The sequence below is a fragment of the Calidris pugnax genome, unplaced genomic scaffold, assembly GCF_001431845.1.
Source record: "Calidris pugnax isolate Ruff unplaced genomic scaffold, ASM143184v1 scaffold13, whole genome shotgun sequence".
NCBI lineage: Eukaryota > Metazoa > Chordata > Aves > Charadriiformes > Scolopacidae > Calidris > Calidris pugnax.
This window is the reverse complement of record NW_015090810.1, coordinates 8,188,711-8,316,118: the sequence shown is the minus strand read 5'-3', so window position 1 is coordinate 8,316,118 and position 127,408 is coordinate 8,188,711. Positions and strand designations below refer to the sequence as shown.

At 41.0% G+C, this 127,408-nt stretch overlaps 3 protein-coding genes across 3 annotated transcripts in view; 1 reads left to right on the top strand and 2 right to left on the bottom strand.

Annotated features, from left to right (window-relative positions):
- LOC106885937 (dynein heavy chain 5, axonemal-like) overlaps positions 1-4,044 on the top strand; it is a 154,100-nt gene extending 150,056 nt beyond the window's left edge. Inside the window, exons 72-73 of the mRNA XM_014938461.1 lie at positions 2,105-2,326; positions 3,336-4,044. Of these exons, the coding sequence (XP_014793947.1) occupies positions 2,105-2,326; positions 3,336-3,554 (441 nt within the window). The 3' untranslated portion in view covers positions 3,555-4,044. The remainder of the gene's footprint in view (positions 1-2,104; positions 2,327-3,335) is intronic.
- Positions 4,045-6,015: 1,971 nt separating this feature from the next.
- On the bottom strand, positions 6,016-21,602 carry MURC (muscle-related coiled-coil protein). The gene is made up of 3 exons (XM_014938735.1): positions 21,481-21,602; positions 20,755-21,396; positions 6,016-8,074 (listed from the first exon to the last, which is right to left on the bottom strand). The coding sequence occupies exons 2-3, from the start codon at positions 21,163-21,165 to the stop codon at positions 7,415-7,417; spliced, it is 1,071 nt and encodes a 356-aa protein (XP_014794221.1). The 5' UTR covers positions 21,166-21,396; positions 21,481-21,602; the 3' UTR covers positions 6,016-7,414.
- Positions 21,603-21,681: 79 nt separating this feature from the next.
- On the bottom strand, positions 21,682-115,144 carry TMEFF1 (transmembrane protein with EGF-like and two follistatin-like domains 1). Its single transcript, XM_014938439.1, has 13 exons — positions 114,863-115,144; positions 113,761-113,936; positions 106,045-106,158; positions 103,301-103,449; positions 71,605-71,714; positions 67,352-67,481; positions 59,038-59,064; positions 47,412-47,508; positions 32,571-32,719; positions 31,638-31,703; positions 27,636-27,759; positions 23,351-23,509; positions 21,682-22,917 (listed from the first exon to the last, which is right to left on the bottom strand). The coding sequence occupies exons 1-13, from the start codon at positions 115,142-115,144 to the stop codon at positions 22,833-22,835; spliced, it is 1,668 nt and encodes a 555-aa protein (XP_014793925.1). The 3' UTR covers positions 21,682-22,832.
- Positions 115,145-127,408: the final 12,264 nt, after the last annotated feature.

Sequence of the window (127,408 nt, the reverse complement as noted above, 5' to 3'; positions counted from 1 at the left end):
CCCCCCCCCCCCCCCTCCCAAATACGCCCCAAAACCCAAACCAAAACAACTCCACACAAACAAATAAAAACCCAACAGGGCAAAGACTACCAAAATCTAAACAAATGTCATGGTCCCTGACAGAGGGTTTTGGGGGAGCCAAGCCATCATCCCTACAGTGGCACCTCAAGTCACTTGATTCTTTCTTGCTGTTTATTGTGCCATTCATCGGCTCTGGGACACCCAGCTGGGCCTCCAGCTCACAGCTGTAGTCTTTAAACACTGTCTAGGATTCATTCAAATGAGCAGATAAGTGTTACAAGTCCCACTGCAGACAGCATATAGGTCCTGTCATCTCCGTAAGAATAGTCTGCAATCTAAAGCTTATCCCTGAAGACAACTCACAGCTCTGAGCTTACTTTTATTCCAGTGTTTCCACAGTGCCTTTGAACTGATTCCCTTAGTACGGTCTTTGCTCTGTCCTGTCCTCTCCAGGCTCTTCTTTCTTTAATATTTCAGTTTATCTGGGATCCAGTAGCCCTCTGGGGCCTTCTGGCACTGAACACTTCGTGTATTTTAAAGTATTGGTACTAGCGTGTTTCTACAAATTAAAATGCCACAAATTAACTACAAGGATTCTGCTTTCAGTTAATGGCATTTCTGATAGAAGAACTTGGCCTTTAATCCTGTCTCCCTTAGCTATATGTTAGAGTTCTCAACTACTTCAAACGCAATTAAAATTATCTGCGCTATCACTAAACCTCTTTAAAACACTTGTCCTAAGGTCTCTGGAATGATATTACTGAGAAGCAACCAATGTCACTTAACCGAAACGTCTGAGTTCGTGAATGTCATCTCATGTTCTCATAACTTGAGGGGTATTGTGTAGCTACCAAGTGCTCAGCACGTGCAACGAGCCCTCCAGGCCCAGCAGCCAGAGGCCAGGCCCTTCACTCGGTAGACCAATGTGCTAATGTTTCCTCAGCTGACTTCTTCCCATTCTCTTGGCCCTAACAGTAGCTCAATGGAGCGTCCTGCACTGTGAAGAAAAATGAAAAGCCTGCTCGGTTCCCTCCTTGCTCCTGATTTCTTCCTGGCTGTGCTGTTGGCTCTCTGATACTCACCTTCGTGTGTTGCACATGTGGTTTTGTGTTCCCCCATCTCTGTCTCCAGATACCTTCTTTCTCTGCTCTGGAATCTGTCCTGAAGCTTCTTCCTGCCTAGTTGTCCTTCTCAGTAAGTCCCTCTTGCTCTGCATCTTCAATTTTTGTTTTTTATTCATTCATCTCACGGCTATGCGTTTCCATCGGGTAAAATAAGGTGTACATCTACAGCATGGCCACTGGAAGCACAAAGAGGTCCACCTCCCTGTCTCTTTGGGCTAAGGTACTTCCCACGTATGTGTGCATGTGGTCAGTTAGTTGTGGGAGAGAAGTTAACCAGCATCTTCAGCCTGGCTTGGCTTGTGGTCGCTTGTAACCGTGTCGTGAGGTTGTAGCTTTTCAGAAGAGAGAGTGAGTTTCATCCTGTGCTGCTGAAGGGCTGGGAGTTTGTCTTGCTGGTGTGTACACTGGTATGTTATTGTAGTATATTAAGGCTTTGCACTGAGCAAAGTGACAGAGGCATTTCACTATTTAATTGCATTGTTCCAGTTTGTACTTTGTGTCCTGTTAAAATGCTTCATGATTTTTCAACTGAAAAGCATATTTACAATGTTGATATGAGAAAAGGTGAGTAATATAGCACATAAAATACCAGTGTTGTCTGTGGCTTAGCAATTAACTGTATTTGGAACCTCACATGAATCTGGCAGACTTATAAACCTGTCTCTATCTATTAGGCGTGTGAGGTGAGGTGAGTTATACATCCAGCTTCCAATATGTTAAATAAGCCAGTTTGGGGGCTTCTTAGCACCAACACATGCACACCAAGTATATAAGAGTGCATGGTACTGGGAAAACATAGGGGAGCACTGGGTTTATAATGCTGCATTTAGTTTCATATGTACGTGAGGTTCTGTGGGATGAGGCTTTATTGTGCTGATGTCACTTATATAGAAAAAAAGTTGGAAATGGGTCAATTCAAGTTTTTTAAAAACCCTTTATGTCATATTCAATCTCCTTAGGGGTTCCTAACTGCTATGAAGCAAGAGACAACTCGTATGAATTTAGCGAAAGGGTGGGCGCTCGATAGTGTTGTTTTACACAATGAAGTGACCAAGATGATGAAAGAAGATGTTACTGGCCCTCCCCCTGCTGACATCGGTGGGGTTTACATATATGGCCTTTTCCTGGAAGGGGCAGGTTGGGACCGCAGAAGCAGTAAGCTGGTCGAGTCGGCACCAAAGGTAAGGACATAACTGACTGTGTCACAATATGGTGTGCTCAGAGAACACCAGGATGTATTTTGAGTGTCTGCAGCAGTGGTGTCAAAACAGATTTTCAGAGGGAAAAACACCAGCAGGGCTGGGAAGAGGACAGGGGGTGAGTCCACCTGAACTGGATGCATTTATCTATGCAAGGAATTACGTTTTATTGATGTGACTCAGCAGATGTAGAACCTCTCTCTGGAGCAGTGATTAGATGCTGTGCTCACTGCCCAGGGAAAGCTGCCATTGCTGTTTTGCAAACTAGTGATAACTGTCCTGGAACTGGAGTTGAGGTAATTCCTCTCCATAGGTAAAACACTTCTATATCTGGCTAAGAGCAAACTTTTCCAAACCAAACCTTGCCAGCTGTAGCTTCTGGTGACAGCTGTTGCTTGGTTTGTCAAAAGACACCTTCAAAAATGGAGTTTACTCAAGTGCTCTGGAGTGTTCAGCAAGCCTCCGTGTTGCTCTTGGATTCAGGTCTTTTTTTCCCAATGAATACTGCTGGAAGACCTGAGGGAACCTAGTCTGGATAAACACTCAAGAGGCACCTTGGATCTTTGAAGCTCGTCTGCCAGCAGTGCAGAGCTAACAGGGAGGCTTGCTAAATGCAGCTTGGCCTTTGCAGCTCCAGTGCTTCCATTCAGGGAACAGGAGCTGGGGAAAAAATGGGGAACACTTGCCACAGGGGCAAAGGATGGGAAAAATGGTCTCTCTTCCTCCTAGAACTACCCTGTTGTTTTTCCATCTACTCCACTGGCATACAGTTTTTGAGGTTTCTGCTGCTTTCTTTTTCTTCCAGGCTCACTGAGCTGACTTTGGTTTAAAGTTAGGGTCAATGTAGTAGTGACCACAGGTTCTCAGGTGTACCTCTGCTGAGGTGCTTGGGCTTTTGGCCATCAGTGAATGTAGTTCTAGCATTTGGAGTTCAGACACCCTGTCCTGCTTCTCTAATGCTGAGCCCCGTGTCTGTTTTTACCATTGTCAGGTCCTGTTCACAAGTCTCCCTGTGGTCCATGTGTACGCTGTTAGCACAACAGCACTACATGACCCGAAGAAGCAACAAGGAAGTGTGTACTCCTGCCCTGTCTACAAACAGCCTCGGAGAACAGACCTGACCTACATTTTCTCCTTGGATCTGAAAACGGTGCAGAATCCTGACCATTGGACTTTACGGGGGGTTGCGCTTCTCTGCAATTCGAAGTAAGGACTGAGAGATAGCTATAAAGAGAGAACCACCTGGGAAGATTAGTCTGCAGCCATTAGGACTTCTCTTGGTATTGACAAAGTGGTGGCTAGTTTCTCATAGGGGTATGGGACTTAATAAGTGACGTATAGAGATTGTGCTAATTACACATAGACCAGCTGACTCTGTTCACAGCAAAAATGCCAAATGTATTTAACCTGGGAATATCAGAGGGAAAAGAGTTGCCAGATGTAAAATTTGGCAACCATTATAAAATAAGTGAGAACATAATTAACCAGCTTGCTCTTAATGGAAACACTAGGGCACAAGTGCTTATGATAGTGACAACTGCTCTAACATTTATGGTGGTTCTTTTGTAGATGTTATCTTTTCTTCCTAATACAAGGTTTCTTCATGATATGATATAATTCTTTTTAAATTCATCTTTGTAGTTAAAAACTAATCATCCGTAGCATTATTACAGCTGTAATGACAAGTCAATTAAACATACGGTAAAACTTTATGTTTATCTGCATATATTCCAATGCACAGTTCCCTCAGTTTTGCATTTGTAAACTTACTGGGTAGTTTTACAAATGGGTGCTACCATTTCCTTGAGTAGTCACTTGATTGTGCAAATGACCATGGAAGTTGTACAAACAGGTGAGTTTATCTTTGCCCAAGTAGTGGCCTCTGCACATATTAACTCATGTCGAAACCCATATCCCATTATAAGGAAGATGTGCATGCTCCCCCCTCCCCATTATTAGTGAGAAAAAGGTTTTATTCCATATTTTGCATCAGTTCAGCTAAAAAAAAAAGTAAAAGACACACAGGCTATTTCTAGGAGTAAATTCACCTGAAGTGGTTGAAGTCATTTTTGTGTGTTACCACCATTGCTGCCTACCCTGTAATTGAAGGGCGATTGCTACTTCTCTTTTAATAGACAGACAGCTATTGGCTTTTTTCACTAGCACAAATTCAAAGGAAAAGAAATTGCTGTTGGATGTTATGAAGGAAGGACTTGCAGTGAATGCTTTTTTAATCACTTTTTTTTTCCCCTTGTAAACACTTTCAATTTTTGTATAAACACTTCCATTTCTTTTCAGCTGGCATCTAAGAAAGTAGTTCATCTTTTCCCATCACCAGTTTTACTCTGCAGTGAGCAATTGCTTGGCTCTTCCCGCGAGGAAGCTTTGATATTCACACTCCCACACACAAGGAAGCAGAAAGTGCCAGATTTCTTCTTGGGAAACAGAGCAGTCAGGGACAGGGTCCCTTCCTCCCGCTGAGCCGGGAGCGGGCTTGTTTCGCACACAGCGCTGGTGAGATTTATTTTACCAAGTGACACCAGCTGTTCAGAAAAGATCCCCCAAAACTCCCTGCACTCCCTGTAGCTGTACGTCAGCCGGTTTCATTGAGAATTTTGTTTCCAAGAGGGTGAAGTATTGGGCTTCAAGATCCTTGCTCTTGGAAATTATGAGAAAGGGAGGCTTCAAGCAGCAAAAAGCTGTGCTGTTGTACAGGAATTGAGCTGTAAACCACAGTGTTCTCCCCATCCCCTGCCTGTGTGAGGGGATATGGAGTAAATTAACTTTGATCTCTTGGTACATGTGAAATTCAAGTCAGTAACACTGATAATCACTTAAAATGAAGAGCGTACATTGAAATGCTTTGCACACCTGAAAAGCTCACTACTTGCTATGAAAACAAATCATCCTATGAACAACTGAAGTTAGAAGTAAACATTAAAAAATACATATTTGATAGAGGTTATATGCGGTGCTACGTGATAAGCTCCATGGAAACTGCATCACTTCCTTTCTTTGTCAAGTAAAATGAGAAAATTAAATGCTATATAAAGAAAATCTATAGGCAATTATGTTCCAGCACTTAGTGTTCTCCTGTATAAAAAGGCAAAGAATAGCTTCTTTGAACTTTGACATTTTCATTTCCATAACTAAACCCTGTTTGTCAGTTTAGGAAAATATCAAGCCTTGCGGAACAGAATGCAGCCCATTTAGAGAAGAACCAGACAAATCATACAGTGTTTGACTGAAGGTAGCTACAGTTTTATACAGAACTGGAAGAAGAACACAGAGTTGCCTGGTTCCAGAAAACATTTCCTATAGCTAGGAAAAAACCAATCAACCAAAACCTCCACTCTATCCTATAAGCAACCCCACCTTTTTAATTAATTTATTTATTTTTTTGCATGTAATTGTGTTACAGTGGAGATGTGCAATTTACTGTTGAAAAGAACTGTCTTCCTCTCCCTGTCTCCCTCCCTTGCCCTGTCGTGCCCTTCCATTCAGTGGAGTTGCTGCTTCCAAGCTGACAACGTTAATTTGATTTGAAATGCCATTGACAGAGTATAACATTGACCTTCCCCAGGCAGTGTTCCCTAGTTACTATTGCTAAAGCTGTTTCACTTCAAATGTGATGCTCAGCAGACTAAATGAAAGAACTGGCAAGCAGAATATTTGAAATCAAACTAGTTATATTTAAATTATAGATTAACAATTAACCGGGAGTCCTCAAACAATGTATATAGATAATGAAGTTACGCTCTGCTGTTCAAATGAATCTGAGATATTAAATACAATCATACAGCTTTTGGCAATTATTGTACAAGTTTCACACAGATAGTAATGACTAACATTGCTTTAGATACGTGCTTTGAAGGCAACTCTGTTTAAGAATGAAGAGAGCAAAGAGAGTCCTGCACCCCTTGTCAGCCCCGTGGCCGTGTTTACAAACATATCCCATGGCAGGGCGCTGGCTCCCAGCGTTGGGAATGAGCAGCATTCCATACTCCAAAGGGTGGCTGGCTCCTAATCCCTGAGGCTGTGGCTGGTCATCGTAGGAAACAAAGAACTGGGTTAGGGATTGGCCCTCTACTTCAGCAGCTTTGTAGAAGAGATTTAATTGCAGTGAAGCTCAGAAAAATCACAAAGAATGGAAAACAAACCAATTCCCTTGTCTGGTCAGTTATGTTCATGAGCCCTGTGATCCTCTGGATAGAGTAGCAAATCTTTAAAAGACCTCATGGAAGCTTCAGTTACAATATCTTAAATGTTTTTTTCTCTATCCAGAACCCATGCATTAATCTTATTCCTCTCTTACTTCATACCCTGCCTTTCTCATAATCCCATCTTTCCACAAAATGAAGGTGATACCTCATTCTCTTTTCCTCCTGCTATTCCATACTTAATGTGTCTTCTGCTTTTTTATTCTTACTCCAGAAGTGCAGAAAATGCATTGCTTACATACATCAAACCTTCCTCTTCCAGAACTCTGGAAATAATCTTTAGTCATTTCAGGAGCTTCATTTTCCACTGAGCAGAAACGCAATTTACTCGAAACCCTGTGATTCCTGCCACATTTTGTCACACCCTGGATAAAGCAGGAATTTCCTCCTCCTGCGCTTTCAGTGAGGGCCCATAAACAAGAAGATTTGTATAGCTGCATGGACATTTTTCATAGTTCTTCCTTTTGCTAAGATGAAGTAATAGCTTTGTTATTGTTTTCCGATTAGAGGAGTTGGTGTAAGATAATGGAAATAAGTTTCATACCTTACCTAAAACTAAAGAGAGTGATTAGGCTGCTGACTGCTAAATCAGTCTTGAACACACAGCAGATTTCCCTGTGCCTCTGTGAGTCCCAGCTGGGCTATAGACGCAGGGGGAGCCCCTTCATTCAGTTTGCATGGCTTGGCTGTCGTCAGGAAGACAACGCTACAGACACCCGTGTAAATGAGAGAACACCAACACGTTTGGGGATATAACACAAACTCACACATTTTTCTAAAGCTGAGTGAATACATACTGTGTCATCTCTTGTTCAATAAGGACAGCATGGTGTGTTTGCTACTCCATCCCTTATGCTGATTGCTTTAAGTCTAGCAAAGGGACATCATCACCTCCTCCTCCTCCTTCTTTTCCTTCCTGCTTAAGAACAGCTTCTGGGATTGTCACTCCTTTTTCAGCTGACTGGGAAGCACCTTTTGTTGCACTGTTCTTGTCTTTCTTTACCTTAGTGATCACTTCTGTGTAGGAGATTTCTTCAGTGAAGGGCTCTGCTGCTGCGAGCTCGGAGGCGATGTGTGCCCCGGCTCCCTGGATCCCCTCCTCGCCTTCGGCTCCTGTTCGCTCTTTACTTTTTTTATGGATCTTGAACGTCTCCTTTGTCGGGGCAGCTTGGGAAATGCTTTTCCTGATCCTCATCCCCGATTGTTTCAGTCTCTCTCCTGACTGCCTGATCCTCTCTCTCCTCTCGGGGGTCACTATTCTGGTTCGAAGCCTGGTTACCTTATTGCCAAAATTCTGTCTCGTCTTTTGGATATTTTCCCTCGAAAATGCCTTTTTGATATCATCTATGCGCCTCATGCCTGATTTCTTGAACTGGGTTGCTTTGCTTTCCTCGATGTAATACTCTTCATCAGAGGACAGGTCATCAGGTGGGAAGAAATCATCCTCCAGAGTTTCAGCTGCCGTCCTCTCTTTGATAACAGAGAGAGATGAAGGACACTCGCTTTCCTCCTGTGAATGAAAGCACAGAGTCATCCTCCAGGAAGCACGTTTTAAAGGAATGGTGAGTCGAGCATTTTGTTTGTTGGCTTGTAGTTAATGAGTGCTAACTGAAACACAATCGTGTAACAAAGTAAAGTAGTTTGTACCACTGTATGTGATCTACACAGAGCACAAATGGCAGAAGAAACCTTTGCCAAGTTCTGTAAAGACATCGTACCTGCTTAAAAACTTCTTGTCAGTGCAGTTCTACCTGCAACTAACGAATGCCATGGTGCTGTGTTTACTGGCCCCTAATGATTTTCAGAGCAGATTGATCTGGTTCATGGGGTTTTCTTGAAGCCGATCTGCTTCTCAGAGGTTGGGCCTAGATCTGTTATTCCTCACCGAGTAGACATCTTATAGACAAACTAGGCTCCTGTGCTTGTGCTAGCTGTATGCTCTTCCAAATGAGGGCCTCAATGACACCAGCAGCTTCAGCCTTTTACTGTTACTGAGACAACTGCACATTATTGACTAATTGGAACTTAGCAAACAATTCTGTTGCTGCCCCGAAGGGGATGAACCCCAACATACTAATTTATATGTGCTGGCTTCATAAGGGGACAAAGTCACTAAAGGAATGAGCTGTTACTCGCTAAATCCAGTCCCATACAGTTCACCCAGCACCTGGACCATTGCTGAGATGAACCTGACTTGCTCCTTCTGGAAAAATACGAATGAGCCAGAGCAAACACCTCTATCTCCTGTGGTGACTTTGGTGACCTGTATGGGCACGCACTATTAGATATTTATATTATACATATGATACATATGAGCTGCATGCTTGGAAGTGGTGACCGTTTTAGGTATCCTAGCACTAGGAATTTATGTAGCCCCTCCAGAGAAAGACTGCTAGAGGCTCAAAATTCAAAGACACACAGAAGTCTTTCAAAAGCTGTCCACAGTAAGTAATTGACCAAGAATCACTTAGTGGTTAAGGACATGCAAAAAAAGGAAAAAAAAGCTTATGGTAATGGCAGTATTCGGCAGTATCTGAATGGGGAGAAGCTCCTAAGAGAGGTGATCTCCTGATCTAAGACTGCTGTCTGCATGGACATTACAAATTTGTGGCTTGGTGTCACCGAGTCACTTCTGTCTAGAAGGACTAGTGGAAGAAGAGTAGAAACACCATAACTTGTAGGAGGTGCATGAGACAGAGAACACCAGCCCCTTCTTTCCTACTGACTATTTACGTGCACGTGCGTGTGCTCTTCTCCCAGGAGGGGCAGCCCTGTAGGGTGCAGACAGGTACAACAGGGGGATAAAACTCCTCTAAGCTGTTTCCCATTAGTACTAACGAATGCCATGGTGCTGTGTTTACTGGCCCCTAATGATTTTCAGAGCAGATTGATCTGGTTCATGGGGTTTTCTTGAAGCTGATCTGCTTCTCAGAGGTTGGGCCTAGATCTGTTATTCCTCACCGAGTAGACATCTTATAGACAAACTAGGCTCCTGTGCTTGTGCTAGCTGTATGCTCTTCCAAATGAGGGCCTCAATGACACCAGCAGCTTCAGCCTTTTACTGTTACTGAGACAACTGCACATTATTGACTAATTGGAACTTAGCAAACAATTCTGTTGCTGCCCCGAAGGGGATGAACCCCAACATACTAATTTATATGTGCTGGCTTCATAAGGGGACAAAGTCACTAAAGGAATGAGCTGTTACTCGCTAAATCCAGTCCCATACAGTTCACCCAGCACCTGGACCATTGCTGAGATGAACCTGACTTGCTCCTTCTGGAAAAATACGAATGAGCCAGAGCAAACACCTCTATCTCCTGTGGTGACTTTGGTGACCTGTATGGGCACGCACTATTAGATATTTATATTATACATATGATACATATGAGCTGCATGCTTGGAAGTGGTGACCGTTTTAGGTATCCTAGCACTAGGAATTTATGTAGCCCCTCCAGAGAAAGACTGCTAGAGGCTCAAAATTCAAAGACACACAGAAGTCTTTCAAAAGCTGTCCACAGTAAGTAATTGACCAAGAATCACTTAGTGGTTAAGGACATGCAAAAAAAGGAAAAAAAAGCTTATGGTAATGGCAGTATTCGGCAGTATCTGAATGGGGAGAAGCTCCTAAGAGAGGTGATCTCCTGATCTAAGACTGCTGTCTGCATGGACATTACAAATTTGTGGCTTGGTGTCACCGAGTCACTTCTGTCTAGAAGGACTAGTGGAAGAAGAGTAGAAACACCATAACTTGTAGGAGGTGCATGAGACAGAGAACACCAGCCCCTTCTTTCCTACTGACTATTTACGTGCACGTGCGTGTGCTCTTCTCCCAGGAGGGGCAGCCCTGTAGGGTGCAGACAGGTACAACAGGGGGATAAAACTCCTCTAAGCTGTTTCCCATTAGTGCCAACTACTTCAGCTGATTTCTGAGGCGTGGCAGCGTCTGGGCTCTGTCCTTAGAGTTATTACCTTAATGCAGAAAATAGGAGAGATATTAGAAGTTGTGAACCTGTGAAGAATGGGTCAGTCTTACTGAATATTTTGCTGTGAGCTGATTTCTGGCCAAAAAGATGTCCATCACTTTTCACAGTAACTCATTAGTAGCAAATCATGGTTAATGTTGTTTTACAGAGTACTAGCAATATATAAAATAAAATACATTAAGCTATTTGGCAGATAAAGCTCACATAAGAGTCTGTCATCATGTCTTGGCTTCATTAAAAACCCTCTAGTAAAATAGTTGTTAATGCTTAGAAAAAATAGGGATGAGTTATGTTGCATTGATTACAGCAGAATGTTATTCAACTCATCTGTCAAAATCAGCAGGAACAAAACTACAATGCTTTGCTAATAATCATCTTCATTAACATGTGCAAATTAACATTAATTATATAAAGGCTTCTATATATAAACATAATCCCTTCTTTTCTGAAGATGAACTAAAACACAGCTGGATAATAACTCCTCAAAGTTTGTAAATTATAGCCCACTCCTTCAGCTGAAATGGTAACACAAATGTTTCCAGAATGACTAGCCTGAAATTTCAGCACACACAGAACTGGATACAATGTGGTGAATAGGGCTTGCTGGTCACGTGAACATTACTTTTTAAAAAGAAAGAAGGCAGAGAGACTATTTTCTCTGCAATATTTAAGCTGTCTTCCTTTGGAAGAAGAACAAACTTTTCTCTAATTTTTGTCAATTATTTGCCAGATTTTTTATTGTATTTAGCTTTATAGTTTATTATCTAGAGGAGAGCTTTAACTTTCATACACATGCGTTACCATGACCACTTATGAACAATAACGTGTGAGATGAAGGCCTTGTAGACAAGACACAGGAGCTAGAGCTGGAGGTCCTGAGACCATTTTTCATTCTGCTGTAGACTCTGGGAATGATCTTTGCTGAATTTCTGATTTTCTCTTTTTTCCTTGGTTTCTGCACACATCTTGCAGAGTCAAATGTAGCAAGGCTAAAAATTAGTGTTTCCCTCTGCTCTCAAGATTTCTGGATGGAAGGTGTTACCAAAATGGAAAGTATTAGTGAAACTGGCTGGCACATTAGTGGGGGGTTCGTAATAACAGCACAGTGATTTAGGCTCAGTAGGAGAGCTTTCTCATCTGCTTCCTTTCTCTCTCCTCCCCTCCTCATTTCTTCTTATCACTAGATGTCAGTGGTGTGGAGAGAAGGCAGGAGCTCAGCCTTCCTAAAGAAGGAGCGACAAGTTTTAGCACCAGATGGGAAATTGATGGGGTCGAAGCATACAGCTACCAGCTCACTTATGGACTCACTAAAAGCAAAGACAAAACACCTGCTGATTTCAGTGTCACAGGACAAAGCCCTCAAGTGAGTGACAGCTTTATTCTTGGCTTGAAAGCAGATGGGACTGGAAATAGCAGGACTGGGAAGCCCGGTCTTCTAGGAGGGTGAGACGGTGTGGAACAATTAGTGGTGCTACTTGTGAGCTTTTAGTTAAAATTCTACTTAAGTATTTTGCTAGGAAGGACTCTTATCTGCCACCACCACCTCACAGGAGGTCGGGGAGGATCTTTAAGCTAAATTTCCTCACGGAAGGGATCACAGCGGTGGCATTTTTCTCCCACAGCACATGGGAAGGTGTTTGCGAAGGAAGGCTAATGCATCTGCTCCTTGAACTATGCAAAGTGCAAGGTGCAGGCTCTTTTTCATCTCACAGAAGCCTTAAAAACAGTAGGTGAATAATCTTCAGTGCGGCGATGCCCCGAGTCAGTGTCAGGAGGCTCTTGAGGTGGTGATGCTCAGATAATTGAAAATTACAGGGGAAAAGAGACTGTCTCAAACTGTTCCTCCCCGGTAACCCTGCCTGCACCGCCAGGCTCTTCCCATCTCCGGGCAGGGGAGGAAGGGGAAGAGCAGAGCAAATTGTGTAGTGATGTCTCAGGTGGTGAGGTGCTGCAGGGGTGTCCTGGCAAAGATCAGGTGGGCTCTAATGGCACCTTCCTCTCCAAGTGCCCCACTAAGGAGCAAATAAGGCAGAGGGGCTGCTGGAAGAGGGATGCTGTGCCTTCAGCAAGGTCAGGGGGCAGGTAAAATTCCCTCACGGACTCATCAGCTAAATCTCCACTCTTTCATCTTTGTAAGCACAAACAGGATCAATAATTAATAGCAACAATAGTATTATTTTCATTTAAAAAAGGCATGCTCCTAATTTAGAGTCCACTGGATTCACTAAATGAAGCAGTGACGTAGTGTCACTGCACAACCATACTTAGGCTTTCAGTACATTAACACTTTTAATGATAACTTCAATAACAATTTAATTGTAATTCCATTTAAAAATTAAAAAAAAAAAAATAATGGGATATGAGGGCATTTTAATGAGTGTAGCAAGTTGAAGAGCTTTATTCCCCTTTCATATTTTTTTGCACACATGTTCTGGGCCTGTATTTCAAATCCCAGACTAAGCTTCTAGAGTGGGCAAGGAGAGAAAAAAAAGATAATACATTGTCTCATGTGTAAATATGTGCTAGAAACACTGTAAACCAGTTTTGCATTCTCTTTTCCAATAGCTTGAGAGCGTAACTCTAACAAGCTTTAATAGGCAACTGTCAGCAGCTGGCAAATATCTATTATCAGTTAAAACCTGAGCAGAGCAAAACTTTTTAAGACACAAAAAACAATTGCAGAGAAAACCAGAATGGCCAAATAAATAATTACATTGTGTCTATATATTAAAAATCATATATTTTATAGATATAATTACATTTTTTTAATACATATATATAGAAACCAAGACTCAAAATGCTCCTAAAGCGAAGATGGGAGGAGAGGGAGATGAAACTCCGTAACCAGGAGTCATTGTGCTGCACGGGGAAAAGGTCAGGGCAGATGATCTTTCAGCCCTGGGGATGTGTGACAGGGAGGGTGCAGGTGATGATTAACATCAGCACAGATGGGACCGGTGGTCACCTGAGGATGCTGAAGCAGAGCAGGAAGCAGCAGAAGGGTGGAAGGCCACCCCGCGCCCCGTCTGGCCCCGCTGCCGTGGCTATGACAACTGGTGATGCAAATGACGGGCAGCGGATGGGCAGGAAACCTCAGCCCCACAAGATTTAAAAAAAAAAAAAAATCCTTGAAATTTGCATGTTAAATGAATGATTTGTTATTCAAACCAGCAGCTGAGGTAAATCACTAAACCATCTCCTTGAAATTGTTCTCTAAATCAATACGGAACCGCTGATGAATAACCAATTACAAATCATTCAATACTCTTACTTATATTCTAACAGTTAAGGATGAAGCTTTATAAATCTCAAGCGAGCCTTTCATTTCTTTCTGCAAATGTGTCATTTCAAAATCTCTGCCATCAGGCCAAAAAGCTGCTCAGATGAGAGAGAAATAGCATTATTTAAAAAGGGCACCAAAGGGATTTTACTCAGTAAAGTAGATAGAGAATAAACACTTCAGCACGTAGGACTTTGTGGCCAAGTGCTGTTGCTTGTATTTAGAATTATTTTTACATAATGAAAGAGCAGCCTGGCCAGAGCAGTCAGCCCCCCTCAGTTTTCTTTTGTGAAGCCTAATGTGCATCCCTTTTCTTTAAATTGTGACAGAAATTCATTAATTAACCAGGAGCGTATGACGAGTCTAATGGAACCCAGCTCACTCTCCCGTTATCTGCCTGCAGCAAGGCCACAGCCACGGAGGGAGCGATACCCAGTTACACCCCAGCGCCCGGAGGAGCCCTTGGCTCCAGGCCACCACGAGCTGCACGCAAAGGACACCTGCAGCTCTAGGGGAACATTAAAGCCTCACACTTACTTTGCTCTGCTCTTGTTCTATGGCACTAGCCTGGGGAATAGTTCTGTGGGTCTGTCTGTGGGTTCGCAATCAAACTGGTGACATTTCTCACTTCCCATTTTTCTGTAGATACCAAGCCTTAGTGAGTGGAGGAGAAAGAGGGATCGCAAGGTGTGATCAAGACAAAAAAATTCATCATGAGGTAAGTGCTCTTGCAAGCCAGCTAGAGCAGGGGGCTGCTCTCAAGTACAGCAGAAACTCAGCCCTGCATCAGGAGATGCTGAGCTCGTCTGCCCGAGCAACCATGTCTCCATACGAACTCGCTTCTGGACTCTCTTTCAACTCAATGGAGGGAACAGGTACTTATGTAGCAGAGGCTGTGCCCAGCAGCAGATGTCTACAACAGGTCAGGTGAATCAGGCTCCATACGTTTCTCTCTGCTCGTTTGAAGGGAGTCTACAGGCCAAAGGTACAAACCTCTGCGTTAGTGATGTCTAACACCTGGCAAGATGGGTCCTGTCCCAAACTCTGAACTTGCTGTTAATGACTTCACATGTCCCTCCCATCGCTGCCCGTGCTGTTCTGATGAACTTTATCCCTGTGTGAAAGGAGCGACTGCAGGATTCAGCTCTCTTCAGCAGTGCTGAGAATATGAAGCCTGACTGCACGTCCCCAGGGTCAAGTCCGTTCCTCGAGCTGGGCCTGAGGCATGAAGGGTGTCTCTGAAGCTACGCGTGTGCCCACAGCGGCCAGCCACAGCTCCTGTGGGTAAGTCATCCCAAGCAGCCTCTGGGACCGTGGGGAAGAGGCACAACACGAGAGGCTCAGGATGTAGCTGGGCTCTTCTGGCAGCCTGCAGGCCATCCACAAGCAAAGCCCTGAAGAACGGCATCCAGTGCAAATGTAAATTGACATCAGCTGTTTCCACCACCCAGTCTTAATAGGTGGACAGAAATCAATGGCAGCCCCAAGAAGATGACTGCCCGTCCCTTGTGAGGGAATGGACCTATTTCATTTTAGGAACACACAAATGGCCCAATGGCTGCTTTTTAAATATTTTTTTTTTTCATTTCCCTTTCTCCTTTTCCCTTGTGAGCACATCCCTAGGAATATAGTCTTTCTTTAGCTGGTTGAAAGCGGTGATTTTTTTTTCTTTCTAAATCACAGGCAACTTCTGATCTTGGCTGCTGGCAGTACTTGGGCGCTGGCCCCGCCGTGCCACCAGCGGCTGGCCACCCAGCACGGGGCAGCTCAGCCCTTTGACCTGAGGGACCGGGCCTGACACTGCCAACAAAGGACTCCTGCCACACTCTCTGACACAACCCTTTGGTTTTCTTTTATTCTCTGTAATCTCTGTGAAGGCAATTACCTGTCCCAGCTGTAAAAATATTTATACGGTTTCTGCCACAAGAGTCCAACAAAGGCCACGTGTCCTTGGGCTGCTGAGGCCTCTGTGTCTGAGGCCACTGCTTTGCTCTCACAGGTACCTACAGCATCTTTTTTTTTTCATTAAGTTTTCAGACTCCACTTTAATGGCAGTTTCCGTTTTCTCCTCTGCCCATGGGTTCTAGCAGAAGGCTTGGTCCAGACTCTTATGTCTTATTTCTGTCTCTTATTTCTGGTTTCTGACCTGAAACAACGCATGGACAGTTTACACCCATTTCATCTTTTTGCTGATTGTCTTTACTGGGCTCCTCATCCATGCCTGATCACGGAATCACGGAGTTGTTGGAGTTGCAAGGGACCTTCTAGAGATCATCTAGTCCAACTCCCCTGCCAGAGCAGGATTGCCTAGAGCACGTTACTCCGGACTGCATCCAGGTGGGTCTTGAAAATCTCCAGAGAAGGGGACTCCACAACAATGTATGTATAAATGACAGCCACAGCCTCTCTTAGCCTCTTTTCTTGCTGGACTAAACCAAGCTAGGACCTCCTGGTCTCCTCTCATGTACCAGGGCTCCCCATTGCTCTGATTGGCCTGGTAGCTGTTCTCCAAACCTATTCTCTTTGAACACGACTTACTTCAACATGGGGGATCAGAGCTGTACCTGGCAGTCTGGGTGGACTCTGAATTGTGTCGGACAAGGGCACTGGGTGCCTCTGTCACTTCTGGAAATCGCTTTCCCAAAGCCTTTCTTGCCTGTATATAACTTTTTTAAGAGCCACAACATCAAGTGGGCTCTCAGTCATCTTGTAAGCAATTAATACACCATTTTCTGTCCTTTCCAAACTGCAGCACCTCCGAAGACAAACTAACAGCAAGGGCTTCTTCTAAGTACAGGAGCTGACACTGTGACCACTTAGGTTGCTCCAACTCTGAAGATGATTTGGTTTCTTGTCTCTATTTCCTTCTCTAGACTGACAGCTCCTCATTTTGAGCGTATTTTGTTAGTATCTGTATCTTTTTCTGCGCCAAGATCTTTAACGAAAATATTACACAGTTGACAAAGACAGTCTTAGAAGCAAACTCTTTTTGGAACCCATTACAAGACTCACTTCCCCTTTCCACGCAATCCACTGTCAGCTGCTGTTTCCCAGATTACCTGTTAGGATCAGGTACATAAGCGATCAGGTACATACATATGAGCAAGGATGAGACCTCTCCAGATGTGAGTCACCCAGCACAGTCTGCTCTCGGTGAGTTATTTAACTCCATGGCACTAACGGGTCTGTTCTGCCGAGCCCCTTCTGAGCAGCCACTCGTATGCCTGACTGATACTGCATGAATGGCAACAGTTCAGATAGTTTCACCTTTTTTTACAAAAAATAGAATTGTTGTATTTGCTGACTTTCGCGTCATGGTTACTCTCACAGGTTTTTCTCAGAACAGCTGTAATTAAAACTCCGTGCTGATGGATGGGGAGTTTGGGAACCAGCTCTTTCGGAGTCCCTTGAGCTCCTGACAGCCTGATTTTATTACCGCTTCGGATGGAAGTGCTTCGACTTCAGATTTTCATATTACTGTCCCCGTCTCCCTCTCACTGTTTTTATGTCCAAGTTGTTTAGCTGCAGATGGACAGTGTCCAGGAAAAGCCACTCATATTTTAATTTATTTATGCTTAATATGAGTGGCATCCAGAAGGCTGCTTCTACTAGCCTCTCCACATGCACGCGGTGGAACAACTGCAGGGCAAACAATTTGGTTGTGACATGGCTGTGCAGGCCACTCGAGTCATAACCTTACTTGGTTTCTGACACGTCCACTGTGACTGTCCACTAGTTGTGAGCATCAGCCAGCGGTGAGCCAAACAAATGTGTGTGTCCCTTCAGAGGGACCTGGGACTCCTTTGTGGTGCTTACGTAAAGTAATAATAGAAAAAAGCCCAGTAACTGTAAGATGGAGTTTCTGGTGCCTGTTTGCTCACATCCAAGGAGGGGCTTGCAGAACATGCAGAAAAGCAAATTAACAAGTTCTTTCAGGATTTAAAAAAAAAAAAAAAAAAAAGAATAGAAAAATCCTCTTTAATTTCTGAATAATTTAGTCAGAATGAGTTAAACTGTTAGCTGCTCTTTGACTGCAGAGAAAGGATAGCTCTCACAGCTGGTTATTCAGACTAACCTGAACAGAAGGGACCAGTGACCTGTACAACTTACAGTGTCCTCTGCGTTCCCTGCTACACCCTTAGGACACGTCGCGCTCCCGGGTCAGAGACCTCGCTACAAAGTCTAAAGTAACCCGGCATTTTTAATCATGCAGTCAGCCTGGGGAGAACTGCCTGCTACCAAATCTTCTCCTCAACCACATGGCCTTTTAAAAATGAGTGCTCTCCATTTCCTTAATCATTATGCTCATGGATAATCACTTTGTCTCTTTTTAATGTGAGGATATTGCCAACTCTTTTCATCATGGCTGAGGTCTCTTGGGACAGTGTCCTCCAGCCAATGATCCTTTGCAACCTGCCTACTCCTTCCATCAAAGATAAGATCAAAGCTATCCACTTGAAAGAAAATCTTTAGGATTTAATTGGTGTTTCCTTATTCCTCATATGCCCATGTTCTGGCAAAAGTTAAAACTAAAACCCACGTGTGGTCACCCACGTCGGCATTCAGCCTGCACACACAGGTCATTGGCTCCATCACAATGTCCCGAATGGCTCATCAGAAAAACATCTCACTACAGATGAGCTGTCACTCACAACCACCAAGTAAACAACTTGGTTATACCCATTTGTAAAATATAGTGAAGGGAGTACGCTGATTAGTCTGCGGCTATTAACAGACTACCACTCGTCGTGGCCAAGCTTCAGTCATTCAGGTCTTGGCACCCCTGCAATATGTTTACACTGGTGTAAATCAGCAGTGTGAAAATCACTGCACTTGTCTGAAAGAGCCTTTCACACGCGTACCTGTGCCTTAGAGCTTCAGTGCACTCTTGGCTACCTAACGTGTGCCTGTTCCTGGGGAGCAATGCTCCACTCCTCCTCCAGAAAAGCGCTAAATGTCAGATCCTAGAGGGATCAGCCTACCTGCTCCTCCTTCTCTGTGCAAGAGAGAAAAGGTTCTTCAATCTACCTCACAAAAAAGACAGAAGTTAAAGAGGAACTCATTCATATTCTCTCTGGCAGTTCTCAACTACTGTAGGAAGAGGAAGCTGGAAAGACAGCAATCCATCAAAAATGCCATTTCCCTTCCTGAAAATTTAACCCAAGAATTTAACATACAGAACAGGGTGCAGGACATTCTTGTCTGGCAAAACCAGCAGGGACTTCAGAAACTCCTAATGAGGGTGGTTCTTAGAGGAAGTACTCACTGTGAGAGCCACCTTTTGTATGAAATATCTGAAAACAGCAACAGCTATTCTTTATAGCTGTGTGTAAATCCATTTTCACCTTATTTTACGACATTTTAAAATAAACAACAACATGTGTCTTGCTAGGAGAAAAACTTACATTATGTACTGAATATTTTCAAAGCATTGATTCTGCTGCATTCATTATGGTAAAGGCCCATCAATGAAATGGCATTATGCCTTTAACCAGGGGAGTCACAGATATTTATTACCTTTAGCTGGGAAATGATTTGCAAGGAAAAAGCAAAAGTCCCTATTTCCTATCCCATCACGATGGTACAGCTTGCAATAATTGTAATAATAGGTCAAATTATGCCTGTGCTTTCTCTTGAACACCCATAGTAAGTCATTCAGTCAGAAAATCTGGGAGGCACAATTTGGCTGCATATGGTACTAACACAACATTAACGAGGTAACGTTTCCTACCTTCAGCTTCTAATCTTTTTTTTTTTTTTTTTAAGCTATTTTTTCCCAGCAGTAGAAAATGAAGTAGTTAAGAAAGGTAGATTATGCAGAAGAATGTCAGCCGTATACGGTGCTGAATAAACCCAGGGAAACACACGGCTCCATTCATTGCAAGTTATTTATGCACATGTTATTTATGTACAAACAGACGCAAGGGCAGGGTGTGGGGCTGGGCAAGGGGCACATTGTGTTACTCACCAGGGCTGGTGTTTTCAAGAACGCCTAATGGTGAATACCACTCATCTGAAAAACTATGCTTCTGGCAAAAGATTAAACACTCTCACTTTCTATTGACTCGGGGAACTGGGAAGTTTCAGCAAATGGCAGGATCAGTCCATTAAACAAATGGGTTTCACAGCACTGGTTAGCAAGTGACAGACCCCCTGCGCTGCCTGCCCTCTCTACTTGTAGGCATGTAGGCAAGACCACGCCGTTTCCTGAAACTTATCTTCAAACACAATTATTTACAAGAACAATGAACATCCTAGAATGAGGTCAATGAAAGAAAATGCATTATTTGCTTGCCTACTATGATTGGAGGAACAGCAGCGGGTTAAACCATTTCAAAGTTCCAAATGCAAGGGGCTGTTTGCTTTCATGAAGGGTTTGTGGCTCTGGGCTTTATTTTCTGTGCAGACTTCTATAGATTAAGGCAATGAAAAAAAAGCCCAAATTTGTCAGCACTATGAAAGCCTGGGCAATGCAGCAAGTTAAATAAGCCATACATTTTAATATTACTCTTAGAAGAAAGTCTGAGTTCCAGGGGGCCTACAAACACTTTTGCTATTTGGACTTCTACCTAATATGGTGAAAAAAATAACAGGGATGAATGTCAGGCATGGTTTGTATGACAAGAGTTACAGGGCCAGCCTCATATTACCTTTCAGAGAGGCAACAAATAGTCCTTGCTGATCTGCAGTTAATCTTACACGCCTGGCTCCGAAACCTACCAACACTAAGAATAGACCGTGTGTGCTGCCGGCAGCGGGCTCATGCTGAAAGGCACCGCAGAGCACAGCTCGGTGTTAAAGAAACCATAAAATAACTCTCAGGTTGGACAGACGGCCTCTTTTGGCTCACTGAGCGACACCCACCAGCAGCCACCAAAGGGGTGGCACAATGACAGTGCTACAAGTAATTAGGTTTGTGGTTACCTGATAGATTACGACCCGGAATTTGTTTTTCCTCAGCATCTCCTGCTGCTTGGCTTCCACCTTCCTCACGCTGGCGCTCTGCCTCTCCACGCGCGCCCGCACCTCCTTCACGGTGGAGCTGACTTTGCGGGTTTTCTCCAGCAGCTTGTTCACGGTGTAGCCGGTGTTGCCGTGAGCCTGGGCCAGCTTCAGGATGTCGATCTGTATGGACTTGACGGCGTCCTCCATCTCCCTGTGCCTCTCCTCTATCCTCTTCTGGCTCGCCTGCACGCTGTCCACGATGTTGGCCACTTTGTCCAGGACCGTCACGATGGTGTAAGCCGCGTCCTGCTCTTCCTCCTCCTCGGTGAGGCTGGAGAGACGATTTTGGTGGGTTTTGTCGGCCTCCGGGGTGGTTTCACGGCGATCCATGTCGCCTGCCTTGGGCCGGGCGGGCAGCAGGCGAAGCTGAGGTGATCCTGCCAGGGCGGCTCTGGCGCTGCTGCGGGGAGCCAGGGCGACAGCTGGCTGCGGCGATGCTCGACGCGGGGCGTGAAACTCCCCTCCTGGAGCTTGGTCAAATTCTTCTGACTACAGAATATCCACACATGATTGTTCGGATGCTTTCGGCAACATGAAACCCCTAAAATTAGGAAGCAATGTCTGGAAAGGAACATACGTTTAAAGGGTCACGCTTCTGTACTGACGAAGTTATTAGTGTTAATCCAGGAAAGTTAAGTAACTTACTAATTAGGCAGGAAAGCAAACTTGCATATTTTTAACGATCTACTTTTGTTTTCCCGTTACTGGGGCGCTTTCCTCCAAGGGAATTCAAAGAGCCGTCAGGAAAACGAACGCGGTTGTTTTTTCCAGCAAAACAACTTCAGGTCTTCAGCTTGCTGCAATTACCACGTGGGCTAACAAATAAACACACTAAACCAGAGGCAATATAGTGAAAACATTGTATTGTGACATGCTTTTCCAGTTCAAAATGTCAAAAGCATTATTTTTTTTTTTTATTGAACAAATTATTAAATCCTACATGCAAAACTTGGATAGCCTACACTACATGTTAAAACAGCTGAACACATCCTATTCACACTTTATCTCGGGATCTTTCAAACGACAACTAACAGTCTATTAATATACCTATGACCAGCAGACTAATCCGGATGGACTTGTTTAGCTCTTGAAAATACTCTATACAAGAGCACTAGTAATTCATTCACTTTTATTATTTTTTTTTTATTTTAATCACAAACACTATACAATCCATATTGTAGGTGTTAAAACATGTATTTTCTTTAAAAAAGTTTAAGAAGTATTAAAACAGCTTTAACAGTGATAAAGTAGGCTTTATTCCAATTATTTGTGTTCGATTATTCAACACCGATTTTTACAATACCTAAATCTACTAAGACCTACTTCTGTTGCACCTGTGCCATCTGCTCTAGCAGGTAACTTCCCCAATTATGAAATTTATAATTTTCCTCTTTAAAAATAAATCGTTGGAATTATTTATGAAGATGGCAGTGCTTAGACCCAGTCCACACGTTTTATAAATATGTTACAACTACACACAGCACACAGCTTCACAGTTCATGCGATAGGCAGTGTCTAAAAAATCAGTTACTAACTTCCAAAAACATTTAAATATCTACGGTATTTAAACACAGTGTTTTCTAGTTTCTCATAAGAAAAGTAAGCTGTAAACATTTTTACCTTTAGTTCATGCCTTGTTTGCTAGGTAATGTGGACTTTTTTGTTGGTTTGTTGTTGTTGTTGTTTTTAAATCTACAACCATTGGTGGAATAAATCTGTGTTCCCAAAAATATTACATTCCATGGATAAAGCACAAGTCTATTATATAACCATGTGATACAGATACAGAAACCGAACTACTGTATTCAAAAACATAAAAGTAAAGATACTAAAACAGTCCATAGCTGTTAGAGCTGATGCTTTCAGAATATAGACCAACATTGTTACACTAAAAATGTTCAAAAATAAGGCCTCTGAAATAAATATTTCCATTCTTTAAAAAAAGATATAATAAAAATGTACATCACATGGTCAATGTAGGTATAAAAATCACTAAGTTAAACCATTCTGGATGATGTATCTGAAGTAAAATGGCCTAGGTTTTGCTTCTGCCGACGTCCTCTATTGTTTTTGGGGCATTTTCTGTTAAAAAAAAAAGATAGAATGAAAAAGGAGGGCTGATTTTATATATGCTGCATAAAATTAAGGCTAGCAGTAACATATATTAGTATCTTAAGGATATCAGCAATGCTTGAATAACTCCAGTGAAGGTCTAACACAGAAGTGGACCTTTTGGATGTGTTTCAAGACTGATCTGTTCTGCTGGATATTTGGTCTGGGGATTCAGAGTGGGTACTGATGGTTTGTGGGTTTAAACAAATGTGTGTTTTGTGGGGGGAGAAAAAAGGGTGATAAGATGTTACATAATCCTTCCGCTTCAGTCGTTTGGTCTTTTTTATGTAGGTATTTTGGGATATATGTTAAAGCACATAAAATTTGGGGGGTCAAATATTTAAATACAGAAAAAGTATATCCATACAATGTGTAATTTTTCACTGTTTTTGTCTTTACCTACCTTGTTATGCACATGACAATTGCAACTATAATGGCAATCTGTACAGCTCCAATTATTGCTGCAATAAGGACATGCGTAAGCTTTTGTCTACTTGGGACAACATAAAGAATACTAAAGTCTGTCTTTTCACAGTGCTGTCCAGTATATCCTGATTCACACCTGAAAAAGAAAAGGAGTAGTTCATGGAATCTGTAAGTTGACAACAGCCCAGTCATTTGCAGATGAAATAAGGAGTCTGAGGTGATTGAAGCTGAGAAAAAGCTGGTGAGGAGGTGGAGGCAGGGTAATGCTTGGGTTGGGGACTGGTTTGGCTTTCTGTGGCAAGAGATAGAGCAAATATGCTCTGCTTCCCTGGGTAAGGTTACTCTGAAAACTCACCAGCGTGGTGAAGGTCCTGATTTGGCAAAAGAAATCTGTGGGGTCATTATTAAGTTGGGCCAATATTTAGGACAAATATAGCAATGAGATAAAACAAGTAGACAAAGCTAAATGAAACACAAAGAAGGACACAAAAGGCACGTGCTCACTCAGCTGCAATGTCAGTATAGGACAGGAATGACAAAGAGGAAAAATATCCTTGAAAAATGGGGTGAAAGGAGATCCCTTTTCAAGCTGCAGCCTACAAAAGTGGAATCCTGCAAAACCTATTGGCCAAGACCAGCATCAGATCCCCTCCTGCCTTGTCACCAAACCAAAATTTGACAGAGGTCAGGTTAGAAAGCCCAGTGGCCCACAGCTGAGAGTGTGAGAGTTCATGGAAGAATCCTTAAAAAAATCCTTAAAAATTGGCCAGGTGTGTGGGATAAATGGCTGGAGACAGAAGAGCAGCAGCTGCTCTAAATAATTTCTTGTCTGAGCAAAGCAGCAGTTAGGTCAGTGAGGAGCTCAGCAGAGGCTGCTCCTGATCAGTGACGTGAGATCAGGGGGTGCGGGATGTGGTGAAGGTGGCAGTGGAAACACTCTCTGAAGGAATTCGTATCTCAAGGAAAGGGAGGCAGAAGAACAATAAGGAAAGGCAAGAGCCACCCAAGCCACTGAGCTGAAGTCTGCAGAATCAAAGCCCACAACTTAGATCCCTGAATGAGTTCCTTGTACTGCCATCCTTTAAAACTGATGTGAACTGATGTGAACGCATCATAAGGACAACATAATCATACAACTGGCCTCCAGCTCTGTAGTAGGAAGCTGGAGAAGACATACACACACAGGCAGAGAATCAATCCTTTTGTAAACTGGATCAGATAAGCCCAAATGTAATTGATCTCATCCATCCAAAAGCTTTGTGCTAGGGTAGGAATTAATTCTGTTTGGAGGGATGGAATAATTACTCCACAGACCTTCCTACAACTGCTAATGCAGCTCCTAATCCCCCTTTGCATGCAGGGATAAGAGCTGGGGTTTACATGTTCATAATCTTGTGACTCTACTTTCTCCAGCCATGAGCTGCTCTGTACAGAGTTTTGGTTCAGGCATGAAACACGTTCCAGTAAGAGCAGAGTCAATAAAGAGAAGCCCCCAGGTGCTGTAAGGAAGCCCAGTACTGGCTAGGAAGGGAATCAAAGGAAACAGGCGTTAGCATACAAGAAGGGAGAGGATGGGGAACATGTTGGCAATCACACAGAGACAATAAGGAAGAGGACTCCTTGCGAGTGAAGAGGACTGAATTCTTATTGCTACTTTGCTTTTGTTTTCATTAAAGAAGGTAACAGTCAAAGTGTGATCAAGGTGAGAATTGCTTTGAGGCAGAGGAGGCAAAAAAAAGCAGAGGAGGAACGGGTAATTCAAAAATGTTGCCTCAGAAACACTGAAGTGACAGGAAATTATTTCTCAGAAATGTGTTGAATGGAGATTCAGGGGCATTGAATTCATGCAAAGTGCTTGTTTTAAGAACTATATAGGTGGGATGAAGCACTAGGCAGTACTTAAAGCTACCTGAAACTGGTAGAACAGATTTTAAAGCATTCTGCTGCATTAATATATAGCAAGATAATATAGCATTAATGCAGTAGCAAGATAAATAGAGGTCAGCGTGGATTTATCAAGATATGCTGATCAGTCAATTAATTGAGCTAGTGTAAAGAAATTTAGATTTCTTTGCAAAGGGTTGAACTGTGCCTCCTTGATGCAGCCTGCCATGAGGACAGGGCAGAACTGCACTGCACAAGGTGGGCAGCAGGAGACAGACCATGTCCCAGCTGCAAAGGCCACTAAACTCAATGTTATGCAATTGGCTACTACAAAACTTCCCGCCACCTGCCTGCTGGCGCTCCTGGACACTGCTGTACAACGAGCAGGGAGAGTCATTGCCCTCGGTGAAAGCAAAAGTCAGAATTTGCTCTGCACAGGTATTTTCTGCAATTTTGTACATTATCTGGAACCTTACACATATCACTACCAGGAAATGAAGACCAAATTAAACAATGTATATGCTAAACATGTATGAGAATGTAAATAATTTGAAAATAACAGTCTGCCCCTGGTATTCATCATCACATTTTCCTTGCCAAAGAAAGAATTTTTTTCTTTGGTAGAAGTGCATGATCACCATGGGGGATTGCTGTCTGATATAAATAATTTGTTTCCTTAATAACTCTGCTCTAGTAGGAAACACACATAAAGTACAAGATCATTAGTATTTAAATAGCCAAGAAAAATCCAAAGGAGGTCTGATACCTAGGGTTAAGAACTGACAGTCAGAAATTCTTGACTGGAACCACGTGAGGTTTGTTGTGCTAGATCGAGTGCTGAGATACTGTTCAGTCTGTTTAAATAAATAATTGAAGGTAGTAATAGTAAATGCAATTATAAAATAGAATTTAAAGAGATAGTACCTTAATTAAATTCATCAATATATTGCCTATCAGTAATTATTAGAGTAATAATAGATATTTAAATTATTGAATAGTAATTGAATCATACATGAATAAATGACTGTATGATTAGTGCCATCCAGAAAAAAATTCTGACAAATGAAAAAAAAAAGTTCATTCAACCAGGAATATTTTCCTTGAAATATCTCTACTTTGAATATTTTCAGCACAAATCCATCAGAAATTGTGCTAAACACAGCTCCAGATCAAAAGAATACTGCAATCAAATAGTGCTGCCTAATGCCCATCAAGATATGTTGGTGATGCACCCAGTTTCCCAGGAGAAGCAAAGCCATGTTGAGCTCTCTTGGTTCTGGCCAAAGAAAAGAGAAAAACAAGTCCCATTGGAAATGTGAAAACAAACAAGAAAGGGTCTCAGATAGGAAAAGAAATAACATAAGCTTCCAGGTGCTTCTGTTGACAACCATACTGGCTCTGCCTTTTGAGTTTCCTGCTCCCTGATCAGTCTGGAAACCCTTAAATCTTGGCAGTGGAAAAAACCCTAAATATCCTCGATCGATAAAGATCAAGGGAGAAAATGTGATAGTATCTAGTGGATTTACAGCTAAAGTTTCCAAAGCAAAGGAAAGCAAAGAGTTATAGCATCTTCAGCCAAATTAATCTGAAAGTACAAGTCTGCAAGATAAAAGTTCAGGAGTGAAACCTCCTAATAAGTAGGGCACTCCAAGATATTAAGAAGTGGCTTTTTTCTATAAACAACTTTTCAAATTATTTTTATTTTTTAATGAAAACAAAGAGGCAGAATTTAGTTGGTGAAATGCAAAGAAAAAAAATTATCTAGGAGCTAAGGAAATAAAATGAAACATTCAGATTTCCTGGGAAAAACTGAGTAGCTTAATACTGAGTGTACTGATCTGCTAGATTATACCACAGACAAAAAATTTGGGCCAAAGAATATTTTGCAACTTTATACTTTCTAGATGAAGCCTATTATTGTGAAAAGGGGCGATACATGTTAAAAATCAGATATTGATACTCTAGAGAGAGTTTATGACAAAAGCAATAAAAGGTATGGATAGGTAGAGTAGACTGAGAGGTCAATGAGGAAAGAGCAGTCACACAGAGAAGCCAGGGCAAGACAAAGGCAGTTTTGTGGTTGGCTTTGGTTTTTTTCTCTAGATAGGATTTAGCAGCTGAAAATAAGGAGACGACACTGAGGCCACAGACCTCAGAGGGATTCAGCTTCTGAACTACCTGAGCGAACGAGCCTCTCCTCTGAGCACTGGCTCCCGCAGGACTGGAGCAACTGGGTGCTGCCCACAGAGTGGGGACACGGCTCCTGTGCCAGTGCTGAGGTAACTGCAGACTGACACGGGCTGCAATTATGTCTAGAGCACGTTTAGATTAAGCTTTACAGCAATTTCAAGCACATTTTGCAGGCAGGCAGGACTTACCGGCAGGAAGCCTTCTGAGTGGAATAAATGAATTCACATTTTCCATGTATACAGTAGCCGTTGAAGCTTTCTGAACAAGGTATGTGGTTTCCAATGTAAATGTCTTCTCTTTGATCACTGGCATCTTGAAAAGAAATACACATAAACAATTATACAGGGCTGCATGATATTTATTTTAAAAAATCTCAACCAGGAACAGCATACCCTTAAAAGCTCGTAGTGAATAAAGGAATACAGAATAATAAAGCAGAGGCTTCAGGGTAAAGTTTCAGAGGCACCTACAGAGATTTACTGGGATGTACTGCCCTGAAAAATGATCCTCAGAGGCATCTAAATATGCTTCTTATGTCAGGGTTCTCAAAAGGGGAAAAGTATTCATCACAGAAACAAGCCAATGCAGAAAGATCAGCAGAAGCTTTGTCAGTGGCGCTGGGGCAAAGGGATAATCCATAGATACACAGGGCTCTCTGCCATGTCTACACAGAGGAAAAGAGACCTGAAGGGTTAGAAAGAAGCCAAACCACACTTTGTGACTGCTGGGTAGAAAACAACTTGATAAAGCCCTGACCTGAGCTGGCTGTGGTGGTTGGTGCATTGCTTATTTTTTACTCCTTTTTTTTTTCCCCTTCACTTCTTAATCTGTCTTTATCTTGACCCAGCTGCTGGGTGCTTAGCTGCTGTCCGGGTCAGCCCAGCACAGGAAGGTGGTCCCTTCCACCTCAGCATCTTCCATGCTTCTATCATATTACTAAAACTATCTAAAACTGCATACATTTTCAACCATTCTTTCCCCAAAATTGTTTTGTAAAAAGTCCTAAATAGAGAAGTTGATATTTCATAATAAACTTCCCTAAAGACCAAGGATTTAAAGCTGTGAATGTAATTGTGGCATTATGTTCATTTCCATGGCGATAGACTATAGCCTCACAAACACAAGACTACAATGAACTGCAGGTGCAAAGCAAAAAGGGATTGTGAAGAAGAAATCTCTTCTACAACTGCAGATATTTGGAATAACATTAGCAAGAAAGAGAATGTATTTATACAAGAGAAAAAAAAAAAGACACACTGCTGGTTTAGGTTTTCTCTGCACATTCTGTGGAATGTTTGTTAATTTGTTCCAGGAGGAAAAAAATGTATTAGAGGTCCAAGATATAAGGCAACTTGATAGTTCAGGCTACGCTTCCAAGATGTAGAGGACTTGATACGAAGGAAGGACATTGCATAATAACCAACAATATGTCTAATATTGCCCTGTTGGAACGGTCTATGTCATGGTAAGTCTAAGAGAAGAAAAGCTGAGAAGGCTCATCTCAAAACCATTGCCTCCTCCAAGCAGTTAATTACTGTTGCGTCTGATCCTGCTACATACAATTCCATTAGTCTAGTCAGATAGCTGCCCCACGCCTGGCTTTAATGTATGTACTAATACAGAATGTGAGGCCCAGGGAAGGATTCATACCCTGAATCTGGGGCTGTAAAGTCAGAAGCAAAACTTGCATTAAGCAAAGAGATGTTGTTAAATGCGGGAGGTGATTCCTAATGTAAAATAGACATTTACCTGCCTATTGATGGGAATCTTTTTTTATTCTGAGAGGCCTGCTAGACTGCTTCAGAGCTTCAAAGTGAAATATTTAACTGGTGTAAAAGCCTTGAAAGAGTGACTGGATAGAAGAGTTCAGATACGTCACCAGAAGGAAGAGGCTTGCACAAAACCTGGAACCCTGGTGCCCATCTTGGCCCAATAAAAGCAGCAGGCCGGCTGAATCTGGGAAGAAACACCTTTCTGATGTAACTTCAGGTAGACACTTGCAGTGCAGGAGGAGGAGACTGTCATAGCTATGATTCTATAGTCTAGAAGGCATTATACATTCAGAGAACAGGGTGGAACGAGTAACTCCCAGGAATTTAAAGGAAAAGCAAACAGATAGAAGTGTGGACTGTTCTCTGAAGAAAAAGTCATTCAAAGTAGTTCAATTCAGGCTCTCACTGTCTAAAAAGACCTGACTACTGCACAAAAAAATTTCAAAACAATTTTTTTGCACAAGGCATACTTCCTTCATGCACATCATTTGCCAAATTTGCAACTGCACAAGCTATACATGTTAATAATAATAATTATATACAATGTTTTTTCCACTAAATAGATTTCAAGGGCAATTTATATACAATGAATAAAAGGCTGTAACTGATTCTGAATAGGAACCAAAAGTGGTGTTATATTACATCACATAATAAGATGTATATTCCATTTGGTGCCTTTTATGCCTTCATAATGTAAGTGAAAATTGACATTAAATCATCCCAATTGGTACATTATATGGAGTGAGAATAAGAGAATTTGTGAAAAAAAAACATACAGAGCTTTTTGGCACTGAATGGCTGTTTTCAAGAAGAACACAAGGAATGTTGAAAGCTATGGTGGGATGACTTCACTCTGGGAGGCCATGGGAGTGCAAAGCTAGTGTAATGACAGAAAACACTGAAGAGAAGAGCTAACAGAGAAAACACCAACCCCTCACAACAAAACCTGCATTAAGACCAGCACCAAGAAGACTCAATATGAGTCACAGTGTGTCCTGGGGTGCATCAACCAGAGCACAACCAGCCACTCAAAATAGGGGTTTATCTGCTGTATTCAGCCTTGGTGAGGCCTCACCTTGAACACTGTGTGCAGTTCTGAGCCCCACAATTTAAGAAGGATGCAAAGGTCCTTAAATATGTCCAGAGGAGGGCAGCAAAGCTGGTGAAAGGGCTGGAAGGAATGTCCTATGAGGAGCGGCTGAGGACTCTGGGTTTGCCTGGTCTGGAGCAAAGGAGGCTGAGGGGCCTTATTGCTCTCTACAGCTTCCTGAGGGGGGGAAGTGGAGAGGGAGGTGCTGACCACTTCTCCCTGGGATCCAGTGATAGGATGCATGGGAATGGTTCAAAGTTGCACCAAGAGAGATTTAGACTGGACATTAGGAAGCATTTCTTTACCGAGAGGGTGGTCAAACACTGGAACAGGCTTCCTACAGAGGTGGTTGATGCCCCAAGCCTGGCAGTGTTTAAGAGGCATTTTGACAATGCCCTTTAGCTTTTGTTCAGCCCTGAACTGGTCAGGCAGTTGGACGAGATGATGGTTGTAGTCCCTTTCCACTAAAATATTCTATTCTATTCTGTTCTGTTCTATTCTATTCTATTCCATGCCATTCCCAGTGCTATTATTTGTAAGAGAAGAAGGTAGGTTAACACCTCTGCAGATCTGCTCTTTGCATATTTCTTCTGAGAATGCACCTGACACACATGGGCTACTACCACGTAAGAAAACCGAGCAGGAAGTGAAACGCTGCCTTACTTCATTTATACTGATGTTACTAAAGGCAAGATAAGGTTTGTATAGGTCAAACATTTTTAACCAATGGGATTAAGCCTATTAGTTCACTGAAAACATTTTAAAACAACCTAACAAGTTGCTGAAGTTGTGGATGCCCCTTCCCTTGAAGTGTTTAAGGCCAGGCTGGATGGGGCTTTGAGCAAACTGGTCTAGTGGAGGTGTCCCTGCCCACGGCAGGGGGGTTGGAACTAGATGATCTTTAAGGTCCCTTCCAACCCAAACCATTCTATGATTCTATACCAAATACAGAATCTGCCTTATTTTTCAAAAATTAACAGAAAAGACAGGGTCATGGGGTAAGGGCCTTGTGTCATTTCATCAGGAATGTCACAGCTTGGTGTCTTCTTGTGTCATTTTCACAGCACTTGGGTGCAGTCTAATCCTGTGACCGCTGCAATGGGTGGTGAGCAGCTGGGCATCTTAGAGGAGCACAGTGTGCAAAACTCACAAATCACCCCCAGGTCACTCCTGCCAGCTGTACAACACCAGAGCTGTAAGAAAGCAGCTGCTCACGGGTCTGTCTCGGTTACAGAAATTAAAGCTGTAAGGCAGACGAGAAGGGACCCGTGTGCTCTCTTTTCTCATCTTGTGCACCATAACCAAAGAGCACAAAGTCAGCACAGTACCTTTCACCTCCGGCCGATACTGCATGCCATCATCTTTCTTTCCAACTGCGTTTGCGTCATCTGTGTCTAGATGATAAATACATGCATGGACAGCTATTAGGAAAAGCTTATTTCCAAACCACTACATGTGTGTCATTGAGAAACTAGAATGGTATTCAAAGAAGTATTTTAATAGCAGTAAAACTGGACACATTCCCATGTTGCTCCTCCCATAAAACCAGGTTGGTAGCACACCTGGTCAGCAATGGTCAGTAACCCCAGCATCCAGACCAACACATGGCACACTTCAAGCTGTAGCTTTTGAACTAAAATCTCTTTGGTGGAATAGGCCTAGGTCATTTTGTTGACAGTCTGTTTTGGTTTTGGAACTGTCCAAGTTACAGATCTAGAAGGAACTGGCAAAGAGATGCTGGAGAGCTGCTATTCCCATGAGAAGGTCCTAACTGCAAGACCCCAAAACTGAAGAGTTACGCACATGATTAACTACAAGGCAGTAGACAGAGAGCTTCAGTGGACCATTGCAACACTGGAAAAGAAAATGGGTAAATATTTGTGCAATTTGGGCTCAACTTGACTCACCTTGGAAGTGCATTGTACAGCCCACAGTAGCAAGAAGGAATGTTTCCCACAAACTGGTATTCCTTTTGCTCTCCTGCTTCTTACCACCCACTCATGTAAGACCCATTGGACAATTGCTTAGATTCTCCTAAGAGCTTTTGCTGTCTTTCCAGGTAATACCAGCCAAAGGAAGGTAATGTAAACACAGTACATATACATGTAGTGTAAACATACCTCTGCATGAGGAACTCTAAAAGATAGGTGGGGAGTTCACTGATAACTGGATCAGTGACTTCTGATCTGGAAAAGAGAAAGCTCTACCAAGCACGCTTATATCAGAATTTACATTTACCAGAAAAACAAAATTATGCCTACCTGAGCAGTGTCCAAGATGCCTGATGTCGATCTGCTCTTGCCTCAGACATGATGCTTCTCTAACAAAGCATGGATTGTTATAGGAACTTCCATCAGAAGCACATACAGGATTAAAACTGTATCCACTGCAGTCTATATTACATACACACCTGTTAATTGAAACGTACAGCAAAACAAAATTGATATCCAGCAAACAAAAATTAAGTCGTGTTGAGCCATGAGTAAACACTAGCTCATACGCTAATGCCAGGAGAGAAGAGCATGTTGCGTGAGGATGCTGAAGAATTCATTGGCATCTCAGCCTTCCAAGCAGAATATACAAAATTATGAATAGGTGCTTCAGTGGGCTTTTAATAATGCATTGATGTTTCCTGAAGTTTTACTGTGATATCAATCTCAATGATTACCACCTGAAAATTGATAACACATTGCTAGGAAAATTTACTACATTAATAAAACAGCTTGTGGTGTCTGTTCTTAAGCGTGACCAAAACCAGATGAATATTCTACTTTTTTTTGGGGTGTCAGGATCCCTGAGAAGGGAACAAAAAGGACTCCCATTTCTGTTAAACAGTAAAAGGAGTTTTTCTATTCCGAGGGCAGTACAGAATCAGTATGCTTGGTTAACTCTGTCATTTCAGCAAGACAATCATCATACCTTTGAAAGTTAACAGTGGCTTTCTTATGTGGTAATTAAAGCAGGATTGTGTGATCGAAATTATTTCATATTGCATCCAATTGACACTTCAGATATTTAGACACAGCAATTTTCCATAGAATTTACAACCAGAAAACAAAGTGGGGAAAATGAAGACCTAACATGTAGCTGGTATCTAACCATCCAAATGTAGGACAGCCAAAGACTTACATAGGGATATGACTTAAATGGTTTTGGTTAGATAGTCTTGATGCCCCAACAAAAAGTCCTGAAATTTTACATGTGTGAATGGCACAGATAAGCTTTCCAGCTTTCCAAACCCTATTACCCGTGTTTATTTTAATCAATATTCTACTTTTTAACTGAAACATTGTTTTTGAATGAAGGTTTATGTGTGTGTTTCACATTGCTCTGCAAGCTCTGCTCCGCCTCTGGACTGGGAGAATGTGTGAAGAGTGTGGCTACAGAAAGGGGACCTGGGGAGCAGCCAGTCCAGCTCTCCATGGAGCTCCTCCTCATGCTGTGGGAGCAGAAAGAGCTGCTTTGCATCTTCTGAGGTTGTAGCAGTGGACACACTGTCCTCTCCCTGCCAAAAAGCTCTACACAGGAGGCACATGGTCTGACTGCTAGGAGCTGCTGTAGCTTCATCTTTGCTCACTCTTTTAAGACACAGGGTGGGGAAAAAACCCCAAGTTACCAACTTCCCAGGTTTTTAATTCTCTTTCCAGCTGCTCCAGATACAATTAAATGATTAAACAGACAGATGTGTGCCTCAAGTCAGAGGCACAGCAGAACCTAATTCCACGCTGCAGAAACACTGAAAATGGCCTGTGTGCCTTCCTCTCTCCCTCTTATTCCATAAGCACCTTTTGTTACCTAAATTTAAAGATGCTAATTTTGCCAGTAATATTTCATGCCTGTGAACTTCAGATTGTTGCTAGACAAAAGAACATCTCTAGTACAAATGGGTTTTTAAGTGCACCTCCTAACAGTGAAAAACTGCCCCAGTAATGAGTCTCCACACATCTTAGGAACTTACCTCAAAGTACTCATGAAGCAGCCAAATATCAACATGATGCATGTATGATAATTTTTCTTACTAGAAATGGTAATGGTTGTAAACCTTAGACCCAGGGAAGGAAGAACTATTTTGTTTACACGCTCCCACATGATTTTAAGCCTAATGAGGGGTTTATTAGGATTTACTATATGCAAATAAAAGGCTCATGGCTCAGCAGTTGTACACATTTTTTAACACGAATGAGTGGAGAACTAGTGCTTGTTTGTATGGCACCAGCTGTGTGCTTACAGATACCTTTGCTCAGCCCTAGCTCTCAGGGATCACCACTGCCTGCAAGCACCCATCCCTGTCAAGTTTGAGCACATTCGCATATATCTCTCCAGAACAATTCCATCTGTATTTCTATGTCCTAACAGCTCTAATTCTGTCTACAGTCACCATCCAGGGGCTGCAGCATCATAATTACTGTGGTTTTCTGTCATTCCTGGTGACAAATAAGGTAACTTCTGAAAATAATTTTTTCTTCCTCATGGTGACATAATAGGGTAGAGTTGAAAATGCTTGGAAACTGCTTACTGCTGCAGCGTTGAGATTTAACATCTCCCATTAAATGCTTGCTTACTTGCTGTGGGGGTAGATGTGAATTCCTGACACTTTTTCTGATAAACACGTACAGTCTTAGCTCTAACCAATTCTTTGATGTACAAAAATTTCTTTTTATCATTTAAAATTTACATCTAAAACCAGAAAAATAAATAAAAAACCCCAACAGCCTAAAGAGGAGAGCTTGTGACACGTCCATAAGGGCTGCTGCAGCACGAGACAGCTGAATCCCACTGACCAGCTGCAATGGGCTGGCAGCTGCGTTGTGTCCTTGGAGCAGGACAGAACTGGCCACTGCCAGGGGTGGGAGCAAGTGAAACTCCTGCTCGTGGCCAGTCTGCATACTGGGAGCTGCTGGAGGCTTGCAAGCACACCAAATCCCCAGTGCAGCCTCGCTGGCAGAACAGACCCCAACCAACTGGCAGATGGACATGTTTTCTGCCCACAGGCACGTGGGCTGCCGCACATCACATCTCCAGCAAGGCCCTCGCCAGACAGACCAACCCAGCCAGCTGGTGGGACACATGCCTGCTCTCTGATCCCCAGGATCTGCCTCTGCTTCCAGGATTGGTGGCATCTTCCTTCCAGGCTCCCTTATTCTGTCCAAGGGCATTGCCTTTCAGGACACGTCTCCAGAGCCCTTGGTTTCCCAGGCTCAGCAGTCTATCTACAGAAGTGCACTGCATGACTGGCTTCCCAGCTGCTGACTCTGTCTCATGGCTCTTCATTAACTGGAAGATCCAGGACATGACACTTGTTCAGCCCAGGCATTACCCAAAATCTACAACCAGTTGGTGCTGGTTGCAACTCAGGAGTTCATAGGTTCAGTTTTGGAAGTTCTCTCCCCGCCAATGCCCATGATTATCTGCCTGATGCCATTAGGTGCTACTTCTCCTACAGCCATGGTGCCAAATGGTGTATCTGGCCTTCACCTGGCCATTCAGTTACCGGTGTAGACACTTTGACAGAGCCCCCGGCACGTAAAAGCAGCTGGTTTAAATACACTGTGGGATAATGAACAGTTGAACTGGACTGATGTACTTTAAAAAAAATTGAGACTATTATACTTCATAATTCCAATGTAAAAGCATGAAGCTGTTCAGAGAGCTGAAGCAGAACGAGTGAAGGTGAGGACATGGCTGGGGCGTGATGCTCTGAAGGGAGCAGGGCCCCCGCAGATGCAGCAGGGTGGCAGTGAGGGAACCAGGAGCACATGTTAGAACCCTGCACCCCTCAGAGAGTCCACGTGGGGTGCAGTGAAGTGTCCTACCTTATAGCTGGTGGGCACTAGACCCAAAATGCAGCCAGGCCTGCTGGAAGCACCGAACTGTGAGATGGGAGCAGTGAAATGTGTGGAGTGCTGCTCTGGGTAGAAAACATGAAATGAAAGCTGTTTTTAACTGCTCAGTGTTTGTGAAGGAAGGTAAAACCATGGGAGAGCAAGTTGCTGCTCTGATGCTGCACATCAAACACATCAAAACTGGCAGTTGAGTTCCTGCAAGAGCACAGGACCACCACCAACAACAACAACCGAAATGAAAAAGCAACTCAGGCAAGTACTGGAAGATTCCCAGAAGAACCCACTATGAAATACAGAAAATATATTACACCCTGAAGTCAGAGAGCTACAAAGGGCAGACAACAGCTTGCTACTGAGGAGATGACAGAAAATCCAATCTCCTGAGGGAAGCCAGCTCCCCCCAGCAGCCAGCTTGAGCCTTAGAACCAGGCAGAACTCAAAGCCCAAGACTACCAAGCACAGCCCACAGGGCTGCACCCATCCCACGGACCACAGAAGCAGCACAGGAAGTATGGGAGAAGATGCAGCAGACAAGGTTAATGAGCTATAAGTGGGGGCCCAGAGGGCAAAAATCTTATCAGGGGCTGTATTTTACAGGCAGGAGAGCCTGTGTGAGGCATCACAGATAGTGGGCTTTGTTTTTTTTTCAGAGCTGACTGAAACTGGACACAACTAAAATCTCATATTGTAATTTGTTCCCTGACAAGTCCTGCTTACGCTGGGGAAAGAGCACAGAGAGAGGAGAAGACAAAACAGAGAGCTGCTTAGGAGGAGAGGGCAGGAAAAACCTAAGATCATGAAGGGGGAGAAGGGGGTGAAGGGGGTATGCATGAGTTACCCAGGAGAGAGAGGAGACCCTAACTGTAAAATTCCCAATATCCCACCTTTAAGCACTTATTCTCACTTCTACCTTAGTTCCCTCTGGCACTGTGATCACATGCATTGGTCTGTGAAGCTAATGCCATGTGCAGCTCAGCCGTGAAGCCACCAACACTTTCCAGCATGACTTGGCCTCAATGAGTGCTGAATGGCAGCCTTGGTGTGAGGCTGGACTCCTCCGACCACCAGCCCTCTGGGGGTACTAGCCTGAAAACTTAGCTTCGGGGGCACAGGGATGCAAAGGTTTTGATCACATTTCTAAATTAACACACCCAGCAAAAAAATAATAGTAGGCTTTACAATTAAGAGATATAATAATATGCAACAGAAGACAATTTTATAAAACAGGAAGCATTGGAAAGCCTGTATCAGCAAGATTTAGGTTCGGATTTTAATCCATCTAAAAGAGATATTTTGAACAGAATATTCCACCTTACTTCTACTCATTTTAAACCTGTATTAAAACACTATCCTGCATTTGTTGAGACAAAAGCACAGCTTTGATTCTAGCTTTAAATATTTTTAACACTGATCTTTAGGTAACATTTTCATTCTATTCCTTTAGAAAAGAACACAAGCAAGATACATTTTCATCCCTAATTACCAGTAGAAAAAAAATGAGGTTTGCTTTCAGCATGTGCTTTCTGGTGTGAGCAGGTGGGCGCACACTGAAATTACAATGTACGAAAATGGCTGGTTTGCAATAAAAAAAATTTTAAAAAAAGAAAAAAGAAAAAAATAATAGAATAGTACCTATCACACAAAAAAAATTTGTAATACTAGGAAACTAGTCAGATATAGTTAATTTCTTGCATAAGAAATGAAGTTTCTATCTAGAACCTCTTAGACATGGATACTTTGACCCCTCAGTATATTTTCACAATTGCTAAAGGCCAGTCTGAGTTTGGCTGATGCAATCCAAGGAGACAATAGCATATGACATCACTCATAAATAACCGCAGAACAACATCTTGTATTTAACTTTCTAATGTTGAAAAACTGAGGTTCAAACCCAGGTCTGAGTTGCCTCCCTGCTGCGAGCAGACCAGAAAAGTGAACATGGGACAACCACTGCTGAGGTGAGCAGTCAGACTGCAGAGCACAGTCAGTGACACTCCTGGCGTCACTTGCGGACAGACAAGGTAGAAGTTTGAGCCCCATCTCTCAAGGCAAATTCTGCTCTGACAGGTATCTCTATTCCTCAAGGAATGACCCCACAAGGGAATCAGAAAGGATCTTGCGGATGAAAACCCAGAATCATGCAAATTTTCACAAAGGGAAAAGTAATTCTTTTGAAAGCCTGCAAAACAGAAATGTCAGAGTACTTTTAAACATCATAGTGTCTTCCTGTTAGCTCTCAATTATTCATGCCTACTATTTGGAGTAACTCCCAGGAACAATTGCCTGAAGTCCAGCAGTGGTGCAAGCATAAATTGTTGTGTGAGGCTGATCTTGACCTGCTAAATGTGAAGATAAGCACAGCAAAGTCCACATCAAGAGAAATGCCCAAAACCTTACAATAAAAGGCTTCTTTCTTCCCTCAGTTGCTTTTTCAAAGTGCCAGTCTTCCCTCAGGTTTGCCAAAGCCATGTGACGTTGGGTAAATCAATCATCACATCCCAATACAAGTGAAGACTATGGAAAAATCTTAGACATATAGTGACACTGGGTGTTTTGCCACTGTCACTTGGAGCTGAGTGCAGACTCCACAGCTTCGGACCCACTGCTGCTCTGCTGTTGGCTTTTCTATCTGTTTGACAACAAGGTCCTGCTTGGTGCCCCAGGAAAATAAAGAAAAAAAATCTATCAGCTAGTGCCTTCAGCCTGATGTGTGGCTACTCAGCACAACCTTCAGAAGAAAAGAGTTAGTCATTTAAGGAAAAGTCACTTAAGAGAATTGCGTACTAAGGACATCTTGAAAATGCTTGATGCTTCATACTAGAAAGAAGTGAATGACTGCTTCTAGTTTTTGCTGTAACAGCTTGTTGTAAAAGTCACACTGAGATAAAAGGAGTCAGAGCACTACAACTTTTTTTTTTTTCACAATAACCTTCCTATTGGTTTTAACCAAAAGGATTGAAACAGGTAGTTAGTGCTCCAAGTCGATGTCTTTCTGGAGGGGGTTGCTGCTCAGTGTCCTCAACAGATCTTTTCTCTCACTTAGAGAATATACTTACTACTCACCTAGAGAATATACATACTACTTTATGCAGAAAAAAACCCCTTTATTTTGTCAGAGAGTTGACATCCTAAGAAAAAAGGCACAGCTTGCTGTGACAGTGTGCTTTTAGAATTTGCAGGAGTATTGTTCATTAACACTATTAGTTCAACAGAAAAGCACTGAATTTCAGGAAAGTACAAAGTGCTATAATTAAACTAAACAAAAATTTTAGCTGGTGTTAATAAATAAGAAATGAGAATGTACAACTCATTTATTAGGGGCTACTGAGTGTAACAAAGAACATGTGTTTAGTAAAATGATGTGACACGTTTGAAACGAGCTGAGGCTGTAAGAGCACTTGCTGCTATCAGTAAATTAATTAGATCCCCAGAGATCAGAACACATTTCAAGGCTCCTTTTTTGTTTTCAGGCTTCAAGGTGTACATGGTTTGTTGGAAGTTCTGCGTGCTTAAGAACAAGGTACATTCAAAGAAAGGAGGAAAGGAAAAGCGTTACAGATTTGCGGAGTGGGCTTGGCTATGGAGAGAGGTTGGAATTTCCAACCAGCAGATCAGGCTGCTGCATTTGTGCCTGTCTGGGATTCGCTCAGGAATGTGTTTTTCTGGCCTGGCCTCCCCGAGGGTGCTGCTTGCTGCCCCTTCCCTGTAGCAGACTGCAACAGCACGCTTTCTCAGTTTACACGCCCTTTTATTGGCACATCTGTTTACAAATGTAAAATGGAAACACTGGAATAAAACAAAGCGTGTGAAACGCACACAGATGGGTAAGTGCAAGCTTGATGGAATAAATTTAGGTGAATTGAAATAGCAGGGGTGTTGCAATTGCAGTTCAGAAGATAACCATGTCAAATGAAGGATTACCTCTCATTTGATGTTTCTTCCCTTGTGTGCAGTTCTTCCCAGATGAAACCTGAACTAAGAAAATCTGGATTTCAAAGTGCTTTCTCTACCTATTTGACTAGAGCTGAATCTTCATTAGTTTTTTTGGCGTCTTTTTAAAAAATCCCTTTGTAGCACCGGGGAGATAAGGGCAAGAGAAGTAGATTTCAATTCTACGAGCTTCTCTATGTCCTGCTTGAACTCCTGCCCAGCTGCGCAGAACACCCTTTAAACACCACAAGCTTCAGCCACCTTCCAGCCACCCCTTCACTCCCTGTTCTAATTTCATGGCATGGCTTTCTCTGACCACTGTAAAAATTTAACTAACTGCAGTGAGTTTCTAGCAGCATACATGGTAGACTGATGCTTGTTCTCAAAAGAGTGACCTAACAACCCTCCCTCCACCTTCGACTAACAGAAACCTTCAAAGACTTGGTACACACTGCTGCAAGGATCATTAAAAAACACATTAAAAACCCAGGCCTGGATTATTATCCATCTAAGTTCTATTCAATTTCTTAATAGTCAGTATAATTAAGAGATTTTTATGTTATTCCTCTCATATCAGGATTTCCTGTAGCCCAATTTTACGTAATTCAGTAATCCCACAATACAATCATAAAACCCATGTTTAGGTTGATTTCCTCCACTGTTTGTGTGTTTTGTTTTACACACAGACACTTTAGATCTTTTTTTCTGCTGGACCAGAAAACTCTGAATTGTGTTTAGACAGGATTAAGATGCCCTTCCTTATGTATACCTACATACGATATCATATGTTAAAAAAGTAAAAAAAAAAAAAAAAAGAAAAAGAAAGTGTTTGCTATGGTAAATGAGGGAAAAAGTGGTCAAAAGGGGCAAGTATAGACCAGCATGCCATACTTCAAATCTTTCTCTGGAAGACAAATTAGACAGACAAGGCAGAGACTGGGACTTTAAAAATGTCCATACTGGTATTTCTAAGGATTAATACTTATATTTCTCAATTTCTGATTTGGCCATTGTGAAAACAGACAGCATGTAAACTATAGTCTGGGTGAATCTATATGTTGCTGAGACAAGTTTTCTTTCCAAAGTAAATCTCATGAAATGTTAATCTCAAAAGGTCTGCTTGGGGATCAGTTGTCAATCTTTCTTGAAACTCTGCATTATGAGTCAAAACAGATCTTTGACAGCACAGTACACTTATTTAAAAACGACTGCATGTGCTCAGAATCTCATTTCCATATTTTATCTGTTAAGAAACAAAATGGAGGCAAAGCCGAGAACATGACACATTTGAACTTTTACAGTGAGTCTATTTTTAAGTTAATGATTTCCTTATCAAAGACTAAAAAAAACAAAAAAAAAAAAGAGAGAGATGATCTTTTAAACTAAAATTAGTGAAATTTATTCCAGTCTTTTAGGGACCAAAGGAAAGGAAGGTAGTTACTGAGCGTAAGAGGGAGGGCAAGATGACCACTCAAATGGGGCCTCAACAAGAAGAGGAACCTCCTGAAGTGTGAAGATGAAGGGAAAGCCACAGGAAGGACCTGTGGGGGAACGGCAGGCTGGGGGGCTGCATCACAGGAGGGTCACCAACAGAGCGAGGGAAACAACTGTTGTCCTCCACTCAGCACTCTGGTGCCCTGTCCAGTTTTGGGGCAGCAAGTATTTGAGAAACCGCAGAGGGTCCAGTGGCGAGCCACTGCCAAGGGTAGAGGGCTGGAGCGTGTGCTGTGTAAGGAATGGCTGCAGCCATTGGGCTTGTTCAGCCTGGAGGAGGCTAAGGAGGTGACTGGTTGCTGTCACCAACTACCTAAGAGGGATTATCAAGAAGACAGACGGAGAAACAGTCACAAGTTGTGGCAAGAGAAATTCTGATTGAACAAAAGGAAATTACTGCTCAAAGTGAGAGCAGTTCAGCCTGTAAACAGATGCCCAGATACCCAATCTCCTTTCATGGAGCAGGTAGTCAGAGCTCTCCTGGAGAAGGCCCTGAGCCACTTGAATGATCTAGCCCTGGCTGCAGTGCAGGGAGGGAGCCAGGACCAGACAACCTCCTACAGATCCCTTCTAACCTAAATTATTCTCCAGTTCATGATTTCACTCTGGATATTATTTTCCTGAAGTTACAGCATAATTTAAAATGTCTTTTAAAGCAATATTCTTTCCAACACTGACTAGATGCTGGCATTTAGTTTTATTCAGGTATCTGGCAGTGCTTTGCCATGCAAGAGGCAAGAGACACACGACACAAAACAGTGCAAGAGCAGGGGATATAATTGCTCATAAGTAATACGACTTTTTATGCTGGAAAGATACTTCACCTTTGAAGAAAAAACGTGAGATGAATCCCCTATTCTACAATTAATTTACAGTTATTTAAAAAGTTAATAGTAAAATAGTATAAATATATATTATTTACTATAAATATAGTATAGAGGTTATTTACATTTAATGTAAAAGCATTAAAATGTTCTCCCTTACTCTAAGCATGAATTTTGATATGTATAAGAAGAAACGTCTAGAATAAATGGCCAGATAATAGTAAGCAACATATGGAAATCAAGACCATTTGAAAATTGAAGTCTTTTGAAAAAACATATATACTTAAAAGCCCACCTTTCTAATCAAAATACAAAAAAAACCCCAAACCACAAGTAAGTTAAAGGTTATCAGTTTTTTTAAAAAAGTTTAAAAAAAAAAAAACCTTACTCAGCTCTCAAAGGATTGCAAATAATAATTTCAGTTTCAATCACAAGCAGTAAACTAAGCCATCATGTTGTTTAGAAGCTTTATAAAACATTATTTATCTGAGTTTAAAAAAAATAATCACTTGGAGACCTTAACAGACCACATTATTACAAACATTTATATGCACTGCTTTCATGGAAGAAAGAGTTGATTTAAGTGCTAGACTTATGAAAATTATTTTACAAGCACATCTGTTTTGATTCGTTGTGCATTCATACTGTATTATTTTAAGTGTTTCAATATTATCAGTATACCATCTTCTGATCGTGTACTGATAGAACCATCCGTTTAGCTCTATCACATGAATAATCAGTATAACTGAAAAGTCCAGTGTGTACTATGAAATAAATGCAGTCTGTTACCCCAGAGTATATCAATAGCAAACCCTACGTGTTTGGGTTGGTGCCCTACAGGATTTACCCCATCAGCTCTAGGTGACCCCAAGCTTTGTACTGCAACTTCCACCTCCATTTCTCAAGCCAACTTCATTTCCAATTCAAAATTCCAGCAGAAAACACACACCACCTTCACATTCTTATGTCTTTAGGCTTATGGCCAGTTTCCTTCACAAAAGTTTAAATTTACAGACCTCACGTGTCCTTTTTCACTCCCCTGCTACAGGCTTTGCACCTTTATGTGTAATATGTTGCCTTTTCAACACAGCAGAGGAAGGTTCTGGCCAGAGAGACATTTTGATGGGCAGAGTAGAAAGGGGGGTACTGACTGATTGGTGTCAGACAGCAGGTTTTCCCATGACATATACAACCTGTGTTTCAATTTTGTCACTAAAGGGGAAAAAAAATAATATGGCAAATCCATGCGAAACCTGTTGTCTGCATCCTTGTTACCATAGACCTACAGAAAACCACTGTATGGACAATATGGCACAGTAAGCCTTCACGCAGCTTCAGACTAGTGCATCCACAAGTGATTTGCTATGCTCCTGAAAAGCCTGCCAATAACCTAACAGCTCTTTAAAATACTTATAAGTTGTATGAGAAAAGAAAAAAGTATGGAAAACTATATTTCTGTGATGTTTCCTCAACTTGATTCCTTTTTGCATTTATATAAAGAAATAATGTACTGATTTGTATACAGCTGAACATTAATTTTCTACGTATGGTATGCTGTTTACGACAACCATCTCCTCAGACTTTATTTCCTTGTCTCAATCACTCCACTTAAAATCAACATCGAAAATTTTTGCAGAGGCAGTGGAATGATAAAGTTGTTTATATTTTTGCATTCAATTTACTATGCATTGTAACCACTTCTGGTTTAGATAGATAATGCTTCTGAGAGACAAAATGAAGATACAAATCTAAGACTCTCTGCAAAGCCTGAATTTTTTAGACTATGTACTATCTTGTGTAATAAAAGCTTATGTAGCAACTTTGATCAGAGACAGCCATAAAGATTCAATGCCAAGCACAAAACCTAAAAATTTGTAACTTTTTCAAAAGGGAAAATACAATTTAAGTGCAAGAAAAAATTAAAATCACTCACTTGTAACATGGAGTGCATCTCAGCTGTGTACAACTGAACTTCTATAATTTTAAGAAGCACCAAGATTTGGTAACTACACAGAATAATTTAAGCTTGAAGGGATATGTAGAGGTCATCTAGTCTAACTGCCTGCTCAAAGTTGGCCCAGGGCTGTGTCTGATCAAGTTCAGACCTTCTCCACAGGTGGAAACTCCACAGCTTCACCAGGCACCTTATTCCAGTGTTCAGTCACCCTTATGGTGGAAACATTTTCCTTCGTGTCAAGTCAGAATTGCCCATGCTCCCACTCGCAGCCCGTTGCCCCTCACACTATCACGGTGGACCTCTGAGAAGAAAGAACTTGCTTAGACATCAGCAAGTCCAACGCTAAAAATCAGGAAATGCTAACTGGTTGCTGCTATGGTCTGGCTCCTGCTTCTTTGTTACATCAATCATCCTACAGTTTTCACTGAAACTATCAGGTGCCATCATTTTCTGTGCAGGACACCAACATCTTTGTAAGCCCAAAAGACAAACCACAGCCTGTATGGAATAAAACTGTCTTTAGCAGGATCTTTCTGTTATCAGGGAAAAATCTGCCCCAAGCTGTTGTGGCTGACCTGTTGGCAGATCCTCAGATTTCTCAATAACGCTAGCTCATTTACCTCAAACCACTCAACACTCTGGGGCATGATTGTCTATCCTTCCACCAATTCACTGTCTGTCCACAGGCTAGTTGTTTTATCCATAATTTAATTTATCCATAATTCATAAAACAGGAGTACAGATACCATTTTGCTTCTCAAGAGCACTTGGAGCAGAAGGAGCTGATGTTTTTAAGGTCTCAGATTGCATGACTTGGAAAAGAGGATGCGAAAACGCATAATCGTTCATTTACCGTAAGCATTAGACAGCATCTCAAGAATATGGCTTGAGATTATCTACTGAACGTTAGGAGACGGTTCAGCTAAACTCAATCAGTTACTATCATGAAGCAAAATCCTCTTAAAATGCCTCATGGAATCATATGGATCACTTCATAAAGTGTTTTAACATCACAAACTCCAAGGAAGGGCTATCCAGGCCTGAGAAATGTACTTGAACAAAACTAAATGTACTTTTAGTTTGTGATTCAGTAGACATTACCCCACTATTGAAAAAAATCACAGTGGCCATTCTCATGCCTTAGAAAGGAAAAGGAAGACAGAATATTTATTAAATTAGGGTCCTTGTGTGATTTGCTAGAATTAGGGTTGGTAGTGGTTGTAATATGGTGCAAAATGAAATTAAATAATGATATGAACCTAGCAGTGTTTATACAAGTCTGATGAAAGGTAATTATGCTGCCAATAATTTTATATATCATAATAGAATTTTATGAGGTTGAAAAAACATGCTGAAATCCAACAGGAAAAGGAGTAAGAATAAGATGTAAAAAGCATTCTTAATAGATGCTCTACTAGAGTTTCCCAAACAGAAGATTTCAGTCCCATCTTGTTTCTGCCAGGTAAATAATTTCTTTGATTTTTAGGAAAAAAATAAACCAATTCTTAACTTCTACTTAAGCAAGTCTGTGACTTCCTATGTGACTTGTTAAAATTAACCTTGTGAAGGAAATCTACCTTAACGGAGCCCAATGTAATCTGAGCCTAAACACACAGGGAATATCACTAAAGCCTATTATAATGGTCAAGACACTGGCGGGGGGAAGGAAATTACATTTAGATTGGAAAACAGACAAAATTGAAAAACTGGTCTGATAGATTGTGACCAACCCCCATGGGAACATTTTAATATCTTCTAACTTCTGAGTATTTTCTAGATAAACATTTTTGTTTTCACATATCTTGTTTTTAATGAGGACTAATTAAAGATATCTTAGAGGCGAAAGAGCACTCTTGCCCTGTTGTTGAGAAGAGGGAGCACGGCTTCATTTTGTGCTAATAGAATGTAGGGAATAAATCTTCTGCTCTCCCCAAATTTATCCTGACTCTGTTCTAGATACTACATAACTCCAGGAGTGCCAACTCTACAAGTATAGAATGAATAGGCAAGCTTTTACTGAAATCGAATGCTTCAGGATTTATGTTCCAAAGCCAAGAACACATCTCAGTGCATATAACAAACAAATCTATACCCATCTTGCCAGTCATAAATGAAACAGACCAAGGCAATATTGCAGAAAATTATTAGTATTATAAAAAACAGCTACAGCTCATTTGTCTCTCCACAAAAGAGCAAGCCTACTTTGGCACTATGACACTTTATGAAATGTGAAGTATCATGCTAGTATTCATGAGTACTATTACCATTTTAGTTTCCCTTGTACAGTATGATTTAATCTTGAATACATATCTTGTATATTGGTGCTAAGCCGCTTCACTGCCTGAGATGCCTGCACGCTGATATCCCATAATAAAGTCTTGTGCAATTAAGACATATTTCAACAAGAAATGGATTCCAGCTGGAAGACAGGAGAAGGGAGAGCAATGCTTCCCCGATTAGTGATGTTCAGGCTCTGTTATTCTGAGATGCTGTTCCCTCCATGTACCATTTGCACATCTCTTGAACACCTTCACGTGCTGCCTCTGCAGCTGCGACCACAGTACCCACCACCAGCCCAGACTCTAGCCTATAAAATCCTCTTTTTTTTCCTTGATTGTCATTTTGAGCTCTGACAAGTAAATGATAATTTTTCATCAGTTTTTCCCCTGAGTGCCCATAATCACGTGGCACAGCGAGTTTGGAAGTGACTGGCTCAGCTACCCACTTTAACTTCATGTAGCAGAACATAGGATTATCAGTATTTATTTTGCATTCCTGTTTGGTTTTGGGTTTTTTTGTTGCCAAGACTAAACAAATCAAGGCCTTTGATAAAGATTCTCCAATATACATTTTGTTGATTTCTCCCTTTACCTTGCAACTGCAGATGGTTTGTTCTTTACAGACACATATCAAATACATTATTATTGGACAGCATTAAAGCTTCAGTTAGTAGAAACAAACATAGTCAAGCAGATGATGGCATATTTTTTCTTTTTTGTAACATTTTTTCCGTTTTTGTTCACTGATATTGTTAAAGGAAAACCGATTACTTACCCAACGTTTTCTGCATCTTCATCACATTCAGCCCTATATTTGCAAACTCCACATTTTGAGTGTTTTCTCTGAACTTCTGTCCCAGATCCTTCATACTCTACAAAAAAATAAGGTATTGTTAACAGAAAGCATGACTTTCTTATTAAGCTCTGATTTTGCTTACCTAAATCCATATGCCTTCAGGTATGTTGTCAACATGAAGTTATCATATACGGAAGCTATTAATCTTAATAGTGTTCCCTTTTTCAAAATCAGGTAATTGGAGGTTGGTAGAACTGTACCAGTGACAAGAAAGCATCCCTGAAAACACTAATGCTTCATTGATTGACTCTTCTTTTATTCTTATTTTGGTCATTTGTATTTATTCTCACCCCACCAGACACACAGCCAACACGTACATGTGTCCCAGTCACATTTAATTTTGATTGGCACTGATAATGTGTAAACCCCATGCCTTTTAATGTCCTTAATATTAGGTAGGGGGGATTTGAATGCTATTTTCTTTGATAGTCTTTAATTACAGATATCCTTATGCAAGGTTACTGTCTGTATTTTTTCCCCTTTATCTTTCCAATGACGGGATTAGATTGTGCTCGTATCTCATATATGCTGCTGTGATATATTTTCCAGACTACTCTTATTAGTTGTACAAGACTAAAAGAAAAAAGTCATCCTAACAAGAAACTGGTAGAAATGCTACTTCCCTAAAAAAAGAAAAATTAGTATTGCAAATGTTCTGAACCTAAAAACACCCCCACCAATCTTACTGTTGACATGGACATCAAAACTCTTCAAAAGAGAAATATAACTATACTCATTATTTCACTACCATTAGTCACTCCTATTTTTTATTTTAACAAAGCCATAATGGAGAGAGATATTTGAAAAGCAGGAAAACAACCACAGAAATCTGCAGAGGGAGTCAAGAACCACTTAATGTATCACAGTATCATGGTGATGTATGGCTGACTACACAAGGCTGTCAGATGGACATGGATCAGTGATTCTTTTTCTCATGCCAGCTTAATGTGCTGTAAAAACAACTAATCAAACACCACCAATTAAAAAGCTGCATTTATATTCTTTAAATGTAAATAAGAAAAAAAAAAATCCACAAGAGTCCTTCCTAGTTTTCCTGGATCTTGGCTGAAGGGAATCTCTCCCTCCTACCTCTGGAGCTGGGCTTACATGGAGAATAGTGCAGGTGAGCCTCTCAAATTAACTTCTGCCTAAAACATGCTGTGCATTTTTCAAAGATTAAAACATATCAAACTTTATTACAAAATTCCCACTGTAGAAATTCTGTCACCACTCATTAAGTTGCAGTAGAGATCATTTGCTTTTATCTTTACAAATGTACACCTTATTTGATTTTTCCTTCTTTCTAGATACCACATTCCTGTGTCTGTATTTGGCATCCTAAAGTGTCCTTTAGTGTCAGATTTCACTTTTCCATGCCCCCCTACAGTTTGAATAAGTTAAACAAACGGCACTTTCATTCATCGTGTTTCCACTTCTTTTGCTGTTTTTATGACCCTCGATGCCTTTCCCCAGCATGTTAACACCATCTGGAGCTAAAGATACAAGAGCTGGACACACTGCTCCAGAAGTTGTCATCAAAGCCAAGTACCATCTATGATATTCTTCAGTTAAAACATCCAACAAGCATATTAATTTTTGACTATTTTTCTGTACTGACCATTATTATCCACGTTCACTTTATTATCCACCTTATTCCCCAATGAGTCCTTTTCAGGGCCATCAGTCTGTAGGAGAGGTTGACATCCATTAAAAATCGCCTAGATCCTGGGCTCGGTACATATAACTCTGCCCTCAGGCATTGAAATCCCACCTATTTGTGCATTCTGTTAGCACAGTGACCTGTCCTCTGTCTTCCAGGCCTGATCAGTACTGATTGATTTCCTCCCAGGTCACCACTGGAAGGGCTCACGAGGCCAAGAACAGTCCCTGGAAACACACTCGTTTTGTAACGATTCCTTAACATTTAACGATCCATTGATTGGCAATATTCTTGGCCACTAGATGTGCACTGTGTGGATGCTGCACCCTCTAATTACTTAGACTTGTATGAGAGAGTGCCTTTGTCTGAGAAAGGTTATGGTCTTGAGGTGGTACGCTTACATAAAATATTTTCTTGTACAAATGCCTTTCTTGGAAAGACAAGTTTAAAGAAAAAAAAAAAAAAAAAGGTAAATTTCTCAAGAAAGTTTTTCCATGAACCCATGATGACTGGCATTAAATATTTTCCCCTCCCTTAATTCTGTACTCAGCTGATTCTTCCACCTCCTATTCCACTGCTTTGTTTCTGATGGATGCCGGAATGAGAGGCTGTAGCCCACCCAATTATCATATGTAGCTTTTCTCAAAATATTTGTACATTATTTCTCATTGTTCTACTGTAAAAAAAAAAAGACACAAAAAAAGTTGTCAGCCCACAGAATTCTTTACCATCCATTTTTAAAGCTTCCAGGTGCAAACCAGCCAGACCTGATGGTTACAAAACACCTGTCTTCAACACTTGGTGCTCAATATCCTTCTGCAGTACTGCTAGCATGGAAAATATTTCATCATATCCTATATATACTCTCTGACTCGACTACAAACACAACCAGAATGCTTTACAGAGCACTATTGCTATACTATTAGCATTTCAATTTTGTAATGGAGCTAAAGAAGCAACACACACACACACACACCCCCTTCCTCGCCAGCTTTAGTTCTGTTCCTCGTGGATGCCCTGGCATCTTTTCATTTTCGTAGTCAACAACTACTTGTTCATTGCTTTTATATGCTATTCAGTGTAAACTTCTCTCTCTCTTTCCCCATGCCCCCCCAAAATGCTTTCTCTAAGTTTTAAAATTACATTTGTTTTAGAAAAAGTGTAGACTTTTTTCCTTGATAGAACTTGCTGGACCTCATATATATAGAATTATTTATCCATACTTTATTTTGTTTGCATGTAATAAATATGTGCAAGTGAAGAACACCTGCACCTCAGGTACTAATAATTTACACCTGTCAGGATGAGGTGTAATACAGATGAATGTGTATTGATGCAACATTTCCAAGTTAGGTGATAGGCATCTATAATTCTTAGATGCTTCTTTCATTATTAGCTGCATGATGTTTTATACTGGCAGCATGAGACACTGCATATAATTTAGACGCAAGTCCTTGAAGAAAATGCAGCTTTTCCTAGTGACACAGAATAGATAAATACTGGTTTTCAGCCTGAATTGGTAGCAGACATTTTCAGTACCCCACTTACATGCTGTTAAAATAAGTTAACCCATTAATATTCGAGAACATAAGTTTCTCTGCTGCAAATGTCTCCAAATAGGCAATGCATCCCTTGACAGATTGTCCCTCCCTTCTCTTTTCTCCCCCATGTTTGATTGTTGCTATATAGCTTATAGCCATTAATTTTAATATTCCAATCAATCAGATCTTCCCAGCAGGTTTCAGTAATATCAATTAGGACAAAATATGCTCCTAAATGAGCAATTCAACTCCTCTTGTTTATTATGCAGGCTTCTAATGTTGATGTATAGATGATTACAGAATTTCTTCTCCTCACTTTCGTTGGTATCTTGATTAATTCTGTTCTTTGACATCTTAATTTCACTTTGAGTGAAAGCTCATTTTCCCTCTCTTTTCAGCTCCCTTTCGTGTTTCAGGGCAGCACCTCATTAGTGCTCTGTCCTTCAAAAGAAATGAGGTGCGAGGATGGGACTGTGACTCCCAGTTGTCTCTGTGAGCCGCAGCGCTCCCTAACACTTCTCCTCGAGTCATTATTCCTCTGCAGAAGATGGCCAGCTCTATCTTAGGAGCTGCAGGGCAGGAGCCTGCAAATGGACAAGTAGCTCTAGAGGAATTGGCCAGCAGTAAATTGCTTCCCTCGGCAACTCATTTGTGTGTTCCTACAGCGGTAGTATGGCTGGGTTTCTGCTGAGGGCTTTCAATCAGGCTTGAAGGAAAAGCATCAGTCTATGTCAAGGTGAAGTCTGCTCTGCCTCAAGGCATGGCCTGGAAAGGGAGCTCCGCTGTATGTGTGTGTATATATATATACACACACACACATATATACATATGTATATACATGTATATACATATATACAGTTCCGCTGCATGCGTGTATATATATAATATATATATATATTTATCACTGTTCACAGTGAACTGGGGGAGCTTGTGGAGGGCTGCAACTACTCAGTAGCCATGTATGAGTGGAATAAAGATTCCCCTGCTTGGGAAAGACCCTCTGAAAACTAATTCCTATCTGTTTTGGGAGTACAGTGATTTTTACTGATGGGAGCAACTAATCTCAAAAAGATGTTGGGAAAATAGGAAGAGCCACAGCAAATTCACTTTTGCACCCAAAAGTACAGAAAAACCCACCTCATGATCAGACTGTGATTCCCTCAGTACAGCTAGTACTGGAAATTCCTCTCAAAATACCACAGTCCACAGCATCACACATTATGGGCTGCAGTTCACTGAACAGTTTAGTGACTTATCCTCTCTTCCATTAATTTTTAGGGCAACTTTAATGACAGAGTTAAAATGGAAATTGTCCCTGTAATTTAAAACAAAGCTGCAAACTTACTCTTTTGCCTGCAAGTATATATTTAAAACAAGAGCAACAACTACTCTTAGCAATCCCAAATTCTTGGCAAGCAGTGTCTTGAATTATTTGACCACGCTCCTGGATCTAACACAAAAGCATTGTTTACCAACGTGGAAGGTACCCAGCTGGCTTAGAAGCAAAGCCTGGCTCGGTATAGCCAGAGATCTATACCTGGCTGAAAGATACTTTCCCTGTGCAGTATAGACCGCACGCTGCAGCTGTAAATGTGCTCCAGTAAAGACACCAGCCTTTGAAGTTTGATTTTGCAATAAAGGGCATTACAGGTTTAACACAAGGCTGCCTGGTCTACTTATGACTGAGGTGCCTGGAGGTGCCTGCCTAATCACAACCCAGCCTAGGTGACATGTTTGCCCAGTAGTTACAATGACAATACTGTGTGCATTTTTAAGCAAAGGAGTTGAGGACGTGCACTGTAAGACTCTCTACCACCACTACCCTTGTTACGTCTTAGGTATTTTACACAACTGTAGTTTCTATTTTGCTTCTAAGCACATGACACCATGGATAATGGTGGGAAAGCTGGCATACTGCAAGAGCTGGGTCAGCTTCTACACTGCAGGACCCTCTGGTTGGAGAACTCAAATACCCGTTCGCTCCACTGTCTTGCTTCAAAAGCAGCTAACTCCTTTCTCTCCAAAGGAAGACACAACAACTTCCGAGTAACCACCAGAGAAATCCTGTATGAGTAGATGATGGTGGAAAACAGCAAGGACAAGACAGTAACCAGACACCAAGGGAGGTGTCCCACAAACTCATGAACATGCTGAACGCCATTCTGCAGGCCCTATTCAGGCTGAATAAGATGAACCTGCCCTCATTTCCTATCTGTCATCTGGTGAAAGAGGAATCTCACCTTCCATGCCCCTGGCTCCAGCATCCTTCCAAGCATTCTCCAGCCGCCCCAAAACCCCTGCTTAGAATAAGTTTTCACCAACAGAAGGCCTGAACATGCCAGCCCTTTGCCTCTACCTTGCTGAACCTTTGGTGAAAGCACAGTAATTCTTCTAAGTTTTAGTTTGGTGTTAATGTTACCTACAGGGAGTAGGATCTCAACAGAAATAAATAGGGCTATTGAAGATAAAGTGATACTTGGTAACAAGGCACATGATGGAATCGGCACTTAAATCTTTCTAAGTTGCACGCCATTACAGAAATATGCTAAAAGACATGTTGTTACCTCCTATCCAGAGTGTTAATCACCATCAAGTTTCTGCAGTCATATTAAAATACATTAAAACAAATCAGTAGCGTTATTACAGATTAAAATAAAAAATATTCAAGGTTCTAAACTGTGTCTGTTTACACCACCCTGACTGTGTGACAATTACTGGATAAGTGTTGTCCCCAGTGAGGGGAAGGAACAGATGGCAGCCTGCTAAAAAGCACATACTGTATATCAATTTATTAATTACTAAATGCAATCTGCTAGACGTTCATCACAAGATACTTTAGCTATTAAATTTCAGAGGGATTAGAAATTCAAAACAAATTATTTTAATAATAATTAACTTAGCTATATGTATTGCAAGCATGTTATTTCCTTTGCTTAAAAGCCTGAAATGATTGGGTGCCATCTGTCTAACTACCATTACATCTTTTTTAATATCAAAAGTGCATTTTGCTTAGGTACACAGAGAAACGCTGAACAAAAAGAATAAAAAATTAATGTTATGGGCATAGTAGGAGACTTAAAAGTCTTACCCATGTCGGTTGATTACTAAACTACAGAACCTGCCTCTTCTAGGACACGGATTTGTCTCTGAGAAACTGGTGTAATAAGTCATTGCCAATTGTTAACTCTTTGATGGCATACGCAACACATGCTGACGGTTTTCAACACATCCTTGCAAAGGCCTAACTACATCACAAAGCCAACATCACAGCTGCCATTTGTTGGCAGTATAGAGAAAGTAAGGACTATCTGGAGTGAGAGGAAACAGGCTTTTACTTGGAGGGACGTGGGAAGAACAGCTCAGAAGTGCTTGGTTAACAAAGGTGGGACCTGGGAGCTCAGAAGAAATAAGGTTCTCCTTCAAAAGTTATTGCACTATGTCTGAATGCCAGATGGAAAGTACTACCAAAAACCCCCTAATGAATAAGGACTACTGCCAGAAGAACAAATTATCTTTGTCACCAATACCTTTGACAGAAAAAAAGGAACCATCTTCTTCAAAGAACTTTCATTTAAGAATTACAGTTGCCATCTGCACTGGTCCAAAATTTCTTCTAATAATGTAGAGTATAATTGTAAATCTGAGCAGAATTTAGATCAATGGCTCCAATTGCCCTTTCAGCTGTTTCACTACTAGTTGGCCAATGTCATGCTGGAATCTGTTTTAGAATGTTAACAAGGACATGGCTTTACACAGGATTGAGGTCTTCTGAACATTGAATTTACATCAGCTAAATGATAGGGTTTCTATCTTTCTAGGAGACCTGAGTGCCAGCTCTTTGTATAGCAAGAGGGCAAGAAGATTGCTAAGATGACTGGTTATTTTTAGACATCTTGGCTAGAATTTAGTTGTAAACAAACAAACAAAAAAAACAACACAAAAAAACCCCTATGTGCACATAGAAAGCACATTGAAGAAAAAGCTGTAAAAACTCATCCTTAGTCACATTCATATAAACCTACCAAAGTCAACCTTTCCAAGGCTACTTTGTTGGCATGACACAGTTCTTTTTACAGGAAGAACAGGGCAGGTTCCACCAGATATAAAAATTTTAAATTCTTGTTAGAAAAAAGAAACAATTTCATGCTATCTAGCAATTTACTTCCTTTATGTACACATGACAGTCTGAGGATCCTTTCTCGTGCCCTGATCTACCAGCTGTGGAAGTACATCCAGCAGGTCAAATAGTGTTGCAATTTACAACTGGCAGAGATGAACACAAATCTGAGCCTGTGACTTCTCATTCACCAGTTCTTGTTCAAAGTCTAACAAAGTGGATCAGGAGCAGGTTTTATGACTGTATTCATCAGAACAGGGAAATTGCAGAATGATTCATACAAGATTACAGAGAAAAGCCTACGTCTTAAATGCAAATCTAAAGGATCCCACTGTCTTCAGCTGTGACCTCAGCTAAGTAACTTTTTCAGGTCTGCGTCCACACTCTCTGACATTGCTTTCTGTAGGGGTGAAACATAATGGTAGAGTAATGAGGTTGTTGAAATTTCTCTAATTTCTGAATTAACAATCCATACTCTTCTTAGAAGTGGCTTCAGGATACCCATTGCCACAAGTGATCAACAGCTTGGTTTCACAAGTGTAATTTTTATTATGCTAATTGAAGGTTCAGACTTCTGAAATGAGCAAAACGAGTGATTTTATTACAACTCTTTATTAATACTGTGCTGTCAGAGCACAGAAAATGGAACTCGCTTATCCAGAATGTCAGAGGGCAACTAGACAATTGTGTCACCCATAAAAATTATACTCCTTCATCTCATTCAGGCATACTGAAAAAATTCTCCTATTCTTAAATCTTTTCCTAAAATCTAGTATCTTTGTAACAGTAAACATGATTTGGGAGAGAATCTGGATGAGTAGTCAGTCCCACAGTCTTTAGAATTTTTGTGGCACATGACAACTTCTAAGGCAAGACATTGTCTAAAACAATTTTTGAGGAAGAGGATTTTTGTGGGTTTTTTTTAATCGGTCTTAAATCTACTCTGTTTTTTCTTTAGATAAAAATGAATGCATTTAACATCATACAGTTTGGGAGTAGGAGGGAGAATCTGCATCAAGTCAAGTTTCAGAATCATTAATGAGCTTGTTCTGCGTCTGGAAAATGAAAGAGAACAGTGTGAACCACTAGCACAAACCTCAGCTGCACGTGAGGCAAGCAGCTAATTTCAGCAGTGGAGTCTGTCACAGGCAGAGCTATAGCAACTGAAAAGCACAACTCAGACGCTTTTCCCAGGACTTTCCTCCACAGTTAAAAATCTACCAGCAAACAGTACATCTCCTGCACAGCAATTGCAATGCTTCCTGGACAAGCAGCTGCACTCATCCATTCCGTGTGTGCAAGCATCACTGGTGCATACACAATCACACTAATTGTGTGTTTAAGAAACATAGCAAACACTGGTTCTGTGATTAACATCTGGAAATGCAAATCCTAGGAAGAAGACAGAAATTTCTAAGCTAGCATGCTGGCTCTCTCTCACTTATCCTTGTGTTTTTCCACATCTATCGTTGCTTCCTTGTACTTAGAGCAGTACCTTGCAGCAGTGCCTAACCCACAGGGCACAAAAGCTCCTCATGCAACTCAGTTCCCATTTGTGCATCCTTGGCCAAAAGCATGATACTAAATGAACATGGTGATAATTCCATCTCAGCGTGTCCTGGCTTACTCCAGGAAGAAAATGGGGAAGGATGGTGCAGGAAGGAGCTGTGCTGTGCTCCAGTCAGTGCTGTAGCTTGAAAAAACAGGGAGGCAGGACTAAAGTGAGTGCACCCAGGAGCACCCTGACCCTGCAGGTCACCCTCTGCCCGGGTTCCTGCCCTTTCCCTTTGTCTGGATCCTGAGCGACATGCCTCCATTGTCAATAGGTTCAGCATTCCTTTAGAAGTTTAGTTTTAATTCTAAATTCCCTTAATTTGTAATATGTCTTTGATGTTTTTAATGTCTCCTTGTAAGACTTTTACAGTAACTTGAATAATGGAACAAAACCAATTCCAGACACAAAAATATTGTGAGTATAAAAATACTGCTCTGCCAGATCAGAGTTCAATAATCAAAGCAACACTGGATTCCATCCCCTGAAGGATTGCTTTCAGATGCAGAAAAGGACTCAACATGCTGAAGACTAGCCAACTGTTCTGCAGAAGCACCCAACACCCACTTTAGAGACAAAGGTGGATGGGGACAGTACTAATTCAGTGTGTCGCAAATAGTCTAGATGTATCCAAAAACAGAAAAAGTGCCAAGCAGGATTTTAAATTTCTGGTCATTTTAAATGTTTTTGCTATCTAAAATCAAGAACTAACCCTATTGATTTCATATTGAAGAGAAGCAGGAAGACTTCAGTTGGCTCAAAGGCACTTGGAAGAAAGCCAAATAAATGATGGGCTGATGTCACAGAACTGCTGGAGGAGGTAGTGGGTACGTTGTCCCTTCTTTATTCATTACTCAAGCAGAGAAGATATTCAGCCTGAGGTGAACTGAACCTACGTATTCCACCTCCCAAGACAATGCACTAACCACTGCTACAAGGTAGCATGAAGGGACCACCAAATCTCCTCAGCCAACATCATTCTATTTTGCATAAATAATTAAAATTCACTGGCACGCTGAGTCCCAGCTAACAAAGCCTTTCTATAGCATGCATACTCCCAACCTCCAGGCTGCAGCCTTCCTCCTGCTCCCTTTGTCCCAGGCTCAATGAATATTTCAAGTGAGAATGAAAACAACAGCAGTGACGAAGAGAAACCTATTCTGGACCTCTCCTACCAAGAGATGATGGATCTGGCTGAGTCTCCTGCCCCAAATCAAGCAACCAGTATATTTGAACTTGGAACTTTCACCTCTCAATGAGTACCCTAACCCAAAAAACCGCAGCACATTCTGTTGTACTTTTCTTCCAAAGTGCTCCTAAAATTACCCAAAGAATCCCCACATCTGTCAGTTCGCTGCCAGTCCCTTCTAGACCAACACAGTAATATTTACAAGGGACTTTAGCAGGGATTTTTGTATCCAATTGGGAAATACGGAAAAAAACATAACCCCTACAGCATTCAAATATTTCTAAAACTGTTCCAAAAATAAAAGTCAGGCATGGACTAAACTTCTATCATCTGTCTCCTATAAGAGGTGCATAGCAGTACTGAGGCAAGCAACTCTCAGCTTGCAGGGAGCAGCTGTAGCGGAATAACAGGCAGAGCATGGAAGGGGGAAGGAGAAGCAAACAGAACTTCTGGGGAAAGAGGGTCAGGCAATCTCAGGAAGAAGAGCTTCAGAAAAAAGTCATCATCGAAGGCAACGAGGGGCAGTGTTTGAGCAGAAAATTGCTCCTTCAGACACTGCTCCCAAAGGAAACAAAGGTGAGAACAGCCATGTGCTAGCAGCAGCCCAGGAATTTACTGATAGATTATTATTAAAGGAGAGAAAAATACCTCCCTTTCACCCCATACAGGAAAAAAAGCGGGAGCTAGTGCCTGATTTTTGGAAAGTTATCTGTTGTGTTTAGCAACACAGTGATGCCATTGATTGTCTTACACAAAAGCACATTTTCATGTAGCTATACAAGATTTCCAGTATTTCAAAACTCAGTATGAACTGCAACACTTCCTTAATACAAGCAAAGCCTAAAAGAAAAATGGCTTTTCCATTTTTGCATACATATATACTTCACATTTTTCATCCTATAGGTATTCTTGCTAATAGTGTCAAAGATAGAATTAAGATAAAATTACTTTTTTTTTCAGTCCCTGGAAGAAGGTTAAGATATGTTCAAAGACAGGAACACTTCTACTGTGCTACGTTCCCTCTTTGAATACACAGCTTTGACCAGAAACACATAAAATATTGGTAAAAATAGATCTCATACTATAATCATTACATATTTAAGTCAACATGTTTGACCAAGAATAAAGTAATAATTAGACATTGTAGATGCTAAGGAAATGAATGCAAGAAAAAAGAAGGTAAGAAATTAATTGTGAATGGCCATTTCCAGGAATGAAATGCAGGTGAAACAGGGATCTAAATGTTACTCTATATTGCTGGTAACAAATGAAAAATGACACAGGTCAAAGAAAAACATGTGCACACTACAACCTATTCCTATACAAATACTGTTCTGACATGGTCAGATAACACTGCAAAGTTAAAGCTTATTTTCAAGTTGTCATAATTTTTCCTTAATTCAAGCAACCACATACATAAAACTGACACACATATAGTAAAAAAGAAAAAGACCAAAAGCAAGCGTAACAGGAATTTGGTACTCACCTCCTTCTCCTGACCCAGAGCCATTATCTGGAAAAGAAACACAGGGGGAGAAAAAAAAAAAGAAAGCAAATGAAAACATTGCTCCAGGAGTAACTGGTAACAGGTGTTACATTTCATGAGCCAGGTGTAAAAACAGACATCCCACATAAAGCCTGACATCCTTTAATACAGTTTATGCATGCTTGCTGTGCCCTACTCTCTCTCTTCCCGGTCAAGATACTTTTACTCAAGGAACAGCATCATTCAGTACTAAAAACTAAATGGCTTTCTTGGCTTTTTTCAACTGTTAAGAGATTCAAATCTGTTAAACCTGAACCAGATGAAGAGCAGAGAGACTGATTTTTGGAATATTTATGTTTTTACCCTCTGACTGTGGGAGTGGTACATGAAGGAGTAATCACCTGACCGCAGAAGTAACTCCAGAAGACAACTAGTCCTCAAAGTAAATTTGGCTTAAGTCATCTAACTACAAAATAGCTCCTCTCAGCTGAGTCAATCACTTCGTATAAGGATGCTCTAATGGCTTAGTTATTTCATTGACATTAGACTGACTGGATTAGCATCTGATGAGTGACAGCTTGTGGCTGCATCCCCTTTGCACTAGCAGTTCAAGTATCAGCAGGACTTGAGCTTCCTCACCACCCCAGGCGAACTAACTCCACTTTAGAGCATTACAGAGCTGGCTAGGGATTTTGTCTGGAGATGTGCATCCCGCGGGTCAGTGCTCTGCACAGCATCAGCAGCAGGAAAGACAAGCCCTTAAATACACACTCTGAGTCACAAACCTCCCTTCGTCTTTCTCGCTCAAAGGAGGTGAAAAGGAGGGGATGGGATGGCAATTACTGCTAGTGAATTGTTCCCCATCCCTGTTAGCTCAGCTTCTCCAGAAGATGAGGAGAGGAACAGAGCACACTGCTCGTCCCACACCTCTCCTTTCATGCCTGCTTTGATGATGGAGAAGGCAGCTGAATTTATTTCCACAAATGTGAAAGAAGGAGGAGACCAGACAGAGGAGCAGGGTTCTTACTTCCACATATGAGCTCATTGTTCTCATCAGAGGAAAAACCAAACCCTCTGTTTGCTCAGTTCCCTCCCCTCCTTTTTCTTTAAGCAGTTATATTTCTAAGAATAATTCCCTCTAGTGTGTGGATTACAGTGTGAAATTCCATGTTACTGGGTCACTTCACACATTAAAAATAATCTCCTGTCACATGGAGTATCAGCAATAGAGAGGGTTTTTTCCTCTGCCTAAATTTTTCTTTTTGTCCTCCTATGCTACTGTTCCACGTCTAATAGACTGAGCTTATCACCTTACAGAAATGAACGCAAAAACAGAAGGGCTCTTGGTCCATCAATTAGGACCCACTTTACTGACAAAGCAGACAATCCTGTATAAAATGTCACTGTTGAGTCACTGGGAAATATGGCTTATAATGCAGTATTGCTTCATTAAGAAATTTGAAGGAGTATAATTTATTTATATGAGGTAAGTATATAGGCTTATTTGTAGTGGTGAAATTGTGTCATAAGCTGTTCTGGGGCAGCGAAGGCTGACATACAAACATAAGCAAGTTCAACATGTAGTTCATATAAAAAACAAAGGCTAAAACGTCTCAAAGAAACTTGACTTGTTCCATGTTTTTATTTCCAACTTTCACTCTCTGACTGCTTTCCCCTGTGTATTTAGCCCCGAGGTGAGAAATGCTGTTCAGGCTCCAGATACACCACGAGGTGCGTATGCAGCGTGGCAGGGAAGGCACCATCACAGAGACAGTATGAGCTGTAACGAGACAGCTGTGTAAATGCTCTCTAAAGGTGATGCTCAGGCCACCCATCTCTATAGATCATTGGGTTGATACACATAATATGTATATGTCCATATGCAACTCTGTCTCCACTTGGCAGGACATCCTAGTAATGGGATAGATCCATTCCTATTTCTCTGGGCTTTCAAGTCTCAAGAAACCATAAAAAAAGAGTGTCATCCTCTATAACATTTTGCATAATTTTCAACTTTCACTGGGAGCTTGTGCCTCCTCTCTGAGCCTGGGAGCTGTGCTAGGACTCCTGTCTCCAGGGTAACTGTGCTAAACTAAGCCCGTGTTCCTGCTTCTTTCTGAGCCTTGGCTAGATTTTCCTAAGCAGCTGTTGGTAAAAAAGTTAGCATTTTTTAGCAAGCTTACTTGGACAAGCAGCCTTGCTCTTTTCAGGCCCTTAACCAATTCAGGATTTCCAAAAGTGGTCTCCATGCATCAAGATCTGGCAAGAAAGATGCTCAAACAAGTGAGGAAGCTGGACAGAAATAGCATCCCCCCAGCCACGGGTCAGTAACTAGAGAGTGAGTTAAGCCATTCTTTTCCAAATAGGCTTGTAAAAATAGGCTTATACACACATGTATAGGCTTCTACTGCTAGCTGCTTTTATCTGTGAAGGAGTTTCTGGATAAAATACATATAGAAGCACTTGGATCAGACACAGCATCTGAGTGCTGTAAGCAGTAGGCTACTGTCAGAATCCCTGGAGGTTTTTTGTTCTCTCTGAATAGGAGCCATTGCTATACCGTAGGTCTGCTTTGGTGCAGAGGGAGAAGGTACACTGCCCAAACCCAGAAGAGCCTGCAGGCTCCCTCATTCACAAGGGATGGTTTTTAACTCAAACTAGCATGAAAAATGAACCCATCTCTTCCCCAGTTAGGGCAACAGCTCCAAACAGCTAAGCACAAACAGCAGGACAAAGAGTCCACTGACAAATTTTAAGCAAGCAGACCCTTCCACTTGATTCACATGGGGCAGGTGATCCAGCAGGCACCTCTGGAGCAAACCTGTCAGATCCTGCTCACAGAGAGGCAGGCAAAGAAATGCCAAAATGCTGAACCTTTTTTAGATCTGTGTAAGAAACAGGTTGGCAGCTATTCAGTCACGCGCAGAACATAACACCTCTTGACACACTGGAGGTAAAACCGTACACCATTCTCCAGGAAACAAAGAACAGAAATTATGTATTTAAGGAATTTAGGTATTGCAAGGCTTAGCTGACAGCTGAGAAGGGATTTCCAGCATCTGAACTTTGGCACCCAAGGTTTATTACACTCTTTATACACAAGTCCTGGATTTTCCCCAAAAGCTTTTCAGATACAGCTGGGGTGGTTTTAATACAAAGACAGTATGTGCCACTTCTTTGCTTTAAGCAGAGATTGGCCTCCCCACACCAGCATTCCAGAAACTTCACAGAGCAAGTTCTGGATAACGTTGACTCTTTTAGTCAATTATCTTCAGCTACTCATCATATGAAACAGAACTAGAAGACGGAAAAGCAGCTGCTTTCTCAAGTTCCCTATTAGCTAACTATTTTCTGCCTGGATTTCCCAGTTAACAGAGCTAGCAAAGCAGCCCTTCTTGTAGTCAGGTAAGCTTTCTGCAGTTCGCCCTGGATACAAAAGAGCATATCTAGCTAAAGATTGTATAAAATTATCAAGAACTTGCTACCAAAGAAGACCATCCTGATCTACAGTTGGCAGTAAGCACAGCAATGACAGCACTATTGCATTGCTCAGTGAGAGCTTTTAACTTTCCCTCTTTCCTCAGCAGCAGCAGGAGAGATCCAAGATCTCCCAACAGCTCTGCAACTGCCAGCATCTTGGAAAAGAGCCGAAATCAGCACAGCCCCTTTCAAGCCACCAGCCAGAGCAAAGACCAAAGGAAGCTCCAACTTCCCACTGCTGACAGGGCAGTGGAGCTCACACCACGGCACAAAAGCTGTTTGCAGAGGAACACACCACCTCCACCACCCCACACTCCCAGCTCAGCCATCCTCCTGCTGGGATCATCTGCCCACCCTCCAGGAACAGGGCCACCTGCTAGCAATTACCCTTGATTTGGATATGCCAGCAGGGGCTTTCTGGGGAGGAATGTTTTTGGGGAGGACGAGCCTAATTGCCAGCAGCTGCAAGGCCCCCGCCTGCTGGCGATAGGCTTTTAACCTCCACCTTGCTGGGCTGCAGGTAAGCTGTGTCCATTTGCCTGGACATCTTCAGAGGAAAGGCATTTACTATCTCATTGTCCTGGTAGCCGTTTCCTGCTTAATTATACCATAAAAAAATAAAATAAAAAATGTACAGAATATTAAATCCTGGCATGTGATGATGGGGTATTTTTGGGTATGACTTTTTCTTTGCTTCAAAACATTTCCTAATGACAGAAGGGTGACCCTCTGCTGTTTTAAACCCTCTTCCCAGGCTGGACAGGAAAGCTCCTGCACTACACTGAGTCTGGGAGTAAAGGTCTCAGCCAGTTCTCAGAATAATCTATGTTTTTATAGGTTTTCTATGGCTTTCTTGAGAGAGCATGAAGAGTTATTTTCACACTTTCTTAATCTAGAAGGGAGTTGTCTAGAACCTCTTCCTGAACTCCGTCAAAATAATTAAACTCAGCTTATTATATTTCTTTCCAGGACAATGTGTGCATCGAATTATGCTTCACTGTATGCCTCCCACAAAAAAAAAAAAAAATACTGTAAAAACCTGTGCATTCAAATTCAGGGTAAGAGTTTGATTACTTCAGAGTGAAGAACACTAAATTAAAGCCATTCTTCAGAGAATCATTCCTTAAATCCAACAGAGCTATAGTATTTGTTTCTAGTTCAGTGAACAGCTTTTTTTTTTAACTTTAGAAATCCCCATAGAAAGAACAATAGACTGTACCTTCACAATATAGTACACTGAGAATCTATAAGTACAATATATCAAGTACTATATCATTGTGTGGTTACATTTTCATGTGGATATAATATAAATCTGACAGCAGTCAAAAACATGGCTCTGTGCGCAGGCTAACAGCAGCACATTTTTAGAAATTAATTACAAAGGTCTATTTCTTATTTACTGAATTAATTTTTTTATTCAAACTAATAAAACACAATAAATTAACCAACAAAAGGACGCAGAAGAAATCAAGGGACTCGGTGACGCTCCTCCTCAATGCTTTGAACATCCTGACCATTCTCTCTTCCTGGTTTCTTAAATCTGTCTAGCAAGCCAGTTCAGGTTAACCTTTGGTAGAGGAGGGCATAACATGAATGAATTTCAATTCAATGTTACACTGTATGAACTGATCAAGCTTTCAGGTCAGCAGCAAGACCGCTGATGCTGTGAGCTTGGCAGGAGTCCTGGTGTAGGTATTGCCATCTCCCCATGCCCTGCTGGATAGTCCCACCTCTGCATTTCGTTGTGGGCTGAACTGCAAACAGGGGACTGGTAAGGGTGAGAAATCAAAGGAAAAGGCTATGGTTCATAACATAATCCCACAGAGCAAGGAGGAGAAGCTGTGGAAGGTGGGAATTACTATCAACAAGGTCTTTGCTTCACGGCCCTGTTCGTCTCCACCTCATCTCAGACAGGGTGATTGCTTCTTTACAAATGCAAAAGACCAGGTTAGGTGTAGATGAAAATTGTATACAGTTTGATTTGACTCATCATTTGATTCCAAGGTATGTTAAAGTATTAAGCAAAGAGAATACTAAAGCTGCATTTCTCTCATTTTCCTAGTTTCTCTGTATTTTGTTACATGGTGCTACACGTATTGGCTGAACCTGCAGACCCTCATCATCCACAACTGTGCAGGGGTTAATTTGGCATAGGAACACCTCTGCAAACCAAGTTACTTGAAAAAAACCCAATGTTCCTTCATTGAAAAATGAGCTTTGACAATGTTAAGACCTGTATACGCTGTCCCGAAAACTTCAGCTGCGCATTCTCTTACATTTCTCTAAAATGCCATTTTTAATGTCAAAACTTGCACTTTATTCATTCCTAAATGAACATGTTCATTCATACCTATGACAGATACCTTTTTTTAACATTGCTTATTTGAGGATCTTGCAACTCTGACAGCACTCAGACAAAGGAAATAAATATATAAATATGCTGTTAAATTACCCATAACTGTAAAAATTTAATCAAAATGTTACCTGCCAAGAAACAGGTTTGACTAAATCAGTCAGTATAGTGCGCTCCAGTGCCATAGCTTCAGAAGGTATCAATCCCTAGCAAAAGGGAAGTATTTCATTCTTGTATGAGATTCAGATGTCTGATGTACTTTAAATATTAAATAGTTGTTGCAATACCATAGGGACACTTCATCCTGTTGTCTCAGGTGTACCCTGTCAGGATGAAGCTTTGCTTTGAAAAACCGAAACTCTGATAGGAAACCAGTGACTCTGTACTTAGCTCCCAATTATGTCCCAGAACACAGCATTTTCATAGAAAATTAGGAGGCACTCGGCGAAAATGAATGGAGGTCTATAAAGGATTTAATTTGGGCATTTGATTCTCAACATATATGCGCTCCAGATCAAGAGTACAAATATATTGACTTCTGGATGACCTGTGAACCCCAGCAGGGCATGGACAGGTCACAGAGGATGGATGGCTTTTATTATCCGATATTCTCACATCCGCCAGAGCACATCAAACACTCAAGGAGCAGCAGGTACTGTTCTGGTAGAGCTCCACTTTAAATTGTGCCAGTGTAAATGCAGTAGGTATGCAGCCTGAATTGCACCCTCAGTTTCAGAAATGTTTTTTCAGTACTTTCTGGCCAATTGTCTCAGCACATGTCTTGATCTATTACATGAACTGCTAAAAATTATGCTGTATTCCCTGGATTCTATGTAGGACTTAAAGAAAAGGAAGGGGAGGTTAAAAAAAAATCTCAGGCTTGCTGAGTATGGCAGTAATTGCTGCCAGCAACCTGAGGCTGAGAAGAAACAATTTTTTGTTTCAAAATGTCTTTTTCTTAGTAAGGTAGAATGCATATGAAAATAATCACTTTTTTTGTCTTGTTGTTCCCAAAACATTATCCTATTATTTTGTTTTAGTGAGGGAAAAACTTTCATTTTGTGAATGTTTCTTAAAATAATTTGGGCATGACATTAAAAAAAATATTTAATTATACATCCTCAGTTCAAACCTTCATAATACTTCTTGGGTGTTGTTACAGGAATATGTGAGTAGTCCAAAACTATAATGCATTTTTTTTCCTATTTCTGCAGTGTCTGGAGATAATTTACAGGTGGGAGATTGAGCAGGAAGGTAGATTCAGTCATCTGCCTGAGGTTTGTTGGAATTATGCAGCTGAGCCGGACACAGAACACAGGTTGCTTTCAGCTCTGGGACCAGTCATAGATCATTTTGGACCTTGGTGAACAACCCCAAATCTCAGTGTAAGTCTGTACTGCAGTCAAAAGCATTGCAGTGGCTCGTTTAAAACACAGCCATGCTCCATTTAAACGAGGTAGCTCTGGGATTGTCAGCAGCCAGAACCTTGGCCTAGGTACACTGCCCAATTATTTACCCTCATTTCCAGGTAGGAGGTTGGAGCTACCAGTGAGTTCCAGGGTGCTACCTCTAAATTGTCATCAATAACTAGCCTTGCCATTGTAAACTTAGCTAGGAGAGTGCACCTGATGCTTCTGGCTGCCAGAATATAGATGTAACCTTTCTTAGGCTAATCTGAGTAAATATTATGTATCAAAATGCTAGGGATGTCCCACAACACAGTTTTTTGTGTGTGCTATTTATGTACCAAAGAATGAAGTTGTTGATGCTACTGAGTCATCCAATTTAATTCTGAGAAAGCCATCCATGTGTCTGGTCTCACTAGCTTTGTATCTGTCCAGAGATTCAGAAGACCTCTGGTGGCTGAAGTTTCTGTGTTGCAGTATTAGAGACAGTGAAAACCTGTGATATGTATTTTAAGCCTGTGGAAAACCTGTTTTAAGCACATGGAAAGACAGAAAAGGTCAATCCATTAGAAATGTGAGGTACAATGATTTTGTAAGAGTTGTGCATAGCTTCTAAGTAATGACCTAATGTGAAATTAGTCAAAGATGATGCCTTAGATACAGGTAGAGTGGCAGTCAAGATGATCAGTGTCACTTACTGGATGTCACACTAATTCTGTACACCCACAAAATGAATCCTAAAGAAATGATTAATTTGGAGTCTGCTTCAAATTTGTTGCAAGCCTTTTGATGATATCAAGGCTCCTCTATACATACAACAGAAGCATTCACAAACTGTTTTCTCAGGTAAAGTATTTATACTTTTAATGTTTATTTATTAACCTGTTAGCATACCAGAAGATATATCAGATTTCTTCTCTATAAAAATATTCCATTGCTCAAGAGGAATTTGGGTTTCCACATTATTTTATTCTATGAAAAGCATAAAAATTAAAATCTCTGGAACTAAGGGCAAAACTAAAGAGCTAACCATATAACATCATTCACTAGTCACACAAAGTGATGGTTTACATACCAGAATAACAAGGTCCTCTTGATACCACTGTTATCTCTTTTTGATGTTTGCAAGAAGCTCTCCTGAGGAAGCATTCGTTTTGGTAAGTGTCTCCATTTGATCCACAAACAGGAATATAGTTTGTGTGACACTGAAAAAGAAATTATGAATTAACTCAGTCATACAAAATCATGTGATTAATCTCATCTGCATATTAATATACAGGAAGATAGTTGTGTAAATATGAATTACTAGCAATAACTTATAAACCTCTTCACTAAAGGAAGATTTAAAATACATTAGTTTCTCAATGTCACTGTTTTCCTTTCAGATCACTGAAATAATAGTCCAGCTCCTTATGGGCTGAACATAGGAATTTAGTAGGAAAGATTAAAAGAACAAAATAACTACAGTGGGACTCAGTAATGGCCAGAGGGAATACGACAAGCATCTAGAAGTATTGGAAAGATAAACACACTGAGGAAGGAGAGAACTTCTTCAAGATAATACAAGAATGTATGACTAGGCACAGGGGGATGAAACTGAGCAAAGGAAAATTTAAGGTGAACAGTGCTTGAAGGGAGACTTGCTGATCTTTTTAGTCATAGAATGACCTTTCAAGGGAGATGGAAAACAATTACCATCCCCATTAAATTCATGAGCGTCATGAGTCTGTTTTACTTGGTCAACAACTATAATACTGCTTTTGTATTACTATACCAAAAATTTTTAAGCTCAAAGTCAGTAGCATTTATAAATTTAATAAAAAGCATGGAAGAAAGGAAAATTTGTCATTTGGAATGGTTTTGGCAGGAGCAGTCTGTATCTTGCTATTTTCTTACATTTTAAGCAAGACGGATTATGTACCCCTTCTGTGCATAATGTGTATTAAAATGCTGGGTAACACACGGAGCCAGGCAATCCGCCTAACACCTGGGTGTGCTGCACCACTCCCTGCTGAACTGGAGAAGGAGACTGTGTGGAAAAGGAGACATTGCCTTGTTTGGGGCTGCGATGGTAACTGCAATTCCAGGTACCTTTTGCATCTTTCAAATCCCAAGGCAAAAAAAAAAAACAGAACGACAAAAAGTAATAAACAAAGACACAGACTGGCCACCAAATTTCTTAACCATACAAAGTGTATGACTAAACTGGTGTAGTTCAACCAGTGAGAGTTCATGCAAAAATAGCAACATTAGATAAGCTAAACTGCCCCAAAAGGACAAGAGTTTCTTCCCCAAATTCCAAATGACAGGCTCTGTCATAACAGTTTCTTTGTGCTCTGGCATACAGAAACCTCAAAATACTCAATTTTTGAAACATAATTTTGAAGGGAATTTTCCTTCTTCCTTTGTCAGCCTGCCATAGATGACCAACTGAGAATGAACTAATCATGCATGGGAAGAAATAAATCATGCTGCCAGCTCTGAAAATAATTTCTAACAGTTTTGTGATACTTTCCCCTAGTGAGTAGCTTTCAGACATTCATCCACAACCGTCAGTGCTGTCATATGTCACACTGAACAGTCACTTCTAGGGAATAATTAAACAGGCAACTTTTGGAGGGAACAATACATTCAATAGTCAATAGGTAATTCTCTATTCAATATTAAAGTTGCTGTGTGATGTTTTAAAGCTGCAGGTTTCTGTCCTGAGGACAGAAAATGAGAGGCAAAGTGATTCCTCTTTTACAGTTTGGTAAGACCTTAGCGATTTGGTACAGTTTAGCCAAAAGTTCTCATACAGATGTCCCTTAGGAATGGAGTTGTTTTCTTGTGAGGAAATCCTCTAATAGCTTGAATGACCAAAAGGGAGAGCATCTCTCAAGGGATGGGACCTGCTCTGCACAGTGTCCCAAGGGAAAATCCACAGAGGCTCCATACAATGATGCATGATTGTGGAGTGCCCAGCTTCTGAAGGGATGTAAGGTTTACTCCTTATCTATATTCCTTTTCCTATTCTGTCTTATTAAAGCAGTTATTAAACCATTTATTGTCAAGCATTTCTTATTGCAAGAGCCCCATGCCAGCTCTCTCTCACCTCACCTCCCCGTGCTGGTCCATAACACACTCACTAGGCATTGATCAGTTTTAGGTTTTGTAAACCGTCATCCAAATTGCAGTGAAAGATCTTTCCATAATTTTGGTGAATACTTGTTATCCCCCACCTCCATTATAATAAAAAGGAACATATAGTTTTTCCTGACTAGGCCTGCAGAAAGTCAGGATATCATTAAGGTCACTGCAAGCAGAGGACAACTGAATCCTTCAGCACCTCTCCTACAGTCTAATTTGTAAATATGATTCTGGGGAATCAAACTTCAATATCTTGCTTTATGCTAGGTGACTGGGCAAGACAGAGAAAGCCTACAAGGTATTCAGAGAGGTCACAGCCTGCAGAGCTCTTGCTGCCTTGACTTTATAGCTGTTTCAGTGACACACTGAAATTTGGCAGCCAGTCATCTCCAAAGGGCATCCTAGGAGGAAAAGCTATGACTCATTAATATTTAAAGTTTTAGAGGACCAAACAGTTAAGAAATGCTGCCAGGTCTGGAGTGGAGGCAGATAAAGAGGAGGAGAAAGGAGAGGTGATGGCTGGAAGGGAACTGAAATCTCTGCGCATTTTCCTGAATCTAAGGGATGGTTAATGCCAGCCTTGGCCTTAGTTCAAGTGTGGCTGTGAATAGCTGTGCCCCTGTGTGGTGGTGCTAGATGCAGCCGAATAATTAAGGTTGAAGGTTATAGAAGAATTCAACCTGCTATGTGTCAAAAATAAAATACCTTCTCCTCACCCTTATACTTCTTTCCTTAGAGTACAGGATTAATTTTTCAAGAAGTACAGGTCAACTTACAATTAGCTTAAAAATAATACTGGTTTTAAAAATGGATTCTTCAAAAAAAAGTATCAGCTTATCACATGGGCCAGTTTCTTTTTTAGTCCTCATGACCTGAATATTAGGAAGTCGTAAAGTTTACTACCTAGAGAAAATAAATGAAACCTTTGCTTAGCCTAGGGTTGAATTTCTTTTCCTTTTTTTTTTTTTTAATTGTTACTGGGTTTTGATTTTATTATTTTTCCTAAATAAAAGTTACAGCTAGAGTGAAGGTTCTTTTCCTAAGAATTTTTTCTCCCTTTCAAAGGCAGTCATATCCCATGGTTCTTATGGGACGTAAACTGCAAGATGCCCCCACCATAGGTACCTTCCTGAACGAGACCACATCAAAAGCCAGCTCTGAAACACTGGAATCTAAAACCAGTGTAAGATCACACACACACTGTTGCTCTTCTGGTTCCCCTTGATTTATTATTTATTGGAAACAGAACACAAGATTATTTTTAAAACACTGAAGGATATCCCACCCTAGGGTTGGTTGATAACACTGTCACCTCTTGCAGTTTCACTGGTACTCTCACAATATTTGATATGTTTGTCCTGGCTATAGATTGAAAAAAGAAAGAACTTAAGTATTCAATTTTACCTAAAAAGTGAGGGGTGGGAGGAGAGAAAGGACTGCTATGATACTTATAAAAACTGTAAACTAAAGGCTTAAAAACCAGTGAAGCAAATTGAACTTGCTACTTACTACTTTTAAAAAGTTCAGAGGATTTTTCAAAATCAAATTTCCATACTTTATTTTTTCCTAAATGGGACTAATTCACTATTTTCATTCATAAACTTTATGATCACTGGTGATCCGGTTATTATTCGATTTTCAAAATACCTTAATATCTTCCAGGATCTAATGTACCACATTTGGCCACCAGCAGAGTGGGAAAGAACTCTCTAAGTACTGGGTATTAGAGTAAGTAATCCATAATAAATACTGTGTTTAATTTATAAAGCTTCATCTGGCGTACATGACAATACTTGGCTGCCCTGCTCTGAGTCACCTCCCCTCCTGTCTTGAGTCTCAGGGCAGGATGAGGCAAAGCTGGAGGCACCAGCACCTCTGCTCATGCTTGTTGCAGGGCTCGTGGGTGCCCAGCACATGGTGGCCCTCTCTTCTCTCCCTCATCGGTCTGTGCTGCCAGCTGGCTTACCAAAACCACGTGGGGAGCTAACATGATGCTACACTCTCCACTTGCTCCCCGAGCACACCCTGGTGAAGTTCAGTCATGTGCCGTCCCAACCAGAGCCATTAAAAGAGGAGCTTTGGTTAGGTTTAAAGAAGCCTGCTGATGAGTGGAATTTTTAAAGCAGTGATTCTACACAAACTTCAATACACCTGAAAGATTGGTCAGACACGGCAAACAAGAAGGTGAGCAGCCCATACCTGGAACTGACACGCACATTTCAAGCCGTCGCCCTCTTCCTTGCACACTCCTCCGTATTTACATGACGACTCATCACACACTTTTACGTCGGATTCCCTCACATTTAGTTCTGTGAAAAAAATAGAAAAAGGAGACAGAAAAAAAGTTGTAAGATGAGTAATTTTGGGGACTACCTTGTCCTTAAATCCACTGAGTCCCCCTGTTGCCTTATGCACATACGGAAATCAAAGGAAAAAGCCAGAGCCGTTCCCTGGGCTGCCCCGTGTCAGCTCCATCCTGCTCCCCAGGGACAGGTCCTGCTCCCCAGAGGCAGCTTTGCCTGGTTGGCACAGAGGCTGTGGCTAACTGCCGCTTCATCATGCAAACAGACACAGAGCAGGCACATGTCTGCACTGCTCAAATTCCCTTCCACGTAGCCCCTGCTGGGGATGCCCCAGTATAAGACCCTCCGGCACAGAAGTTGTATCTTGCAGAAGTCAGGACCTTTAGACAAGCCACAGCCCATGTTTCTCACCTGCTAACTCTTTTTGCATTACTCAATACAAAGGTCCCGAAGAAGAAAAAAACCAAAAACGTCAGAACTTCTCTGCCCAGTTTTTCAGTCTCTGTCTTACCCAAGCTCTTATCCTTCAGACTAAAAATAAACCAAAGTGTGATTAAACCATTATAATTTGCTTGCACTGTAGGAGCCAGAGTAATGAACCAGAGCCCTCTCTTAGCTGCTGCATAAATACATGGAGCACAAATGCAGCTCCTGCCTCAGTAAGCTGGCAGCGGAGGTAAAGGGGCTGTATGCATCAACTGCACAGGCCCTAGCACCAGCACAAAGGTTGCTTAAACGGCTTCCAACTTTTTTGGCCATTCCATCCAAGGGTAGTTTTAAAGGAGAATAAATATACCCTTTGGAAATAAGTATATAAGTATAAATATATATATTCAACTATATATAGTAGAGAGAGCAAAAGAAGGCACCGGTGGGGTAATGGAAGTGGTCAGTGTTAGCCTAAATGTGACCTCACCGGGCTGTGAGGGAATGGTGCTGTTACTGTAGCTTGCAATGAAAAGGTGAAAATAACACAAGGCAAGGGCTCTGGAAAAATCCCTTGCCACTGTTTAAGGCTGCACTGGTATCAAAAGATACCATTTGAAGCTTTGGCTCGAGTCATAGAATCATTGAATCATAGAATCATAGAATCGTCTAGGTTGGAAGGGACCTTTAAGATCATCAAATCCAACCATGGAGTTCAACCATTAGCCTAACCCTTCCAGAACCACCACTAAATCATATCCCTCAGCATCACATCCACACGGCTTTTAAATACCTCCAGGGATGGTGATTCCACCACTTTTCTGAGCAGCCTGTTCCAATGATTGACTGCCCTTTTGGTGAAGAAATTTTTCCTAATATCCATCCTAAACCTCTCCTGGGCAACTTGAGGCCATTTACTCTTGTCCTATCGCTTGTCACTTGGGAGAAGAAACCTCCAGGACACTATAGCAATATGACCCACTAAAAAGTTTCACTGACAGTGGGCTGATTTAAAATAACGTCTGTGACTCTTAATAAGCAAGCCTTATCCAGATAACCGGCTTGAAGAAAACACTGAATACCAGCCATTCAGAAATGGGGAAAGGTAGGTGAAAAGCAGAAGAAAATAATGCTCACTACCACTTGCAGGCTTAAATAGGCAGTCACCCTCCTGCTCACAGCAGTGTCAACACTCTGGTGTGTCAGTGACAGACACATCAGAAAACTGCTCCAGTGGGCTTATGTAACATTATACACACACACACATATTTTATATAAATAAATATATAATTATATAATAAGTTGTGTAATAAGTTATGCCATGTGTCATATACTGCTGTTTAATATAGCATAGTTACACATTTTTTCATAGCACTAAAGGTACAGGATTATAGCTCAACAGAGGTCCAGTTATAATCTGTACATTTTGTCAACTGTGACAAAAAATTTTAACAATATTGGGTTTTTTTTCTTCCTATACATCGATCATTCCTGAAGGCATGAATGAGAAGGGCAATGTATGTAACACTGGCTAGTAAGGTATCCTGGTTGCCATCACAACCCCATGCACGTGTCCTCTAATGTTATTCTTAATGTCTCCATTTATCAAGCACGACTGCTGCATTGTAGGGACCGAGTTAATGTGACAGAACATCGCAGCTTTTCAATTTAGAGTGTTCATAACTCGCTCCTGAAGGAAATGTGCCTTTCCTTCTCCTCGTGAAGATCTGTTCCACGAAGATGAACAAACTATCAAGATTAATTAAGGGGGAACGATTGTCATATCTGGAAGAAGGATCCACCTTTAGGTGATACCGCATTTGAGAAAATGCAATTTATAAAAGAGAGTAACCAAATAGACAAATCACAGCATGAACAGGTTTCAAAATCCTGCTTTCATCGGCTCAGGAAATTAAAGTGATGTGGGCCCCCCCCTTCTCAGCTCTCAGCTGAGCTCGCTGGACTTGGTGCTTCACAGCATCACACCCGGTACCCCCATCAGCAGAAGAAACCCCATGGCAGCTGCAACTCATGCTTGAAATCCTGAGGGTCAACACGATGTCCAGCTGCCCAAGCAACGTAACACATGCTTTGCCCTGACGTCTGTGTCACCCAGCGTGAAGAGGCACACGATTGCCCAGGAAGAAGCCTCTTTGCCATGGGGGGGAAGGCGAGGCACCTCACTTTTCTGCATGGGTAGGGAGGAACCTGGGGGGGGTCAGAGACTGTCCCCAGCTAGCAGTTCAGTATCAAGGCTGAAACCAGAGATGTACTTGTTCCTAACTTAGCTATTGCTCTGACTCCAAAAGCTAGTGAGAAAGGGAAAGACTTCAGAGCAAAACTGTAAGAGGAGATGTGAAGATGAGAGTCGGGAATCAGCCCTTGTGAGGCCCCCTCAGCTAAGAAACTGAGATTTCATTTTTTTTAATAAATCCACAGGAGGAATTAGGGTGACAGAAAGCACATTGTTTTAATGGTTAGTTAATTGTAGAGTGGACTGTTTTTCTCTCCACATAAATGATAACTGCTTTTTTGCATGAGATGAAGCAGGGAAGGTCATTCAGAGACCAGGAGCTAACGTGATTTCCAAAACCATATGAAAGACAAGACACCCTGGTGACTGGCACTTGAACGTGACAGATGAACTTTATTCTGACAGGATGTCAGCTAATCCCTGCTTCCGTTCAGTGGCAAATTCCAGCAGCAGCGAAATCAAGCCTCTGACACGCGCATGATTACATCTGATGGAATCATAAGTAGGGAGGAGTGTGGTGGCCATAATGACTTCTACATCTATGGTGTCTGGTTCAAAAGCAAATAGATGAGGATGGATGTTAGTAGAGGTATGTGAAGAGGAACTGCAGATATCTAGCATGTCTGAAATACGCTCTCTCTTCTGTGGATTCCCCATAGAGAGAGAATTAACATGGAGTTTCTGCAATTATTTCCAGAAGAACAAAGTCATTATCATTATATGTGAGAACAGATCTATGAAAGGAGTACAAACATGTAGCAAACGGTTTAGGGTAATTTCCTGCATGTTTCTTTAATGCCTATCACAACTCATTTCCTAGACTTTTAGCCATCATAAATAAGAGAAAGCCTCAGTGTGATTCATTACGTACAGCGAGAAGATGGTAAGTAGTAATCCATCAACTCCCAGGAGAAAATATAATTAGCGCAATTAAATCAGGCTTCCAAATTTATGATAATATTAATCTCCAAAGACCTAAAATGAGGTATTAAAAATGATTTGCTAGTATCTGTGCAGCCAATACACTTCCTGGTGGTGTGAGGGCTGACCAGCACAGAGCAGCATGCAGGAATTTGGCTGCGAAGACCCACATCAAGGTCTTTTGGGGTTTTTTTTCTTCTTTTGAAATGAATTCACCTTGTGATAACTTGATACATCAATAAAAATGAGGAAAGCCTTCTTCATTTTGACTCCTTTCAGAGAATTTGAAGTACAGCTCAACACAAGTAGCTGGAGATTGCAATTTGCCTGTGACCTCAAAATGCATTGCTCTGGGGCTTGAACCTCTCATTATAAGCTAAATTACACATGTCAAAATGCTGAACCTGAAGATGAAATCAAATTTGCAGGTTTAAGTACATCAAGCTTGTTGAAACATGTTGCTTCCACTTGGATACCTCAAGAATAAAATAAAATCTAAGATAGGCAAATCTGGTAACTTCGTGAGCAATTTGTTTTTTCAAAACTCATGTTTCTCCAGGGATTGGCGATAGTACACAGTAATGATGAATAAAGAACCAAAAAAAAAAAACCTTTTCCATATGAAAGTGAGCAGGTGGGTTTAGTAGCAGCATAGCTTTGGCCCTCCTCATTATTTCAGCTGTGCCTGAGAAAAACCCTTCTGCCTGCTTGTTTTCTGTTTCCTATGGGTAAGACCCCAACCAGGGGAGGTGCCGGGACCCCTCACCCCCTTTTCCTCTTGACCTGTGGGTTTGACATAAGATGGGGAGCAGCTTGCATCATTCTCACCAAAGGGGGAAAAGCAAAGCAGTGCGGGGCACCTCACTGCTGCTTTTCTGTCCTCCAGACAGTTTGTTCTTTGTGAAGCCAAGTTTTAAATTAGGATGTATGACCTCTAATGAAGGTCATAAACAGAAACACATAGACAGAGATTCGTGAAAGTTCATAAAGGATCTGCTATTCTACAGGTTAAAAGAACCCTCCAAATTGTAAGAATGGCTGAAGTGGGTCAACACTGGCTTGGGAAACGACTCTGAGGAGAAATTATGTTGTGTAAGGGTATGTTAGAGCCCACAAAGTATACTGGAGATAGTGGCATTATGACTGGATGAGCTCTCAGAAACTCTCAGAGAACAGAGTAAAAATATGATGAGAAGAAAACCTATATCCTACTCGATTTTGGAAGTCTGTCTTATGACTCCGGATTGACTTCTCTGGCTAGTGATTTTTCTGGTTTTGGCAAATTATTTAGGAATGACTGGAGAACTTAATGGGGAAAAAAAAAGACAAAACAAGAAAAAAAAAAGAAAACCTTTTCCTTAAGGATTATAAAGCTGAGCTGCTCATGGGACATGGATATTAATAACCATGTCTTAAATCAAACTCTTGAATAGAACTTCATCAGCCAGGCACACCCTTTGCTCCACAACAAAGATGACACTCAAGGAAGTCCTATGCCGTAGGTGTTCCCAAGCACAGCCTGTCCGTCTGAACCACGAAGGTGAGTTTGGGTGACATCACAGGTAAATTAAATTGCTGCAAAAAAGGTATTTTGGATGCCCCCTGCAGTACCTTCAGCTGCCAGCTCAGAATGAAGCAGCACAGCTTTCCTCTAGATCCTACCAGTCCCATACAGATACAGGAGCATCCCAGATGGTACTAGCTCAAATCACTTTAGGTTACCATCACCTACAGTGGCTTTGACGTTTGCTCAGACACTTAGCTCACATGTACACATCAACACCTAATCACTTACATTTAGGTGTCTTAATCTACAAGCTCGGCCACATTCCATTGCTTTTTCAAAGTCTGCCCAGTACAGCCATTCCTGCAGTAAGTCATGCAGTTTCTTACAGAGCTTGTACACACGGGCTGAGGACAGGAGGTGTAATTTTGTGAGCCCCTACATGTGATCTACTTGTTCTGACACTGGCAAAGTGTTGGCATATGTGTTTGAAGTGAGGCAGCATAAGTTATTCCCCATTTCAGTCACTAGGTATAAATCTCATGGATAAATGCAAGTTACAGCCACGTTCACTAGAACTTGTTTCTATTTATTTTATTGCAGGTCTTCAACTCCCCACTGATACCTACTATACCTACTACACCAGTTTCTCTCCTTAACCAATCTTTCTTTACAGGTCATCCAGTATATTTTCTCTGCCCCCTTCAAAACATCAGAGCAACGTTCAAGAAACAGCATGTTTCTGCTTGCAAGTTGAAATAAGAAGTTTTAGGGGGAAAAAGTCTCTGAAGTAGTGGGGGATGTCCATTTGCAGAGGCCCTGAAGAAGCAATGACCAAGCACTGGCAGAGAAGGAGCATTCCCCTCACGGGCATAACGCTACCCCAACAGTGAGATTAGCTAAGAATAGCCCTTTTTCTGGAGACTTTGTGGTTTCTTTCGAGATAGTGAAACCATATGTTGGACTTCCAGTTTGCACAGTAGAAATGTGAAACAGGTACATGGACTTTGGCACATGGACACACACACACCCCTCAGCTCTTTGCAGGAAATGGGAAGCAAATGATAGGAATACAGAATGGTATTTTCATCTTCTAGCAGCTTCAGTGTGCCACATTCCCCAGTGCTAACCTGACATCTCTTACCACAACTTCTATGCTCTGTTTCTGTAGCAAAAAGCAAAATTAGGAGCCAAACTCACCTAACACAAGCCAAATACTGCAGGCGAAGTGTTGTTCCCCTGCTTTGTGCCTGTATGGTGAAGACAATTTATTTTAGAACAAGCCAGCACGTACTGCTCAGACGTGTACCTGTACACTAACAGTTCTAGGGAAAGGAAGCCCCCAGGCTTTGTATCGATGTCTTTGTCACCTGCCACCAATGCCATTTGAAGAAAACACCTGGTGTTTACTCCCGCTTTTTCTTCATCTCACGTTCATAAAGTGTTTCACTGAAACGTGGCTCATCCAAGCAGATAGCGGGTGAGCAGCCACTGCTGCCTGTCCCTTGGCTGAGGAGGACCCCTGGCTTTAGCGCTGCAATCAAAGGAGCAAGTGTTGTTTCTCGCTTCATCAGTTACAGCACAAAGTATTACTAAAACATGGTGCCTTCAGAATTATGACCTTCCAAAACAAGCATGTATCTTTGACAAGATCTGAAAATGGCATTTTTTTGGTAACTAATAATTAAGTTATCCATATCTTTTTACTGTCCCCGTTTGTTTCAGCAGTTGCAGATAATGAAAATCATGATAATTTGCATTGTAGAGTTTATGTCTGTTGAATCTTCTCAGAAACTGTCTGAGGTTATAAGGGAGGAAAAAGAGCAGAAAATCCCCCAAAGTTAGTAATTACTTGTCTAAATAGATAATACTTGCTCATGTCAGAAAAGTCAAAGCAAGACAGAATGGATCATACTATGCTGTTCATAGGAAAAAGTGTTTTTCAGAAAAGAAAACAGAAAATAAGACAAACTCTACTGGGAAAAGATTCAGGGATACACAGGATGCTATTCAGACACTGCACATCCCCTTTGAAGATGGCTGTTGTCACTGATTTAAGGTGACTTTTTAGCAAGAAACAATTTACAAGAAATTAAGAAGGTGGAGAGCGTGGATACTGGAAAGATAAGAATGATGAAAAAAGCTGTTTAAAAGAAATCAGAGAACAAAAAGAGGAAAATTAAAATATGTAGCACAAGACAATCTAACACAAATGTAAGTTTTAAATAACTGAAACAACTAAAACTGATTTAGGTGCCTTTTCTATGATGTAGTATCGTTTTCGTTCATGCCTGCATTAGAAGAAAACAATTCACTGGAACAACCTAGAGGTTTTATTAAAAAAAAAAAACAACAAACCAACAAAATTGTTAAAATGCACTTACCCTAAAAAAACATAGACAACTGTTGTCTAATGGAATTAAGATACTCCCAGGCTTTTTTTATTATTATTATTTGGTCAATTAATAGATGCCTTGGGTGGCTGATGGCAAATCTGTTTCCAAAACAATCTTACGCAGTATTATAGGACTAGTAAAACCTGTTTTGTTGTGTCTTGATGCAATATTTAAGACTCAATTGTGCAGAAAAAAGCTGTACTTTGGCTCTTGAGAATGCTATCTGAGTGAATAAAGCTTGAAATATTTCCCTAAAGCTACTTTTACAGGACTGCATTAACATTTGATTGCTTAAATGCCGTCCAATTTACCTAGGATGATTACACTTTTACATTTCTAGTCACTATAATCTCCTTTTAAAGCAGAGAAAAACAGAATGCATACGTGCTGCTAAAGTAATTAGTATTCTCGCACAATAGGAAACCACAGCAAGTTTTAACAGCTAGCCCTCACACAGCAAGGTAACAAGATTGACTTTGAACCTGAGAGTCTCCCACACTGCAATTATTCTTATTACCAGTATGCCTCAGACTAACTCTATTCGGTGTGAAAAAAAGCAAAGAAAGTGTCATAGTGATAAGCGTTTGGGTGACAGTTCTGTCAAAATATTGGATTCAGCCCATGGTGCATTTCTGTTTCCATCATGCAAAAAAACCAGTATTTGTGGAGAAAGTTGAGGTACTTTTTTGTTATATTAAAAGTTTTGACAATATTTCAGAAATAATGTATGTATGTAGGAGAATATTTCAGCAATTGGTACAAATCGACTAGCTGTGCAACTGGTTGGTGACAGGGAAAGATGCAGTGAGAACTTTTCTGTCATAAACACTTTTGTATCACGGTTTGGGGGTACAGCAATATAGACTCCAGGACGTGGGTCTGGGGTGTAATTCTGCTAGCAGCTATCCAGGACACTGACTTCTAAACTTGCTGAAAAAGCAGAATCTTTTAGACTTACAACTAAAAAATTATTGAATGTGATTATACAAGGCTATTATAAAGAAGTTAGCATGACATTGCACATTTTTACATAAAATTAAAATATAATATTAGAAAAGAAACATGCTCATATAGCATACTTGCAGCAACATTAATTACAACACGTTATCAATCTTTAGTTTCGAAGGAAACCAAGGCTGTGCAAGAGCAGCAAGTCTCCACGTGTCTCTGTTGGTTTCTTCCAGTAACTTTTGCCCTCACTGGGCAATTCCATCCAAATCTAACGGCAGTAGAGGCCTGGGACAATGAGCTTCCTACAAGTTCATGAAAAATCAGTGGCTGCTTGGAGCAGAGGGGCCCGCAGTCATGCTAATTGGAGGAGTTGAGGGAATGTACATCAGGACAAGGCTCGTGTGACAAAATCACAAACACATGCAATGTGGTTCTTCTCAGAAACACATGCAAGTCAGTGGCTGTTGACTGTTTTCCACTCATGGCATTGTTACGGTCCTTGCAGATTGAGACTTGGAAATGTAGACTTGGATTATGTAAACACTTCTAAACACATGGACTTTTTAGGATACTGGATAACTCATGCTGCTGAATGCTAATTCTTGTACAAATAGATGCATTCTGGTAGGATAACTTCAAAAATTTTGCTCTTACACTTTGCGAGCCCTTTTCAACTAGTGGGATTCCTATGCAATTTTTCACTTGCATAAATTATACCATTAATTCCTGATAGTTGTGCAACGCATGGAATTAGAGTCAGTACGAAAATATTATTTGTCCCTGTTCCCTTAATGCCTACTTGCTCTGTCTCTCAGTCTGCAGAGCATATGGTCAAATATCCAAAACAATTCCAAGTGACTTGCTAAGAGTATGTTATATCTCTCTTCTCCCCCAGCCTCCAGATTGGGGAGTTTCACTTGATTTCTAGCACCACTGCCCTTGTAAGAACTAAGCAGGTAAGCATACTGCTCCCCAGGGAGCTATAGCTTTGGTTAATGAATCCTTTTCCTGAAGAAATCTTTCTATGCCAATTACAAACCAAGGTGAACTCTTGGGTCCTGTTCATAAAGTAAATCTGATAGCTATTTCCCTAAGCCTGTAGAGGAACGACAAGCTGTTCAAACACTCCAACAGAGTTCTCATTTATAGTCCTGAAGAACCTCAAGGCCAAAGAAAAGTAAAACGGTGGTAAAAACCAACACCGAAGCAACTAATTAGCTTCCATAAACATTATGGGGAATTTCTTCTTTGGTCTGCAGGTAATCTAAATTGCAAAATATCATTGGCCAAATTCTGATCCCATTTCTGGTACAAAAATTGAAGACATTGCTGTAGCCTAGGGACCAGTCTGCCAGATTAAGAGCTGGAATAGAGGTGTCATGCCTTGTTGAGCCTCCAGAATGACAGTATTTATTTACAGTTGGGGGATGGATGGCTAATGGATCTGCCTACCCATGGAGCTAAAAGCCCAGCTCCTTCTGTTGTCTGCTCCTCACTTCAATCTCTTCTGTAGCGGAAGAAACAGGCCCTAGCATGAACAGCACTTTGATGCAAAGAAGACATAGCCTTTCCATAACCGTTTCAGTCATCTCCCCTCCCTGATCACTGCCTTCAGAGCTCTGTGCCGCTGTCAGGAAAAGGAGCCTTTGCCTCTGTGAGCAACAGTAAGGGAAGCAATAAAAAGGCCTGATCATAAGGCTTTTTGCTGTTGTTGAAACAAGAGCTGAAGTCAGAGGAAGCTTGAGCACATCAGAAGCGTGCCCATTTAGCACAAAGCCCATACATTTGCTTTGCTCTCAGGGTCATGTCAACATACGGTTGACTTCAGCGGTCTGGATGTCCTAATGTGAAGAGAGACTTGGGCTCTGTACATGGATTTACACTTTCCTCTAAGGAAAGTTATGGAAGTTACTAAGGGTTTTTCTGGTTTTTTACTTTAAAGTAAAGACATGCTGGGGAAACTGGGAAATCAAAGCCAACTATAAATGCTACATTAACCTTACCACCTTTCCTTTCCCTTATTCTACTTGTGGTTTCAGTGTCAGAGAGAAGTTTAAATAGCAGCTGTGTCTTGATCCATCAGAGCTCCACGGGCATCTGTGTTCACAGCTGTGGAACAGCCTCCCAGGTTGTCAACTAATACACTTAGGGATGCATTGTCCTTCTGGGAGCCATTTTCTTTTGACTCATTTCGAAAGCTTTAAATTTAATTTAATTTTTTTTTTTAAATATGAAATCTCCCAAAGATAATGGAAAACACTGGAGGAAACCAATGGACATTTGGGGATAAACAAATACGGTACTGAAGTAGATCATACAGCACAACTCAAATTATTATACATATTCTGCCTATTACACAAATGTATATAAATGATTGCCAAAAATGGCAATCATTTTCACTGGAAAAATTAAAAATATTTTTAAAAATGTGAAATAAATACATATACATACATTTCAAACTCAATATTTTCAGTGTTCAGTACTGACTCCAATGCTACTCTCCTCTCTTTCTATCTTCCCATTATCCCAGCATTCTTCCTTCAGACTTAAAAGGACAGAAGAAGAAGCAAAGTATCTGGATGCCAAAGTCTTTTCAGTTCTCAGCTATAAAACTGAGAAAAACAGGTGGCGTTTGGTGAATTTCTAGAAAAATACTAATTGCTACAACATGATTTTTGATGAGAAACAACTCTGTTTGAAAAGATGTTTTGACATTTGGCAAATATAATCTGAGGCTCCAATCCCATAAGCGCCTGGGCAGAGACTTAACCTTGGGCATCTGTGCAACCTAAATGAACTAAGTGGAACTGATCATGTATAAGATTAAGAACACCTTTAAGTGCTTGGAGGATCAAGGACACAAGCAATTTTTTGAGGACCTGATTTTTATGCTAATAATTAACTTGACTAGGCCTTCCATCTATTGGAGACAAACGTGTAGAATTAGGGTGTGGAGAAGGATTTTAAGGCTTTATTTATTCCTCATATTTGAAACCTTCCCTTAAAAGTAGCACAAAATATCTGACAAAAATTTGTCAGATAGTGTATTAATCTACTCTTAATTATTCACTATCTAAGGGGAAAATGCTTCTGTCTGCAAGATGATTTGATAGCAGAAATCTAAACTGCGGCCTCTAAATAGCTTAAATTTTAAACATTACTCATCACTTCCAGACCTTATCATTAACAGCTATGTGAAATATCGTCATACCTAGAGGCTGCAGTGAAGATCAGATCCCCCTTCTGAAAGACATGGATAAGAGCCAGTCCATGACTTACAGCATAAGCAGACAAATCACACAAAGTGTGATAAAAATTAGATATTATCATGGCCATTTCACTGGATGAGGAGGAAAAGCATAGATAGATAAAATGATTTGTCCAAGGCTGCAACACAAGGCCGCAACACAAGGCCAAGGCAGAATGCCACAACAGAGCTTGTCCCTGTCCTATTGTTCTGCTACAAGGTTATCTTTCCTCAGTCTCTTCACCTTCCCTTTAATAGAACGGTCTTCAATACTACACCTAGAAAATCATAATTATCACCAAAACCGGAGCAGGCACAAAGACTTAAAGAGTACCTGTCGGTCAATTTAAAAAGTGAGAGAAAAATGAATCCTAACTTGCTACGGCTACTAAAGCTAACTAAAGAGCTACACTGACGCATTAATGCAGCTTGTAGGACTCATTTGCTCTATTCAAATAGCTGATAATCGCTGCTCAGGATTCAAACTGTGCCACTGTGATTTGTCTTCATGCAGACAGCGCCACGCAAACCCAGGTACATGTCTCATAGCCCCGCTGGGAAAAACTGTTGTTTATTCAGAAACAACATTTTCTACGGGGTTCACTCTTGAGCAGCAACACATGGGAAGATGGAGGAGCCTGAACACACTTTTGGGGTGTGTTTTGTGACAGAGGGTGAGACAGAGGGGGAAAAGAAGACAAATAAAAGGAGGATAAGTTGAGCTCGAATCAAACATAGATACCATTTTTCAGAAAGAACACTGTCTTTTTGAGGATGTGAGGAAAAGGATCTCTGCTCTGCAATTTCTCCCACTGTCAAGCAGCTCTCGCCCGTGCGGTTTCCTCTGACAGAGCAGTCATTTGTCCTTCTGCACCCAGCACTGGTTTTCTAACAGAGACACCTCATCTCCATCCCTCTCTCTTTCCAGTCACCTGAGTTTTCCAGGAACTGATCCATTCCTTGGATAAACTGTAAGAGAAACCACTTCTGCAAACTTTACCTATGAGCGCCGCTGAAGGCTGACTGGGCCTAGGGAAAAACCTGCTGGTTCCAGAGTATCCAACTGACATTTTCCAAAAATGACAGTAAATCACGTGCCATCTGAAGGTGATGAGAGCAACAAAGGTTTTGAAAGCCTCACAAGATCTAGAAACAGTAAACTTGTGATAAATCTAAGTTTTCCTAAGTGTACAAAAGTCAAAGACCCAGCCAAGCTTACACATGAACTTCTGAAAGAAAGAAAATTTCATGTATGTACAACCTCCACGCTGTTGCAAACAGAGACTACAGATCAAACTTGACGATTCAGATTGTGGTCATGGGACAGGAAGATCTTCATCCCAGAACTGAACTTCAAATCTAATTCAAGTTAGTGGCTGATACCCATCTTCTCTCTGGAAGAATCTGACTTGCCTTTGTCAGAGAAAATTGGTAAAGTATTTCCCATGCCACAAGCCCCCTTCAGTGCTACTTCTGAAAACTATTTTGGCAGCTCTGCAGAGGTGGGCCACCATCTCCAATTGAACACCTAAGCACTGTGGTATTTAACATGACAACTGCCTATCTGCACTAGTATTTTTGATGTTAATGGACACTGACAGAGCTGAGACAAAGAAAAAACTTACAAAAAACAATCTTCTTGCAATTATGAGTATGAATGCTTTTCATAATCTCAGTCAAGCTCTTTGTGCAAGATCTCCACTGATGCTGCTGATTGATTCTTTGTACACAGGATTACTGAAGGGTCTGTGAAAACAAATAACTGGAAACATCTTCCCTGCAACGCCCTAATGCTGTTCACAACAGTTTCATAAAAACACAACCTTACTTGTAACCAGGTGAGGGAAATCAGCAGGGCCTCATGGCCAACTCTTACGTATTATATTCTGCTCCCAGCAGCTGTAAATTCAACACTTCGCTAGGCATTAAATTTACTCTCAAGAAATATTTTCTAACAGAGGTGACAGAATTATTGCACCATTGCAGCTGTGGGGACAGATGGCAGCATGCCAAAACTCCAAGAAAATTTTAAATTAGAAATCTGACCATCTGTTATAGGTGGGAAAAAAGGGTTTTCATACCCAGGCTCCTCCCTCAGCCTTGTAATTTTCCTGGTACTGAAATGCATGACATGGTGTGCAATGGATGCAATATGCTTTCCAACTATTTCTTATTAGCAACTGATAAGCACTGGCATGTCTTAAATACGGAAGGGAATCAGGAATTCATTCTTAAATTGCATTGTACTCTGCTATCACTCAGTGTATGACAAAGCAGGGTAGTACTTTGCAAAAACTTCCATTTACTTTGGGATACTCCCTGCAACAAAATCTGCTTCAGTTTACTTACCTGTTACTCAAAATAGGCAAAGTTCAACAAGAAGAACCTAACATTTTTATCACCTTCATCTTAACTAGCTCTTCAATCAACAGTTACAGCTGGTGTAACTTTAAACATTAAGGTTAACAGTTTAACAGTTTTTAAAGATGTATGGAAAAAAAATGGGAGGAGGACTCTATTCAGATAGGAAATAATATTTATCCCTCATATAAGAATGTTTTGCAATTCTCAATAAGTATGTAACTGGAAACTTTTTATTAAGGGTTGCATGAATATTGACTGTATTGCTTTTATACAATTCCACATTACAGCCTGTAAGAATGATAGAAAAGTATAAAAGTGGACCTGGTATATCATAGCATACATTCATGGATGGGAAAACACACTATGCACAGGAACACAGATGAATATGGCAAGTCCTGCCACTAAAATGTACACCGCAGTAGTTCATTTAATCAACAGTGGAGAATTATTCTAGTTAAGTGTATATACTAATACTTAATTTTAATTGTATATATCATTATAATTCTACCTGAGTTATTCAAATGATCACTTTGTTTCTATTTTTGCTATACTAAGTAGGGGGAAGAATAAAGTTTCTGAATACATCTAGAGCCATGTATTAACTCGGTAGCTTCTTCAAAGGTCAGCTGCACTTGTGAATATGAAGAAAAAAAATTAAAGAAGAACTTTCACAGATTCTCACAGCAGATAAAAGACCTGCAGACAATTCCAAGATGCAGGCTTTCTGCAGGAAATTCACACTGCCCATGAGCCGCCTCTTTCTTTCCAAGTCTCTGCTTCTGCCTGCACAATGCTCTATGAAAAATGCCTGGGGCCTCCGGGTCCATTAAATGCACATCTTTAAAGCCAACGGGCTCACAGGACCCCATGAACAGGCTGAAGGAGCTCCCTTCTACAATCTGAAATGGCACCAGAGACACTCTAAAGGTGTTTAAATCCCAAGCACCAAGTCAGCACCCTACCTGGGCCCCTTTTGCACAGAACAAAGCTGTTTGCAGTGAATACTTTTTTTCCAGAATGTTCTTTGCAATCTCAAGATGTAGCTGACATACCTTTAGAATATTGAAAAAATCACAAAAACTGTTATAAATAGACCAGATCGTTTAGGGGCAGAGAAGTCACATTTCCACAACAGTGACCTTTTTAGGATTACTACAGAGATGTGCCAAGAAAATTTGGCCAAGTCTTATTTTTAATACATGGCTTTTATAAACATATCATACCTGATACTGATGGATAATTATGCAGTCACTTTATCAGCTTTCTACTCCTGCTAAATTTTTGGCACCATGTGCAGGTTTCCCACAAAAACTGATTTGGGGCTATTCTCTCAGTGATTTGGTGACTGTGGAAAAACATTCTGTTTACGTGAGGTTGTCTGAAACAATAAGATATCAAACACTAGATAGATCTGCTATTGCGCCACTGTAGGGCTTCACAACCACTATTAATATGTACTCTATAACACCTAAGATGTCTGCAGGACTTTTAAACAGATAAACCCAAATTTCAACAGCAAGGTAAATAATAATTCAGATAGATCAAAATGCAAAAAAGAATAGATAATAAAGAGCAGTGGAAAGAGTCAGAAAAAGGACGGCAGGCATTAACAATAAATAAAAACTCTTGGGAGGGGTTCAGTAGCTACACTTAGCTGCCCCACATAATAAGAGTTTTCAGCATTGCTTACTGGCCATGTAATCTTTTCAAAATTGATTTCAAAACATAAATTTAACATCTTTATTTCAAATCTAGACTTTAGACTTTCATTAAAAGGGCTCACAGCTGGGTGCTTTTAGAAGGTTTGGGGAAAAAAGAGTGGGCTAGAAGCAGTTGCTGTTTAGAACAGCATGAGTCTTTTATAACATCTTTGGCTGGTGCCATGCAATTTTACAATTTTTCATGCATTTAGAAGTTCATGCCTTTCCTCCCAGTTCATGCAGAATTTTGAAACAGCCATTAACCAACACATTAGTGGGAAAACCAAACGCTTTGTGCTGAATGCCATCATATGACACTTATTGATGCGCTTATGTAAAACCCCACTGCAGATTTCGGAGGTTGTCTCACTGTACATGCCCAAGCCACAGCTTTGTACTGAGAACAATAAGCAGCTCCTCTGCTGAGCACATGAACCGAAGCTGCCCTGAGATCACTCCTTCAGCACACAGGGGAGAGGGAACACTGCACTGAACTTTACCACTTCTAACTAGCTCAGAAAGCATGAAGCCCTGGAGAGATCCAAATAAATGTACTTTTTTCCTTATCCTATTCATTTTTTCCTTCTCGCTGTGGAATATTAACCTCAGTCACCCTGCATTGCTCAGCTGGACAGCATTCTTCAGTTGATGGGAAGGACCTTTAAAATAATGCAGCTGGAAGACTTCGTGATCAGCTTCACAGCTCACTCCTCTCTCTATTTCCAATTCTACGGTAAGGCCATGTGCATCTTTCCCATTCTGCATATGCAGAAAAAAGTCCTTTGACAAAGTCACATTTTCATCGACAATGGAGGTATGGTCTTGAATAATTAAGATGACTGAAAAGATCTGTAAACCAATGCTAGCATTAAAATGCAAGATATAAAAAAATGGCCTGAAAAGTTCATCTTTGAGAAACATCATGTAGAACTCATGAACAATTTAAAATCTACCAGGGTGGGTGGGGAAATTTTATTCCATCTTATCAGTGAGAAATCCCAATTTTATTCTTTCTTTGCTTACCCATTATCATTTTTATCCTAGACTTGTCATCTCCTTTTCAAATTTTCATGTTAACTTAGGGTGAGCTTTCAACATGGAACTTATATTTAGGTTGGAACACATGGGCAGCCAACCCTTTGGAGAAGAACCTGGATAAGGGTGGGTATTGCAAAAAGCACCATGCTCATTCAGGATGTGTAAAAAGTAAACATAACAATTTTGAAGGAAATAAATATGAAGCTGTATAAAAATAGATGATGTAGGCTATTGTAGGCTCTTTTTATAATAGCTACCTACAATTTTAAACCAGCTGGGGGGCAATTCTCATTGTAAACAAAGGTAAAGGCAGTAACACATTTGAAGCAAAAATGCAATCACATGAAAATGCAATTATGCAACACAAAGCTACTTCATGTAACCTTAAACTTATAAGCAAAGATGAGTCAATAGATCTGTCTTCGGAAAGAGTGACTACAAAGACAGCATCTTATATTTTCTACATAAGCGAGTAAAAATTATGCTGGCATTGATAAGATTTGTTTGTATTATAGAAATGAAAACTTTTTTCTTGCCTAGGTCCAGCACATATTACTTTATCTGAACAGCAAAATGGTGACATTCTCTGATTCTGCCTCTTGAGCCCTTCTTCTCACCTATTATATATGGTTCAAAAAATTCTTTAAATAAGTTATTAAAAATAAATATAGCATTTTCCTTCCTCTTCCCAGTATCTTCATTTGAGATCTAACTCTTTAATGGTCTCTGAAAGCAGAGAGCCATACAATATAGTACAAAACTCAGATACGAAAACATTGTCTCATTCATCATGGGCGTGTTTTCTCTCTTTCAGAATGCCTGGATGTTGTACTTCTTACACCCCTTCCTCATCATTATGGCATTTGTGCTTCCTGTGTCTGATATTTCAAATTTCTCTTGAAGGATCTTAAAAGTCTTGTGCTCTGACTTTTTTTGATGGCATATTAAGAGGATTCTTTGAATAATGCTTGCTCAGTACTACATATTTTTTATTTTATTATTGATATTTAAAATACTTTATTAATATATTATGTTAGCATCTTTTTGCAATAGCTTTCTACTCCATAGCTATCAATACTTCCTATGACAAAAATGAAACACTGCATTTTTTCTGATACATGAGTAGGATTTGCACTTACTACAAAGTTTCCAGCTTCTGCATTGGAGTGAGAGCCCCTGACATGCCTCAAGTGCTTAAGAAGGAAATGTGAGCACAGGACACAAAAGAGTCTCTTGGTACTCTCTAACCAGCCCTGCAGTCTAAATAACCAGGGGTTCATGTCTATGGAAGCTGTCATAAGTGCTTCTGCCCTGTAAAAGCCAGATGATTTAACTCTCCGAAAATCCCCTGGAAAATGGAAATGAATATTGGTTTTATACCTGGTTGCTATATTTCAGATTATTTTGGATCCAAAATCTGTTGATCACGGATCCCTCCTGTAGGTTGTACATGACCCAGAACACTGTATATGACAGAAGCAATGGGGAAACCACAAAGTACAGCATTAAGATTTTTTTAAACATTATTTAATATAGCTACAACTGCAGTAGCATGGAAGGACCACGGTCATGTGGAAGGCACTGCCCACAAATACAATGGCTGACAGTCCATACCCAAAGAGCAAGAAAGAGCCTTTAGAAAAGATAAAATGCAACTAGAACTAAACATCTTCTTTGCCTCAGTGTTTACTGTGAAGATGGGGAGAGGTTCAGGTTCCCCTGTCATACAGAACAGCTTGGCACTCAATGACTGGTAAACTTTGTTTCTTCATTTGTGAAGGGTTCCTGTTACGTGTTCCCAGGCAAATCAGCAGAAAAGCAGTCAGAAGAACAAAATTATAGCAGAAAAAAACCCCACAAAATAAATATGGTATGCCATGGAAAAGCCAGCGTGACTGGATCTGTGACTTAGAAACCTGCTGGAGTCCTTTGAAGGAATAAAGAGGCAGGTGGACGAGAGAGATCCTCAGATGCCTACAAGTGCATTTGATAAAATTCTTAATGAAAAACTCTAAATAAGCTAATGCACCAAAGGACTGATCACATACAGAACGGGTAACTAACCCAAAAGAAACATTAGGGCACAGATAATCATCTTTCAGATCAGAGGGATGTGCCCAGTGGAGCCCAAGAGGGGTCTGTGTTCAGCCCTGTTCTTCAGTCTGCTCATAAATGATCGGAAAAGGATATGAACAGTGAGATGAGAAGACCTTCTAGTAGTATCAGGTTACACAGGGTGATAAAAAAAGAGGGCTAATGGAAATGTTGCAGAAACCTTACAAGACTGAGTGACTGCCTTATAAAATGGCTGATGTAATTCAATATAGATATTGAATTATAAAATAAGGCATATGGAGAAAAATCCAACTTCGTATACACATATATTAGCAATTGGTCCTGAGATTATTATTAACATTTAAGAACAAAAATGCTGGCAATATAATAGACAGTTTCACAAAAATGTCAGGTCCATTCTTAACAGTGATTAAAAAAAAAGCAAATTGAATGTTATGAATTATTAGGAAGAGAACAAAGAATAAACCAGAGAACATTATTATGCCACCATATAATCTAGAGTGTACCCTGCCTTTTTAATAATGTGTGCCGTCTAGTCCATTATCACAAAAAGGACATAGTAGAACGGAAAAAAGTTCAGAGATGACAAAAGGAAGATGAAAAATACTGAATCTGGTTCTTCTGTAGCAAAAATGGAGTCCAAACACAGATTTTTTTCCTTTTCAAAGATATTCCTAAATACGTAACAAACTTCAGCACGTTTTCCTGCAGCTGCTGTACAATGAAACTCCTGATGTTTACAGCTGCAAAGCAATTACAGACATTTGGGTGAAAATCACCATGTAGATAATAACATTATTATCCAGTATCCTTGAATAAGAAAGAGGAGAAACTTTCAGAAAACTACAGAAAAGTCTTAAGAGTCTTGTGTCGCAAACTAAATTTAAAAGCACAATCTTCTAAATTATCCTATACAATTTGTGTTTCTGTCCACTAAGAGTCTCACATTCTCTAAAACTGCTGTTTAGCTTCCTCCTGAGATAAAGAGAAACCCCCAATAGCTATTTCTATTCTTGTTCTACTAAATGTACTTCTAGCTCCTAGCCACATCCACCACCATCCCTCAGCTCAGCTCTTGAGAAAAGCATTTTCTCAGCATGGAAATTAAAGGGGAAAAGTCACCTCTAGGGTTATAACCCATATTTCTTTGTGGTCTCCATCTGGCATAATTTTGGCAGCATTTTGGCTGCCTCCCAAGAGGAACTCGGATGGTTAATTGGGTCCTGGAGGAGCACAACATTCAAGGCACTACCACACTTCTTCTTTTACTGTGCAAATCCCCAGTCTAATGGCTTGGATTGACAAGTGTTTTACTTAAGATATTGACCATTTCAGTCAGATGCATCTGATCAACACTCCTGTCAGGCAAACGTTCTACTCCCTTATCTTCCTACACCTTCCCAGCCCTGACACAACCCTCCCTGGTTCTTCACCTCCCGTGGTTTCCCCAACTCAGGCTGAGATCCTCACTACATGCTATAGCAACAGGGCAGACCTTTGCAGTCTTCTGCTAATCTCGGTCTAGTACACTGTCTTACATTGACAGGGTATTACAAAAGGCAGGCAGACAGATTTTCCCTTGCTACGCTGACTGTGGCACATAAACATGACCTCCTGAATCTGGCACAGAGCAGTCATCATGCCTCTTCTCTAGAGGGGCAATGAAAACAGAGAAGGACTCAAAGGGGAAGAGGGAGAGACAAATTCTCAGACAGCTGAAGCCGCAGCCATGGATTCTCCTACTTCACAGCAGCCACGGCTTACCTGAGTCAGACCTACAGGTGCCCTGAGCATTGGAGAGCTTTTCTCAACTCTGTTGTTATATTTCACAAGAAAACTGAGACGTGCTGCTCCCAGTTTTAAGTGTTCAACTTTTGCATGAAGGCAGAATTACCAGTCCTATGATGCACGCATCTGAATAGCTTTTAGAATAATACTAAAGTTTGATTTTAGTCTGTTCCGAGAGGGGATGCTCTTCAGAAGTAGGGGGAGGGGTATTTCAGGAAATATCTGTGCATTTATATATTCAAGTCAAGTTTCCTCTATATTTTACCTCTCTAAAATGGAGTCTGGTTGGCAAGAATGATAAAGTGAAGTCTTCCCTTTACCCACAGATAAAGATAGTATGATCAAAGTATTCTTCCAGCATCATAATAATAGAGGAAATAGTAAATAAGGCTTGTCTCCCCTTCCAACTGGGAAAGAAGGAATTCAGCCGCACTTTCTTCTAGCGTTCCGGGTTCCCTCAGTGTTCACCACCTTCACTGTTAAGGACATATCTCCATGCCATCTGTGATACATGTGGGCCATATGGTACAGTCAAAGCTGAATACGCTATCCAGGGACTTTATATGGAATAAAATTGATGGGAAGGATTGAAGAAGAAGCAGGCAGCTACTATATGCAAAGCTGAAAGGTAACAGTAAGTGGCAAATGTGGCCCAGACAATGTTTTCCTGAAATTCAGACAAGAGGTCTGAAGCTTAGAGTCCTTAAGATTACAAATGCTTGTACTAAATTTCAGTATTTGAGGCACTACACAGAAAAGCTTCCATATAAAAAGATCCATCAAAAAGTATCACCAGTACTACGTTGCAAATGATTGAAACTAAACCACTTCCCATAAGCAATGGAAGATACTTTCCCAGCATAATTTTTCAATTTAAGTTACTATTGCAACTGTAGCATGATTTAAAATTGTAGAACAGAAGGGTCAAATAATATTATACAGTGGGACAGGTGGTTCTATGATATTTTCTTGGTATAATAAGGTACCCTTAATGAAGCCATGAAATCCTTGCTATAAACATCTTTTAGCTCAGAGGTAAATTTTCTGAAGAGTCATAAGTGCCTGAAGACAAAGGGAATAAAATAAATAATGTCTCCTCAATCATAACCGTAGAATAATGGAGAGATATTAAAATAAAATGCCATGACAGTTTATCAGTTAAAAAAAAAATGCATCCTTTATGTTTTCATCTCCTATTTCATTAAGAGCTGTCCCTCTGTGAGCATGGCAGTGGTTAACTTTAAGTTCTCCACGGTCGAGCATGGTTAAGTGGTTAACTGCTACCACTTGAAGACTTACTGCTACCTGCACGGTAGGACACTGAGCATTTTGCTGGAACAGGTCCAGAGAAGGGCAACGAAGCTGGTGAGGGGTCTGGAGCACAAGTCTTACGAGGAGAGGCTGAGGGAACTGGGGTTGTTCAGTCTGGGGAAGAGGAGACTGAGGGGAGACCTTATCGCTCTGTACAAGTACCTGAAAGGAGGCTGTAGAGAGACGGGGGTCGGTCTCTTCTCCCAAGTTACAGATGATAGGACAAGGGGTAACGGCTTCAAGTTGCGCCAGGGGAAGTTCAGGTTGGATATTAGGAAACATTTCTTTACTGAAAGGGTTATCCAGCATTGGAATGGGCTGCCCAGGGAGGTGGTGGAGTCACCATTCCTGGAGGTATTTAAGAAACGTGTAGACATGGTTCTTCAGGGCATGCTCTAGTGCCCAAGATTACTGGTTTGTGGTGGGGTGTTGTGTGGGTGGGTGATGGTTTTTTGGTTTGGAGGTTGTTGTTGTGTGTTCAGGTGGTGGGAGCTGGTGTTGTTGTGTGTTGTTGTTTGTTTTTGGGTTTTTTTTTTTGTTTGTTTGTTTTTTTTTGTGGTTGGACTCAATGATCTCTGAGGTCCCTTCCAACCACTACAATTCTGTGATTCTGTGATCCTGTGACACAGCCCAGGCAGAAAGCAGAGAAAGCAACAGGTGGGTAGTTCACTGGGCCCCACAGATGCAGATGTTGAAGCCTGTTAAAGCAATCTGGGAGGGAAAAGGGATGCGCGACACATTAAGGCTGAAGTGGTTGGGACTTGGGCAGGAAAACCAAAAGTGATGTCCCGGAAAGCCTGGGGCATGACAACCTAGGCACCTTAAGGAAAAGAATCCTACAGAAAAGGAAGATGGTCCCCACCTCAGACAGAGAACTTGCAGTGAACATGACACAGCTCAACACTGTTCACAGCCCCTGGGCCCCACGGTGCCCCCCAGCTGCCCCCAGCCCAGGGAATGAGTCCTTTCAGAAAGACCAGACTCCTGCAGAAGCATTTCCTGGATATGCCGAAGCAGTGCCCAAACAAAAGACAGGACCTATGCTGCAAAGTCAGCACAGAAACAATGGGATTCAATGGACGTACTATAAATAATACCTTGCCTTTTTGATTGAGCAAATTGTTGGAGAAAAGCTCCATCTGGCATGATTTCTTGCAGTGTCCTCTTACATTTTTCTTTCATTCTTAAGTTTCCTTTCTTTGATTCTTTTTTAAATTGAGGAATTTGCCAGACTAACTGTCTTTATATTAATCAGATTGTTTGAAAAGTCACTTTCCTGTGATGTTAATAGTCCCAAAACAGGAGAAACAAGTGAATAAAGCAAAATAAACCAAAAATATTTCCCTCCCCAATGGTCATGTTTACAATCAAACTTTTGTCATCCAAATTAATTTACATGTCTAACTGTTTGCTGTAACCCAGGTGTTAAAAAGATCCTACTGTAGATACTTGCATTCCTTGAACAGTAAATCACTTATCACACTTTCTATTAGGAAGTGCTGGGGAACATTTTAAGTGTCCAACAATAAATCTCATTGCATTTTTTCTGTTTGGGCAGAACTTTAGTATTAATCTGTCTTTGGGTTCTAGGGGGATTTTCAAGAGCCTACTTGCTCCCATTGACTTTAAGTGAAAACAGAATGATAAGCATGTTTGAAGATCCTATAGTAGAAGTAACTTGAATGAAAGGGTAAGCTATTGAGCCAAATTTGGAAGCTGTATCCACTTACAGTAGGAATACATTTGACATCCTGATAACAATTATTTCCATATTTAACAGTTTGAGATGGGTGCTGGACTGAATTTTCTTTATGAAAATATATGGGTGGATACAACTGAGAATATCTTGGATGCTCACGTCTGAGAAAAAGAGTCTAGAAGTGCACTTCTCAAGTGAGACACTTGTCTCAAGCAAGTTAAGTAAAGTACAAATCAATTGCACCATTTTAAAGTCCCTAAGATGTTTGGCCTTGAACTCCATCTTTTTCTTTTGCCTGGCCAAATATGGAAACAAAAGCTAGCCTTCACAGGCAGAGGTGAAAAGAAAGCATGTCTCTCCTTTCCCCTTCCCCCTTCCCTCCCCCTCATCCTCTGAAGGAGAAAAACCAGTAACCCACCTCTCAGAAAGCATCTGCACTCATTTCCATGTACAGTACAGCTGAGAAAAGGCAGTGAGGCAAAAGCTAAGAAGAAAGTGAGCAAGAACATATTTCATCTGAAAAGATCTGTTACCACATGGGTAATATTCAGTGGGGGAAATAACTAAGTCTTTTTAGGCCCAGGAGTTTAAAGAAGCACGGGTCATTGTTATTAAAAGGCTGAAGTGGATTGTACACTCCTTGAAAAGCTTAAGAAGTCTATTCATTTACAAGTAAGAACTACAAATGATCACAATGCTTTATAATTTGACCCAATCTAAATAATTCAATACTCTCTATGTCCAATGTAAAGCAGGCTTCCATTGCAAATGTATTAAATTCAAAGTAATTACTGCTGAAACCTGTTCTCCAGTAAAATCATACCATTTCATTTAGAATTTTCTCCCCCCGGACCATATGGTTATATTCTGGTTATAGACTGGTTATAGTCTTCTGGTGAAATCTAGCCCTCTGTTGCAAGGTGCTGTGTCTGCAAGGTATGCTCCTGAAATCAGAAAACTAGCATACAATTCAGCGTGAATGCCAGCATTTGCTCAAGACTAGTAATAACAGAGACACTTGGCTGAAGAATGAGGTGCTTCTCTAAAGCTCTAAAGATTTAAAAGGAAACAATGATGTTCTTCAGAGGAAATTATGATGTTCTTTCAAAGTTCCTGGCTCAGAATTAAAACCTAATCCTAGTCTTGGAGTCAGACCCTGTGCTAATAGTGAGTGCTTTGTCAGAGTAATTGCCAAGTGGATGTTCAAACAAGGTAGCTTCATGCTAACTCTGAAGTGTCCAGATGTTAAAAAGGGGTTCTACAATTGCCATACCTTTTTCCAAAGATATTAGGATCTAACTATTGCGTTTAAGTACTGTTCAATCTTAGCAAAGCAAAGTTATTTTAGGTAACTAGAAACTACTATGGCATTATCATATTTGGCTTTGCTTGAGCAGCACCAGTAGGAATAAAGCCATGAGGAACCCTGTCCCTCTGTAATCAATTTAGTTTTCTTCCAGCTTTAAAGGTGAGGAACTATTAGCCAATCCTACACCCTAACTACAGACACAAATCGTCACTCATTGCTGCCACCGTCATCATCAATAATTATTCGGCACTGCTGTTTGCAGGTTTGCATGGAAGCCAGGTCACTCGGGAATGTTCCATCCTAAGGCCCTGTTTCAACATACAGTAAGTCACTTTGAAAACCCCTGTGCCAGTTACAGACTGAAAGACAAAGCACTTTTGAGGATGTGACAAAGAAGCGGTGGGGGTGAAGGTATCCTTGTGTTTCCCATGGGGAGTGAGGGCAAGGAGAGGGGCCTGGGGGAAGATCATGGTAGAAAAGAAGGAGAGAAGAGATGGTGGTACTGGGTTCAAACATGAAAGCCAGGCAGCTAGCATGAATTGCCATTTGCATGAACACAGTCATGAGGCAGGGAACTAACGAGAATTAAATGAGTAGATGCCTCACAGTTTGCTGTCCTGCATCCTCTAAAAACACAGAGGAGAGCACGGGCAGCATCGGCACTATCTAACCCTGTGATTAAAGAGCTGTGGCAAAAACTTTCAAAATGTTCTAATTGCTTGTTACAAGAGAAACTTAAATTCTGATTGAGAATATGCTGTTGGCTACATTTAATGGAGAGAGCGAGCTTGCCAATTCTTCCATCAGCAGAGCGTTATAAAGCGTGTTCTGGGGAATTTCCAATGGGAGTAGAAGTAGGCCAGCCAAAATGCCATAAATAAAAGATGAAGTAAGATAAAAAGCCCACCACTTGAAGGACACGATTTAAGTTGCCTCCATTGCAACTGTGATATTAAAATTTCTCTAAAGCGGCCTTTTTCCTTTGCTTAATTATGCGAAATAAGTTGTGTTGGGCGTAGGAAGAGAGAAAATAGGGGATTCCTTGTGTTTAAATCTAGACAAAGGGAACTGAATCCACCATTAAACAATAAAGCAGGTTTCTAAGTGTAGTATTCCAGTGATAACAGTGGAATAAGACTGGGACAACCTGTAAGGTTCCAGAAAGAGCAAAGGGGGTCCAGACTAAGGGGAAATTCTCTATTTTCTTGACTCTCCAGGGCAAAGATGTATGCATAGCTGTTGTGAAAAGAGGGCAGAATTCCTCACTCTATATTTAGAAAGCAAGAAGCTTATAGCAAAGGTAACATTTTCTCAGCAACATACAGACCTGCGTAAAGCAGACTCCCAAATAAAGGACTTTAAAAAACATATTGGTTTTGCTAATAAATAATTTCCTTGTACATATATAGATTGTGCTTGATGTCAATGATTTTGAAAAGATGAAATTCCTTTCACTTGAACCTCAGCCGATCTTTCTCAGCTTATGAAATATTTGTGAGTGTTGCTGATAGTGTTTTGCCACACACAGGAAGACTGGAAGCCCCTGAACTGACAAAGAAGACACTGGCTGCCTCTTTGTTGCTCCCGGAGCACAATAACTGAAGCCATGGAAAATCTGTCTCCCTACAAATTGTCTTGTCAAAGGCACAGGCTCTTTCCTTTTTCAAAAAGTATAATTCACAAAATGCTTTTAAATTGTAGTTTTTCATTTCCATTCACATTTAACTGACTCATCTGAAAGAACTGCCTTTGAATAACAATTTCTTTTCTTTCACAAATATACAAAACACTAATATTTTGGCTTGGTTTTAGTGCTCTGTTCCTCTGAAAATACAAATGGAAGGGTTAAATTGAAACAACTACGTGTCTATAAAACACCAGTGAAATTCATCAGGAATGCTCATGTTTACTTGTAAATAAAAAGACTCAGAGAGAGTAATGTCTTTTCATACAAAATCCCATCATTCGAGAATTATAATATTATATATTGTGTCTCATAATTAGAAAAACATTCTTAGAGCTTACTATTCTGTTTTAAAAGCAAGTAAACATTTCTGCCATAATCATAAGAGCAGAAAACAAATCTCTGTATTTTACAATATCAAATTTACCCTTTAATAATTATAGAAAAGTGAAAGAGATGCTCCTTTCTTATCTCAGGTAAATTACTATAATCGGATTGAAAATGCAATAGGTTTTCCAATATCCATTTTATCCAGCTCCTCCAGAATATTACCTTAGTGCTAATTTGAAGTGTCATTCCCAAATCCCAATTTATTTATAAAACTAATCTCAGTACCAAAAGGATATCATTTTTGGAACAGTCTTTGCAGTGTGAAAATCACAGAAAATAGGGTTAGAATACAAACAATACCCGTATCTGTAATCTTCTATTATCATGTCAATTATCAGGCATTAGCAAATGCAACTAGAGTTTTATTCAGCTCATGTCCCCATTGCTGAGGGCTGTGCATCTGACATTTGTGCATTTTGTCCATTTGTCTATAAGCTATTGAAATGTTTCTTGATATAAAATGGTGGTTGTTTTTTTTTTTCTCGGGATGGAAAAATGGAACATAAATTATCTGACATTTTCTATAATAGCTATCAGATGTTTCGTAGTAAACAGATTACATTAAACAATCAGGGGCTCTGAAAAACTCGTCATTACGTCCATGAATAAGGACGGAGCAGTAGACATTCTAAATTTAAAATATCAGAGGCACAGACACATACTCTGCCAGCTGGCCATTTCTGTCAACAGCACACATTTGCATTGTGTCTGTGTATCAGATGTTAAAACAGGGAACCAACCAAACCACTCAGTCTCCTTCTTGCCATGATGGACCCACCTGCTCACCCAGCATTCACCTGCTTCAAGGGCTGAAGCAAACCACAGCCGAATCTTTATGGCATTGAATAAGGGGAATATTGTCATTGCTTTTCAAATCTTGTATTTTGTGGTGCATTTGGTACTACTCATCCAATTCACACCCGATGAATAAGAAACTAGGAAACAATCATGTTTGGTGGTTGCCTTTATGTCTGCAGGGGCACTTCCCTGGCTTTGGTGCACCAGTTGGCCTTGTGATTGTGGCCAACAACATGTCCCAGGCCTGCTCTGAGCTCCCTGGTGTTTCCAGGCATGGTTGATACATGGTACTTCTGATCTGCTCTTGCAGCAAAACACTGTGATTGAGAAGACCATGTAGCCTAAGCTGCTTCAGTCAATCCTACTCACAGGTGCTGGATGGGAAAGAAAGAGGGCAGGCACCCTCCCTGCATGGCTACCATATGCAAGTCCCCTGATCTCCACAGAAAAGGATGAGAGCTGTTACGTGACTCTTCTTCATCCTGCAAAATGTCCTTGACAGCTGGGGAGAAACTGTGGGTGACAGGCTGTGAAAGACCCCAAACCTGAGACATTAAGGGCTCATTCAGCTGCTGGTCAAAGCTGGGAACAGCAGCTCGTGAGTTGCAGTCTGCTTGGGTCACCTTCAAAGAACACCTGCTTACAGCTGGAAATAACAATAAAAAGCCATATGATTACTTTCCTGGAAGGTATAAACACTTTTTTTTCTTTTCCTTTTCTCTTTTTTTAGTATTTTTTTCAGAGTTTTCAAATTCCCTTGTCTAGATTAAGGGCAATTTCTGCTTCTGGTAAGTCAAGAATCTCACAACCCTCAGGCTGTTTCAGGCTCAGCACATACAGATAAATGTGTTTATGGACTTTAATGCAAAATACTAATGTGTTTAAGAGTTACATTCAACCTCTGGTGATTTTCTGAACTGGGGTAAGACTGAGTTAATGGCAGAAATAAGTCTTCACTGTTTATGTTAGTAAGGGTACCCGTAATGATGTAAATATACTTCACAATAGTTTATCTTTCTTTCTGTTAAAACAAGCTTTATGAGAAGTTGCTTTTAACTTTGAGATTGTTTTCACTTGTTTTCTTCCTTTTCACAGTTCAATAGCACATTTCACATTCCTGGTGAAATTACCAGTGGTCTTTAGATATCTCGATATGGTGCCAGATGATATTACTAATAGCACTGTAGCAGTGAAATGTTTTCTTTTGGGAATGTATTATCATAACTATTAGAAATACTATTCGTAAGCTACATGCTCAAGAAAATTTAAGTAAATGCATGCCACTTCATTCTTACTTTAAGCTTTCTTTGATTTTTTTTTCCAGCTGACCACAGTTGATCCTTGAGATAAGACATATGAAAGCTTTTAAATTGAGAAAATACATTATTGCTGAGCTCTATTGAGAGGATAAAGTGGGGAAAGAATTGTCAATTGTTCATGCTGTTCATAAGAGAACTGTAAATCTTGCATATTTTACAAGATCCAACTTAATTAAAAAATTAATAACACTTGTGAAAATCAAGATACCCATCTGCATAATTCCTTTCTTTAAAGGTCCATTTTGGTTTATTTCCTCCTCCTCTCCTTTCTTTCTCTATCACATTTGCATGAGATTTTCTGTAAGGGCTAGACTCTTTTCTTATTACTTTTTCATTTGCCTCCTTACTCTCTGATACTGTGCCCTTAGTAGTTGATATACTCTCTTCTACTTGTAAAGCAAAAGGAATATTAGCCAGCCTGCATATTCCCAGTAGCTGATGAACTGAAAGTCACAATAAAATGACTTTGTAAAGGGCAGAGCTGGCTTTGACAGGTACACATGGAGAGAAATGCAGAGAAAGAAAAAAGTACCTTGAGGCAGTAGGCTGGTACTTAAAATGTTACTTCTGATGCTGAATGTGAATTGTTTGCATTAAGGCATTCTGTTCCCTGAAATATGACTAATTTTTTGGCTGTGAAGAAATACAGGGATGTTAATTATGCACGCTTTGGGTCTGAGAAAGATAGACAAGTTTGAAAAACACCATCAAAATAAGTGAGATAGAGAAGTCTTTATTAGAGAAGTCTTCATTTCTCTCCCCCTCTCTCTCTTTTTACACAGTGTCAGGGAACTTGCTTTGCAAAATTCACATTACCTTACATGTGCATTTAATTGCAAGTAAACCTGTGGAATTTTCTAGTGCAAATCTAGACCCCCACCTGATTTCTAGCAAACATAATCAAAACCCAGTGGTATTCCACTAAAACTAAGGTAGCTTTTTTTCACTTTCAAAATCAATCTATAAAAGACACATAAAGCAGCAGAGATGATCAAAATCAGCACTTTCTGCAAAACGTTCCTTTTAAAGACTTGCATTGTGATTGAAACACAAGGGGTTTGATTTGCACCTACTGGGGAAGAGCACACGAATTCAAAATCTTCACTACGCCTACTTGAACCAGCGGAGTCATTTTTGCCCAGGCAGACTCTACAATCCCTGACAGACCTCCCATCAATGACCCTGCAAAGCACACAAGGATGCTGTCGTGAAATAGCTAAACTGGGGCATGCCAACAGCGTGCTTAGACACATGCTCCATCTCCTGCCATCTTTAACATTGCTTCCCTCTCTCACAGTCCCAGCAAGAAAACTTTTTAATTTCCAGACTAAGCTCTGACCTCCCCGTCAATCTGAACAGGGCTACGAGACAGAGAGGCAAAGGCAGCCGGTCTCCGCTAGCGGGTGAAGTTACTGCTCTGTTTCCTTTGAGAAAGCACCATCTGCTCTTTTAGCAAAGAAACACTGTCACTTATTATGATGCCATAAAGTTAATTTCACCTAAAGTCTTGATATGCTGTATAGACCACCAGTACATACAGGGGATATCATGCTGTGCATGATCCACTTGCAATGAATGACCAGAGCTAGAAAGAAGTATGTCATGTCTGGGCAATTCAAGGATAAACAATATCTCCCTGGTGATTCATGCAACACCTTTGCCAAATGTTTCATCTAATACAGAACAGAATCTGAAGGGAAAATAATCACACTTTCTCTCTGTAATGCAGTCACCTTGATGCCCATGTTGGAAATCCCTGTGTTACCCTGCAACACCTCTCTTTCCCTGGTGCAGCTCAGAGATTCTGGAGGTGCTTTTCGTCATCACCTCCCACGACAGCGTGCTGCACTAAAGGTTTAGCTGCCAAGCCACTGGCTTCTAGCACCATTTTAGATGCTATAGGCTATCTGGGATATCTGCATGGGGCTGAAATCAAAGCATGGGATTCCTACCAAAAGGGTGCAGTACGTTAAGTGCAAGGCAGGCATCCTGAGCTGGCACCACGTTACGTTAAAATAGCAGGTGTCTGGTGTAATACTAAGATATCTAAATTTGCTGCTAAGTAGCAAGCAGGGATGTTGTTACAACTGCTACAAAAATAAGCACCCTGTGTGCGAGGTACTTGTCATAATTTTCAATATCTAACGGTAGGCAGGCTTCAGCAATGGATCGTGGAGAACCACTCAAGAGGTTCTGAAATATGTTAGAGCCCTCATACTGACAGTGAGAGCCGGTGAAAAACAATCAGTCCCAGTAACGGTTGGAAATATTTCATGCTGAAAAATGAACTTGTTATCTCACACAGAAAATGTGATAGTCATCCCATGTCTCAAAGAGCACTTACTACAGAAAATGCCCTGTCTCTCCTGCCAGGAGCTCAACTACCCGTTCCAGGCCAGAAATTGCACAGAAAGTACCTGCTGCCCTCAACCAAAATGTGACAATATCACAAAACTGCAGCCTACAGATCGGCCTGATAGCACTAAATGATATTGTCATATCTACATATGGCACTACTTCCGAGTCTGGGCTGTCAAACCTGTCTGCAACTTTCCTCATATTAAACCTGTTGTTCCAAAAAACACAAATACAAGACACGGCAAAGACAGATGGTGAAGCACACTGGAAGCAATATACTCTTTTACAGGTTCAGAACTCTAGAAATCATGGCTAGTACATAGTTCCTTTTTATTAGATAAGACTGTCCTAAATTTCAGTCTTCCAGAGTGGCACAAAAGGATAACCTGCAAAAAAACCCATTTGGTCTTGAGGACTTGATGCCTGACCATGTGTTCCTTGGAGGCACCATTTCAGATTACCTCTGGGCTGGCCCCACATACTGAATGCCCATTAGCACCTGGAGCACGGCAGATGCAACCCTTAACTGCAGATTTCAGTTCAGTTTTCTCTGAAATGAATCCAGTGCATGTTCACCAAAACCATCCCATCATGTAAATCAAGTGTGGTTGATTGCAAGCAGGGAAAACTTTGGACCAGAATCCCATTTCTTAGTTCAGATGCCAACTATCAGAGGGACATCCTTGGCTGGGAGTCTCTCCCTCTCTCCCTCTCCCCGAGGGTTGGATGAAACCCCTCCAGCCTTTAGAAGGCTGCCTCAGCTGCCTTTCCTCTCTGGGGAGATGGAAGCTTTCTTCAGAATGGTGGCCTGTTGGTGGAATGTTTTTCATTCAGTTAATAATAATTTCCCAGCCAAAATCTATGCTGTTGAGAGGAAGCAAAACAAAACCCCAAATCTCTGCAGCGAGTGATATTACCTTCACTTCTCCAAAGCTGTCAGCAATTTTTGTTGTATTTTAAGGCTTTCTCTTCAGAATCTCCAAAATAAAACCAGCACAGAAAGAAGGCACAGGAGAAGACCCTTCTGCTGCTCCGTGCCTCTGAAGGGCAGGGAGGGTTGGGAAGTTAACCACAGGCAGAGTACTGCTGATTTGCTCCCAGAAAGTCTGGCTTTTTATTGGTATTCTTGGCTGCTCCCAACTGTAGCAACTGATCAGAGAAACCGCACAATTCTGAAAAGCAATTCAGCCTGCCTGAATGGCAGGTATTCATACTGGAGAGGATCTATTTGTGCCCATTCATATCCTCATTCAAAAGCGTTTCTTCGTCTCTAAAAGGCATTCTTGATAAGATCATTAAAAAGCAAATAATCAATGCATAAGACATTTACTTCAAAGCTCAATCAAAAACTACAGAAGCAGGTAAATTATTTGAACATTTATCTCCATTTCATTTTGTTATTTGCACTTATTTCTGGCTCCAGAAGCAACTTTGAAACTGAGCTTTTAAGGGACACTCTCTCCTGAAAGGGACCGAGCCTCTCTTAAATTTTTGTTCAACTGCTCACCCTGAACTCAGGTTAGACCTAGCTCTTCTGTGAGGACTAAGGACACACCTGCCTGATAAAAGAAAGCTACTTCACCATTTCAGAGGAGGAAACAGGCTTACAGAGTGCTCAAGATTTGATAAGAGAATGCCTTTGGGGAATGCTTTACTATTCATCAATTAATTTTTACAAAGGCCTTTGCAGATGAAACTCAGTTTTCAAACACTAAGTGTTATTATAAGTCACTATGAGGCAAGGAGCACTCAAATCCAGGAGCAGGGAAGAAGGCTGGAAAATTCTGAATGCAAACCTCAGTTAGGGAGCAGAAAACAACAGTTTCGGAAAGGAGCGATGGAAGGTAACTAATACAGTTTCTGTAGGAACTGCTCACGGATCTGAGTGCAAAGGGAAGTGAAGAAGAAGGGAAAAATGAAAAAAACCTACAGTCAGTTAAGCCTTGCAGAGAAAAGATAAGGGCAGCAGAAAAGAAGGATGATTTAATGCTAGCTAAAGTGATTACAGAGAACAAAAGGGCTCTTATAAATATATTGCGGCTGTGAAGGGGGAAGAAATACCAGTGAGAAATTATGACTGTTAATAAATAAGGAGGGAAACAATACAAAAGATTACCATTAAGTGGCTGAGCACATGATTGCTATCTTAAAAAGCCCAAGTCACTGATAGAAAAATATTTGTCCAAGAGGCACAGGCAGTTAGGAAATCAGTAGGTTCTTGTAAACATTATTTCCAATAAATGAAAAAAAAGTATGTAGAAAACATAAGTAAAACTCTCACCTATGCCAGTGACTGAACGATAATTTCATCAGGGAACTCTTTGTGGATGAGCAGCTTTTTTTAGCTGTACAAAACTGGACAGCATCCATGTTTAATGTTTAAAACTACCAATAAAAAAATATATATAAATCAAGAGAAACACTACCTCATGAATAGGTAATACTGAATGTCATCTTGTCTCAAACTCCATTACCACTGTAAAATTCAATCAGTTTTCAACAATCTGGTGAAACCTATTGTTGAAGTCCTTTAAATCAGACCTTTCAATACAGATAAAAACTAAACCAAAGGAGTATGAACTTCATAATGTATTATTAGAAATGCAAAACATTAACAGTTTTGAAGATTCAGCTGCTCCAGTGAACTCAGACGATGCTCTCCCCTGGACTGCAAGTCTGAAGCCACATCTGAACGCCAAGATTTGACCAGGTTTTGTGTCTGGTTGGTTGGTAGGCAGATGCTACGAGAGACTAAAACACGCAGGGGATTTTTCCATCCAGTGGACAGACATGCTGCCCGCACTGCTTGCGTATGGCCGCAGCCGATTCTCTGGCTGTGCCAGCTTTGCCAATGAACGGGCACTGACTGTCCACCTCGCAGCAGCTCTGCCAAGCTTTCTCCTCTGCAAGGCACACCCTGCGGAATTTGCAGACACAAAGCAGAAAATCCAGCTCAATATAACCTTACATGATGCCTCTCAGGCAGCAAAAAGATACGAGTAGTTACCAGTAAAACACTGAAATTGCAGGTGACTACTGCAGACCCTCAGTGAAGAGGGACAATAGGGAAGCTTCAGGAAAATCAGAAGCTTTCTCTCTGATTTTCATTCATTCAAAAAGAACAAATATATTAGAAATTACTTGAGGGTGCTAAGACACCAACTTCTGCCCAGACAGGGAAAGATAATGTAGCCAAAAAGCATAATAAAACAGAAGAATATAAAAATATTGATTTATTTCAGCTCAATATAATGATCATCCATCACTGAACTCAGTTTCATAAATGCAAATAGAACGAACTATGAAACATACAACACAATTAGTTTACTTCAAAGCATACGGGAAGCCACTCCTCACTGAAGTAAAAGGCTTCGATTCGGGAAATACCACTCAGACATGGCAATGGTGTCCTGGGCCAGAACTCAGTGCAGACGGAGGGGAAATCAACTTCCTCCTAGAGACAACTAAATACTCTGAAGCCAGAATAACCCCTGACATCTGTATGCCTGAATTGCCGTTATTAATTATTAAAACTCCTTTCACATTGCCTGAGTGCCTCTTAGAGATCTCAAAGTGCAGAGGAAAAGAGACTTCCCTCCCCAAGGCTCCCAGCGCTCCTTGACCAAGAGGAGCTGCCAGTGGCAGTTGAGCAACAGACAAGATGACCAGGGCAAGCCCATAAGGAGCCTCTAGGCAGGGCATGGCAGGAAGCATGGAGCAGAAAAAAAGAAGTTTTTCTTCCTTTGTCTGTGAAAAAAAAGCAGCAAGGCTTCTTATGAATGGATAAAATTAACAACAAGTCGAGGCACTTGCAGCCTTGGTCTCGAGGTGAGGGCTGGGTGAGGAGGAGAAAGAACAGTGAGAGTGGCAGCAGTGTCCGAGCAGAAAGAGACAGGAGCAGGATAAAATGAAAGGGAACCCATTTGGCTAGGGTAAGAGTTATGGGAGGCCTGAAAACAAAAGAACAAGAAATTTAAACTAGAGGCAGTCAAAGGTGTCAGCACAAAGGTTCAGAGAGGGAGGCAATAAGGTCATCATGACAAGCAAGAAAGGGGATTTTGACGGCTGCCTTTCACGGGGCTTGAAGTAGGAGGTAGAGGTGGAGCAGAGATTACAATAAACAAAACAGGAGGCAACACATACATCTTTTTTTTTTTTTTTTTCCCATTGCAATAGGGACAAAGGCCGGACAGGGTAACTGTTTTCCAGGAGTAACTATCAGGATTTAAACAGACCCTAAATGTGCAGGCCACAGAGGTGGTGGTAACGGTGCAGAGTTGCAAATAGAACGCTAGCAGAAGAGCGAAAGGGACCTTCATTGTGCTTCCTGATATTAGGTTCGGAGAAGCTTTTGTGCTTAAGAAACAGCAATAACAAAGAGAGGCTCACACCTATACCAAGCCTGCATCGACCCAGATATATGGATATGAAAGGGCTGTCCATGAAAGTTCCCAGGGAACGCTACAAGAAGCCCATGCACAAACCTTTACAGCTTACCTATAGACATGTCCTGTCTGCTGCTGTCTTTTCCAGAAAGAGCATCAGCAGAAAGCACTGGAGAACAGCAGAGAAAAGACACTAGACGGGAAGGAAAATTCAAGAAAAAGGAAGGACACTTGGTGAGAAAGAAGGGAAATCGAGCAGAGAGGAAGCACACTGTGCGACCCAGTGCCTGATCCCAAGTCCATTAAAGCCTAATGTAAAGCCCACATGCAGTTGGCTGGAGGCAGGGCAATAGATGGACCATTTACCAAATGATACTGCATGACGAATAGAAGAAGACAAAGATTTGGGGAGGAAAGAAAAAAAAAAAAGGCCATACTCTGAAAATACCATTTTTTTAAGCAAAGGCATGTGTTACAGTAAGTCTAAGCTCCCACAGTGAAGTAAGTGATTGCAGGTCCACAGCTTAGATCAGTTTTTTAGTCCAGATCATTAGAAACTTCAGTGAGAGAAAGTCACAAAGAAAGATGCAGAAAAATGATGTATTTGAAGAAAGTAAGAGGGAAAAGTTGTGGCAGCCATCAGGGTATCAGAGACCAAAAGGACTATTTGCAGGAAAGGCAAGGGGTTTTTTTGAGGACAGAAGGAACTGGTGCCTGCTTTGTAGCAAGGCATGCAGACATGTGACCCGAGCACGCAGAAGACAAGCTGTGACAGAAGAAAGCAGAAAAAGCAAGAAAATATTTTCAGCAATGGGTCCCTGGGTAGTGCTGAGATTTCTCCTGCCGAGGCACGTGGCTGACATGTATGCCAGGCACGAGCCAGGGCTGGATGCTCTGAACACTCAGTGCTAAGAGAGGAAAATTGTAGCCCCATGTTAAAGACAGTGACGGTAGAAATGAGAGAAGCAAATTAACGGAGCTGGGAGCAGTGAGGGAAAGGATGGAGCTGGGAGGGAGGTGTCAGGGATTTTGACAGACGGGAGGTCACAGAAAGGCCGGGTGGGGACAGGCGGGTGGGAAGGGGATGAAGGGTCTCGAAATAAAGGTGGTGGTGGTGGTCAGAAAGAGGGAACTGGGTTGGTGGGAGGTCAGAAAGAGACTGCCTCCCCCTTCCAGAAGGTGGTGTAAATGTGTCATTTGCTCAGTATTTCATGACCCTGTGTCAAAAGGGCAGGATCCTTAATAGCACAAGCATTAAAATGTGTCACAGTTTGAGGTTTTTTATGATTTCTTTTTACATCCTTAATTTTTTTCAGTGATTTAATATCAAGCTGCATTTAAAAAACAACAAACCCAAACATTTAACCAAGTTTACAGCTGAGAAAATAGGTACAGTCCACCTTAACAGATAAAAGTATTACAGCACTTCAAATGCCCTTAAGTGTTAGTGTTAACAAGGGTAACTTGATTTTAAACTATCATAATTTTCAGGCTTTATTGTTGTGCTCTTTCTGGTTTTACCACATGTCTATTGCATTCAATAAAAAGCGTATCACTTGTCCTGAAATTTAGTATCTACACACTTGGCACCCTTTTCCTACAAAGAAGATGGACTGATAAAACTACCATGGTAAGATTCGGATTCTGCACACCACCTCCTAGTTGCTAGTAATTGATTTGGGTACAAGGTGGTCCTCTGCCTGAGGGTCAGCACAGGTGGGGTGCACAGCAGGGTGATCAGGAGGACACTATGAAGCTCAGCTGGCACGCACGAGAGATTTCAAACACTAGTAACTAGATCAAGCTACGGTTAAACCATCTATGAGGCTAGAAGGAAGCCTGATAGGGGGAGCTTCAGGAAGATATGGAAAACACATTAAAATCTGCCTTTTTATTCACACAGGTTCTGAATTTTAGTGTGGTTTTAACATTGAGATTTAACCTTCAAAGCTTTGTCTTTAAACACTGGCTGCTAAAACCCACGAATTTCAGATTACAAATTCACAGAATGGTTTTATAAATGCTCTTTTCTCTTCTTGTTTAGCTAAAGTTAATTGCTTAACTGAACGCTGAATTTCTCTTGCAATCCCCTCTGGCCTTTTTCTCGTAGTTGCTCCATTTTTTGAGCCACATCCATCACCTTCCCAAGAACTAGCACACAGATGCTCAGTTCTGCAAATAATGACTAAGTGAAAATAAATAACACGTTAGCACCCTGAGCCTCCCTGGCACACATTGCTCTGGCCAAAAGGGAAGATGCTGATCTGGGACTTCATGGTTGTGAAGCCCTCTCATACATTTTCATGAGTTGGATTCATCTTTCCTAACTTCAAGGCGATCGGCTTGCCTACACTGGAAGAACTGCCACATCTACAGAAACCTACCACTGCAAGCACTAACCATTTCCTAACGAATCCCTACATGGGAAGAAGTGCTCTGCCTCCTATTTGAAAACTTCATTCCCTTAAAAGTATACGTTTCCTTCTCAAGATGTCAGTGGCATTATTAAGCCTATTTATAGATAAGTAAAATTAATAGCAGATGGCCTGCGCAGACTAGGATTTTCAGGCTTGCTGCAACCCATAATGTCTTTCATGTCTTTGACTCGGCTCATGATGACCAGGAAGAGCCATCTGTGAGCTGGAACATGCCCCTCTGAATTGTCTACAATAGTAATTGCAGCAGTAATGCTGGCTAAGAAGTATTGATAAGAAATCTTGATGGATTATTCTAGTTTTGATCAAGCCAGAGGGAGCTACGTGGCGAGGTAGCAGCAGTGCTGGGAACTGAACCAATTCCGGCAGGTTTTCCCCTCCTCTGACTCACAGATGACTCTTCTCATCTTCTCAGGTGCCCAGGCAGCTCTCACAGTTTTTCCTGCCATCAAAAATTTCCCAGAATAGTCTGCTTATTGAATGGATAGTTTTAAACATCTTTGCTAGAAGTCCCCTCAAAGTAGCTGTTCGCTTTGAAGGAAGCAACCTCCTGTCTCACACAACTAAACTTTTTTTTTTTAAAAGCCAGGGTGAATAGTTGCAACGAAGGAGAGAACAAAACCTTTTGAACAATGGTGTTGAATTTTTAAAGCAGAAATTAAAATGCTAATTCGAGCACAGTGTCTTCCTTTTATTGTTATTCCACTGACACACAAACCCCTAAATTATAACTTGTATACAGGGGAGGCATTTATAATGAATTTATTTTCCTGACAGGTTTATTCTTGTATAATATCTAAATATTCACTTAAGACTAATTTCTCCGTGCTGTATGGTCTACTAAGGTAAATTGATAGAGAAGGCTGGGGAGGGTGGGGCTCAAATGAGGCTAATAGTCACATTTTTGTTATGTGTAACAGAGGGAAGATCTGATCTGGTTCATCATTTCAGCTGGCTTTTGTGTTTTTTATTTTTTTAGGAGAGTCATAATTACCACTTAGAAGACGACAGTTGTATAACGGAGAACACTCATTTCACAGCCTTATTCCTTTCAGAGCCACTTTCTGGCATCACAAGTCTCAGATAGCTCTAAAAAGACCCCAAGGAGTTCATTTATTTACCATCAAAGCTAAAGGAAGAAAGCTAGAGAAGCAAAAGCCAGTTTTCGCTTAAAGGGACAACACGCTGGTTCTTTACGTTTGTAGACAGGAGCACAAAGACCCTCGTCACACTATGCTCAACTCAGATGTGGCCTAGAAAACAAAAACTAGTGATAAAGGACTTAGGCAGGAAAGTAGCTATTAAAAAAAAAAAAAAAAGAGAGAGAGTTCTAATTAAACTGACTTGCTGTCTTTGCAGTTATTTGCAGTAAAAAATTCTCCCAACCAGCAGGTGTAAGCAACTCTTCTCCCTTCCCATGTCAAATGTAACAGTTCATATGATATTCCAGCCCTGAAGATATTTAATGGCACTGATATCTACCAGGATGAGAGTTGATTGGAAAATCCATTTCCCTAATTCCAGACATTCCCCAGTTTCCAGAAATAAGAGTGCATATTTCCTGCTATTATGAGGCTAGTGAGAAAAGTACATTTCATCAAGAAAGATGATGGCAAAGAAAAATAGCAGCATTACCTATTATTGCCAGTACTATGCTTATAAAAGCATTGAGTCAGGCTCTCCATATTACAGTCCAACTAAGAAAATGTTGTTTAGAGCTATAAATTAAAGGTCTCCACATTTGCTTTTGGATTACTATGTTCCCAAAGTTTCTCTTGGCCATTAGTAACCATCTTGTCTCACTACTGACTTCTAAGAGCTGAAACTTTCAAAATCTGATTATCGTAAACCTTGTCAGTATCACAAAGCTATAGTTTTCATTTTTAAGGGACAGAAGAAGCAACCGAGGATGGTCTAAATCCGAGGAAAGCACCTGTGTTGTGCTTATTGCAAAGGGACTTGGTGAGGCTGCCTCTGGCTAGTTTAGTTTTTGGTTTTGGGGACCACATACTTAATTTTCCAGCCTTTGCTAAGGGCTGGTTTTTGGAAGTCTTGACAAGGTGGTCGTTGCTGACTAGCTAGAAATGCAAGCTTATTCAAACATAAATGTGAAAGTTAAGATGTGAAGTCCATATACTACCCAGCTACTAGGTCATGAAGAAATTCAGATAGGTGGTTGATAGTTGTTGGAAGAAACTGAAAACCATTTTTCATAAAATTTACCTTGCTGGCAGATTTATTTACTTCAGATGCAGGGAAAGTCTAGATGTTTTTTTTTCTGTTGCTCTCCTTGCTTCCTGGGGAGGTGTCCATATTTTCTAGACATATCTGGTTAGTTATGTTACTTCATGCTGTGTCTTAATGTGTGCACTTCCTCTCTACACTTCCTATCACCCCTTCCTTCTCATTTAAATTGACCATATCTACATTGTCACTTTCCTGATCATGCTAGAGGAATTCTGCAGGAAATACAGATTTTCATCTGCTGGAATCAACTTGATGGCAAGGCTTTGGTTTCCACACCTCCCCCCTTGAGCATTGTGCATCACGTACTAGCTGCTTCGATAGAGTTGCTGACTGGCACATGAGTGATGTGCAAAACTGGACCCATTTGCTTTCCAGCTGGTTGAGCAAGTGTTGTTGCTGTTGTTCCATAAAAAACTATCCTAATTCTGTGAAAATTCACAGTGGCCTCTGATCAGGTCCTCCCTCAGCATGGCGTATTGGCTCAATTTGCTGAGGCCAGGAAAGCTTTGAAGAGTAATTTTGTTTCTCTCTGGCAGAATGAAAATTACGGACAGGACAAGCTAATCAGGAGACACTGCATAATAGATGCAGCTCCTTATACAAATGTACCACATCATACGCCCATAACAATTCAAGTTAGGCTGATGTTGATCCTGGGTAACACCACACAATAGCAGATGGGCAATGAAATTAGAATGCTGCTATCTTTGTTTCTTTATTTATTTCTATTATTGTGAATCAACTGCTTATGAAAGATGGAAAACTTGATACTGTTCTCTGGCGAGATTACTGTTTCTTTGTGAAGGGTAACTCTGTTGGTAAATAGACTTCTGCAAAGCACTTCATTTACAATTACTGGAAAAAAAAAAAACAACCATATGCAGGTATCGGTGACACTTACCGACTTACAAATCAACAGTAAATGTAAAACAGGAATTGTGATTTCTGATAGGGCATTTTCAATGAGATGCTCAGATACCTATTCTCAGCCTGACACCATTCAACACTTTTCTCAATGGTCTGAAAGAAAATATAGTCTTTACCCAAATAAAGTTCATAGGCCATACAACAGATGAAAGGATGAATGATGATGGAGACAGGCTGACCTGCAGAGCGATCTGTTTTGCCTGGTAGCTCAGGCTTGCTTGAACTCCCAGAGGGCTTTTAATACCACAATAACAAGTCACGGCAATGGCAAGAAAAAGAGAAAGAAAGAACGTTGTTCACATCTATAGAACAAGGAGCTTTGTCATGGTAAAACTGCTACAGAAAAGGATTTAGACATCACCAAAATAAGTTTGAAACCTTTAGCTAACAGGAACCGACAGTCCTCACTTCCCCCTAAAAGGGAAACCCTGTTGGAGGTCTACTGAGAGATCAGGGATGAGTAATAAACCCAAAATCTGCAAAGTAAAAATGCTGCTTAAGTGATTATTGAGCTGTTTACCTCACGCATTGTCTCCTAGTTCAAAAGGCGCGAAGACACGCAACCTGCCAAGCTGCTCTCCTGGGTAGCACTGGCCACAGCCGTGTTCCCAGTCAACCAGTGCTCCAGCACCAGTGCGCTGCTCGGAAAACTGGCTGGCTGTGATTAACAAGCATTTCCTAGGGGAGGATCCCATCCAGTACTTTTAAATAGTGGTGAAATGCTCACATTTTCACTTACTACAGGCCATCAATAGTGACTGACAACTCCTTGGTTCCCTATCTAAACATTATCAACAGGTACAGTTTAAAATTCCCCCCAAATACTGCTGAAAGGGAAAATATTTCATTCTCCTTCTCATTGTTTCTTGATATACATGTATCATTTGGCACTTTTTTAATTCAGAAGAAAATATTTTTTAATGTTTCCCTGAATTGAGCACTTTTCTTTACAACTATTGATGATTTTCTACCCTTCCTATGCAGTAATGAAAAAATATCTTTGTTAAAAGTTTTTTTTTCATTCCATTGTACCTTGAAAAACATTGTGTTATTCTTACCTCTGCTGGTCAGAATTTCTTCTCATTTGTGTCCTCTTGCTTCCCCTTGCAACACACTACTCTTCTTAACTTTGAATTTGTATCAACAGCCTCATTTTTCATTTCATAACACATACATATATATACACATACACATCATAAACATACACACACAATGGACTAGGTGACTTCTGGAGAGGACTTGCAACATAAATATTGCATGACTGTGATTCTACACACACACATATATATTAATAAAAAAATATAAATGGACCTGTTTATATGCATGTGGAAACTTTAATTTACCTGTTAACTTTGCTTCTCTCCCCCTGCACCAGACCGTGGATGGATAAGTGTACTTGAGCATTTGGTAAAATACACTTGGATTTTAAACTTTAAAACAATATGAATGCATGATGAAAATATTTTTTCCTCAGAGCTTAATTAGCATTATCAGCTTTGTGAAAATGGCCCTTTCAAAAGCCCAAGTATATATATACATATATGCTATCCTCAGACAAACTCGTCTGAGATTTATGCTTTCATTGTATTAGTAATGTGCAAAAAAAAAAAAAGAAGATTATTTGTACCTCGCCATCAACTGCTTTTGTGATGAGTTCATTTTCTCTGAAAAGGGCAGCTTTCCTCTGCCACAGGTGCCTGTAAGCGGGGAAACGGGCCTTGGTTTTCAAAGACATCAAAGCTCGGCTTAACATGGATTCTTCGGCCACATCGATGACGTTTTCCAGGCACATGCATGGCCTGGCATCACAGGCATCTTCTTTCCGCCATTGTTGGGATTTGCTGAGGCGGAGGAGCCCTACAGGACCCAGCTTCCAGCCCTCTCCCTGGCGCCCTGGCCCTGCCGCCATGTCGGCTCCCCCTCCTGCAGCTCTGCCTGGCCCCTGCCTCGGCTCCTCAGCCAGAGCCAGCCCACCCACCCCAAACCCGAGCAGCAAAATGGGACTTGGAGGTTTGCCTGTCTGAGGAAAGCCTTTGCAGTCACATGCTATCACCCCACCCCTAGGACTGGTAGCAGAGGAACTCAATTCTATAGTATTTAGAAATTTGAAGGACAGGGCCTCCACAAGGCCCTGCTTGTGTTAGACAAAAGCTTCGCCTATACACTGCACATGGCTGCTTAGAGAGGGTCTGCCATCACGTCCCTCAGGGCCCTCTGGCCCTCTAACTGTCGGGCTTGGGACAACACCTACATCCATGGGCAATGAAGACAACTTACATCTTGAAACTGATCTGGAAACAGGCTATACATAATTTCTGTCATGGAGCTCCAGCGGCCGCTCTCTCAGCTTGAAGCTTGGAAGTGGAGCTGACAACACTACATACAAACACCTCAGCAGAAAGATGGCTCCTGACAGTGGGGAGCATTTTAATGTAGGAAACAAAGGAACAAGGCTTGGCTGCTGGAAGCAGAAGCTCGAACGAAAGCAAAGCCACAGTGTGGAGAAGATTTCATACTGAGAAGGACTAACCACTGTGGCAATGTACCTGGGGGCATGGTTTTTAAAAATCAAGCTTGGGATGTCTTCCTAGAATCCATGCTCAGCCAGGAATTATGGACTTTATATGGGAATTACTGAATGTCTAGGCCATGCACGTGCAGAGGTTAGGTTATATGCTTGTAGCAGTCCCTTCTAGCCTTAAAACTGAGTTTCAGATGACTTCCCCTCCCATTTTACATTTTGTAATAATTTATGTTATGAAATGTAATTTCTCTTGGCTTAAAAAAAAGGTAATACATGCACCCATGTGCTTCGAATGAGTTTCACTAAGGTTTATGTTTGTAAACCAGACTTAATCTGAATTACATTATATAAAAGACGTTCAATATTCAAATGCTATTAAATGCAGGAGATTTTTGCAACTCTGCAATAAGGCTTTGTTTCCATTTCACTGTATATTTTCAGTGACAGTATTTAAAAGACTACCTGCAAAAACCCAGCTTTAAAATATTATCCTCAGTAAGAGACTAAGGTGGAAGAAATATATAAAATCTTTCAAATTCCCTTTGACTTTGTCTTTAAAGAGATAAAATAACAATAGAATATTAAGCAGGTTTTCAAAGACAGAACAACACTCTTCTTCCACAAACAATTAGTTTTACAAGGTCATTTGAAAACCAAATGCCCAATAAAAATGCTTCGTATGCTTTTTGCAATACTTTCAATTTTGTAATCATACATTTAACACAACCTGCAGTATATCATTCAGTGAGTATCCTTCCACATATTTTGTTGACAACTGAATTAATCTAATACTTATATATCAGACACAATGATTTATATCAACTGGAACTATATGTTAATTATCCAATAAATATAAGCTCACAGGATTGCTGTGCAATGTAATTTCTGCAAAAATACATTTTCCCCCAGAGTAGTTAGTAGACTAGCCATTTGTAACGTCATGAAATGACAACAACATTGCAAGAAAGAGTTAGAAAAAAAAAAGGATGCTTTACTACACATATTTGTAAATTGAATCTCGGAAGTATTTTGATCTTGTAAGTATCTGTCTATTTAAAAAACAAAACAAAACAAAACACAAAAAAAACCAACCACTTTTTATAAAGAAAGTATTTGCATTTCTTGCTAAGTAAACAACATTTTTAAAGCAAGTCCTCTGTAGATATTTGCCACAACAGAATTAAATTCACAAATTGATCTCTCATCACAAACACGAAATATTAAAATACCAAATGTCTTCATTTTAAAGTATGCTACTGTATTTTAATCCAAACCTGTGTTTGAAATGTATGCCTGCTGGTACTCCCATCACCTCCCTAAAACGGATATTGCAAGATGGAAGATGAGTGATTTTTTTGGTCTGTGGGCAGGTTGATGGCTTTTAGGTAGAGTAGCAGAGTACTCAAAACCCTGTCAGAAAATAGCCTTCAGGGTGTACATGGCTGCCCATTTGCCCCTTTGAGGAGGTAGAGGCACTATTCCGTGCTCTGCAATATTCAATTGAGACTGACATAAATTTTTATTTTGCACTTTTAAAGGACTAGCAGTGCACTCAGAGCATAGGAACAGGCACCGTTCGGTTTTTGTTTGAAATAGTAGGGAAAACTTGCCAAACTCATTGCTAAAATCTTCATTGAAACTGGTTTTAAAACATGAAGAAATCTGTTATCCTCCTGTTGTACCCAGATAGAGCCTGTTAGTTACACTTGTACCAAACAGCTCTGAGCAGGCAGGGAACCAGAACACCTCCATAATTAAGAGCCCGTGTCTCCAAGAGACGGCAACTCAAAACAATGGTTTCTAAAGTGGATCTAAACAGCGAGTCAAATTTGTCTGGACCTCTCTGAGGTCCGGAGCAGAATGAGGAAGAGAAGTAGCGCTTCTTTATTCACAAGCCAAACAAGCCCGGGGAGGGAGCAGCTGGATATGGCCATGCTGGACAAACAGCTCTGAAAAATCCTCTCTATACAAACATCCTCCCCATACAGCCACAATCAATATATGCTGACTCCTGCAAGTACCTGCACATACTTCACAAACTTCAGAGGAGGATAAGGGATGTCAGTAAAAATGACTCTCTGCAGCTTGAGCAGTAGGACTAAAAGTGGCATCCAGAATGACTGAAGGCAACATTGGATACAAGTGATGGATCCAATCACAACCTTGCTTTTTCACTTGTCCTGGACTGAGACTGCTTCTCAGAGAAGAACACACTGAGTGTGTCTTCTCCTTACTGTTCCAAGCACTGGGAAATAAAATCTTGCTTGAAATTCTTATGCTCTCCTGATTGCTGGGTCACTTTTAGTTAAACATAGAGTGCAAAAAAATGTTTCTGATGTAGTTCATGAACAGTAAAAGGTCTTTGTCCTGCCACAAGAAATTCAACCTCTGTGTAAGACAGGAAAGGCCCCAAAAAAGTAGAGTAACAGGAGTGAGCATAAAGCACAAAGAGTTCTTGGAAGATGTGAGTTTTGATGAAGGAAGAAGGCAGCACTCGGCTGAACACAGAGCATGCCTGAACACAGAAACAGTAGGAAATGTATTGTCCCTTGCCCGTCCAACGATGATGTTTGTGATGGTCCTTAGATCCAGAAATGAAGTACTCCACCTCCCTGGGGAGGGATCCATCTCCTGCTGAGATGAGCTGTGCTTTGTCTCAGACAGTTTTACAGTGCCTGAGAGTCTTGACAAATTTGCTCCTCCAATTTCTTCCCTGTTTGAATCTTCCTACTCCTCAAATTTTGCTTCACTAATAAACTCATTAGGTACAGCAATATAATCAGCATCCAATTTTCCCCAGGGGATGGAGAGAGAAAAGGGAAGGATCCTACATGACAAATGCTATCATTCTGTTTAACTCGCAGTAGGCAAGTACTCAAATACCACGGCTGTGGGCTTGTCACAGCAGCTTATTAGCAGAACAAGATGAGGTGGAAAGGCTGCCTTCATCTCCTCTGTTCATAAGCCTGTTATGAAATAATGAAATAGGAGAAGAGGAAGAGAGGAGAAAGCTGTCTACAAGAAGAATCTCAGAGAGGGAAAGGGTGGCAAAAAGCAAGACAGCCAAAAAAAAAAAGAAAAAAAGAAAAAAAAGAGAGCAAAGATCTATGAGATCAAGCAAGCAATGGGCTGCAGAAGAAGTTCCTGAACTCTTAAGTTATGTCCACTGTGAAAAACTGGAGATGATGGTGTGTTTCTCATGCACGAGAATGCTGCCAGAGGATGGGATAGCTGCTGAATATGGCAACGAGCTGTTTCCCAATGCCAGAAATATTCTTGCTCAAGAATATAAAGACAATATACTGTTTCTAGCCAAGTAATTCTCCTAGCATACTATATCTACAGGAGTAACTCTGTTAACATTACAATAACACTAGTAATATTATTGCTATTCTAATGTGCATGAAGCACATTACATGGAGAACGTGCCTTTACAGGCACAAGGCCATGTGTTTTGTCCAACCTTAAAAAGATTATACACATAAATAGCACACATGCACTGTGTCCTGGTGCTCAAATGTTAGACTACTTAGATCATGTTGTCCCAGGGAAGTAGAAGTACTTCCAGTGGAAGTAGAAGATAAGCCCACCAACAGAGCATTCGCTTGGTCATCCTCACAGTGCAGATTATGGGAGCAGCGTACGACCCAGATGGCCTCATGCTGTGGAAAGAAAAACAGACACTCATTACAGCATCATCTTCCTTGCCTTTTCCAGGATGGGTCAGCAAAGTTTTTTCCAGAACTAGCAGGTCCTTTTTTAAGTTGGTAGGTGCTTTCAAGGGAGAAATATTCAGCTAGAAGACTTTCTGATGAATCAGTCACTAGCCTGTGCTGCTTCTGAGACAGCACACCAAGACACTGTATTTCCCTTATAGCTGAAAAAGGACCCAGAACTGCACCTCCTGTATTTAATATATGTTTTTCAAATACAGCTGTAAAAATCAGGTATCACAAAAGCATCTTGGTTCCATATAGAAACATTTATATTCATCATTTTTTCTCTAGCTACTTTTTCTCCAAAACTTGCATTCTCTTGCACTATGGAACAAGGCACCGTATTTTTACTAAGTTACCAAAAATGATACCAACAGCATTTAATTATGAGCCACTTACTAATAAGACCTGTCAGAAAGCAACATTAATTTTCTGGAAAATCTTCTAACAAATAGAACATTATAATAGTTTCTTAATTGGCTATCTTTCAAAAACAACTCACATATTTAAACTTCATATTATAATTTTAAATATGCAAAGAACCCACCTAGAGGTAATAGTTCTCAAACCTAATGATTTGAGAACTTTTTCTTGCAAGATAAAAGTCAGCGAAGATCAGCATGTCTACATCAAGCTCTGACAGTGTAATAACATAACATTTATGTTGGATAATAACTACATAAAAGAAGAGAGGAATAAGACATATTTTTCTGAGTCACAGATATAAAATTACACCATCGTTTGTGAATTTCTCCATAGAGACTATGGGATAAATGTTGGGAGAGTCCATATTTACAAACAATAAATATTCCTCTAGGAATAAAATCAGAGTGTGCTCAGAAAACTTAAAGAATATAATTTCACTCTTTTTAACTTGACAGTACAACTAAACGTTCCAATGAAAAATCTCAATTAAAAATTATTAAGCAACTGTTTTGAATGAATTATGAATGCTAAAGACAAAAAACAGCTTGTGCACGTTCCATATTTCTGATTCCAAATCAGAAAAACACCTAGCCAGTTTTAATTTAAGACTTGATTCAGTCACTGCAAATCAGGTGCAGCATCGTATGTGTCTTAATTTAATTTTGGATTTGGACATACATTTTTTCTGAAATTAATTGGGAGATTTTCAAATGTACCAGTAAACATTAAGTGAGTACCTTCAGCTCTGAAAATCTCATGAATGATAAATATATGAAATTTACTGTTGTATAAAGATATCATAGCAAATTGAAAATTACATGTGTCTTTCAGGAGGGTGGGTTTGATTTTATTTTTTTTTAAATATTCTTGATCCAATACCCAAATCTGTTAAGTCTGAAACAGTATTAAATCCTTTTGAAAGTATCTTCATTTTCAATATTTAAAGCAGCTGAGCACTCCAGCTCTGATCTAACAAAAAAGTTAAGAACATAAGTATATGACTGCAGAATTAAGCACGTGCATATTTCCAGGATTAGGGGTTTAATCCGTCATTTTTCCTCATGGTCTGTTAAACAGAATATATATATTTTAATTTTTTTTCTAGCTGGAAGCCACAATGAATGATAAAAGGATTTAGATAAAGATACACCAGCGGGGAGAAGGTTTGTTTTTCTGGAGTTTTAAGACAGACAGAAAAAAGAAATTAGAATTTTGATGAACTGATTGCCCCCCCTCCGTTTTTTTTCAGAAATCTTCAACACATTTCTCTTTCCTATAAATTTACTTTGTCTCTCACTGAGCCAGTTCCTCAGCTAGATGCAATACCATCCCTTACACTCCTCTTCCTCTTTCAACACTCTTTCTCTGGCTGCTTTTCCAACACTGTGATTTCTGCCCACGACCTCTTCTGCCATGTCCTCACCACAGTGCCCCCTCCCTCACAACCTTTTCTCTCACAGTGATCCAGTTTTGCTCCCCAACAGCTGGGCAGGGTTCCTGTTCGCACCTCGTGGGCTTGTGCTTCCTCCTTTTTTGAGGCCAGCAAGATTTTTACGCTTTCTTTCCAAGCTGACTTCTCAAAATTCCCTTTTTACTATTCCTTCTGTTCTTATATCTCCATCTTCCTCTTTCTTTAACTTTTACCTTGAACTCAAGCAATCTTAATCTTCATTCACTTCTGACCAAAGACCTTTCCCTTCTCGCTTGTTTTAGCCTGTCTCAGCCACTCGACCCAGACTTAATAATGAACTCTCCCTTCTGATCTTTTAATCTTCAAATTCCTCTTCTCTGAGGAAAACCTTTCCTCACCTGCCATCCTGCCACACCTTTTATGACATCCAGCCAATTACCCTCTCTAATCCCCTTGGACACTAACCTTTAGCAGAGCCTGCCTACACAGAGAGAGACAACTTTTCCATCTCCTCAGAAAGCTCTGGGCTGTCGTTACTTTTCTGCTGTCCTGTCCACTTTTGACTCCACACAGGGAAGTGTGTATAACTGCCTCGGTAGCAATGCAGCTGCAATGATATGAAGTTTAGCATGATACGAAAAAATTACTGAAAAGCAGGATGAACAGTCTGGCATTTCACCTACCCCAATCTCCTTAGATTCAACATCCTTTCCCTGGACAAAGAAGGGCACCACTACGTCTTATTTTAAAGTCCTTGCCCTTGTCTACCTAAATCTACCTCCTTTAGAAAACTGTTCAACAGCTGTATTTTTCAAAAGTACACCTTTATATGGCTCTGACTATCCTCTGTCTTGAGTTCACCTTCCTGGCAGAGAGCCTGCTTGGCTGAGAAGAAGAGTCTTAATGAACTGAAAACACAAAAAGGGAGCACACAAGTGTAAATAAAGATAGGCAAGGCAGGAGGAAAATAAAAGCATTGCCTGGGCACTCTGGCACAAAAACAGGAAGGCAAAAGCCCAGCTGGAGCTTGCAAGGGACATTAAGGTTAAAAAGAAACAATTCTACCCGGAATGCTACTTGCAAGAGGAAGGTGAGGAAAAATGTAAGTCTGCTGATATATGGGGAAGAGACAAGCAACAGGCATCAAAGAAGAGGCTGAAGCACTCAGTGTCTTTTCTTACAAGCCTTTGTAGACAAAAGCCTGCTCCCAAGTACCAGCAACTATCAACCCCCTTCAGAAAACAGAGGGCCAGCCATCAGCAAAGTAGCAATAGGTTAGAGACTACTTAGGTAGTCTCTTAGACTACCAGGTATGTTGAGGTCCATTGGGCCAGATGGCCCAAGGATCTGACAGAGCTGAGCAATGTGATTGTGAAGCTGCTGTCAATCACTCATGAAAAATCAAGGTCATAAGGGGAGTTCCCCGATGACTAGGAAACAATAATGTTATTCCCATCTTTAGGGAGGGCAGGGAAGAGGACCCACAATCAGTGGGTCAGCCTCACCTCAGCCCCTGGAAAGTCCTCTGGAGAACATCCTCTTGTAATCCATCTCTGAAGACAGACAGGAGAAGGCTAGCAGGAACAGCCAGCATGGGTTTTTCAAGGGCAAATCAAGTTCAACCCAGTTTTCTCTCTTCCATGAAGGAAGAGTCTGAAGGGACAGCAGAAGAGGTAAAAATATATTTAGACTTCTGACACTTTCTACCCCAGCAGTCTCCTTTTTAAGCTAAGGAAATACAGGTGGGACAGACAGATGGGCTGCAAATTGGTGGACTGCCAGTCTCAAAAGGTACATCAATGGCATGATGTGCCAGTAACAAGCTGAGTACACCAGGGACATGTACCCTTGAATATCTTCATCTGTGGCCTGTGCCAGACAGAAGACTCCATGGGCAAAGATGCAGGTGATGCCTGGTTGCAGGGAGAGGCAGAAGTAGAAGGATGGTACAGACACCGTGTCAACAGCTTCCCTACTGTCCAGTGCCTGGGAAGGCTGCTTTCATAAACACAAGGGGGAAAAAACCTGTATATTTTATGCAGCGTTTCAAATCAACTGTTATGCTAAAGTGGAGAAGGTTCACACAGCTCTCTCAGAAATAGCCTGTTTTTCCTCAGATTTTGCGCTCATGAGCCAAGTTGGCAGATGCAGATCTTGTAAGTTCAGGTGATGAAGCAGACCCCGAGAGATGCAGAGTTTCAGCAGGTTAGAAATCATTAATGTTTCTATTACTTGCTTGATTAGGTGATTAAAATCTCCCACCAAGCATGTTTCCAGAGAATCTAACTCTCAAAATAGGATTCCTCTGAGATAAAAGGTTTATATTTTGTTTTGTTTGAGGTTGTTTTGGTTTTGCCATTCAATGTGAACTCGATTGCTCTTTTCTTGATAGCTACCATGCTTTTGTGGTTTAATCCTGTGGGGTGTTTTTTTCCCTACAGCTGTCTTGTTTTCTTTGCATGTCTTTGCTCCTCACAGAAGATAAAGTAAACTTAATAGCTGTGTGAGGCTTATGTGTATTGCTATTGTTGTGACTGCATTATCACCAACATTTAATGATAATGTATTCTCACTATTTTGTTAGCCAAACATGCAACTGCTTTTAACTTGCAATAACTGCATAAGCTCATTAAGAGCTGCTTCCCATTATGCTACCATATTACTTTACAGGTTTCAAGTTCTTCAGTGGAATAAGAAGTTTAATTGCTCCTCGACTTCAGGAAAGACAGTGCTTAACATCTTGCATTAGATTCCTGCCTCATGTTTTGCTGCTTTACACTCTGTCTATAAAACCTTTCTTGCAGTTAAAATTCCTTTCTTGCAGATAAACTCTCATGTGGAATGGCAGAAATAAAAGTAAATATATTTAGTGAAGTGTAACATGAAGAACAAGGCAAATTAAACAAGAAAATGAATCATACCCAGTGCTTCTATACTTGCTATGTAAGACTCTGGAAAAAGGAACAAACCTTTTCTGTCTGACAGACTTCAGACACTCTGGAAATCTGGAGGAAATTTCCCTGGCAATCCAATCGCACACCTCCACACACTGCTCCCCACTTGCAGAAAGATCAGATTCTTACTCCACAAGATTTCTGCCCGTTATGCAGAAAGAGAAATACCGAAATAAGTAATTTCAGTGTTGTGATGAAAATCTATGCATAAGATATATGTCTGCCTCTAGCGAGTTTGTCCCAGCCAAGGAGATATGCACATCTGAATATGTGATGGGTGTTCACAGACAAATACCAAGAACTCACTCAAAAGTCATTCTATATGTAAAATACATATATGGCCTTACTAGCCAAGCAAAGAGGTGCAGATCTTCTCCTAAAGACTTTATTTTCCCATTTGGTTAACCTCTGGAGTTTACGCTGTTCCATCGGCCAGGGAGCAAAGCGTTGGCAGAAGCTCCTGCTGCAGGACCTTCTCCAGGTGCAGCAAGGGTATGGTTTTGCAGGCAGCTCGCTGGTGCCTATGGGGATGAGGCCCAACATCTCCTTGTTATCTCTCCCTGCTCTCAGCCTCGTGGCCCTGTCACATCTGGCACTTGTCACAACAGTCAGTAAGCCAGTTATAACACTACGAAAAGAAAATATCCACTTTTTGCTGCATTAGTGTTCTGTCATTTTTTTAGTGAGGTGACCCAGTTGAGAGAAGGGTCTCATCTCAGGTAGGCTGAGGTAGCACAAGGTCTGTGGTGGAATACACAGCCAGGAACAGGAGGGTGAAACCCCAGGCAAGGTCCAATTCTCAATACAGAATCACAGAATCATCATGGTTGGAAGGGACCTCTGAGATCATAGAGTCCAACACGCCCAAAAAAACCAAAAAAACCCCCCCAAAACAACACCACCACCACACACAACACCAATCACAGAATCATCATGGTTGGAAGGGACCTCTGAGATCATAGAGTCCAACACGCCCAAAAAAACCAAAAAAACCCCCCCAAAACAACACCACCACCACACACAACACCACATCACATCACACCCACCCACAAACCAATAATTTTGGGCTCTAGAGCATGCCCTGAAGAGCCATGTCTACATGTTTCTTAAATACCTCCAGGGATGGTGACCCCACCAGCTCCCTGGGCAGGCTGTTCCAGTGCCTGACCACCCTCTCAGTAAAGTAATTCTTCCTAATATCTAATCTAAACCTCCCCTGCCGCAACTTCAGACCATTTCCTCTGGTCCTGACATTACTCACTTGGGAGAAGAGGCCAACAGTCACCTCTCTACAACCTCCTTTCAGGTAGTTGTAGAGGGCAATGAGGTCCCCCCTCAGCCTCCTCTTCTTCCAAACTAAACATACCCAGTTCCCTCAGCCTCTCCTCATACGACTTGTTCTCTAGACCCCTCACCATCTTGGTGGCTCTCCTCTGGACATGCTCCAGCACTTCAATGTCCTTCCTGTAGTGAGGGGCCCAAAACTGAGCACAGTACTCAAGGTGAGGCCTCACCAGTGCCAAGTATAGAGGCACGATGACTTCCCTACTCCTGCTGGCCATTCTATTCCTGATACAGGCCAGTATGCTGTTGGCCTTCTTGGCCACCTGGGCACACTGCTGGCTCATGTTAAGCCAGCTGTCCACCAGCACCCCCAGGTCCTTTTCTGCCAGGCAGCTTTCCAGCCACTCTTCCCCAAGCCTGTAGTGTTGCCTGGGGTTGTTGTGACTGAAATGCAGGACCTGGCCCTTGGCCTTATTAAACCTCATCCCATTGGCCTTGGCCCATTGATTCAGTCTGTCCAGATCCCTCTGTATAGCCATCTGACCTCCAAGAATATCAACACTCCCACCTAATTTGGTGTCATCTGCAAACTTACTGAGGGTGCACTCAATCCCCTTATCTAGATCACCAATAAAGATATTAAACAAGACTGGTCCCAAAACTGAGCCCTGAGCGACACCACTGGTGACCAGCCACCAACTGGATACCTCGGCTCATAAAACCGTTCTTTAAATTGGGATTTTTGTCACATTTAAAAAAGAAAACCAAACCCCAAACCAATCCCCTCCCCAAAACTAAACCCTGTAACTATCCCTTCCTGCTCTGTAGAAGTGTTTTCTAGTATTATCTGATGATATAATTCAGCTGATTTTTCTATAAAATAAATGGCATCAATAACTGTTACATTTGTATTATTTTCCTTTTCATAACAAGAAATGGATGGGCTTACAGAGCCTGGAAGAAAAAGCTGTACACAGTTTCTGCAGGCTAAGTCGCGATGGAATCTCAGAGACATCCCCATGAAAATGAGGGTATTTGTCTTATACGAGAAAATGATTCTGATAGTCCAAAATGTTGGCATTTTCTAAATGAACAACTTCTCGAGCAAACGTAGAGTTCTTTGACTTCATGCAGCTGGCTAACTCTGAAGTTGCAATAATACATGGAGCATTTTTAGTTTAACATAAAACATTTTCCATCATAAGATCATGTTTTAAGTTGTTTATAGCACACAGGCTCATTGTTTTCATAGAAAATTTTCAGCTGTGTAGCTTTTAGGAATGAAGTTGAGGTACATACTGTGTTTTGTCTTTCCTTTCTTTAAGTAACAAAATTGCAACTTGTGCCATTAAAGTGTTTGAGCTTTTCCATGTTTGCACACAGGAGCTGAGACACAAGGTGCATGAAGGAGGTATGATTTCCAAGGCTCAAGACCATTCTATTCTGCTATGTGAAAATACATCCGATACGCCTGAAATTTTTAGCTGCTAGAAGAGGTATATCTGTTACATGCCAGCAGCAAAATTGGTCACAGGATCCCCCTTCCATATGCTCCTTCTTCATGGTGTCCCAGGTTAGCTGTGGCTTCAGCACCAAAAATCAGCGCTGTCAATCTCGTATATTTGTCACACTTGTCAGATTTGTATGATCTCAGTGGCCTCTTTGCCCAAGAGCACAAAATGGTCTGAGTACAAAGCTGAGAACTGACTATGAAGGAAAGAAAGCTAGGAGGTACAGCAGAGGTGGAAAGAAGACCATGAGGAAAGTCAGAGGAGAGAGACCAGAGAGCGGAAGAGGAAAGGATAGTGAAAAAACAGGCACTGGAAAACATGGGATCCAAGACCTGAACAGAGAGCCC

Excerpts from the sequence above, each read along its gene's own strand:
- MURC (XM_014938735.1), bottom strand. The coding sequence starts at position 21,165 with ATGGATCGCCGTGAAACCACCCCGGAGGCCGACAAAACCCACCAAAAT. Across the intron at positions 8,075-20,754 it reads TCCGGGTCGTAATCTATCAG|GAGGAAAGCGAGTGTCCTTC; the intron begins GTAACCACAAAC and ends TTTCATTCACAG.
- TMEFF1 (XM_014938439.1), bottom strand. The coding sequence starts at position 115,144 with ATGGCGGCAGGGCCAGGGCGCCAGGGAGAGGGCTGGAAGCTGGGTCCT. Across the intron at positions 67,482-71,604 it reads AATGTGCGTGTCAGTTCCAG|TGTCACACAAACTATATTCC; the intron begins GTATGGGCTGCT and ends TTTCTTTTTCAG. Across the intron at positions 47,509-59,037 it reads CTCTGGGTCAGGAGAAGGAG|AGTATGAAGGATCTGGGACA; the intron begins GTGAGTACCAAA and ends ATTTTTTTGTAG.